Genomic DNA, 144,179 nt, shown 5'->3' with positions numbered 1-144,179 from the left:
CCATCTTCTTACTCGGTTTCGCTTCCCATCAATAACAACAACAACAACAATAACAACAACGGTAACGACAACAAAAAGGAAAAACGAGAATCTTTCTGACCGACCGACCGACCAAGAAAACCGGCAAATGTGACGTAATCTTACGATGATCATCGTAAAAGCAAGTCTCGTATATAGGTAGGGAAAAAAAGTGCGCGATCGTGCGCGGCATGAATGGAATGGGGGGATTCCTGCCTACCAAGAGTGGGTGATCTTCTCGGAACCTCAGATAGGGAAGGAGTGACGAACAGAGTTACGAGATTGAGAAACTCAGAGATGTTGAAGACTCTCCGCAAACAGACTCACTATGCGTGAAGCAAGGCAACTCAAACCACTCACAAAGTTTTGTGAGGAAAACACGAACCTTACCATTTTCTCAACCTTTTTCCTCTCAGAACCAAAACCCGGTGTCTTCCGCCAGTTGGTACCCGGCAAAAAAAGAAACACATTTTTTCGGCGATTTTTTTCCTCCTGTCTGTCAATTGTTTTATTTCTTGTTGTGTACTTGCCGAAGGCATTTCGCATCATGGGTATATTTTTACATCGGGCAGGATTTTTCTATCTATTTTTGGAAGAAGCGCAAAGGAACGACGAGAGGAAAAAATCAGCAGCCACCACAACCTGATCGTCGCGTCCCACACCAAACCGACTGAGGAGAATTGTCGCCTCGTTTGGGTTCACGATGTTCACGTGTAGATAAATTTGTAACACCAACCAGTAGCTTAAGGTTGATCAAAAATTAATCCAAGTGATTAATCAGGTACCACGCTTTCTCACCGTGTGGGTTTTTGGGTGTACCTATTCAGGTGTAGGTAACAGTGCCAGTTGAACGGTCGATGTTGTCGACTTGTTTCTTAGTAAATTATTCAGTAAAGATGTGCTTTTCCTATTTGCTTTCGAAGATTGGTGTTTAATATTTTCTTGGTGATTAAAATCTAAAAGAAGTAATAGTTCAAATTGAATACAACGTTTTACTCAAATATGTTCAGAAGTATTGATTTTATTCGTTTTTCAATATATTTTTATTCTTATCTCGTTCTATTTGAATCAAATTTTAAGATTTAATTTTAAAATAAGAAACTTGGAAGGAAAATTTAAAAAATCAAAAAATTCAATTTAAATTTGAAAAAAATATTAAAATATAACATTCATTTGCAATATTTATTTTCAAAGCTATCCTTCACTAGAAGCTTATTAACCCGACGTCGGAGAAAGTCGACCCTCCAAATTCAATCAGCTGAAACTTTTAACTGTCTGGGTCTTCATTTTATCTACGAAATGTATAGGCAACTTTTTTTTTGATAGCTTATCTCTACTTTATCCTCGTTCGTCTCAAACTATCATGGGCACACTAAAATAAATTTTATATTTGCTTCCTAATTTTTCTTTTTTTAATGAAAATAAGATGACAAATTTGAACAAGTCGAATAAGCGAATGAGGTCAAAAGACTGAAAACCTTTGGATATTTTTTTTTCGTTGTCAGCGTTACAATGCATTGCCTATTGTATATTCGCTTGAATAAAGAATATTGCCGTATACTATACACGGTATCATATGATTTGAAGTTTTCAATTTTCAACTTTAAGTAATGTCTACCATGTTTTGCAAATTAACAGATCTTTGGCCTTCCAAAAGTGAAAAATTCGTTGGACTTTCAAGTGTTAACTTCAACTTAACAGAATCTCATTAATATATTGCTGGAGAGGTTGTAGGATTTTTTTAACCATATATTAGATAACAAAGAAGTTGTTGTTCAATATAGAAGTGACTAAATCAAAACATCATTTTTATTCTAGTCTTCTCAATCATTCAAATTTGAAAAGACGTCTAATGTTCAAAATAAATTTTTAAATATTGATTAATCATCCTGAAAATAAATAAAAAGAAGGACTTGGAGTGGAGTTTTAAGTCAATGAATAATTTTGATTTGAGAACTAGTTCGAATTTTAATCAACTGTTTTAATAAGTTACATTACCACTAAACTTAAAGTTACTTAAGGTTATCTAATTAGAGCTGTGTTGGCTCTAACAATATTTCAAGCAGTTTAAAAACATTTAAAATATTTTCAATAACAAATTCAATGCAAAAATATTGGCCAATATTTAGAATTTTAAAAATATTAAAACATCAAACATGAAAAACGCTTCGTTCGATAATTTTTCTCGTTATTCGTAATCACTTGTTCTGTTCTAGTACAGGTGGTTATAAAAATAAATTTTGGTATGATTTTTCACATTGAAAATCATAAATTTAAAATTATCAAGAAAGGCAACAACCATATTTTATGTATTGTTCCAACGCACAAATCATCTTTAATTTTCTTAATTTATCTATTAAAACCTATAAAAGGAAGTAAAGTCTTGAATGATATAATTTATGTGAAACTTCTAACAATATTTATTCACCTATTCCAGATTTTATTAAAGATTTGAAGTGAAAGACGGATAGACCATAAGGAGAAAGTTACTTAAGTGTTGAAAAGAGCGATTTTTTTTCAATAGAAGTTTTACCACATACTGAAATTTGGAGAGAGACAAAAATTTCAGAATGTAGTCAAGCTTCTATTGGAAAAAAGAAGTTCTTCGGTCATTTCAACACTTTAGTAACTTTCTTCCTATGGTCTAACCGTATATCTATAGTACTCACCGATAAAGTCGCTCAAAATTTCCAAAAGAAATTGCGTTCCAAACATTTGAAAACAGGTCCAAAACAAAATCATTCGCTAACAAAAATCTTTTATTGAATTCCAAGTTTTGGGCGGAAGACATCCCAAAATTTTGCAGACGAAACTGTTGTGCTTAAACGATTTTTTTTTACTGTAGGGTGTTGCATTATGTCTAAGTAAGTTTTAAAATGAACAGTTTTAACACAGTTCCCACATTTATTTCACTTTTATGCTCTTCATAGTCTTCTATTCTGGGATTCAATACAAAATTACGTTCCAGTCAATTGTAGTTTCAGCACAGACTGATTTACAATGATTTTAACCACTTTTCCCAGCCTTTTTGAGATATTTTCGAGAGAATCTGCAGGCTTCACATATTTTAGTTTGATGGAAGCAGCTTGTTTTTGACATCGCTTCGGCTTCTTCTGCTTCTTATATGTCTTTAGACCCAATAATACCTCAACGATAAACGATGCTGAAAAAGGATCCCACCTTTTTTGGCCATATCCTGAACTGATGCAGTCTTCTCACTGCTATAAGTACGCATGGCTTTCCGGTTAGTTGGTTTTTTGCCTAGAATTCTCCATATGTACTTCCGTAACGCAGCTCGGACCGCTCCAATGCTTACTTCATCCATTTGATTCAGCAAAATATTGGGGGCTGTACAGCATTTGTGAACAATACTTTGCGCTTTTCCGGGGAAATGTTTTTCATTCTCACGAAAATTATGAGAACTGGAGCTCTCGATGCACACATTTTAAAGTATCCAGATTGACCAGGATTGTATGAAAGTATGCTTAGACATAATGAATCGCCCTTATATTCAAGTTTTTTTTAAACCTCGAAAAGTCGAGTATTTCGGGAAAGTGTGCTCCTGCAAAGAGAAATGATCTAATATACGGAATACGTACGTTGAAAAGCCGAGTTCATTGCCACATGTTCTTCGTATTTTTTTCTATTATTTATATGTTAAATAGTAAAAATTTTAATTTTAACAAACGCTTCTCGAAGCTATGATTTCAAATATTAAATATTAAACGCCCCAGTGTAGGCTAATCATGCTACAAAACATTGGATAAAAATGACTCGAAAACGACACAATGCTCACAGCGTAAATAAATTAATTCTGTTATTATATTAGACATAAGCAGAAATTGTATCGTTTTCAAGTTTATCAACACAAACAAAATAAATTTGTACATTTTCCTATGGAAGTATATTTTGAACTGTGCTAGTTTCAACAAAAAATTTCCGCTTCTGATGACGAGATGTTTATTGAACCGATTCGACTTTGCACTCTCATATCTATAGTAAACTAGCTGACCCGGTAAACTTCGTTTTACCATTTTATGTAATCGTAATAAATGTTTGATTTCATCTACACTTCACTTAACTTTATCGTGCTCGCGAATCGAATCTTTTGGAAATCGTAACAAATAAAGTTGAATTTGTATTGGGACCACCTTCCATAAAAAGTGAGATTCTTGAAACTATTATACAAACCATCTCTGACCCAAAAAACCCTCGAATACCAAATTTCACTTCATTCCGACCGACCATTCATACGTGATGTTGTTACAAAGAAAACGCCTCCCTTTTTATATATATCTATATATTTTATATAGATTCTCTCCCCTCCTCTCACCTTTATTTCAAAAATGGGGGGGGGGGGTTATGGAGAAAGCGTTATTTATTACAATAAATCATAATTTACTGTCAAAACATGGCTGCCTGACTCGTTTAAGCAAAATCGCTGGGCAATTGTTTAAGTTATGTTATAACTCACGTTGATTTTGTATGGGAGCCTCTGGTTTTAAAGGTAGGATGTGTTATTTAGTAAAATAGATTGTTTTTCCACATCAAAACCTGCATGTGTACACAATTTCTTGAATATCCCATGTGAATTGTATGGGTTGTATATTTTTTTTCAAATTTTTTCACATTTTTTTAAGGGAGCCCCACGTTTTAAAAGCGAGCAATTGCAGTCTGCATAATGAATCTACTTCTTGTGTCTTTTCGATCTTGTGAACCAATTTTTATAAAAATCGCATTTAAATTGTTCAAATTATGTCCCGTTTCAATTTGATTTTGTATGGGAGCCCCCCTTCTATAAGTAGTGAGATTCTTGAAACTATTATACAAACCATCTCTGGCCCCAAAAACCCTCGGATACCAAGTTTCACTTCATTCCGACCGCCCGTTCATACGTGATGTTATCACAATAGGGGCGCTATCATTTTTATATATAAGATCACGAGTTTTTTTACATTTTACTGAACAGCACCTTGAGAGGACGATTTGTTAAAAATTTGATGAGGGCATTTTGATCGGTAAATTTCAAATATAATATTGCGTGATATTTTAACCTGTTGGTTCAGATAACTTCTTTATTCTCATAATGTTGGAATGTACATCTAAGTCAGTCATTGCTTAGTTTGAAGCTTTCCTAGAAAATCTGCAGAATTTGGTCGAAAATCAGCTTCTCACTCACCGCAAACTTCCTATGGATGTTTTTTAATCTGACGGAACATTTCGTAAAAAAAAACCACAAATTTGAACATTTCGTAAAAATCCTCACCAATTTAAATATTTCAGTGAGTATATAAAATTATTCTACTTTTTGAATTTTCCCTAAAATAAATTTTCATTTTTGATCTACCTTTTAGAGTGAGTGTGAGGCATAGGAACAGTTATTCACCTTCATTGATGTTCATTGCATTCTACTCAGCCAAAAATGTAAGTAAATACTTTTGGACAACGGTTTTGCAGAATGGTGTTGAAGAGGTCTTTTCAGTTTCTAGTTAAAACAAAAAAAAAAACCAGAAAAGAACTTACATTTAATTTAATTACTCTTTTAAGTTCTTAAGTAAAGAAGTATTTAGTCAACGTGGTGCTCTATTTGCATTGTTTAATTAAAAATGCATATCTTTCACAAAAAAAGTATCGTTATAAGCTACAGGTTTGCATATAATTAATTAAAAATAAATAAAATGCACTATTTTACTCCTTTAATTTTATCTTGTAAAGTTGTAATTCTTGGGGTTTTGACTTTCATGAAAGGGTATTGAAGATGATGAAAGAAAAAAAAATGAAAAGAAGTATATGTTAAGATAAATCGGTACAGATAGTATGAAAACTTATTTCTGAAAGTACAGCCTGGAAGATATACTTTGCATATATTCATTCCCACATAACATACATGAATTGCATTTGGGGCAGTAGTGCCAGTATCAATCTACAACCAATACGCATCTTACAGAACAAAGCCATAAAAATTATAAGAAATCTTCCCATAATGCATCCGACTGAATCACTCTACAATTCCAAAGTGTTATCTTTTGATATGCTCAATAAATTAGAATTTTGCCTTTAAATCTACAAAGTTTTAAACAATTTGGTTAAACATCAATTGAATATACCTCTATCATCAGAATTTCATGCACATAATACAAGGAGTTCGGCACATGTCAATCTATTTACTAGAAGATCACGAACTTCTTTTGCACAAAACAGTGTTGTAAACAGAGGAATCAACATTTTCAACTCTCTGCCTAGTGAATTAAAAAACATACCAAGATTTACTACATTCAAAACAAAAATCAAATTATTTTTGGATTTATCTCGAAACAATCATCATATTAACGAAACTCAGCACAGTAGGGTCCATCCGCTCTTACGAAACCATACCGTACAAAGATAGTATGACTAGTGGAGGAGTGTGATCTTACTGTGCTTCTTAAACCAAACCTCTAAAATTAAACTGCACGGACCTCCCAAGAAACGAAACATCAACAAAAGTAACGCGTGACAAGCGCGGTAAATCTTGTCTAATCTATGGGCTCTTGGGAGGAGAAGACAGGAAATGGTCTTCGTAACCGTGTGCAACCTGGTGTGGGAAATTTTTAAGTACCCTTTCCAAAATTCATCCTATCTCCTTTCCACCTCCAAAATCCATCCTTAATCTCCATTCCTTTCTTCCTATCCTTACTGTTTCCCTAACGGCAGCAACGAAAGTGTTTTAAATTTAAGTACATATTACATAAGTACACACAACCCTGGAGCTGTAACACTGTCTAGGAACCGTCAACAGTTTTTATAAACTTCTTCGGTCATAACCAAATAAAGAAAAAAAAAATTAACGTAGTTTTACTGCTGTTTCTTTTTCAATCAGAGGCTAAAAGAGACTTAGGTAGATTCACTATTAGCTCTCAAATCGCGGAAGTTACGAAGCAACCAAATGTTCTAAATTACAGCTAGTTATAACTTATTCGGAATTCATTCAAAATTAAAAACAAAAAGGGATCGATTGAAAAATATCTGCAATTGTGAGTCGATTAACAAGTTTATCTATAAGGTTTTTATCATGTTTCAATTTTAAGAAAAGATAAAAATGTAAATTTGTTATGAAAATAAAAAAAATGATCTGAAAAGAGTGCGTATTTTGGGGCGCTAATAAGCTAATAAGTTTTCAAATAGGCCAATCCAACCTGCAATAACTTGTAAGACAACTATGAAAAAACAAATTTGCATATCTTTTTAGCGGTCGGGCTATTTGGTCAAAATCATCAGAAAATGATGAAACTTTAGCTTAAGTTCTTAAGAAGTTAGTCTTCAAAAATATTTCATAATAAGTTGTTTGATAACAGAGATATGCTTGAAATAAAAGTGCATGTGTTTGATGACTTATCCCAAACTTTTGGCCGTTACACCATACTATGGGGTGGTCCCAAACTTTTGGACGATGACTTAAGTAGCTATTTTATAAATTTCAAGTACACTGCGAAATTTTCGCACAAAATCAAACAAATGTATTTTAATGAATATGAAAAAAGGATTCGAATGCAACTCAAATTTTGGTCTACCCCAACCTGAGATGATCGGGCTTGAATTTGAAGTTTGGTTAAAATTTTCATGTTTTTGAGGGGATGATTCCAAACTTTTGGCCGGCAGTGCAGTATGTATGACTAAAATTGGAACTTCTTATGTATAACCCAAGTAACTAGTTTTTTTCGAAAATGACTACAGCTTACTATACAGCTGAAAATTTGAGTTCTTGTTGATACATTCAAGTCTTACAATTATGTTGAAAAGAAAACTTTTTCGCGTTTCAGTGAGACTCAAACCAAAATTCAAATTTCTAGAACTTTTACCACAGAGAACAGACGTACAAGATAGAATGAAAATCGACAGAAAAGTGTTCAAAATATCAAATGCTATCATAAAAAAATTGTTAAAAATTTACTTGAAATAGTGCCATCTATTGCGCCGTGTTAAAGTTAAAAATCAACTTTTCAGTTTCCAGTTTTTGAAAAGGCGTAATTGTATACGAATTCACAAATAAATAAACCATTCCCTTAGTGAAAAAACGGCTTTAATTTATTGCTGAGACAAACTTCAATTTCTTCATTTTGACACAACTATGGCAGTCAAATTAAAAACCGGATTTGGAATAAGTTTTTGCACTTTTTGTTCAGTGATCGAAGTCAGAAGACGCATCGGCTTCATCCAGTCAAATAGAAACATTTCTGACGATCAGCAGTTCTGATGCTACGCATCGCAAAACGGTTTACTTCCAAGTATCACTTTTGCATCCTATTGGTCAAAGTTTAGTGTTTCTAGTAAGTTTGATGGAAATTGCGTATAAGTTTGAGGGATTTTTTAGTATGCAACATGACGGATGTGTCACGAAATTTTTTTCTTGAAATATGCCAAGTAGCTCGTACGTCTTGCTCAAAACGTATTGAAACTTTGCTATTTGTTATCAGTTTTGTTTTGACAGTTCTCTTCGCTATATTTGGAGACATCTGGTGACCCATCCAAAAAACAAATATTGGTTCAAAAAGCTCGTTGGAATTTTTACACAAGTTTCGTGGGCTAGCTCGTACGTTTGTTCTTTGTGCTTTTACTTCTTTTGCTGAATTCTCATATCTATAATGCTTTTCTTTTGATTGTGTTGAGAAGCTCAAAAATTATAAAACTTATCTTCAGTTGCTTGAAAAGCAACTTTTTTGGAGATTCGATCCAAAACCCTTCGTATTGCGAGTTTGATACGCTAATTTCAAGCTGAATAAAGCTACAAAGGAAAGTAAATAAACTCATAATTTTTTTAAAGGAACATAAAGGACCAAAATTCTAGTCAACCGTCTGTTTGGACTTTAATAGTAAGTACAGAGTTCCCTACAAGGTTGAAGAGAGAAAAAGCAAAATAATGGAATGCTTCTATTCTAGCATCTTTGCGTATCAGATTACTTGAGTAGTATGTTCATTTTTTAAAATTTGTTTTGACTCGACGAAACTTCAAAACAAACCTCCTACAAAAGTGCATAAACTTAGTTCCGAATGCTCAACCCCACCAGGTCACGGCTCAACAGATTGCATCGGCTCGGTGAATGACCTCCGGGGCCATTGCATTGGCATCTTATCGATTCGTTACCGGGCCCGGTTATCAATCCCGTTGAAAATCCTTAACGCTTTGCATTGTCACGTTCCGCTTTTAGCTGTGTGTTAGTCCAGTTCCAGTTAGCTGAAGATAAAATGCGGCGCGAAAACGAAAACAAAACACGTACCTTCCGACAGAGATAGTTAGCTAGTTTCCGAAGGGCTTTGCTCCCCTCCGATTAGATCGATATATGGATGTAACCTCATCTGAGCGTTCTATCGGCCATCCATTACATCATCCCTAGGGCACTGAAGAAAAAAAAACCTAGATGAATAGAAAAGAAAATATGTTGCTGCAATGATGCAGATGTCCAGCTGAATGGGTTTAAGCAAAAAACTGGAAAAGTTGAAAAAAAAGCCACCACTCGTTCGTATCACATTCGAGTTGAATGCATTCGGATGCAAAATTGCGAAACCAGCGAAACGGCATGAAATCACGATCTTGGAGAGCAAACATCGATGAATGAATAGTCGTTTAGATTTGAATTGATGGTTGTTTTTTTTTTTTCAACGTTTCGTCCAAACGTTCGTTTTCCAATGGATTTTTAATCTGGAAATGCTTTTACTGATATCATATATTGGTGGTGGTTCAACGAACAGCTTCCGTTTGGAAGTGCTAATCTGAAACAGTTGCCGAGGAGGTTCGCACACACATTTCATGTTATGACAGATGAGTCAATAAATTTGGTTCAATTCGATGGGTTTATTAAAGAGTTGTTGGTAAGAAATCAATTACTTGAAGTGAATTCGAATATTATATGTAAGGATTCTTAACTTTAAGAATGAAAGTTTTCAATTTTTCAATGTAACTACTTCTCCAAAGATCGTGATTCCTCTTCAAAACTTTCAACCTGATGAGTTCTGTTGAAATTACTAGAATTTCAATTCCAAAGTTGCAATGTCTCAATCAGAACAGTTTTAATAGCAACAATTCATGGGCTTTCAGAAAAAAAAAACCTTTGAAAATATACTGTTGTTTTATAACAAAAAAATTTTTTTAGTACGCATACGACAAAGCTTCATCAAAATAATCAATTCTCATTGAAAACTGCAGATTCTTGAGATTCTTGTCAATTGTTTTGAAAGTATTTCGAAATTGCATTTAATGTTTCTTACATTCATAAAAATAGATATCTACATGGTTTTTAATAATTGTACCTCAATTAATCAATTCAAGCAACCAACTTTTTTTTTTAAAATTCCATCTGTTATTTTCTTGAAAACCTACATTTTACGTACTTCAAGTGAACTGAAGAAAAGCTATGCTGAGATTTGTATATCACCATAATTTTGCTTCTTGAGGAGTACATTCATTCGTGGAAATGATGATCAAAGTTTGGAAAAATAACATTTAGCGTTGTTATGTTTTTTAACTATCCTATAATCACACTCTAAAAATTCAATTTGTTGAAATTTCATTTTACATTGTTGTGTCATTTAACTATGGTATGCTCACTTCAAACATTTCAATTGTTGAAATTATGTCGCAAAAAATTCATAAGCAAAAACAATACGTAACGAAACCCATACTTGGTACATCTTTGAAAAGTTTGCACATTTTTTACAACCTGTTCTCAGCAAACGTTAATATACTTCAAGATTCTCCTTTTAAGCTACGTTAAGTTTTAACTAATGTCACGGATCGATAAAAAAAAATCATTCAACATCTTGGTTTTGTTATGAAGTTTAAACAACATAAAACATATTTTTAAACCTTACTAGCAGACCTGATGTGCTTTGCTACCTTCCAGGAAATTAATGAAAGTTTACTCTGTTGTGGTATGAGCCTACTTGGTTGAATGATTCAACTGAATCAAAGCAATCGAAAGATTCCTTTTAATTCAACCACGGTAAATGAAAAGTTCATATACCAGTATTTTGATAGCAACTTACTACCTTCTTCAGTGAACGATTTCGATTGAATCGAAAACGTTCACTGAAGAAGGTAGTAAGTTGCTATCGAAATACTGGTATATGAACTTTCCATTTACCGTGGTTGAATTAAAAGGAATCTTTCGATTGCTTTGATTCAATGAAAGTTTAAATAAACTGTTAATTTATTTGAACATTATTTAAAATTTAATTTTAACTTAATAAGTACTGCAATTTGAGTTTGAAGTTGTTTTACGAAAATCAATAATTCCAACGTTCTGAAATGATAGTTTTTCTCGTTTTCAAAACCTGATCTAAGATTTATTTCTCTATCATTGTGATAAACTTAATCATTGCTGATAACTTTTTTGTTTTACATTTCATCTTCTAGGTATCTTCGAAGAAGTTTTACAGTAAAATAAGTTGTATCAGAAATAGTAATGATATTTTTGATTAATCTCCCTAAAAGTGAGACTTCATAACCGTTGGTTAAATCTCTTTGCAGTCTTCGACAAAATAGTTTGAAATACAGTTTAATGAAACTTCGTCTTTGACGTCAAGATTCTAAACTATTGATCTTCCGAAACACAGTATAAAATACGAAAATAACCTCTGAAATTCAGTTTTTTCATCATATTTTTTTCTGATATTTTATTAATTTTTAAAACATTCTGAAAAGTTGTTAAAATAAACAAAATACATTTTTTTTGTAGAATGTAATAAACATCTAAAATGTAAGCTTTTAGAGTTATATTGAGAAAATGCAATTTTCAGCAGCTTGCACTATATGCAGTATAATCATGAAGATTTGGTCTATAAAACTTTTTATAATTGTTTGTATCCACTTGTGTCCATGTGAGATACATCAAGTATGTCGAAGACTGCAAAAAGATAAAACCAACGGTTAAGAAATTAGATTTTCTTATCTCACTTATAGAGGGATTATTCAAAAATATCAATACAATATTACCTATATTACTGTAAAACTTCTCCGAAGACACCTAAAAGATAAAATGGAAAACAAAAGAGTTTTGAGTAACGATCACATTTTTTTTACTTTTGAGTACTGTGCATTGTTTTGAAATTCTTCTATGCAAAAAAAACTCTATTACGTCTCCTCACTGGAAGAAAGGTGAGGTGCTTAAGCATTAAATAATTTTTTTTCCTACAACCTCGTATGAGAGCCTCCTTTCCGTCCATCTCTTGGAAAAAGAGAGGAGTCTAGAATAAGGTTGCCAGAATTTTTTCAACACGTATCCGGGCCGGGTAAATCCAAGCATTTTTATATAAAAACCTGACAAAATCCGGGCATTTGATTTCAAAATTGACGACCAAAACCTGGGCAATATCCGGGCAAATTTTGTCAAAACCCAAAAATCACTCTACAAAAATAAAAAAAAATTGAAAAAGGCTAAACGCTTATGAAAAACCTTTTATGATTATTTTTATAAAACTTACTCGAAAAATTTCATTAGGCAGGCATACATAAAAAAAATGTCTACCCAATTTGCTTTTTTTCCTTTTTGATTTGCCACAAATAAGTGAATAAATCCGGGCAACTGGGCTGGGCCAGACTGTTTCCAAATTTTGTATTAAATATCCTGGCAAACCCGGATAAAACCGGGCAATCTGATAACCTTAGTTTAGAACATTCTTAGAAGCATTTCTCGTATTTTAAAATACACTTCCATGGCAAATTTGCTTTCTCTTTCTTGATAAATTTTTGAGCTTCGCAACAAAATTTGTATGATTAGTTCTGAAGCTACACAACAAATAGATTTATGTAACTTCTCGATTGTAAGGAGGTGGGGCCTTAAATAATACCAAAAAAGAGTTTTATTTGCCTTATGAGTTCTCGAGTTATGGCAAAATATGTATGAGAGCCCATCCTTCTCCTTCTTCCTATTGGAAAAGAGAAAAAGGGTCTTGAATAATCATAAATACATCTTTTGTACCCAAATACATTCCCATGCCGAATTTGTTTCCATTTGCCCGATTTGTTCTCGAGCTATGAAAAAAATGTATGGGAGCCCTTCTCTCCCCTTTGCATGTTCTAACAAAAAGGAGGTAGAGGGGGGATGCCAAAAATTGTAGTAACACTTTTTGTACTCAAAAACCCTTCTATTCCAAATTTCGTTTCATTTGAAGCCCGAAGCCCGTCTCAAGGACTATAAAAATCGCTCACTCATCGAAACGCACATGAGAATGCTTCGCCGCCGGCTCGCAATTCGTTTGTGCTCAATACAATCACGAATAGCAACACAAACGATTCTACGATGGCAGTTTCTTTGTTGCTCGCTTTACAAAATATTCATGAGCGAGTCTGAGCAACGGGATCACGAGAGACCCGTATTTGCTTCGTGAAAATTTAGATACCAAGCTTGCTGTTTGTTTAGAGGAGTAAGTACGTCAGTTCAAAAGAAAAAGAAAAAGGAATCTTTCGGCTCCGTACCGTACCATCCGGGCACCGATCGTTTGAAGATTGGCTTGCCCTACACAAGTGTACACTGTTGCTGTTGATGTTATTGATGTTCCCTCAAGCTTGTAGCTTCAAAAAGTTACGCACATTCTTCCGTAGGAAGCAATAATAACACCACTAGCATGAAGGAAATGTATTCTTTTGGCTCGGCATATTTGCCTGAAAAGAATAATAACATCACTAACATGGATTGACTCTACCGACCGTATGCACACTGTTCTTCTTTTTTTTCAATTCCTGTTGGCCAACGCTGTTGAAAGCCAACACGGCTTGGCGTCAGTATTGTTGCTGTTAGTGTTTTTTTAAGCTCAAGCTTCGCAAAGGGACGAAGATTTTTCCACGGGAAGAAATAATATCATTACTAACACGGATCATGAGCGGGTTGGTAAAAATTTTCACGAACCAGCTCGCTGCTACGCAATCCTCGGGTTGATGCTCAACTTTGTGTGCAAAGAGGGAAGCAAAATAAAAAGGAATCAGGAACCTTGTTCGTGTTTTCGTTTTGGTCGGGATTGATTCGTGAGAACAGGAGATTCTCGTTCACACCTCATTCGCGTTCCACGACATTTTTATGAGCAAAAATCGGAGCGATGCAGGTTCCGTCGCTCGTATGAATGAGTTTTTCAATCCTTGGCCCGTCTCGCTTATTATCCTCCTCCTTCTATTCAAATGCTTCCCCATGCCAAGTTTGGTTCCATTTGCTTGGGTGGTTCTCGAGTTGGGCCAAAATTCTCATGAGAGATCCCCTCCACCCTTCCTGTCTCCTCACTAAAAGGAAGGTGGTTGCCAAATAATCATAAAAACATTTTACGTTCTCAATTATTAGGTCTCAAGTTACCCCCCCCCCCCCCCCTTACTTTCTTTTTCCTCTTGGAATTAAGAGGAGAGGGGAGGGGGTACTAAATAACCATGCAAACATTTTTGGTACCCAAATGTCATCACCTGCTGAACTGAGTTTAATTTTCTTGATTAGGTTTCTTGTTTTGCAGAAAATTTCTTTTTTTCTCCCTATTAGAAGAAGAGAGGGGTGCTTAATCATATAAGAAACATTTTACGTACCCAAATACCTCCCCATATCCAATCTCGTTCCATTTACTTGATAAGCGTCCAAGTTACGTAAAAATGGAAGCTTCCCTTCTTCATTCCTGTCTCCCCACTGAGAAGAGGATGGGTGTCAAATGAACATAGAAATATTTTACAATCCCTTATATTTGTTCTCGAGTTAAATATGTATTCAAAAAATTGTATAAAAGCATCCCTCCTACCTTTCTATTTCCTCCCTGGAATGAACGAGGGGTACCAAATAATCATGGAAACAGTTTTGATACCCAAATGGCTTCACCTGCCAAACTCGGTTCCATTTTCTTGATTAGTTCTCGGGTTTTACAATAAAAAATAGCCCTTTGCAAGAAGAGAGGGGTGCTTAATCATCTTAGAAACATTTTACGTACCCAAATATCTCTCCATGTCAAATTTGGTTCCATTCACTTGAAAAGTGTTCGAGTTGCGAAAAAAAACGTATGAAATTTCCCCTCCCCCATTCATAACCTCCAATTGTAAGGAAGATGGGGTCTCAAAAAGTCAAAGCAACATTTCTTGTATGTAAATACAATCCTATACCAAATTTGATTCCATTTGCTTGATGGGTTCTTGAGTTGTGTCAAAATTTCCATGGGAGAACTAGTGAGGAGAAGGGGTTTCAAACTATGATAGGAACCTTTCCAGGCTTCCAATGCCCTCAACTGCCAAGTTTTACGCTAATCGGTTCAATAGTTAGTAGTATTTATGCGTCAAAAACAATTTTTTTTAGCAAGATTTATGAAAAATAATCACAGGAGATTTTTGGGAAGTCTAAAACACGATTTAAAACCTGCTGATAAATGTTGATGAAAAAATTGTTTTTTGAATTTTTTTTTTATTTTGGTAAGGAAATTTATGGGTTTTGAATAAGTTTGCCGGATTTTTGGTCGAAAATTTTGAAATCAAATGCCGAATTTATATATGTTCCTACTTTTAGGAAAAAAAAACACTTTTTTTTAGAATTATATGCCGTCCAAGCAGTCATTATGAAAAATATGACATATGACCTAATTTATTTTGTAGAAAAAAGTTCTCTATTTGTAGATCGTTGAACTGATCCTACCATTAAATCGATGTTTTAATTGTAGTTTAAATAAACCTGCTCAGATTTCGATTTTTGATCCTATTATAATAGTAATTGAAATCAATTGCAAACAATTAAACCTACATTTGAAAGGTTTATGAGAACATAAATTTCTATTTTTGTCACTTTATAAGCTTTCAGAAACAATTAACCTTCGTTTCATTAAGTCCCAAATTTGCAACAACTTATTTTTTGAAAATGTGAAGAGTTGTATTTTGTAAATTTTCTTTCTTTCGCTGGATTCAACCAACTGTCAAAATAATTTTCATGAAAAAACATCATAAAATTAAAAGTTGAGCGAAAATTATCCATAATTATAAATAAACACCTTTAAAAAATCTCGCGTTATGTTAGCAGAAAATTGAGATTTTTTTATAAGATTTCTTCCAAGTGTTAAGATGAAAGTAACATTTGAAATGCAGTAACAGAAGCAGTGACCTTTTTGAAACTTTGTTTTAATTTAATATATTTTTATACATAAAGAAAACAAAAGTTATTCAAATAATGAGAGATGCAAATGTATTCAAATTCAATTTGAAATTATTGGAAATCACCTATAAAAAAAAAACAAATGTTTTGCATCGACAAATGAACAATATGTAGCGGCTTTAGCGTAGTGGCTAGAGTTCTAGTCATTTACGCTAAGGTTCATGAGATCGAATCCCGGTCACGGCATACTAGTACCGTGTCTGTGGTCTGGTGGTTTTAGCATGTGTAAGATGCTATCCATCATAACAACGAAAGTTGTTCGCTTTCAGTTAAGGAAAGAAGCTCTCTTAAAAAAACACAAAGTTTCACTGAAATTCTATGTTTGTGTGCTTTTGTTTTTGTGGTCGACCGTTTCAAATTAAGTGCTGTGACCAAGGTTGCCAAAATCACAGAACAATCTTCCATTTCACAGAAGTTTGAGCAAATTTTCATTACAAAATCTGTGTCATAGAACACAGAATTCTGGTAATTTTATTAAATTTTACTGTTTTTTTTTAATTTTATACGTGTCTCTAAAATTTATATTTAAGAGGGAAAATTTCGGATTTCTTAGTCTGAGCTGAATAAATATGATAAGGTTAGTAAGGTTAATTGATATTTCTCAGGTAAAATATAAGAAGATCAAATTTTTCATGACTTAGCAATGAAATTTAAAATTAATTCGTCACAGAAAACCGTCATTAAATTTTTGATTAAAATCACAGAAAGTTATTTTTGTTTTTCGCCAAAACACAGTTTTTTTTCAGCAGCCTTGGCTGTGACTATCAAAAGCCAAATCATTTCATACAGGATATATTGAATAAATCTACCTAAATTACCTAAAACTCCAAACAGGTGAATTTTTAAAAAAAATTTATTGAAACAATTCAGCTTATATCATCGATCCACCAAACAATCTAGTTCCTTCCTAAAAATCAAATCACACCTTCAAGTTCAATGCCCTGTTACTATATTTGGTACGACACCAGCAACAAAAACTGCACGCTTATCACTTGGCTGACGGAGCATGAGAAAGCGAGACTGACAAAAATTTCTCGTTCTGGCAAGCAACTTCTCGTAAATGGCGACTCAAGAACAGAAAGAAAAAATCCAATCACCACCAAAAGGCGACATTTTCACACCCCGAAAAAGTAGCGCTAACGCTAACATTTTCACCCTTTTGTTAACCCCATCATCGTTCATCCCCCCTTTCCATTCTTGAAAAAAAAATGGCACGTGTGCCTTAACGACTGATAATTTTCAAACAAGAATGACCATGTTCAAAATCAGCATTGAATCGGTTTGATTTCTTACAAGACTCACTTTGCGATAATCAAATTTTATACGAATGCAATAACACTGATAACGGGCAAATTTGTCAATTGATTCAGGGAAAGTGTCAGAATGCATTCGAGCTGTTTACGTTAATCGGCATCGGTCGAGTGAGAACGTTTTATTCAAATTGAAACAAACGAAAAAATAAAACGATGTGCCTTTACCAAACTTGATTGGTGTTAGGAAAAGAAAATGACAAAACATCCAAACTGTGATGAAATTTTCTACGGCGAAACATTTGACTCATCATGTGCAGGACTTTTAATCATTTGACTCATCATTTGAAAAATAATAATCAATGCAGTCTAGATTTTATCAAGTTGATAAAAAATATTTTTATTTTTGGAATAAAAATTATTCAAGTATTTCAAAAGAAATCTTCTTTTATTTTTAGTAAAAATTTCAAACTGAAACGTGAAAAGGAAAAAAAAACAAATTTCGACACGCTCTCTTACAACCCGTATCATGCAGAAACGTTTACCTCAGCTGCAGTTCACGTTTCACTCGGACTCGAACCAGAACAGTGTGAAAGGTGAATGCACTCGAGGAGCCGCTTATACACACCGAAAAATACGGGTTGTTTGAATTTTTTAGGAAACAAAAATATACACTAAGACAATCAATCAAAACAGTCAATCTGAAGGTTCTCAATGAGAAAAAAACTTTCATTACAGCTATTAAATGTTGCAAGACTTTTTCCCTCCGTGTTTCGTCTGCCTCGTCTGGTGATTTGCTACTTGTTGACAAATTGGAAAACAAATCATCGAGGTATTGCGTCGTGAAATTAATTGGGTACGTCCTAAAAAATTGCACCCGGTTGATTTCATTATTTGCTGGGCGTTGCTTTTTCGACTTATTGTCTCAATTATTTTATGCTTTAAAATTGCTCCGTTGATAAATTAAATTGTAAGACACTTTACGTGAAACAAAATCTCAACTATTGATTATAAAATTTGGGATAGAAAGAGCCCTGTCATAAAATTATTCTGAGATTTCTTTTTACTTTCTTTACTTTATTTGTAACTTATTTTGGATTGGAAATGTTCAATGCAGAATTCTAAAATCCCTCAAGTAATGAATTTCTGACTTTAACAGCAGCATTCTTGATTGGCCGGTTTAATCTGGGTTTGCCTGGTTTAAAAAAAATAATGGAAATAATTCGTTCAGGCCGGGTTGCCCGGATATCGAGGAAAATTCCCGGAATTTTTTTATTTATAAAAAGTGTTAGCAAAATCCAAACCTTAATTTTAAACTAAGTAGATAATTTATGATTTTTGCGTTATACTTCAAAACATTCTGAGCTTGTTTGTTTGAAATTAACTTGCAAACATTTCTTTTTGGAATTATACAGTAAAATTTGATAGTCATTGATACGCATCATATGCTTCTTTTATTTATCAAGCTAAAAAAAAGTTAGAAAAATTTACTTACATAATTAAAAAAATACCCGCTAATTTCAGCGATGGGGAACCTAAAGTTCATAACAAAAATATGCTCATACGCTTATGATCTTAGTTTTGTCATGATCTTTCACGTGAAAAAGGAATTTTTGATGAAACATCAATAAGTCACACAAACGCAACCAATTTGCAAATCATAGCTTGTGGGGAATCGTGGCCACACATCTTGAATCACCTATATTTTTATGTTTTTATACACATTCAGAACTTAAAATACGTTTTACCTATCTGTAAAGTTTTCTTAAGCCAAATGAAGAGTTATGAAAAATGTTTTGTCCATCCTATATAAAAAAAATTTGCCAAAACGTTCGCGAGCCAAGTTTTGGAATCTATGCGATCATACACAGCTCTTTTTTTTATTTCATCCTCTGAAATTGCATTAAAATAACGAAATGAATTAGGAAATCACAGTTTTGGGTCAACTCATAAACTTTGCATGTTATTTGTTCAATTTGGATTTGGTGGCTCACGATTCCCCACCATTTTTCAAAATCCAAAAAATATTGCTTTTTTTCAAACAGTCAGAATTTGGGATAAATAACTTATTAAAAATTTTAAAAAAAAACCTTATGATACCTTGAAAATGTAGAAAGCCCTACCATTTATTATTTTCATTTTATCTTTTATAATAAAGAAGTTATGGAACAACGAAAAAAAGTGGCCTCTCCCATATATTTTTCATCTTTTTTGTTAAAAAAAATCTTGGAATTCTGGCCGGATTTGCTCGGATATTGCAGGGTTTAGAGTTTGAAATTTCTAAGTTTAATGCCCGGATTTTGCCAGGTTTTGGATAAAAATATCCCGGATTTGCCTGGCCTGGATTCGGTAAGAAAAAAATATGGATGCATACTTTTTAACATATTGAGTTATGGAATATCAATGAATGATCATTTCTAATATATTTCCAACCAGAATGAAATACAATAATACAAATCTTATGTACGCTTCTATCACGTCGTATGAAACGTCTGAAGTTTTCATCAAAAATGGTTAGGAAAACATCTTTATAATTTGTATTTCACCTCCAGAAGATTTAGTCCAGACAACCAATATCCTAAATGAAAAGAAGTGTTAATAGTTGTTTATGTTAGTTTCTGTCGTTTTTTTTTGTAATAAAACTGTTTGTTCACATTTTGTTTCCAGATTATATTATTTTCATAATATAATGTTTCTTCCATAAAAAACGAATTCACCTTGAGCCATCTTGTTAAATAGCCACACGGTTCAAGTTGGTGTTTTTTTTCTTCATTTCAATAGCCCTTAAGTTATTAAAAATTAAAAAAATACAGTTAGAGTGGAGAAAAAAAATTATGACATTCAAAAAGGTCGTTTGTGCATCTTTCTCACATCAAACATAAGAGAGTGACTGTCGACCCAAAAGTTAAGGACCAAATTATGCAAACATGAGTTCCCAACCAGAGTGTGAGCAGCAAAAAAAACATGAAATAATCTCCTGCAAAAGAGTGTAAGAGTGATGAGCTCATAGCAGAATTTCGTAATATGCGAAAAGTTTCCCCCCGCTCTTAGGCGGCATACATTGCATTGGAAAGCACGCGCCCACGAGTGCATTATTGCATGTCATAATTGAAATTCATAGCGATTAAAATCGTAAATGCGCCTTTATTTCGTGACCAGGGTTGCCATTCTGTACAATTTGTTAAATTTAAGATTTGAGACATGGATTGATACTAAATCAATAGAAACAAGATTCAAAACTCACAATAACAATAATTTTTAAAAGTGCCTTTTTATTAATTTTTCGTATTTGATGTACAATACTTGTCATGATTAAAATTTATCTTCCCTGAAACAAGTTATTAGTTTTGTTTTTTTACAGTGCCCTAGTTGAATCACGTTTATACGATTCATTAAAAAAATAAATTTCATCATAATCCGAAGAACCAAGTTAAACAACTATTTTTATTGGCTTAACTTCAAATTTTATCCAATATTGTGAATAATCAACATTGAAGATTTTGCATTTACAAGTCAAGGGCATCTGATTATTTTTAAACAAGTTTTTCAACAAATTTTTGCATGGTCCTCTTAAAATTGAGACCTCAAGGACTTTACGATTTTTATTACAAAAAATTCTTGAGTGATCAATTGACTTTTATGTTTAAGACTTTTCGGAAAATTTGGAACAACTGTCAAATGGAACAATTTCGTGAACATATGTTCTTTGGGTAAAAATGACATACGAGGTATCCTTGGAACTTCAATGTCCTTTATTGAGTGATTCGAGCAACCGAATAACGATTTATATATGATGGTATCGATACAACATTTTTCGTTTTTCTCGTTGGATTCATCTATCAAGTTAAAAAGAATCCAGTGTTTATTGGAAAACTCTTAGACTTCTTAGAGGATTTCGAAAAACAAACAAGAAAAGTAACTTATCATCATTATATTGCGTCTCTTAAAATCTTATCAGCAGTCGTTCGATTTTCTTACCAAAATTAGCTTGAATCAGTGTAAATGAGTAATTGCAAAATTGAAAAAAATCCTCAGGCCACTTATTCTATATTGATCTGATTAAGTTAAGCGTTGGAATCCCGTTGTTCAATAAAAAAAAGGTGAAAATTAAACTGAGAGTTGAATGTTAGAAATTAATTCTTCATAGATTCTGTTTTTACATTTTAAGTGCTCAGTGTTTTGGTGTTTCCATAGATTGAAATATTCGATGAACTGTTTGAAAATGTTAAAAATTTTAACTCCTCTATTGATTTCACGCAATTCTTATTTTTCCTGTATTGTTTCATGAGTATACAAGCCCTTTCTCTAAAAAAAATATTACAAATTGGGTAGCACAAGTAATTTATACATATAAACTTAGCTTGTCAGGTTGTCCAGTTTCATCCGGACTTAATCGAAAATTTCATACCAAATTTGGGAAAGGTTTTCGGTCCGGCCCGGTTGCCCAAAACTTGTTGAAAAATGTCCGAATTTAGCCCGAACCATTTTTTCAAAAAAAAAATGTTTCCAAATGTATAACCTTGAATGATGCTTTGAAAACCTATTAAACGATTAGAAATCAACTGATGTATTTCGATAAGATGAAGAATATTTCAAGTGTTTTCCCTCTTCGTTTAAGTCGAAAAATTCTTGGGTTTTGACCAAATTTTCTGGATATTGCCCGGATAAAGCGTTCTTCAACCTTCTTCCAACAGCAATATGGCAAGAACTTTAAAGCATACTGGAAAATGAAAGATTTGTGGCCTTTGTTTTACTTTTCAGTGTGGAATCTGTTATGCATTAAATGCCATTGCAGTTATAACTATGGCCAGGCCAACCATGTGATAGAAACCGCAAAAAATACAGCATCTAGGGGAGTAATGAAGCGTGGAGTTTCCTGTCAAACGTCTCATATGATGTTATGAAATGATTTATGATAATTTAATAGATTGAAACTATTAAACGTTCAATTTAGCAAGGTAAAGTAATAGATAAAACAGAAATAATGAACCTGAACCTCATCAAAAACAAACAAAGCATGACGCAGATACAAATATGATGTTGGATTCATGCTTTCTGGGACCTCTACCATTTATGGCGGTATTTCCTGTGGACTTCTACATACTTCAGAACTTGATTTACTATAGCTTCTGATATTTATTTAATTTTTCCCCCTTATCCAACTTATTACGAAACACAATTGCCTCCATAAGATTTCATTTCAGGTTTTCTCCACTCAAGTTTATGTTTTTTTTCTAAACTCTCACTGTTTTTCTTTACAATTTTCTGCATAGTTCGAAAGCTAATCGAACAAATGGAACCAAATTTGGCATGCGAGGATTTTTGGATTCGAAATATGGTTATATGCTTATTTGATACTCCTTTCTCCTTCAATTGAGGATAAATTTACGGAAGAGGGAAGCTCCCATACAATTGTTTGGCATAAACCAAGTTTTTATCTAACAAATGGAACCAAATAAAATATGATAAAATTATTTGGGTTCGAGAAATGGTTCTATTACTATTTCAAACACCAACCGTCTTCCAGAGAATACATAGGAAGTGGGGAGAGGGCCCCAATACAATTTTGTTGGTACAACTGGAGAAGTACCGTAAACTGGGGGAACTTTGATCACTTTTTTCATTCATTTTTGAATATTTTGGAAGGGGTTGCTTTTACGTAATACCTAACAGCTTTAAAACCCTTACTGAGGTGAGGAGTATTGAACATGATCATTGATTGCAGTAAATTCAAACGACATTGGTGGTTATAATTAGATGTTTGTTACGAAACCAGATTTCGAGTTTCGGGATAACTTTGATCACAATGGGTTTTACGTATCTCAACATCTTCAAGTTTGTTGTTTTGATGCCATTAAGCACAGAAGGCTCAAAACATCGATAACAGTATTTTTTCGTTTGGACTCAATTGAATTTTTCAACGTTTTCTTTCAAAATCAAATATACTCAAAAGATGAACAATTTTGCTGCATACATTTAGGGGCAAAAATTATAAACAATTTTCACTATTTTTTGGCTTCAAAACAAATGAAATTTTACCATCATGCAATTCCCTATGTCCTCGCACTGTTCCCATGTTCTTGTTTTGTTCAAACTTGACCATTTGATATGGTTTTTTAGCCCTTTTTCTATACGGGCTTTTTCATGGGAAATTACTGTTTTTTTTTTTTCAACATCCAAAAATTATCATCAAATGACCATAAAAATAACCCTTGAAATAAACTTAAACCAAAAAAAAAGTTGAAATTTTACATTAAACAACCCATTTGCTCCTAAATGCTTAAATTTGATCAGGAGAGATGTTTGTTTGGGAGCCTTCTAAAAACCAGATATTTTAAGATTTTAAAATTACATTTTAAGTAACACTAAAAATCTTCTAATAAAAAGCAAATTCAGCTTATTTGTAACTTAATTTATAGGCTTCCAAACAAAGTGAAAAGTTTTCGGATATTTTAATTTCATACTTAGTTTATGATGATTATCTGCAAAAAAATCATGTTGATCAAAGTTACCACAGTTTACGGTACTAAGCAAATAGAATCAAATTTAACATGGGATGATATTTGAGTACGAGATATGTTTTTATGAATGTTACAAACCCTTCTGTCTTGTAGGAGGAGGGACGGAGGGAGTTCCATATAGATGTCGTTGTACTGCTTAAACACTTATCAACCGATGGAACATAATTTGATATGAGAAGATTTCTGATTGCAAAAAAAAACCCTCCCAAACATTTTGGCATAATTAAAGAATCAATTAAGCTTATAAAAACAGGGCAAAAATTCCAGATTGTGGAAATCTTATTTAGAGATCAAGTTTCAGAAAATTTGATTAAATAATCTTTGAAGGGCAATTCGAAACATGAGATGAAGCTCTTATTTGAAGCTGTTGTTTTTCAATTATGTTGAAATTTGATTCAAAATGATGCCTACAAATAAAAAATAAAAAATATTATGAAAATATTATTTTTTTTTGGAAAGTGAAATTCGCAGAGACGAAAAAACAAACACGTGATGTCGGTACAGCATACTGCTACTTCTATGAAGAAATTGAATGGAGAATTCACATATTTATCTTTCATCTGAGAAAATTTACTACTGATCTAATATTCAGCTCTTAAATGTTCAAATTTACTCAAGACGCTTAATTTTCAATAAATTCTTGCTTTTTTAAAGTTGCAGTTTATGGATTATTATTATAATCGTTTAGCTCTTGTAGCTGGAAAATCATTCAATGATTTCTAATCCAAAAATATGGAATACAAAGGACTCAGAAATTCGAGAACTTTCACCTGAGTTTTGGAAACGATATTGTATCCAAAACTATTGTTCATTGTGATTTTTTTAAATTTTGATCTACATTTTATTCACCTGAAATTTCGAAAAAAGTTCATTGCTTACTCTTTTATACTACATCAATAAAAAGGAATATGAAATCGAAAACTTTTCTCATAACCCGGTCTTGAAGCATGAATCCTAGACAAGTAAGATAGTTTAACCAGCTCTTAAAAAAATGAATGTCAATCTCAGTGAAACTGTGGAGGAAAATGAAAATAGCTTTTAGTCTGCATTGAAAAATTAACGTCTGATTAATCTGAAATAATTTCTTAGACTGAAATTCGAAATTGTATTTAGGGTTGAAGTTATTATCTTGAATGCTGATTATTATTATTAACTTATGTTTGTGAACTTTATTATAAGTCAGGGGTGAGCAACCCGCGGCCCTCGAGACTCTAGTGTGCGACCCGCAATGCCTTTCTGAAATGAAATTAATTTCTCTAATTTTTCCTGCGATAGATCGTAATTATCATAAAATACCAGTCCATAAACCGGAAATGGTTGATATATAGATGACTTGATTAAATATGCACTTTAAGTGTTTTTGTTTGGAATTATTCCACAATCATTAAGATTGGTGACTTTTTTTCAAGAATTTAAGCATTCAATCTGTATGTTTTAAAAGGGTTCAATGCAACATCATAGTCAGAAACGTAATATTGGGGTTATTTTCTAATTTAGAATACAGTTTTCCTAACTTCTCCTTCAAGGTTTTTCGATCCAAAAGCAATAACTAATACCACGTCGACAAAGGCAAATTAAAACGAAAGACTGTTCGGAAAACCACTGATGAACACATGATGATTTTTTTTTTTAAATTTCTGTCAAAGGTAAAGTTGTATGATAAATAAACTCAGCAGTTTTTTTTTAAAGTATTATTATTTTATTGGATTGGACAAGAACGCTAATTTCGATGGAAATCAAATTTAAGTAAAAAAAAAATAAAACAATGAAACCATTAACAAACGGAATACCTTTGCGACTTTCCTCATATTTAGAAAAAAAAATGGTTGAGCAATTTAAGATTTCATATCGACATGACTAAACCTTAAAACTGCCGGAAAAATGTGTTAACCCTTTAATGCATGACTTTTTTTAAATGAGAATATCAGCTATTGGTTCATTAAAATAATAACATTTTAATTCGAATAACACAACACAACAGGTTTGAAGTCGTTATTTTGAGTATTTTAAAAGTTATGGCCAATCAAAGTTGAAAAATAATTTTTGAAATTCCTAATTAATTATAATACGATTTTACCAATTTCTTCCAAACCTTGATAATTGGGTGCAGAAAGGTGTTTCTGATTGATTGAGATTAAAAAATTTGTTAGAATTTGCAAATCTGAAGAAATAGCAACGATTTTCCAAAAACAACTTTTTTCAAAAAAATTAATAAATTTGATTTTTGCTATTTTTCCGCATACTTTGTTCGATATCTCACACATACATTAGAATATCTTAATAAAAATACCATGGTCTGATTACTTTTAATCTCTAGAATATTTTTTGTGAATACATCACTAAAAAATTTCCACGCGTTTTCGAGATATTTGGATTTTGATTAGTGTTGTTTTAAAACAACACTATGCATTAAAGGGTTAAAGACAAAACCCATAAAATTGAAATTTTCGTTAGAAATAATCTGAGAAATTTTTTTGTGATGATAAAACAAACGTCGATAATTTAGTATTTTCGCTTGGAAAATAACAATTCAAATTAACAACGTCTAGAAATATTGTTAAAATAGCGTTACAAGTCCTATCCCAGTAGCACTAGAATTTAATTAATTAAAAATGTTAAAAAAAATTAACAATAAGGAATATAAATTCAAGCCTAGATTCCTGGAAAAAAATTGCTTGGGAATCTGTGAAATAATTGTTATTCCCAGGATTCCAGCAGATTTCATCAACATTTTATGTTAAAGATATTTTTTCTCCATTTGTAGAAGAAATCAGGGCTTCGAATGCAAATTTTAACTGTGGAATGACTTTTTGGAAATACGCACAAAAAACCGAAATTTTGATCAGTTAATTTGAACAACGATTCAACGTCCAACGCTGAAAAGACGATTTAAAAAATATTTCACTCGTTTTTAAGTAGTTGACGTGATATACACGGTTTGCATAAAAAAAAGATGTTAAATGTCTTTTCAAATATTTTCAAATAAATAACCCATAAATTCGTTCGATTTAAAAACAAAATTGTCAAAAAAATTTACAATGATTCAATGTTATTTTACTTATTAAATCTTTTGGTTATTATCTGTAGAGTTCGGCAAATAATTGACATAAGTTTTGTTTAAGTGCGGCCCGCCAAGAAGATTTTGAATTAAAATTGGCCCGTTGGTTTAAAAGGTATCTCACCCCTGTTTTAAGTAGGATACAGAATCTTTAATCTGAAATATTACATTGTTAAGAGGCGACTTCTACTGATCCTCTATGAATTACTCTAAAATTCAAAAGTCTATTTTTATAAATTTTTATTTTAATTTTTTTCACTTCTTGACCTCAATCTTAGAAATTTTAGCAAAAAAAACCATTTTTTTTAATATTTATGTTTGAAAGGCATGAAAGAAAGAGCTTTTGCAATATTCGCTCGAAAATGTAAAGCTTAGTTCTTTCAGAAATGGGACAGTTACGAATGCTTATATCTCAAAAACCTTTCGATTGATCTAAATACTTTCTATGAAGGAAATAAGGGTAATCTTTTGATAATTCATGAAAAAATTTGGAGGAAATAATTTTTGGTTTTTTTGTATGAATAAATTTTACTTTATTCTTGGTACCTCCCATCAGCTAGCGCACACTTTTTTCAGTCATGATATTGATAAGTTTTTCAAACTTATACTTCGTCTAATCTGTATTATAGGTGGTAACATCCTCCTTTTTCAATTTCTGCTACTTTTCGGACCAATACTTTTCTTTTAAAAGAAACTGATGGCAATTTAGTGGATACAGCTGTTTCGAAATTAACAAATTTGATTATTTTTGAGCCACTTTTTGAGCGTTTTTAATGGAATTTCTGCTGGCAAAATCTGGCAATGACGAAGTAAAACCATCATGAGATTGAACTTAAAGTATAATCGGTTAGTATAGATCGTAGATTGCGAAGGGTACATAAAAGATTACTCTTTTTAGGCTTTTAAAAACAGCGAAAACCATAGTTTTCGTTTTAAAAAAAAGTTGTTTATTTTCCATAGGACCAGAATTTTGGCAAGTCATTATATTTTATACAACATCACCAGCAAATACATTATTTAATATACTCGGGACCTTGCCACGAGCAGACATGGTATTGAATTCAAACGCTGGAATTTGTTTAGAATAGGGTATTTCATAAGTTTTTTCATTCATCAGAAATCATCTGTCCCATAGCCTCGAAACCGGCTAAACAGCTTACGAGCTGTGGAACAAGCAAAAATTTGTTGTTTGAGATTCGGTTTGAATGACTCATTACCAGGCAACACTTTCAGCTTATCGGAGAATTTTTTTTTTTTTTTTTTTGGAAATTTCAGCGATTTACCCTTAGTTTTTCGCTTATTGAAAATTAAAAATGCTGGTATGAGACTTGACTTCCCTGATGACCCTTAGCCGAAGTTGCCGATCATATGCTTCACTCCAATGCTTGATTTGAACTTTGTGGACATTTTTGGCAGTATGTGCATACTTTTCCACCAATCACACACAGTATTCTTCGAATAATCAACGGTTTTGTCAGCTATCAACTTGAAAATGATGGATTTGGAATGAAACTGTGCAAAATTTTTTTTTCCTTTTTCTCTTGCACCGTAAATATCTCAAAAATGCGTAAATTTTAAATTTTGAAAAAAATAGGTCGGATAGTACTTTTTACAGGCCACAAATGCTGTCAATTTTGTTCATTTAAAAAACCATATCACATTAATAAACAAAAATCGTTTTGAAATGTTATATTTCTATGAGATGATTCATTGTTAAAATCATCAGTCCACATCTCTCAAAAAAAAAATATAGCTATTTAGCATTCTTCCATTCCGAAAACTACCAATACCCATTATGAATATCATGCATGTCCTTATATAGATTTGAACTGAAAGCCGTTAGTATAGAAAACTTGAAAACTATCCTCTACGCCACGGGCACTGGGCACAAACCCTAAATTTAAACTCACATTTTTTTAAACTTTAAGAGGAAAATTTATTAAATTCACACCAGCTAATTTCAAAGTTAGCCAAAACTACTTTTCTCAGATTGAACTTCTTTCAAATTTCTTGGAAACAAATCACGAACTGCTCCCATAATTGAAGTCATAAATCTACTTAATGCATTTTTCGGGTGCAAAACAAAGTTTTCCAATGTACTAACACCACATGTTCTAGCAGCCCAAAAATTTGTGAGAGAATCCACTCTCTCAAACAGGGAAGAGCACGATGGAACCCATGCAAAAATAATGCACCCGAGAGATTGCGCGTGCAATTTTCCGCCTGAGTATGTGTTTCCGAGAGTTGTGTTGTGGAAAAATATTTCCACAAAAAAAAATTCCCATATCGCTCGTTAAATTTTCTCTTCGCTGCTTTCCGGAATGTGTAAACATTGGAAGTATGGTGAAAAGCGCCAGGCAGGAAAATTCATCTCTGTTTGCAGAGCCAAAAAACAAAAACATACACCCGTGACGTGATACGCAGGATGGTGGAAAATTCGGGACTGGTGTGTTCGGTGCGGGAGAGTGTTCTTCTACCATCCACATCCAACACTGAGAGTCAGACCCGAGTGGTCTCGGCTGCCAATGCAGTTCTGTTGTTTGTGCGCGTTCCCGTTTTCCCTTCTTCGGTGCCTTTTCCGACCCCATTTCTGCGATTGCGAATTCTTTGCTCTTGTTCTCCCCTTGCCAAATCGCTTGCCTGGTGTCGGTTACTGACTGACTGTGACGACGACGACGACGCTACGCTACTCGACTCGACTCGGCTCGGGTCGTTTGACAGGCGTCGACTGGCTGTTTGCTTGCTTGCTTGCTTGCCATGCTGACTGAACCACTCACAATCGGTAACGTATTGGGCTAGGTCAAGAAACGGAAATCTATTTTAAATGAGACTGTGTGTGCCGACGTATTTTGCTGCTGCTGCTGCTGCTGCCAACAACTGTTCACACTACCTAGTGAGTTGAACTCGGGGCTCTCGAGTTTTCGAGGATTGCGTTTTTGCGTTCTGTGCTACATTTAGGTACCATACCACATGAAGGAAGACTCCCCCCGGGAATGGAAGTGGCAGCAGCACCATTTTACTTATATGTAGTAAATGAGTTTGATTCTGCATACACATACTTAGGTCCTATCTAGTGAGCTAGGTGTGAATCCCATGTGCTGTTCGAGTTTTCCACTTGGATGCAATCGGCGCGATTGCTGCATTTCTTGAATTAGGATCTGTGCTACAGGAACGGTTTTGCACTTTACTGTTAAGTACAACTTATTTTGGTTTCCGATTTTGGTTATTTATTCGAAACAATAAATTAGTGTAGAATCGACAGCCAGGTGAAAGTTCAACTGGCTCGTGAATGTGAAAAATAACAATCAATTTCCTTTGTTCGGCTTTCAGTAAGGAAAATTTCATTTCTTAATGAGGGAACTACAACATTAACTGATAGTTCAACTGGTTGGAAGATTGATTTAATTGTATCATCATTTTGATTTGAAACACGATCATTATTCATTAAATCCTTTCGATTCATTCATTCGATCATATTGATTGATCAATTTGAAGAATTTTATACTTAAACATTTCACTTCAAATTATACAAATAAGGCATTGAAATTCACATTTCACTGAGGTGCAAAGAATATGACGGCGGATTATGGCTTAAATAGAGGTTCTGTATATAAATATTCAATCATTTCCTTCCATCGGCTTTTTGACAGCTTGGTATAGCTTGGAAATCAGGTTCAAATCATCTGAGAAATTTAGAGTGTGATAAAGCTCAGTTGACAAGTCAGTTGCCTCCTGACCGATGTCTGCGAGTACATTGACTATAACATTAATTTAGTGTTGCGTATTCCATAAAGATGGTAAAACAACTTTAACCGATACAAAAAATAACTGAAAAATTTGTGCACTTTTAAATATTGAAATAGAACATTTTTGAACAGTTATGAAATTTTCTTAAGATCACAAGTTATTTTAGCTTACAAGAAAAATGTTATAAAAGTTTTCTATTATTTTTTTTTATTTTTGTTCCATTTCAATATTGAAAATTGAATACTCAACGGCTATACTAGTGATGTCAGAAATAATTCTAATATTGAAATAATTCATAATAGAAGAATGAATATTTTTAAAAGCGGGGTATATCTGAAACCAGAACTTGCCAAAATTGAAGTCTTTGATTGACCGGAAGGTAATAAATAGCTTCAAAAGTAGTTTTTCTTTGTCATGCGTAAATTTGCCAGTTTGCCCGGTTGTTTCGTTTTAAATTTGGGATAGGTCTGGCCATGTATGGTTTTTTAAGCCTAAAATACGATTTCAAATCTGCTGATATACTTTGACGAAAAAAAAAATTAATAAGTTTTTAAGTTTTTTTTTTAATTTATTAAGTTTTTTTTAAATTGATTTTTGATGAGTAATTCCTGGATTTGGATCAAATTTCCCGGATTTTGATCGACAAATTTGAAAGCGAATGCCGGTACTTCGCCAGGTTTTAAGAGAAAAAAAACAAACTTTTTTAGATAAAATTAAGATAAAATAGATTTGCCCGGATGGGGTGAATAAATCCAAGTGGTTTAAAATCCCAAAATAAAAGAATAAAACGAAGGATTTGTTCGGCCCGAATACGAGCTGGAAAAAATCTGGCAACCTTATTAATGTGGGTTTGAAAAACTCATTTTTTTTTTATTTCGTCAAGTTGCTTCAAAACTTGAGGTTTTAAAAAAATAAACTGATAAAAAATTTGAGTTCACGATGCCAGAATATTGCAATGCAGGCCCCTTATGACTTTGGTATCAACCCCGAACACTTTATGTTGCTAAAATCAAAATTTTCATTTGTCGTTTTGGAGTATTTCAAAGCATTTTTAAAATTTTGTCATTGTTGTTATATTTTATCAACATCTGAACTTTTCTTGTTTTTTTTTTAAAGTGAAAAAAATAAAAGGTGATGTTGTTTGGAAAAAACAGTGCCAAAATCGAGAGGTGTATTTACAAGCCATTGAAACAGAGGCTTCAAAACTGTTTTCCTTTAATTTCAATTTCAAGTTTAAAGTTTGAACATACACTTAATCACCACCTCTAGTCAGAAAAGTTTCATAAAAATGATCTGTTCCATAATGCAATGCAAAAACTGAACATTTGTTTGATTTTGGATAGTAGATTGCTTCTCAAGAAGTAATTTCAAAGTCACACAAAACGGCTTAAGACACATTTTAAATATGATTTTTTTTTAATTTTTGTATAAAATGAATTGAAAAAGCATACAACTACTTGTATAATCTGATGATTTATCCACCGATATTTTCTGCATACATTCACAATTTATCAAAATTATATTGAAATTTGAAACAGCTAAAAATGAATTAAGATACAGTATGATTTTCACATACTGAACCAACAAAAGGGTGATGAATGCTGTTTTAAACAAGGTGGTGAATACGAATTGTTCCTAAAATTGAGGTTTTTACGAGTTATTTTTTTTATCTTTCAAAAGAATTAAGTGTTTTTGAACGCCTTGGTTCCAAAAGCCTACACTGGAAACTACTTTGGGTAGGCTTCTGTTAATAAGTACAAAACTTTTTTTTCCAGAACAACGAATAGCTTTTAAACGAAATAAGAAATGATGCTATTCTCACTTTCATACTATATTTTCAAATCAAATCCTTATAAATAAAAATGTTGATATTCGAACTCATAACATCATCAATTTGATCGAAATTCTCTCTGAACGTTGTTTGGAGCTGCAAATCACCATTAAAAAAAATTCGATAATTTAACGTATCAGTCTACTTTTATTCAACCATCCTCAGAAGAGTTCATTTTACGCCTGCTAGGGTCGTCCCTATACTCATAAACAAACAACATTCTTAAAACAAAATACGTTCAAGTCACAACTAACTGGAATTCTTTGAAAACAGATAACCAACAAGACATTCCCAAATTTGTATTGAGTGGTTACTTGAATGCTCATAGCTGGGTAAAGCTAGATAAAAAAGCTGCATTTAAAACAATAAATAAAGCTGGAACAGGGAGTATTAAGAGAATGATTCTACTTTACACTAAATTGGAATAAAAAAAAGCACTTGAAATAAAAATTTTGGATTTTTTTGGAAATATCGAGAAATAGAAGATAACAAAAGAAGCATGTGTTCGTTTAAAAAAAATAAATAAATAAGCATCCCTTAACTTCATTCCTTCTTATCCAGGTTTCTGTCTCTTTGAACTTTGAATATCTGAAAAAATCATGAAATTTGATTGTATATGTAATCGAAATTGATTGCTTATAAGTTATAATTGAAAAATTACCATAATTTTTCAATTAAATCTATTCACTAAGCGCCACAAAAAAACCTTCACAAAATATGGAGTATTTAGAGAGAGAACTTTGGAAGAAAATTTCTAACTGTTTTCATGCTATAAAAATTCAAAAGCATTTGAAATGCTTCATGCGAGAAGTTAAAACTTCTCGAAGTATCGTAAAAAAGTCTAAAAATGCCTTTATCTTGATAAAGGCGGCCGACCGTGGCCTAGAGGATAGCGTTCAAGTCTTCTAAGCCAGAGGTCATGAGATCGATCCTCGGATACGGCATACATAGTACTCTTTCTGTGGGCTGGTGGTGTTAGCATTAGTGAGATGCTAGCCATTATATCCCTGTAAGATGTACGCTTTAGTGTTAAGTATAATTAAGATCTCTTCAAAGAAACGTGAAGTTTTACTGTGATCCTATATGTGTTTGTTCGTTTTTTTTAAAGAACAAATAAAACACTTTTTGAATGTGTTTCAAATATTTTAATCTCGTTTGACGATCTACTTAATATAAAACGCAACTGAAAAAAAGAAATTTTAAAAATCTGCTATGCTTTTTTCTTTGAGGCGTCTAAAACACCTTCAATAATCAAATTTTGTAAAGTTTGTCATCCTCTTTTGCTATATACAATATGTTTTGTTAAGCTGTTTTAAATATACGAAAACATCATTTTTGCAATATCCCTGCCATAACCTTTGAATGCAATAAAACTTTAAGCTTAAGCTGCAACCTTATATAGACTCTCCAATTTTTTTCAGAGATGATAATAGCTGCGGGTTTTTACTTTTTTTTTTTAATATCAACAAAATGAAAACATTGGTTTATTTGGAGAGAATGAGGACACTTGATCCCTGCGTTGACTTGATTTCTCAGCTACGTCCCGTAGCTGGGATCTCATAAAAAAATTAAATGTTCTAGAAAATGATCCACATAAAGCAAAACAACTTTGCTGCTAGTTTTAGCATGGCAATTTTTTGAGTTTTTAAACATTGGTAGAACTATTTTACAAAATGTAATTTACCGAATTTTCTTAGTTTTCAAACTATAATAAACATGAAAAAAAATTGATTTAAATTTTTTTTATAATATGCCAATCTTTGACGAATTATATAAACTTCATTATTCCATATTTTTAAAACTAAATTTTAAAAAGAAGTTTTATAAAATTTCAGTGAGTTCAGTGGATCCCAAAAATTAAAAAAAATCATTTTTTACTTCATGGATTGTGATCATTACTGAGCACAATTTTACTTATAATAATCAAATAAAATGTATTCAACTATTAATTGCCTGATTAAAATACTTAAAAGATTGATAACTTTTAAACTATTATAAAGTTGTAAGCAAACGGTTAAAATGGTACTTTTCTGAAACTTATAAAAGTTATATGAGAAACAGTTACTCAAAATTGGACCAATAGATGAAGCTATTTTACAAAGTGATGTCACCACAAACGTGAAGAGCTGTCAAACCTCATGATCAGAAAAAAAGACTCGCGTTACTTTTCATAAGGGCGAAGTTGGTTCGAGTCTAGTAAAACGTGTTTGAGATTTCAAATCAAATCAAACACTTTTTGTTCAAAAATAATGCTCAACTTCACTTATTGTTCGTTGATTATCAAAAATACAGCATTTTTTCAGTAACATTCCAATATTTGCGAGTATTGCCTAATATTGTTTTCGATTCCAGTTACACCAAAAAGTTTCGCCCAACTGACCGGTCTTTTTGTTTTGATTTTGCATACACTTCGTTTGGTTCTACTCGAAAATCTAATTACTCCGATTTATCATGAGGTGATATTGAGTAAAGAAGATAACAATTTGCTGTGTTTGTTTTATAAATTTATCGATTTGGAATTAAAGAAGTACTTGAGTACAATCAATTAAATAAACTAGCCGTTTATGTTTATAAAGACTCAACAATTCATTTTAAGATTTCTTATAGGTACTTTTTTTATTTCCTCTATATAATTCCAAGACGACCAACTCAAAAATCTGACTCGTTGCTGTACCGCCATCTATTAGCAGTAATCAGTTTGTTTGAAAATGCGAAAGATGGCTAGTTTTTCCCCCTTTCGGTTTAATTACACGTAAGGCTCATAAATTGTTCCATTAGTCAATCGCGCTAAGGTCCCTTGAATGAAGGATAGACTCTCCTTTGACTTTTGAAGCAAGGAAACATATGTTCATTAAATATGAGAAAAGTCTCGAAACTACACCAATATCTGAATAATCTTATTAACAAAGATAAATTATCGATGTTGAATGAATCAATGTATGGATTAAACTTGGCTTTGATTATTCCGTACAATGTGTGTTGATAAATTTTGAAACAGAATTAATATCATTTGTAATTTTTGGGACTGAAAATGCGATTTAATTACCCGGAATAAATTTCTCGTAAAACACAACTGATTCTAGTCTCCTTTAATTTCATAGATTTTGCTGCTGGTTCAAATTAAATTTTCATAAAATTCATACGTTTCGAGAAAATTCTAAAGACGTTAAGTACAATTCCTTTATATATTATTTCAATCAGAACGGCATTAAAGTAAAAAAATATATAATAAGGTAAAAATGCGCGCTTGTATGTTTAGTTAATTGAGTTATGAACTGTAACTCGAAATTCCCCAAAAAGTAAATCCCTTATTTTTTTCTTTTCGATCAAATTTGACGTTCATCAGTTTATATTATTTCCCAGTGTGCAAAGCAATTGAATAAAAAAAACTCTTGCTTATCTCCCGTTGCCAATACTTGAACCTAGGTCAAGTAGCACGCGCGTTACTAGTTACCACAATGCAGCTGGTAGATGTTTCAAATTTGGCATATCAAAACCCAAAATGTGTAGGTTGGTTGGTACATAACCCTTATCAAAACTCACACCTTCATTTGAAATATGGGGGGAGAAGGTGTCATCTTTGTTTACCGAAACAACGACACAACAACGAAAAATTGCATTTATTACAACCTAGTACAGCAAAAAAATGGGTAGAAACAGTCAAATTTACCGCTACCATTCATTGTGGGTTTGAAGATGACGACACCTTTCACATTATCATCATGCATCGGACCCTTGTTCGTGGTGCGGAAAACTCTTTCTGTTACCTTTCAGAACCCGAGAAAACAGGTCGTCCAATTTCAGTTCAGTTATTTTTTATTCCTGATAACCGAAAGAGTTTCGGTTGCCAGTTAAACGGTTCACAAATTTTATGGGGGTAGATTTTTTTAAGTGTTTACGGTTCCACGGTTGGAATGGAAAAGGTACTCTCAGTGTTGTTACAGCTCACTTTCTTCTGTGTAAATTTGTTACAAAACAGTATAATTTTGTTTTCAGATAAGCGCTGCTTCTAAGTTATACACAAACTAAACCGGAGTACAGTTGGATTAAGTTGCCGTTAAGTTGTTATTCAAACAACGACGGTAGTGAGATAAGTGAGAAAGACTATAAAGTTTCGAGTGTTTCACGTCGGACGTAGAAGAAGCTCTCAGCGGAAGTGCAACCGGGCGATAAGAGAAGAAACCCTGCGGAACTGAAGCCAGCCCCAGGAGGTGTTGCAAGGGGCATCAGTAGACTAATCGCTGACAAGGTGTTTGTAAACTCTCGGCAACACCGTTTGACATCGATTGACCGCAACTTTTCCAGCACTATTTGTTCGCCGGCGTTCATCGAAGTACTCGCTAAGATGACTGTGGAATGCATTGAAGATTTGTTTCCAACCTAATCCTGACCGGAAGTGACGTTAACTTGAGTGGGGGGATTTTGAGAAAGGGAAACCGGTGTGCGGTGGGAAGCTGGTTTCCCGAAAGATTGTTAGTTTTGTTTTTGTTTTGTCCCTCCGATTAGTCCGAGGATATACTTTTGTGGGTGGATTTGTGTGATCCAGAGGCTAGAGGAAGAAAGAGGATTTTGGAGACGGAACGTTTAAGCAAAAATAAGTGACCAAAGCATGGATAGCGAGTTCACGGAGTTCTTTAATCAAACCTGGAGCAATAAGTTTCAAGCCGCCAATCGAGCTGGTCTCAACGGAAATGGAGATGGCAGTGGAGGAAGTGGAGGATCCGGAAGTGGGCTTGGAATATTTGGAGCTGCTACGGCCGCAGCAATGGCTGTTGCTCCGAAGCTTTCGGCGAGATTAACCCAACCACAGACGCTCAACCAACAGTCTACGTCTAATCAAATGATGGGCTGTAGTGGTTCCGGATCTGGCAGTAATTCGCTCCGTAATGAAAACATTTTGGCGGATACTAGACTCTTCCTTAACGAGATTGCCAACAGCCACAAAAGCCAGCACCAAATGCAACCACAACAACAACAACAACATAATCAAAACAATAGTAGAAACCTATTTACATCAAGCACTGCAACCACAGGCTTAGCAGCTACAGCAACGACTGATTTACGTGATACAAATTTAGGGCCTTTAAGAAATACCACTAGCAGTAACATTAGTAGTAACATTAGCAGTAACAACACTAGCAGTAACGGAAACAATACCAGTAGCAGTAGTAACACTAGCAGTAGCATCATCAACAACAACAACAACAACAACAATAGTCATAGCTTTAATCGTGATACCAGAGAGTTTCCCAAACTAAGCCATAGACTGATGCAACCACTGAACGATTCCTCCTCCTCCAACAATAACAATAATAACAACAACAGCACCCAACAAACCTCACGCCACCAACAACAGCAACAATCTAGCAACAGCAACACCACCAGCAACATGCTGAGCCAGCAGGATTTCAACGCGTTCTGCTCTTCGCTAACGGCTGCAGCTGCCGCGGCATCCGCTGCAACGGCAGATCTTGTGGACAGTACGACACCTCCTCCATCATCGGTTTCGGCAACTTCCGGTTCATCCTCGCTAAACACCGGAAATCTTCTTGCTGCTGCGGCGGCTGCGGCTGCTGCTGCTGCAGCCGCAAATGGATCCAATGCTGGAGATTTGGGAGCCGCCGATTTGCTCGGTTTGGCTGCTGCCGGTGCCCACGGACACGACAAAAAGACTCCCAACTCGATAAGGGGTGAGTATGAATAGGTCTATGGCTAATTTTATTGTTCTCTGGCCGCAAGAACTCAACTCTGCTTTAACTAGAGATTTTTCTGAAGGACTGTGAAAAAGTTAATTGTTGTTGCTAAAAAACAATTGATTATGATATGTTGGTCTCCCAAGTAACAGAGATTATGCCAATAAGCATAAGGAAGTTTTAAAGTGGTATTATTACGGCATGTGCAGCTCGTTTTATGACTGTCTTATTATGGTCATAAAAAATGCTTGGATTCTTGTTTAGACCATTGGTTTTCAGGTAGTTCTGGCAACGCTTATATAGTTTTTTTAATCTACAGTTGAAGTTTGTTTTGAAAGAGCTATGATAGCTTTATTGAAACTTCAATAAAACACACACACTCATGAATCTTATGAGCATGGAGTGAAAGGGACCAAATAATAGAAGTTAAAATTTGTTGCTCGACATCATCATGAATCCAAGATGACGGCTTCCGTTTAACTTAAAAATGCAGTATATTACTGAAAATTCCATGAAACTTCCACAATATGGGTATTAGGTGAAAAAGCTATGCAAGAAGCAGTCGAATTTTGTTGTCTGTCTTGAAACCCAAGATGGCAGCTTCTATTTAATTTCAAAATGCTGTTAATGACTGATAATCATTTGAAACCTCCACAATACCTGTATTGGGTGAAAGGGCTAAGCTAGAAGAAGTCGAATTTAGCTATCGGAAGTTGGCTATCGGAATCTTCTTGAAATCCAAGATGGTGACTTCCGCAAATAATGTAATTAAACCCTTATGAAAGGATTCACACACTGGCTGACCTCATTGTTTTTGACACCGATTCTACGCGCTGAGGAAACAAAGCAAACATTCAGGTCCTCATTTAATTTTTAATTATATATTTTAGCAATAGTTCTCAGCTTAATTTGGGATAGAAAAAAACTTTGAAAAGGTAATTCGTTGTTAAGAAGTTTGTATGTTAATCCAACTGAAAACAAAAACATAGGAAAAAACGGATTTTATCTAAAGAGTTAAATTATCCAACGTCATATTTACTCCTCGAAAATATCATCGTAAAAATTTAGAATAGATCAGCCTTGTCATTCAGAACGTTCATCGGAGAATTTTCCTACATTGGATTCTTCTGTCTCTATCTGAATAGTGTTGTCGTACAAGCATTTGTTTACATCTTCTGGTCAAAATTTCACAAGAAGCTTTCGGACATTCGTTTCGGTACATTCGACTGCTTTAGAAGGATTTGAACATTTGATGGCCCATGAAAGGCCCCAGAAAATTCAATGCAAATACGTTGGTCCGTTTCTTGACCGTGAAGCTACACGCCGCACTCCGTTTTTCGTTCGTTAAATATTGTAAATAGGATCTGCGAATTGTCACCACAACAGGGAATAACGTCATCATGAATCGACCCATAGTATAAGCACTGATCACACTGACAGGAAACTTAGAACAAAAATTCGATCATTTTCTGGCTAATTTATTTTGTTTAATTTTGCAGGTTCGCAATACCGACGGTAGGTGGCGAACCTACCATTTTTCCGATACAAATGCGCTGTAGAAAAAATGTACCTGTTTGGCCCGATTTTATCGTAGGAATTGTCTGTTTTTGTTTGAAAGTTGGGTGGCACTTTCTAACTGGGATAGCATATCTTCAAATCGATCGATGCGCACTCTGGAATCGATATTGCGTACTGTTGGAAAAATTATCCAACTAACAAAATCGAGTGTCCAGCCAGTATGGTCAGTGGTATAACTATTAGGTGAAAGGGGGTAAATAGCAATGTGGTACAAAGAAGGTGATGAACAAACACACACACTATTTCAGAACTCGTTATTCAAAAAGTAAAAAGGTAAACAAAGCCTACGTCACTTGCCAGGATGTTTATGTATCCTACAAGAAACGAAAACTGCAGTTGGTTGTTTGTTTGAAAATGCAACTGACGTCACGAATTGTCATGGTTACAAAAAAAAAAAAAGATTGTATACAAAGACAACAAGCATCATCCCACTTTACCGCGCTCTCCTCGCCTACTTACTGTAAAAGTCAGATAACCTAGAATTTAAATTACCTTGATATGAGTGTTGAGTTCGGAAAATGTCCCACCGTCCCGTTTTTTACTCGAAATATCTCGTTTCTTTTTTCAACTAAGTATTCAAATTAAAAAAAAAAAAAGTTAGCTTACGTTTGATTTAATTGCTTTATCACAACTGCACATCACATAAATAAGATGGTTGCTGTTAATCCCTTATTTCTTTGGAAATGATTATTTTATTTTATTTTCTATACCATTCCTATTATGTCAGATACCAATCTATCAAACAAGACATTGCATTTAAAGTTTTATTAAAACTGGGTTTTACTTAAAAATAAGTCATTTATTATAAGTTTTATGTTTTTAAAGCTCCATTCGAGTATGTGACAGTGAAGCATTGTGACACGCCATAAGACTTATACTATTTTTCTATTTTTGAACCTGGTGGAAATCAGATGTAAATCAGTATTACAAAGCATTTTCTTTATTCAAAATATCGTTTATGCAATTCAGTGTATTCAGTATCGAAAAGTGCTACATTTCAGCACTGCATTCAGTGTCGAAAAGTACACTTCACGACCTACTTGATCATAAATTTTTAGTTTTTGTCATGGTCCACCACATGTTGTTATTTGTTGTGATGCACTTCTTGTTGGTTAATAAATGATTTTTCGATTCTGCATTTCTTATAGCTTTTCAGTTTCTAGAAAAATATTACCAAAATTATCTCAGTTTGAGAAATACTAGAGGTAGATTAATAACTAATTACACAATGATTTCACGCTTCAATGGAATTGGGAGAATGATTCATTTGTTTTTTTTTTAATTTTGAGATTTTCTCAATCTTGAATGAAGCTTATGCGACTTTTACAGTGAAAAACCAATTATGCTAATAAATCAAATGACTCTCTTTTCACAAACCAGAAATTTCATGCTTAAGATCATTTAATAAAAAAAAATAGTAAATACCTTCATTAAACGTACGAAATAAATATGTTTAAAAACAATGTTTATTTGTTTAAAATGTTTAATTTAATTTTTATTTTTGTTTCCATCAATGGTGTTTTAAACTCTTTGTTTCATTCGCACTTTTTTACCAACGGAAGGGCATTGAAAAGCTTTAACTTTGTTCGATGTTTAATCCTGGATTTGAAAGCAATCGGAAAGCAGATGTTTTATTAACTAAAGTCTGCTTCATTTAATATTGGAACACAAACAATTGCGTGTAGTTCAGTCATTTATTAACGAATTCATAATTTGTTTTTCATACAAATGTAGCATTTTCTTTACTCTTTCATAAAAAAAAATTAAAAAAATTATTCATTGCTGTTTCGAAGAAATTCTCGTACTTTTCCCGTAATACGGCACATTAGGCGGCGCACACCCTTTTCGTCCACCGTTTTGGCGATTTGATTCCACCAGTTCTCCATTTGAGTCATGTTCCTAACAAGTTTTCCCTTTGCCTTAAGCCTCCGCTTCGTGATTGCCCAGTATTTCTCTATCGGCCGGAACTGGCGGCAGTTTGGGGGGTTGAGGTCCTTCGGTATTACGCTGACCCCGTTCGTTGCGTACCATTCCATAACCGTTTTGCTGTAATGGCAGCTTGCGAGGTCCGGCCAAAACATTACTGGACGGTCGTGGGCACGAAAAAAACGGCAGAATCCGTTTCTGTAGGCACTCTTCTTTGTAGACTTCTGATGTCATTGTCTTGTCAGTGAGAAAGACTTTGGTTTTCTGTCCACAACTGCATATCCCCTGCCAAATCATGTACTTGCGGGCGAATTTATCCGCAAACACGAACTTAAATTTTGCAGGTACATCCCCCCGAGCCGTCGCCAAATAAAATTTTTGACCTGGGATTTGCCCAAAGTCCGCCTTCACGTAGGTCTCATCGTCCATCAGAATACATCCGTCGAACTTGGTCAGCACTTGGTCGTACAGCTTTCGAGCACGGATTCTGGCCACATTGTTCTGCTTCAGCGTCCGATTTGGCTGTTTGCTGGCTCGGAATGACCTTATTCCTTCCCGGAGACGAATTCGTCGCACCGTACTGTGAGCGGCCTGGAACTTATTGGCCAAATCGCGGTCTGAAAGATTTGGATTCCTCTTGACGGCCTTGATGACTTTCCCACGCAGTTTCCAGTCGACAGTTCCACTCCGACGCTTCGAATGCGGCTTCCGAGCCGTCGTCAATGTTTCCTTGTACCTACTGCTTGATAACACGCCATACGGTATTTCTGGGCATTTTAAGCTGTTTAGCTAGCTTCGATGCCGACAACAATGGATTTTCAAGAAAACTGTGCACAATTTGATCTCTCCGTTCGGCTTCCATGGCGGTTGTTTACAAAATGCTATCGTTTGGTGTTATGACATAAATACATGGTGAAAGGTGATGAATTTCCCGACACGTGGGTGAAAAAAGTTTCCAAATCCGTCCACTAGAAGCGCCACAATGAGCAAAAGAATTTGTTCCAATATTAAATGAAGCAGACTTTATTGAAAGAGCATGTAAGTTTCGAAAATCAAAAATCGAAATTTAAATATTTTGTCACCAGAACGATTTTAAAAGACTCTCTTGGGGCCCGAGGTAAACCACTCATCGTTCCAGCGAAATATGGGCTGGCTATGCTTCACTTGGACTACATATTCGAAATATACTTTTTCTTTGAAGCTATTGATCTCCGTCTATAATTATTTTCATTTTCATGTTTTCCTTTCTTATAATGAGAAGTGTTAAGCTAGAAAAATATTGTTATAACAAAAAAAACAGTTTGGCTCCTCAAAGCTTTAAGGTAGCCGTTTCTAATAAAGAAGTTACAAAAAAAAATTTCAATGAAATGCAAAACCAAATTTGAACGATTTCAAATCAGCTTTTTTTTTCTATTTTCTGAAAATGATTTGACCCATTTGGATACAGAATCCAATATATGCAAACAGAAATACAATTAAGATATTGATAATATGGAACCAGAACCTATATCATGAGTTTGATCTTATTTTCAATTAAATGTTAGGAAACAAGTTTCTATCCACAAGGAAGAAAATATTCAAAACCTGAAGCAGAATTCTAAATCTGTGATTAGATTTCCAAGTTTAAGCATTATCTCAAAGTTCAGATTGTTACTTTTGAATATCCTTACTCAATGATCAAAATTGAATAAGAATTTTAAATTTTGAGAGTAGAGTAGAATACACCGCATGCTTTTCTAAACAGGTTTAAATAAGCCCCAAAACTCCCAGGTCAAATTTGGAAGCAGCCTTCTTTGTATATTCAGCCATTCATTGTTATGTTTCAATAGTTATGTAGTTATATAATACGGACTGATTTGCAGCATCTACATATCATCAGCTACCAGAAGTGCTCGACATCAAATTTTCCCCCTTGTTTATCTTCAAGCATCCAAGCGAGACTTGACAATGAATAGTTTTCTCCTGGAAATCTGTCAGGTTTTTTTAAAATATTCCAATATTTTGCGCACAATTTAACCACCGTATTTTGTTCATTTTAACGGCGAGTAGCTTTTCCACCTTGCAGAAATAATGTAAAGACTGTTTATGAGTCAACCAGACGAGCCAATCAAACATTTTTTTTTTGCCACGTCCCCAATCGAAATTTTAATTGGCGCTTGATTAAAAACCTCTAACATTCCCTACCTTCATGAAATCATCCATCAAATTTAGAATAAATTATTTCGCCATTAATCTAGGATTTTAGAAAACTTTTTCTGAAAAAAGTTGAGAGTTTTCCATTGCTTTGAAAATATGGCATTATGAAGATAATTTTACGCTCGAACGATTGATACATTGGAACAAATATATTTTTCATAATTTTCCCATGTAAGGAACATTTTAAAGTGATGAAAAATGATCTTCAAGTTACATTTTGTGAAATTTTTCAAACAAAGTTCAAATACTCAAACAATTATTTTGTTAAAAATTTTTAAACTGCAAGCATTGTTATTTTGCTCATTTTGGCACATTTTTCTAGAACATTTGATCTTTGTAAGACATTCCAGTTTCGAGATATAGCTAAGGAATCAAGTATCCCCAGGGATCAAGTATCCTCATTCTCCCCTAATCATTTTAAATAATTCGGCTCAGCTTGTGCGAATAGTTTAATTTGCACAGAGTCCTGATTCATCTTATAGAAATAAAAATAAGCGTGTTTAAGTTTATAATTTTTACAGACAAATATTTGTTCATCAGAAAGTTTAGGGAAAATTTCGAAATAAATTCGTTGAATGTTAAAAAATGTTAATTTTACTATATCGCCAAAAACTGAAAGCACAAAGATTGGCAATAGCTTAACCGTGCACCGCGTCCTACCTCAACAAATTTGTGCTGAACCTCGCAATAAAACACTGAAATCGCAATGTACTACAAACTAATCTACAGCGTTCTGCTTCTTTTCCGATTTTCACACCCATATCGCGCGCTCGTCTGCCTCGCTAGGAGTTGTTGACGATTGATTTGCTTCAAAGTGTCAGTCACTTGATCGGATTCTGAAAGTGCTCCATCAGCAGCAGCCCTTCCCTACCCAGTATTTTTTATTTTTTATTTTAAACATATCACTCTCAAACTATGCAAATACTTCAGCAGCAACAGTGCTTATTGCCATTGTAAGCGAAATTTGATTGGATCGGTGAATCTGAACACAATCAAAGAACTGAAGTACCTTCGTGCACAATTACATCTATCTACTCCACTCTAGTTCGTTCAGTGGGACCAGCACCACTCAGCGATGGGGCGTGTATTTCGTCACAGCGAAAGTCAATGAACTCATCCGCCCATTCAAACAGCGTCCATTTGGTAGTGATAGATAGGTACTTGAGTTGGAATGCGATTACAGGTTCTGGAGTTCATGGAGTACTCCGCTGATACAATCATCCCTAGAAGAATTTATTATGTTATGTTGCTTCTTCAAGTACTAAGCATTCCATAATTGATACGATATCAATGAATTCAAGCTAAATGAAGCAACAAAGCCAATGAAGATTCCATCGAGCCACCCACGTGAGCTGGATGCTTCTTTCTTCGTTTCCATCAGAGAATCGTAAACGAAAGAACGAAACCCGACAAACGGAACGGTGCGTTCCGAAGCCACTGATTGCTTATTCATGTGGCAAATGACACTATTAACGCTTGGCAAATGGCAGCCGATTAGAATACCGACTAGTTGAACATCAAAAGAGCGCGAAGCATTTTGCAGAAGCTACCGACAACGTCGTGGCGTGCTAGGCACGAGCTAAACTAAGTGCTACCTTCCTTGCCATTTGGAAAGGCGGAAAAGCCTATTGAAGTTATGGATTTTCTTTTTTTGATAGATTCGCCAAGCCCAAACGTGAGTGACAACGACAATCACAATCGTGGGATATTCCAGTACTAAACGTTCGTACTGGTTTATTAATTTTTTGTTTCTAAAAGGTATTTTTTGATTTTTTATTCCATCAAATATTTCTCAAAAACGTTTTAAAAGAATCAGATTAAGTGTATTTGACACATTAAATAAACAAGAAAATATCTTCACTGTCATTTGTGAATATATGGATGCAAGATGCTATTTTTTATCAGAATTAGTGAAAACTTAGGTACCATGAGTTCCACAGAGCCCGCACACACAATTTTGTCCTAAGATGTAAAAGAAAACTACTTTATTTTCCGTAAGATGACATTTTTCTACCCAAAAAATTACATATAACTGCCGAAACATTTTACATCAAATTGAGAGTTGACGATAATGTCGTTAATAGGCAGAGAGACTCGTTAAATTTTAAAACAGCTGACGACCCCATAATCGCAAAATTGACACAGACACTGACAAACAAATGTAAACGCAAAACAAAAAATGAACTGTCTAAAATCAAAATAGTTTAGACGATGATGAGTCAATTGTAAGTTAAAATTAAAAATTTAGATTTACAGTTTAATGTTAAAATAAAATATAATTTTAGTGTCCACTGAGGAGGAGCGAATGTCAAAGTAGCTTGAAACGTATGGACAACTGGTAAATCTGTTTAATTATTATTAAAACTCACCGAAAAATGTCGATAATTTCGACGAACAAACAATCACGGTGATAAATCCAAAACTCAATACCAAAAATTAATGAAATAAAGATGAATATATGTTCAATATTTTCCAAAACCTCAGTTGGATGGAATAAACATTTACTTTTAAGAATAAATTTCTGAGTCACAAGTAGCTGGAATTTATAGATTTGTTAATTGCTACCTCAAAAACGTTGTCAGGACAAACAGTTGTGTGCTGATTTATTCTCCCATTTGTGAGCTTCTTTGAGTCAAATATATTTTCCACTGCATTAAATTGCAACCTAAATATGTAATGGTTTTATCGTAGCTTGCATCCACTTAAGATCTCACAAGAACCTGTGTCGAATATTTATTAAGTAGTTAGATAACAGAAAACTTTGAAAACAGACAAAGTATATGGAGAAAAATTAATTTAAACACAGATTTCCACAATTTTTGTCAAAACAAAACTCTCTTCTGCTTTCCTGGACGGTTATTTCTGTCCCTAAGCTCGGTTTTTGTTGTTGACCTTGTTAGCTGTTGTCTTCTTTTACAGTGCATTAGTAGAATGTATAATTCTTGTTAATCGAAGATTGATCGTAGACGGGTCATTAGCTTCAGCACAGGTTGATTTGCGATGATTTTGACAATTTTTTCAGTCTTTTGCAAAGTTTTAGAGAGATTCTGAAGGTTTCACATGTTTTCTAAAATACGATTTGGTATGGGCCTAAAAAGTTCCAATCGGTCTCGCCAGAGGACAATTTTTCGAATTCATCTCATTCGGTACGATCTGGACTTTGAAGGATTGGAACCAAGTCATCGAGTCATTTGAGTAGTGATTTCACTATGCCAAATTTGGCATGTTTGCGGAACATGGGCAGCAGGTGATGGTTCAGGAGCTTTTGTACGCAAACAGATTTATTTATTGTGTCAGTGTTCACGGACAGCTCGGAATGCATGTCACACTTACATATGGCTTGACAAACCATTGCATTTTCAGTGTTTTTTGTACAAATTTTTGTTTCCGTCTCGCCAACACTTCGGCCATCCCAAACCGTGTTGTACTGATCGCGCGGAAGCGGGAGCACATCGAATTTCCACACAACAGTTGATCATGTAATTCACGAGCTCTTGGTTCCACAGAAGCAGCTTATTTGTTACTACACTTCGACTTCTTCTGCTTCTAATATGCCTCTTAGCCAAATCATACCTTGGCACGATGGACTGTTCTGAAAGGGGATTAAACTTTTTTGTCACGTCCCGAACTGAGGCAGCCTTCCTACAGGCTTGAGCACGCATGACTTTCTGGTCCAAAGTTTTGTCCACCGTGCCCGGATTTCACCAAGATTTTTTTTGTTAACGAAGCTGTTTTCCTATCCGTACTTCGGTATCGATTTTCGACTGTTAAATATGTTTTTTCGGGGTGAATTTTTCGGCTATCAGTCAACTTAAATAGCAAAGACGACTATTTATTTAAGATCCAACGTTTCGATCCTTATAGGATCATCATCAGGGACTGTAATTTTATTATATGTTAACACAGTTTTATAAACTAGTTCACTAATTATGAAATTGCTTACCGAAAAAATGTCGTCTTTTTGTTTTGGATTGATTCGGCTGATCAGATAAAGCTGTCTTGTATATCTGTTACAATATTTTTCAAATTAATTTGGATATTGTTGGAATAAATGTTGTGTTCACTTACTGTGTACAAAGTTTTGCGGTTGAAAAACCGTTTTGTCCTACAATTTTTGGATTTATATTCACCAGCATCTGAAAGTTGTCACACAGTTTTCACTTTCACTTTCCAACTGATTTTTTTATCTGATCACGACAAGTGTATTAGGTGGTGTCTATTACATGTTGTTGGGTGTGTGTGTTTCTGTATTTGTGTTTTTATGTTGTGATTTAATTTTTCTTATGTTACATATTGTTCTAAAAATATTTCCGTATGTGGAATGTATGTTTTCGGTGTCTTTTTTTGAATTGATCGCGTTTTTTGTAGTTTTTATGTGGCAACTTTCCAGGATCAGTAATTTGCCTTTGTTGTCACATCTGTCGATGATTTCTGCTTTGTCGATGTCGAACAGATGATCCATAGCTGTTTCATGCTCTAAAAGTGCTGTTTTTTTTTGGCGAAGTTGTTGAATGGCGTAGTCCTGTTTCGTGTAGCCTATGTCCCACAGACGTTTAAGTTCATTTGTCTGTGTTCTATGTTGTGAGATTCGCTGTTTTAATTTTCTTGTTGTGCATCCAATATAACAGGCCGCGCAATTTTCTCCTTCTGCGGTTCCTTCGGTTTTCCATTCACCTTTGCAGTTAATTTTGTAAATAACATTCGTTTGTTCATCCTGCGGGGTTTTATCTTTCACAATTGGGAAAAGAGAACCAATTGTTTTAGTCTGTTTGCTCGCTATTCGCACATTAGCATACTCTGAATGTAATGTTTTAGTTAGAGTGGGTGTGAGTCCAATAATATTTGTGAGCGAACGGGTTATTTTGCTTTCGTCCGCTTCCATAGCTGTTTGAGGTTTTAATTTTTCATTCATTCTATTGATTATACCATTGACTAAGCTTATTGGATAATCATTCAAGCGCAAATAGTTTCTAATAACCTCATGTGTTTTCTTTTTGCTAGAGAAAGAAGAAAACAGCGAAACCCGTTTAGCAAAACTAATCGCCACGTTCAGTTTCTGGTGCAATGGGTGAAAAGAATGAAAATTTAAAAATCTTCCCGACGCAATTGGTTTCATGTACCAGTCTGTGCAAATCGTTCCCTCTTCACTTCGGTATAACATCATATCCAAGAATGGTAAACAACGGTCTTTTTCGATTTCTACAGTGAATTGAATGTTTCGGTGTTGTGAGTTAAAAACATTCAAAACTGTGTCAACATCATGTTCGGGCAAAACCAAAAACAAATCATCCACATATTTCCTCATATGTGGGATGGGGATAGCACTATCAGCAGTTGCAGAGTCGAGTAGATCATCGACAACTATCTCTGCTATAGACGGTGCAATGGGGCTTCCCATGGCAAGGCCAGTTTTCTGTTTCGCGTTTCGGCGTGTCTGGGCCGGAAAAATCCCAATTATTTTTGGATCTTAAAACCTGATAATTTTTAAGCATTTGATTTCATAATTTTCGACTAAAAATCAGTGCAATATTGGGGCAAATTTCGTAGAAACCTAGGAATTACTCAACAATAATCAAAAAATAAACTTGAAAACAAAAATTTAAAAAAGATTTCATCAAAACTTATCAGTCAAATCGTTTATAGGCTGAATTGGCTTCCATTAAACCATTCATGATGGTTTTTTTAAAACTTGCCAAATTTCGTTATGGGCGCATATATTAAAAGAATTTCAGCCAAATTTGTTTTGTGTTTGTTTAGTTTGGCAAATAAAGTGAATAAATCCGTTCAAAATCCGGGCTTTTTTAATGAAAGCCAGGCAACCGGGCCAGACCCAACATTTTCCTAAATTACGTAGTAAATACCCTGATAAATTCGTATAAAACCGGGCAATCTGGCAAGCTTAAAGTCAGTGCATAGACCAAATTGACTTGAACGCTTTCAATATTGTTCATAATGAGCTATCCATTTTTCAATTCATTGCTATTTTCGGCAACTATTCCTATCCTCTGGAGCTTGTTTTCCAAATTTCTGATTATTTTATATTTTTCATAAAAGTTATGACAAGTTTAGTAAATTATCCTTCTTCGGCAAAAAAAATTATATTCACCTGAATTAATTCAGTTTAACGTTATTCAAAATCGAGGAAAAAATTTAAAAAAAAACATGCTTCGTAAAATAGACTGTAGATCTGCAATGGAATGCTAAAAAAATTCACTTGGTGTCCAGGAAAGTAGAAGTTAGAAGCACATAAGCATTTTTTTTTTTAAGATCATGACCACACAAAATGTATAAAGAGGTGTTAAAACCGTACTTTTCAATGAATAAATCGTCAAAATTGTTTTAGTTCCACCAGAAATTTATTGAAAAGAGGATTGAAAGGTTGACGTAATTTGACACATTTTTGCATTTTTAGATTTTCAAAATACGAAACACGCGAAGAGTGTAAATTTTACACTGAAGGTCTGATTAAGGAGTTTTTTCCTGGGCTTTCAGGGTGCTTCCGTAAAAAATAAGTAATGTTACGAAGAATTTTTTTTTATGCTTCATTAAGAAATGTTAAGACAAATTATTTTTTGAAAAATTTTCACTACTTCACCATTTTCTGCCTAAGCTTATTACTAGCAAATAGTTTTGAATTTCATACTTTTTGAACCTCTGAGCTCCTGAATTCTTCATTTGCCTGCAATTTTCTTCTTCGATTCTTATAAATTTCTACTGTGTTTTGTGAATCAACAAATCTTTTACCTATCATTAAGTGAAAAAGATGTTAGGTCTGTAAGCGTTAAGTTTTACCTGTATCAATCGTTCTTTCACACGGTTTGAACACCGTGTTCTGGAAATTTTATTGGTTGACAGCTTCCCCACGTTATTGACATAAATTCTAGTTTTAGATATTTCCTGGTCGAACCAGCCATAATTGTTTAAAACTTCTCCAACTGATAGGTTTGGATTGCGCTTCCCTGCCATTAAGATCCTCCAGCTTTCCTTAAAACTTTTAATTCATCGTTAAATTGTTAAATAGTTGATTTCCAGAAATTTTGGGATCTCCAATGGAACTTTTCTGAATTTTCCACAATCCAACCAAAATTGATCGATAGGAAGATATCTCAAAACATCACCTAAAAGGTCTTTAATAAATTTTGCATGTCAATGTAAACATTACATAACTAGAAATTTCATTGATTTCTATCCATGTAATACAAATTACAACTTGATATGAGTCTCAGAACTACTACAGCTTAAATTAAAAAGTATAAAGTATTACACGTAATGTTAAATAACTGTCTGCCTGTTTCATAATTATTTATTATATTTTATTTTATTTTGGAAAATAAAGTTTTAAAGAACATGGTTTTTTTTCCAAAAATCACACGAGTGTAAATTGTGAACATCATTTTAGACCTAATTCAGCAAGTCCTGTTACGTGACCTGATAAAATTGCATCTTCATTCCCTGACTTGTGCTCTATAGACAGATCCCGGCAACGATATACAATCCGTGAGGAGCACATATATCAGATTTAAGCTTTTTTCACAGATTAATCGTTTTTTATCTCTGATGTCAGCTTTTATCTCCTGTGCTCTCAAGTAAAAAAAAGCTTATATCTGAAGAAAAAAAAAGCTTAGAAACGAGATTCACCAACACTTAGTTGAAAGATGTTGGTCACACGATACATAGACGAATCCTGTATCGTTGCCGGAACCTGTTCCGGCGGTTCCATACATTATTATTATCGACTCTACTTAAAATATCCATTTTAAGCCATTTATTCTATTGATAAATAATTAAACTATAAATGTAATCAAAATTCATGAACTTCAAGAGAAAAAAGTGTAAAAAGAATCATTAATCTTGAGAAAAAATACTCTTGACAAACTAGCTCTAACTTTGTCGAATTTATTCTGTTTAATAAGTTAATTACTCATTTGCATGATATTTTCAGCATTAAATTGCTGTAACTCTAAAAACGGTGCATTCAGGTGCCTAGAAACTCTTTCATTGTATTTCTAAGGAGCTAAATCTAGATTTTTACAGGAAAAAGACACCAAGACTTTGAAGTTTTAACAAGACTTTAAAGTTTGATTTTTGGAAAAAAATGTTCATTAAATCATTTTTATCATAAATCAATTTAGTGTGTAAAAAATGGAACAGATTGAATAAAAGATTTTAATATTAGCTTTCATATGATGTAGTTCAAATTTCCGAAAAAAAAAATTCTTCAATTTTTTAAACAACTAAAAATCAATTATTGTTGCTCTTTTAAAATAAATCTGATTGAATTTTTTTTTCTTCTTAAAATAAATTTTTCAATTTTTCAAAGTCTGATGTCTGGGGTGCGTTTATTATTGAAGGTAATTTAAAAAAGTTTGGAGATATCTTAGTAAAATATTAGGTTATAACCTAGAAAAAATAAATAAGCGGTCCGATAAATTTCAGTTTTTCACTTTTGCCGCCTCGAACCCGTGTTCTGTAAGCACTCCACTAAAGAAATTCGACGAATCTCGGTCACGTGACTCGCAGAATAAATTAGGCCCATTTTTTAACTCCCGCTGTTGTAAAACATTTTAATTCTTACACCCTCCCGAACGTTGGGAATTGAAGTCGAAGCCTTTTTTCAAATTTTGTTAATCTTTATCATCATTCTATCCGAACATCCTCAACCCTGCCTACAAAATTTTTAATCAATCCCTTTGGCTATCACTCAATCAACTCCTTTGCCCCACAGATAGCTATGCACATTGCTCATGATCATTCTGGAAAGAACCTGAGCCAGAAAGTTTCGTTGCGATCGAACCATTTCTTCCTCACATTGATGTGTTCGTGTAGGTACCAAATTTGTTAACGATTGCTACCGCGCGAAAAAAACTCGAAAAAAAAACCCTCTCAGGTAATCGCGACTCGCGAACTGTCTTGTCTGTCCTCCGCCTTCGCCGTTTGTCCGCACGTACTACGTTCGAGAGTTCATTGATCTTTGCTGCGACGATACGATCCACGAAATTCGTACAACCCAACGACGGCGATGAGTTAACCGGGAGAGGACATTGGCCTGGTGCCCGCAAAGTTTCGGTAGGTCCGGGCCACAAATTGTTTTCGTGGTTTCTCTTTTGATGCCTTCTGTTTTGAGTTCTTGAGGGACTGGCACTTTTTTTGGGAATCGATGAATGATGGTACTGAAGAAAAAATTGCAAAAATTCGGGAGCGACGACTTTCCGGGGAAGTGAGTTACCTTCCTTTAATTTTGTGGAAATTCTTTTTTACGAGAGTGTTGAGGTTGTCACTCGCCTAAATTGAAGATTAATGATGACAATTGAAATATGGTTTCTTGAAAAGCGTTGCTTTTATAGGTATTCTTAGAACAAGGTCTTAAAATTGCTGTCATTATCAATGATCAAGTTTGATAAAAATTTAACAATTAAATCAACTAACAATGTTCCATTCTTCCTCCATTTTCAGCACAAATCGAGATCATCCCATGCAAGGTGTGCGGAGACAAATCGTCCGGCGTGCATTACGGCGTGATCACCTGCGAGGGCTGCAAGGGTTTCTTCCGGCGGTCTCAGAGCTCGGTCGTCAACTACCAGTGCCCCCGGAACAAACAGTGCGTCGTCGATCGGGTCAACCGGAACCGGTGTCAGTACTGTCGACTGCAAAAGTGCCTGAAACTGGGAATGAGCCGCGATGGTGAGTTGCATCTTTTTGTGATCGATTGTTTATTCTGTTGGAATTTTTCTTTACCTTTTAGTAAATAATTCACTAGTTTAAGAAAACTGTAAGTTTTCCAGTTTACCTTTATATTCATATTATTAGTGTTTTGTTGCTCAAATTTGAACTAGTTAAGGGGGGGGTAGGGTCTAACGGCTATAAAAAAAAACACCATTTTCACGATTTTTTTCTAGAGCTATCGTTCAAACAAATTTTTTCAAATTTGTTGCATTATACTAAGCATTGTTAAAAGAACATTTAGTAATTTTTTCGTAGAAAAATATTGAAAAATGAGCCGGTGACGGAGCACTTTCGAGGATGCCTTTTAGAAAACAGGATTTGCGGTGGACACTGTATCTCAGCACAGAATCATCTGAAGTCAAAAAATCAGAGAAAAATATTTTTAACAGATGTTTTTCTGGACCCCAACGTTTTTATTTAACTTAAAAAAAATTTATGAAATTTTTGTGGCTGTTTGAAGTAAAAAATACGATTTTTCACGAAAAAATCCGTCATTTTTCACCTGTAAAATCTCCCCAAATAAAAAAAAAAACATAAAAGAAAAACATTGGGGTCTGGTATTTTATATATAGAAAATATGTTCCAAATTTGAAAAGAATCGGATGAGTAGTTTTCAAATGACGATGTCCACGGACTTCAAAAATGTGTTTTCGAGAAAAACGCGTTTGAAGTTTCTGCTCTTGCTTTCTTGCAGTATTAGACAGGAGGAGATGAAGGCCTATAATTTCTTCAGTTGTGCTTCAATTGACTTGAAAATTTTACACAACATTCTTGAAATGTTTTACAATAAGAAAATAAAAAAATAAAAAAATCGATTTTTTGAAAGTGTTAGACCCTACCCCCCCCCCCCCCCCCCCCCACCTTAAGGGCATATTTAAAAAAAATTGTTGGCCGTATGATTCATGGGAATTCAAAGAAAATAAAACCATTGAAAATTTATCACACATAATTTTGAAAAAGAAAATTAAGAAACACAATTGGTATAGTAATTATAAGAAGATGTTTTTTCTGTCGATTGACACCAAAATTACCGGAGGGAGTCAAATGACTTTTTTTTTGTAATTCAAACGACTATTACTCATATTTTAATTGATTTTTCGCCAATTATGTAACAGGACTATTTTTAACCTTCAAAATGCAAGGAATGAATCATCCGCGGAGAATGAAAATCCCAGAAAAAAAAACTTTCAAAAAAATATTTTTTTTTTAAAGTTTGTAGATTTCGATAAACGTATGTTTTATACCAATTTATACCGCCAGGGGTCAAATGATCCCTAACACTTTTTTCGCCTCAATTCTATTGTTCCTCAATCGATTTTTACATCATTTATAGTTTTGGAAAGCTTGTAATGTGACTCAAATATGATTCTTAGACATTGTTGAGCAGGATAATTTATTGTAAAGTTATTCATAGTCGAAAAAAAAAATTTTTTTTTTTCAAAGATTCTTCAAAAATTTTTAAAAGTTGACGTAATTTGTGACATTTTGGGATCTTAAGATTTATAAAACACGAAACACAGAATTTTTGACGACTATTCAGAGGTAGCTGTTTTTCGTACTTTTTATCAATCTACATTTTCTGAGACTATTCTAGCAACAAAATTTTACTTTTCCCTGAATTTTTAGTCTACGCAAGGTTATCGTAAAACAATGTGCATAAGAAAGACATTTTCATACCGGTTCTAGTGTTGTAATTACATTTGCTATGCGCTGCTTAGCAAAAATATTATAAATAAAGCGCAAAAGTTTAAAATTTAATTTCAGAAAAATGTTTTTCATATTTTGCCAAGCGATGCACCGCTAATGCAATAACATCACTAGAGCGGTATAAAATTGCCTTTCTAGTGCATATAGTTTTATTGATTTAACTCTAAAATCTTGCGTTAACATATTCAATATCCAGTGAAAAATCAAATAAAATAAAGAAGAATAGTAACACAAAAGAAATGCAGCTTGATAACATTTTCTAAAAACAGCTAATTTCAACTTTCTCAGGCACTAATTGAATTTTTTTCCAGCACTGAATAACTGACTTGAAGCCTTTCCCTGAAGCATGTTTTATCAAAAAAAATTCTTCGAATTTTAATAACTTTTAAATTAATTATTTAAGCTGAATACGATCTAAGAATCTTATTTGATAGGCGTTACAAGCTTTCCAAATCTTTAAATGTTGTATAAATCGGTTGAGAAACAAAAGAGTTTAAGCGGAAAAAGTGTAAGGGATTTCTTCACAAAAAAAATTAATAGTAAATAGATATCGTACACACTGTTAATAACCTTTTTAATTGAAATTAACAAGAAAAAAAAGAAAATTATTTTATCTATTTCATGATATTTAACACAAACTCACCTGGAAAAAGCAATTGGACTCTGGTTGGAACCTTTTCATGTGTTAGCATCTCGAAGAATTTGATCTCTTAAATCCGGGTTTAACCTTTTTTTTTTTGTCCATCAGAACACATCTGTCATATTGAGTAAAAACCGGATGCACAGATTGCGATCTTTGGAACTGATCATTATAAGTTATTTACTTGGTGTCTACTAGTCAGGCAACACTTTTTGCCTGCCGGATATGGATTTTTTTGCATTATTTAAGGAGTCTGCATTCAGTTACCCTCAATAACCATAGACATTTTGCCATATTTAAGATCAAGGGTTGCACTCCGATGGTTGGTTTGAACTTCGTGTGGATCCTAGAGTGGCTCCTTATACTTCTTAACCATTTGGTCCGAAAAAAAAATCAGAAAAAATCAACAGTTCATGAGCTTTCAAGTCACCAATGAAGAATTTTCGACGCGCAAAATGCGTAAAAGGAGCAAATTTGTGCAAAATTATTTTTACCATGTCTTTTTGCATCGTAAATATCTCAAACACACTTAAACTTAAAAATCTATCAAAAATAGGCAAGACCGTCTTTTTCCAAACCAACACAACGCTACTTAAGTTTTGCATATCCGAGCTCTATTAACGTAGCTATCACCGAAATAAAGTACCCGGATACTAAATGATCCTAGCCTTATTCTTAGTTTTGGAAGTGACTCTATGTATGTATGAAGAATCGCTTGGCAAAATCGACTAAAAGATGATAAATTTAGCACCTATTCCATTCCAGTTGCGAAGCATAAAATTATAAGACGTTGAATTTTTTGACAAAAATCAAAAATACTTTTTTTTCACAAAAACATAAAACTAAATCTTGAAAAATTTCAAACGTAGTGCATCTACAACATAAAGTTAAAAGAGTGTTGTAATATTTTATGGGTGAAACAAGTCAGTTCTTCCACAAAATATCAGGAATAGCATAACGTAGATTGGGATTGTGGGGTATTTTGGACCACCATTTTCATTTGCTTTACAATTTTTATAAAAGTAAGATAAAATTATATCTTTTGTATCGGGCCAGCTAAAAACACATTTTTAATGGTTCCGCAAACGCGATCATTAAAAAAAGATCGATTTTCAAAGATTTGATATTATAAAAAAAATCTGGACATTGAATTGGAATTTTTTTCAATGCCAATGTCATCAAATGATGCAAATGTTTATGCACTTAAACTTAGCTTAACAAAGCATGTTGTTTGTATCATCGTGTAAAGAGCCTTTATTCGATTCAATCCTCATTAGAAATCCCATTTTAGAATATTTTTTATTCAATTTTTCATATCTGTCCATAATAAATACCTACTTATAAATCGAAACACTTAAAAAAAACAAGTATGGTTTAAGGATATCATCAGAAGGTTACATGCCAAATTATTAAAAACCTAAAACTGACAACAGGAAGGGGTTGCACTGAATCTCAAGAGTGAATGGGATTCTGAGACATTGTGTTCTGAAGAAACATAAAAAACTAGTTGTCATTGAATATATTTTCTTAACCAATCAATTGCTTATTTATGTGATATGCTAATTAATATTTCACCTGAAGACCGTATCACGATTAGAATTTAAAAAAAAAAGTTATTGCAGTTCAAAGATTTAATTTTGGTCGCAAATTGCCTTCCAACACGCAATTAGCACAAATTTGATCATCTGGAGAAAATTTACGAACAATTTTTTTAAGAAAATAGTTTGCTGTTTTCAATTTTGATACAAATTTGGTTATTAACCAAATTTTTTAACTTTTAAGGTAAAGTATGGAATCTAAACAAAATTTAACAAATATGGCTTATATAAAATTTGTGAAAATTTTAGGACCCAATTTTTTTTTTCAAAATCAAATCTTTGGAAAGCGGACTTTTTGATTATGCTTTCAATTTTTTTTCTGTAGGAATCCGGGTTGGACAAATATGGGCATTTTAACCCAAACACCTGGCAAAATCCAAGCATTGAGTTTCGAAATTTTAAACGAACAAAACCAGGGAATATCCCGGCAAATCCGGCCAAAATCCAGATATTTTACATGAAATGGCAAAAGAAGATGCGAAAAAAAGAACTTGGAATGATTCTGTACATTAGCGGCGTTCAAATATTTGCTGAAACAAGTTAAAAACAAAAGTGTCTTTGATTTCGTGAACTTAATTCGAGTTTTTAGTTTTGGATTAGGCTACAGTTGTGAAAAAATTCGAGAATATTTCCTCGATATTAGAGTAACCGGATCGGACCGGGATTTTCTCATTTTTTTTCTTTAAAAATTTGGCCAAGGCAGGTTGAAACCCTGCAATCTGAAAAGCTTAAGTATGATTGATAGGCAATATTCGGCTTTGATCATTTGTTTTTTTTTTTTTTTTCAAAATTCGATGCTGAAGAAAGAAACGAGACTATGCTTTTGAAAAATTTCTAAGGTACTTTTTATTGATGTTTATTGCAAGTTCAGTAAACAACATGGTGCTTATGCTATTTACCTTAAGGTTGTCAGATTTTTTCAGCACGTATCCGGCGCGGACAAATCTGGCAATTTTCTATAAAAACCTGGCAAACTCCGGGCATTTAAATTCTGAATTTACGATCAAAAATGCGTGCAATATCTTGGCAAATTTTGTCAAAATCCAGAAAGAACTCAACAAAAATCAAGATTAAAAAATTGAAAAAAAATGTTTTCATAAAAAGTCGTAAACTGATTTTAAGTCTTATTTTAGGCTTCGAAAAAACCGTTCATGATTATTTTTGCAAAATCTACTCAAAAAAATTTGTTTTGTTGGCTAAAAAAAAATTACAACGCAATTAATTTCAATTTTGTTTGATTTGCCAAATAAAGTAAACTAATTTGTACAAAATCCGGGCATTTTCAATGAAATCCGGGCAACCGGGCCGGGCCGGACTGTTCCCAAATTTTGTGTCAAATATCCGGGCAATCTGGTAACCTTGATTAACCTCCATGTAACCAGAATTGAAGCACTCTTTCAAGGATATTTTTTTTATAAGAAGGGTCTTAAAACCCTAAACTAAAGCTTAACTTAAACTAAAGCAAAACATTCACGAGTTTTCAGTAATTTTATTAAAAGAAACTATTAGCCAACTTAATTTAATCCAAAAAGCGTATTTTTCGACGCATGCACAATCTTAACTTTATTTTTGTTGTTGGTTTTCCGAATAATAAGTCAATACTGATTTTAACGGTTGTGACGAAATTGAAATATCGAATACCGGTTTTGGCATGAGGGCTCGGAATTGCCATTTCTAGTTATGAAGTCCCTAGTTATAATTTTTAAAATTTTAATAACAAGATATTTGTTTTTAAACGTATTGTTGAAAAATTTTTATTCTTGCACATTCGCCTGTCAAGAAGTTGAGCTAGAGCGCTCTTACAAAGGTGACAAAACTGAAACTACTATAAGGTGGCTCTTCTTAGTTATTTCATTAGTCAATTTTGAAATCAGAACGCTCATAAATACTTAATGCTCTAGTAACAGTGAATAGATCAATATGATTTCAATTCCAAACAGACGGACAGTTTCATTTTAGATGTATTTCATGGGCTCTCACTTATTATTTGTTACCTTTTTCAATTGTTTTTGACGCCTTAACTGATAAATTCTTAGAAGTCAATTCGGTGGATATTGTTGTGTATTTGTTTACGTCTTTTTCTCAAAAATTTGATTTGTTGTAGAAATTTACGCTAGGTGCAAAGTAAAGACTGTTAATTGACCAGAGTTAATCGAAAGCTTACGAAATATTCTTTTACCAAAAGCTCAGCGTTTTGATAATACAACGCAATATAATTCACATTTTTCAGAGGTCCAAAGAATTGATGACCAAGTTTTTACAAATTTGAGGGCGCTGATTCCAGACATGCAACTTGTTTTTTTCATCATCTCTTGATTTCGAAATAACTGTTGAAAGTTATTAAAATTGAATTAAGAAACTTTACTGTTTTTTTGGCATACTGTAGAACATTATAAAGATTATTGAAATAAAGGTTCTAACTCTAGGATTAACTTTTTATAGAGTGCAAGTAATACTTACTTCTACGAAAAAAAGTTATGTAATGTTTTTTGTTATTTCTCAATTCCACAAAATACGTAAATTTTGACGAAGTTTAATTGATGAGATTTGAATGAAATTTAATTTTTGATATTTGTTAACCATTATCTAACCGTTTCACAGTCTTCAACAAAATTATTGAATAAGTTAAAATCTTCAATATTAAATACTTCAAGTCTTTGTTTAGTGATGTAAGAAGAAGTTGTAAAGTTATCTAAAAAAGTATTTTTAAAAGCTTTGCATCCTTCAAATTAGAATATCTAGGCAGAATCCTATTCCTTGATTGAATGAAGGGTTCCCGAGAACAGAACAGAAACACGAAATTATATCAAGATGAGATATTTTGATATTCAATTTTTTCTTTTCAAAGGGAGATATAATTTAGTGCTCGTAGGATGTTAAAATATCTCAAAAAGTCCATGCAAGCACAACTAAATTATATCACTCCTTGATAGCATTAAATCAAGATTATATCTCAATCAGATAGGATTTAGACCACCAAAAAATGCAAAAATATGAGTCTTGCATACAAGATTGTGTGGAATATTTTTTGTCTCATACGCGTTCACTTGTATGGAATGTTGGACTGCCTCCTAACTTGTACTCAAACTTTCATGCATTGTTTTAAACTGGAACAATTCTTGAGAAGATTGGGTACCAGCCAGGAGATTCGAACCATGCCTGGTGCATTGCATTAATACTTTCAAATTTCCAATGAAAGTTTCCGAAGCATTTGCTTGCCCGGTCGAAGAAACAACTGATTATATCGAAAAAGATATTTTTTTTCCGAAAATCTGAATAAGTTAATAATAACTCGTTGAGATGGGTTTGTATAACAATTTTGTTATGCTCTCCTGATCGGGTTATAACAAGATTCAAATCTGTTTTAAGTTTCCGTTTATTAATTTATCAGCAATCAAAGATCGATTTTACTCAAAATCTTCAATTTCAAAATTTTCTCATGGCGTATCACAAACACTAGTGCTATTTATAATAGACAACATCTGACAGATGATTTGAATCCAGGGCGCCAAAATCTTAAGAACAGTTATTGAAACAATGGCACCAAAAATGATGTTTCCTTGTGTTATTTATCGAATTTGTCTTTTTTGTATTGATGTTAATCCAAAATGCCCTATGTGCATTCAAAACGAAAAAAAATGGTTATTAGTACATCATCGAAGTCACAATAATAACACATACGGCGAAAAAATTAAATAAACAACATAACCTAACAATCGAAGCCTAAAGTATTCTGATTTTTTCAAACAAATTTTATATTGAGTGAATTCACTTTTCAGTTACAAACCAATAATTCCATACCAACGAGAGAAATTCTGTACCAGAAGCTGTTTTACGTCTGCTTTTAAAAAATTTAAATCTGTAATGGAATTCTTCACTTTCGGCAACCATATTCAAAGCATATTATTTGGTGTCCTTGTACGTTTTTGGTTCAAAGGAAATGCTATGTTTTGTTATCAAAATCCAAAATGATCAACACAGATTTTTTTAGAAGAAACATCCTTCCGAAAACAACTGAACAAATTTAATGATTCTGGTGTTATTGTAAATTCCCCGGAATTTTTTTCATGGGGGTTCTTTTAAACATGTCTCAATATTTTGAAATGCGACAAATATTAAGTTTCATAATATGAGCAATTTTACTCAATCCATTGAACTAGAAGACAATGGAAAACGCTACCGAAGTACGTTAATCATTTCTTTCACTATTCTGGATAGCGGATAGATTTTTCTCAAGTCATCCCGCGCCCAAGAAGAAACCGATGTTACGCCATTTGGACTCGCATTAGTGTCAATCTATCGTTCCCACTGCCATCATTCTGACGGTTTTTCATACTTCTATAGTTAGTTCCTATCGCTGCTTCTAGCTCCCAAACCAACTAACGGCTCGCTGCCATTAGTCAATTATTATTTATTTATGTATGTCTCTCTGCTCGGCCTGGGAAAGAAACGAACGGTTTAGCTGCTTGTAAAAACATCGCATAAACCATAATCAAATTAATTTACGACTTATTGCCAGCTGTTGGTGAATTTTTTTTTCCTAGCTGCGCACTTCCCAGTTCTACTGTTGTTGTCACTTTTGCTGACTCTCTTCTTGTCGCTAGGCTGTTTATGTTTCCTAACTGTTGTTGCTCGGCTACTTACAAGCCGAGGAAATTGACTTTGGAAAAACAGCAAGAATACCGACCGACTACACAATACAATGTGCCGATGACAGGCAGAAAAAAAACGAGCGCTTGGCGGGGAAAATTCGCCAAGTTCAGCGGAAAATCTTATGGACTTGCGATTCGTTCGAGCAAAGGCGGTGAGGGGTTAAAATAAGCAAGTGGTGGTCAATTCGGAAATTCGATGTATGAGGAAACACTTCACAGTACTGCTTCAAGACGTTAATAACTTTTATTATTTTTGAAAAACGCTGAAGTTCGTGAAAAATAAGTGTTACTGTTTCTTTGAAAACAATTAATTTGAATTCCTATTTGAAGAAGAATCAAGCAAACAACTGAGAACCACTGAGTGTCAATAACCTAAACAACCTCTTCCCAGAATCAGTGACACAACTGAATCAGTTAAAATATACGGAACGTTGAAAGCTTCCCAAGTTTGCACTGCTCTAATGGGGCTAGGATAATTTCAACCCCAACAACAACTGGGAACGGAATCTCGCGAAAAACCGAAGAATGAAACATCATCAGGAGCTTCTGTTGTGTTGTGTAGGTATGGTAGCAGTATTTTCCTTATGTTTGTTTTGCTTTTCTCGGTAATCTTTCTCCATCATTTTGCCACTGGCCATCTTTTGGAATGATTCAGCTGAAAGCTGACTGAGACTCGATAACTCATTACTCACTCTTACATTAAACTTTTGGAAATAATGTTCAAGTGTTAAATAGTGAGTTAAATTTGAATTGTTCCTTGTATTTCTAGATGTTTCTGAAAAATATTTTACGCCATTCAAAAAATTTTAAAGATTTAAAGGACTGTTTCACTCAAAAATTTTTTTTTTGTTTCTCAACTAAATTGTGCTGCATTTTAAAAGATGTGCATATTGTTGCATTTTAAGACCTGACATTACCAAAACTTTGTATCAATACCAATTAAGGTGTAAATTTTCATAAAGGTTAAATTTGGAACCTTTCTTGAGCATGTCTTACATTTTTTGTTAGCTTTAGACGAAATAACTTAAAAAAAGTTAGAAATATTGTGCTGCTGCCAGTGCTGACTGAAAGTGTCAAAGTTTGGGATATTCATAACTTTTTTGGATTGTATCCTAAATACCTACCCGAAAACTTTTTTCCAGAATAATTTTTCTCCAGAACGACAAACATCCGAAATCAGACCTCCGAACGAACCAATTCCCAGAAAAAAAATCAGAATTTTTCCCACAATAGACTATTTCCCAGATTTTTTCCCCCAGAATGGAACGTTTCCCAGAATGGAACAAATCCCAGATTTTTTCCCCTCGTTTGGTTTTGTTTTCAATTTTTCTGCTGTATAATATAACTTTAATTTGTCGGCATTAGCGGTGAAAAGTGATGTCCTTTTTAGTAGGGACATCTAAAGATTATGAAATTTTATATAGGTGGATAGAAGGTTAGATGAGATGGAAAATGTTGAAAATAAGCGGGTAGAATTTATTTAGAAGCATATCATCACATATCAAATTTTTGTTCCTCATGGGCACTTTTCACCGCTAAGGCCGACAAATTCAAGTAACATACAAACATTACGGTGGTTAATCTCTTCATTAAGTTTAACATGACTTTTTTTTAATTGCTGATTGATTTGATTTTTTTTTTTAATGAAACACATAATTGAAGGTTTCTTGCTGAATTTATTTTAGACTTGCTTTGCTTCATCTTCTTAAATTGATGGAAATTTATCAATAGAGGACTCTAAATTTATTTTTTCATAAGTTCGTTAACCTGAACTTATAGTTAATTATAATTGACAGGCTGCGTTAAATCATTAACTTACTTACAAATTACAATAAGTTGCAAAAATCAGCTACTATAAATGTTTTACTTGTATAAAATTCCTCTCTCGAGCCCAATTTGCTTACATCTGCTTGATAGCTTTTCAAGTAATTCAAAATCACATTATAAAAGTCTCCCTGTTTAATAATCAAGAAAACGTTTCTCGTTCCCCAATCCCGGCTACGCAAAATTTGCTCGATCACTTCTCAACTTAGAAAAAAAAAGTGTAGGTTCATACCTCGCCGTTTTCAAGTTCTTCATTTAAAAGAAAAGAGGAGTCTTAAAGTCTCCATATACTTTCCAATGACAAACTTGACCCCATTTGCTTAAAATGTCATCGAGTTAGGCAACAAATTTATGAGAGTCTTCCTCTTCCCTATTCATCCCCCCACTGGAGGGTTCTCAACTGGAATTGGAGAAACTATGAAAAAACGTTGTAAACTCTATGTTTTTATAACGGTGAAACCTGCTTGATTCTGTTGCAACCAAAAAATGAACCGAACTCATCCGAACTAGAAAGATACAGGCGTTTGAAAACAGCAATTTTTTTAGTTTTTCCAATCTAACTCGTTTCAGTCTGAATATTTTTATAAAGTGTGTTCGACAAAACTGTTCAATTTTGAGTGACTCAAAACTCTTTCGAACATATTTTGCTTGAATAAGCTCGGCCTGAAAAGATATAGTTAAAAAACTGAAAATTTTGAATAAAAAATATTTCTTTATTTTGAACCCTTCTAACTTTTTTGGGTTAGCTTCTATCAAGTTAACGTCTTCAACAAAATTGCTACATTATGTACAAACTAAAAACTTGCCGAATTCATAATTGCTCTAAATCTCACTGCTAGGTGATTGAATCATTATTTTCAAAAGCTCATTTTAAAGTGCTTTAGATGTAGGTAAATTGTCCCGAAGACACTATGGGTCTAAAACGCTCCGTTTTGGCGAAAACAATTTTGATCACTTTTTTACATCGTTTTCCCCTGTGTGCATCGAGGGGCCGCACAGAGGAGTATCTATAACAAAAAGATGGCCAAAAGTGTTTTTGATGTTTATACTCAGTCATACGTTTGAATATCTAGGAATAAGACCAATAAAATATTATTAGAGCTTGAAAAAGTAATTTTAGCTAATTCATTCACCTAGCAGTGATTTTTAACCTTTCTGATAATAAAAAAGTCGTTATCAGTATCGATCCACTAGATACTTCAAATACTATCTTTCGATTGAACAATACAAATAAATTTGAACTATTTCAATGAAAATCCTCTTATTTTCTTAGCACTTTTTTTGAGCAACTGATTAAAATAAACATGGCGCATTGAAAGAATTTAACAAAAAAGAAGACAAATTTATCAAATTCAACATTGCAAATATCACGAGTGCGGAAGAATGCGGAAGTTTTTTTCTACTGTACATGGTTCATGAAGTTATGAATTTTCACATGATGTCAAATTTGTTGCTGGGAATTGCTGGGAACATAAACAAAAACATTTGTTTAACAAAAACAAGCATTGAAAACTTCAAATGAAATATAGAGTTTTTGAAAGCTCCTTACACAGTACCCGAATTACTTTTTTGCAACAACTCATCCTCAAATATAACATTTCAATATTCAATAAAATTCTCCTTTTTAAAATTTGTTGTTAAGTCACTTCTTAAACCAGTAATCATAGGTTGAACTGTGACGCGATTTTTATACGGTTTGTTGTAAAATTCCGGTTGATATAAATATTGAAGTTCCGACAGCCACTATTGCTCGTAAAAAAAACTAAATCTTGGAAAAATGGCTGGTACATGGTGTAAAATGTATTCAAGAATCAAATAAACATAAAAATCATGGTAATAGTTCATTTTAAAATTTTGACTTTTGGCCAGGTTTTTGGGTGAAAAACTTCTGTTTGGGCCGGGGCAATACGCCGTTCCAGAGAAAACCTAATATTTTAAACATATAATAGAACTAGAAATGGGTGTAGTATATTTCCAAATTATCCGGTTTTCTATGCATGATCAAATATTCAATTTTAAAATTAAGGAAAGTTAGCCAAAAATCTTAGAACAAAGCCCAGTTTTTTATCAGATTTGTTTACATAAGTTGCAAAACCAAACAAAAAACTGAAGTTGAGTTATTATTATTTTTATTGTTGTGTCACACGGAAATCTGTCAAGCTTAGTATATTGCATTGAAATAACAATTATGTTCAAACAAAGTTTTTAAATATATCACGTGCAAATATTTCATAAGAGTTTATCGCACTTAAAACATTGATTATAGCTGCTAAATGCCATATTCATTCCAATTTTTGTTATTACTCTATAATCACCCGAAATTTTCTGATTTAGAAAACATCATAGATAGATATTAAAATGCATTTCTATTCATGATTAATTACAGATCTTCGAAAGCAGATGAGAAAGATCTAAAGCTGAATAAATATTCCCATCATGAAAGTTGCAAAATAGCATTAAGATCATTGACTTAAAATTAAAAATGAAAAGAGATAAATAGAAATAAATTCAAATTTCAAAGAGATACAGATATTAAGAGTTCCAGATTTGAGAAACAGACAACAAATTAATCTCAAATTCAAAATTAGCAAACAATGTTGTAATCAGAGCCAATGCAGGAACTTCGAAATTTTAATTTTAATTCCATTTTTTTTAATTTCATATCTTCAAAACACAAAGAAAATTATTAACATGCAATGTGTTTGAAATGGCAAAAAACTACGAATTATTTACAATATTGTATAAAAAATAAGACTTTCTTCAGATCATAAATTAAATAATAGAATCTTTTGTCGAAAAATTTTTCTCAATGTGATAAAATGTTCAAAACACAGTATCATAAACCTGAAATAAGATAAAATTAAAATCATAGTCATATTAAGATAATCTTACAATGAAATTCGCAATTCAACTATGAGTGTGTTTTTATGATCCAAAAAAAAAAGAATGGTCAACTAGAAAATAATATGCTGATTTCCGGTTATTTCCTCAGTTAGAGGATAATTTAGAAATAAAAGTGTATAAGAATCAATAGTATAAAACTTGGGTTGAATTAGTTGAAAAAGTTTCATTCAGAATTTCAAATTGCAGACTTAAATTTGAATAGAAAATCAAATGAGTTTTGCCGATTTGTCTACAGTAGTATTTTAATGTTTGATTTTTCAAAATAAATTATATATTGGGAAAATGGTGTCCATATTGAAGGCAACCCTGATATCCCGAATTTAGTCGGACATTTATTTGAATTGTTTATTTGGTTGTTATAAAAACGACTCGAACGTTATTGACTAGTTTCGATAAAAAAAAAGAGGTTATTGGTGTTGGTCACTTTGTCATAGAGTTGACTTATGTACACATCATATGCTTTATCTAGCTAAAAACAGGACTTACATAATTAAACAAGCACCCTCAAATTTCATCGGTGGTAAACCTAAAGTTCACAAATAAAATATTCTCAAATGCTTATTATCTTAGTTTTATATTGCGCTTTCACATAAAAGTGATTTTTCATGAATAACACAAACCAATTTGCAAATCATCTTTTGGAGAATCGTTGGCCACATAATATGGGTATTTTGGTCTTTTTTTCACATTCATAACTTAAAACTACATTTATCCTATCTGTAATGTGTTCTTATGCCAAATTCAGAGGTATGGAAAATATTTTATCAATTTTATTCAATGCGATAGAAACGATTATGAAGAATATTGCCAAATCTTTCGCGAGCCAGGTTTTTGAAACTATTCTATCATACACAACTCTCTTTTTAATTTCCTCACCCGAAATTGCTTTATACTTACTGAATCAATTGAGAAATTACACTTTTGGGTCAACTCATAAACTTGGTATGTTATTTGGTCATTTTGGATTCGGTGACTTACAATTTCTCACCATTTTTCATAATCCTAAAAAAAATACTTTTTTTTAACAAAAGAAACACGGTAAAATTATTATTTTAAAAAAAACATAAAAATTGTCTAATGATTCGTAAGAAATGTAGAAAACCTTACCATTTATCTTTTTCTTTTTATCATTTATAATAAAGTAGTTATGAAGAAGATACCGAACTCTCCCCTATGTAGATATGAAAAAAAATATGGTAAATGGTTCATCCCGACTAAATAAATTCTCCACTCGCCTGGGGGAAAATAATTATGGTAAAGTCTATCTGACGATTGATATTCTGGGGGTTGTTCATTCTGGCCAATGTTTTCGGGGAAATTTAGTACAACCCTTTATTGTGCTTTTGAATCGTTAAAATGCTATCATACCTTTTCAAGATAATCCATGATTTTAAAATAAATATTGAATTAAGTTGTTGATTTTTTCTTTTTTGAAAAAAAAAATTCTTTTCTATGATGTTTGTATATCATTTTGCTAGCATAAATTAAAGCTATCCCTATGCACACAATGAACACTGATTCTTCCTGAACCCTACCGTACTGCTTTTTACCATAAAAAGTCTTTCTAATAAACATAAATCGAAGGATTAACATACGATAAAAGGTATATTTCTTTCAAACTTTGAATCTTTTTGGCAAATTTTCGTGTTCGGAACGAATAGTCCAAAACTTATTCCGGAGATAAGTTTCGGTAAAAATGCCAAAAAGAAGTCAAATTACTTTTGTCAGCTTTCTCTAAGTTGCTGACTTTTTGTTATTTTCATCCACAAAGATGATTCATTTCTCAAGATTTTTCAATCGTTATTTGAATAGGTAACGATTTAAGATATGACTGAAAAGTCTTGAGCGATGAATAATCCTTGCTGATGAAAATCTGAATAAAACGACTGAAAAATGATGCTGGCATGCAACCTTAAAGATTACTTAATATTTTTACATGTTCATTTATTGAAACCTTGAAAATATTTTTTTAAATATTCAAATATTAAGCAAAAACCAACAACTTGTCAAATAGCTTTGTTGCAAATCGCCATTAGACTAAATAAAACAAATATTGGGAATCGTTTGGGAATTGACAACACATATACTTATTATATACTAATTTAGTTTATACTTCCGAGGGTCTAGTACAAACATAATTTTTCTTCGTCGAAGGTTGGAAGTCCGACTTCTGAAGTTAAATTTAGTGCTGGTGTGGTAGGAATATTGAATAGAAACTAAACTTGAAATCCTAAATATCAATTTATTGAGTTAACACAAACATTAAACATTATCACATAATATACAGTACAAAGAATGTTTCAAATGAGTCATAGATATTTTTTAAGTAACCGACTCTTATGGATATCTAATAATTTACAAAATATGCCGAATGGTCGATTCATTCATTTTAATAATCATTTAGTACATCTTTAATAAACGATATACATATCATATAATGATTTGATTTAGTGTTTCTCGGTTACAGTGTAACCGTTACACTGACGAAAATGCAACCTATCAGCACTATCAGCAGAGCGGTCAAATTACGGTTGACAAATTTCGGGTCTAGCTACCGTTGCGTAAATCCAATTTTCCTCTGACTACGCAATATGAGAAAAACATGATCATTCAAAAACCACCGCTTAAAGGGCCCAAAGTAGGCCACCTAACCTTATTAAGTTTTTTTTTTCATTTTGTAAAACGACGAAATTGTTATGGAATCTTAGCTTCTGCAACCCTCTTGAAGCTGACTATGTTATTGCTTTTTGTTTTATTTAAATATTCTAATTTGGTTTCGAAATTGCTTTTGGAGACTTTGGAGACAGGTGGCTCAGTTAAAAAAAAATTTTTTTTTTTCAAAACGGTCTTTGGGGTTTTTTATAAAACTTTTATGGAGTAACTTGTATGTCTGTTATGCATGTTGGTTATCCACACCGGGTTCACAGATTCACTCTTGTTTCTGCCTTAGTGTGTGCTTGCATGATTTTTTTTTAGATAAATTCATTCGACAAATCTTCGATTCAACGCCTACACCAATCGTCGTCAATCAGGTGGGTTAATTTACTAAAGGTATTCCGACATCCGTGTATATACTTGGCCAGCTGGAAACTGATTGAACATTCTTATTACATACATGTAGGGGAGAGTGGAGATACTTGATCCCCTTTTCTTATTTTCACCATTTCTTTTTGGAAAAATATAGCAACTCGCCGTCTTTGACATTTTCTGACAGCTTGTAACTTCAAGTTTCTATGCTCCAAAAATTTGAACGATACTTGAACCCGTAGATGAACTAGAAGCATTTTCGTGGGAGTAAAAAAAAATGCGATTTTTCTGAAGTTAGGGGAGACTTGATCCCCTATTGAAGGAGACTTGATCTTTTATTCAGGAAGCCCTAATCCTTGTATAAAAATCAAACAAAACCCCAAGATAGAATGTTAATTGACTATTTCGGTCATGTTTGTTCTCATTTCATAATTTATAGCAGACATAAGAAGAAAATTCTATAACTTTGTCTCAACGCTTATAATATTGCATACTTAAAGGCGCGATTTTTTACAATTAAGAGAAAATTAATTATTTTTGCTCTTTTCTTCAGACAATTGTATGATATATATTAGTTTTTGGATAAATATTAGTAATTTCATAATCAGCAATCATAACGATCAATTCAGAAGAAGAATATGCCGTTTGGAAGGGGGATCAATTGTACCCAGAATCAACATTTTAGAAAACTTTTTCTGAAAAAAGTTGAGAATTTTCCATTGCTTTGAAAATATGACATTATGAAGTTCATTTTACGCTCGAACGATTGATACATTGGAACAAATATTTTTTTCATAATTTTCCCATGTAAGGAACATTTTAAAGTGATGAAAAAATATCTTCAAGTTACATTTTGTTAAATTTTTCAAACAAAGGTCAATTACTCAAACAGTTATTTTGTTAAAAAAAATTTAAACTACAAGCATTGTTATTTTGCTCATTTTGGCACATTTTTCTAGAACATTTGATCTTTGTAAGACATTCCAGTTCCGAGATATAGCTAAGGAATCAAGTATCCCCGGGGATCAAGTATCCTCATTCTCCCCTATAGTCAATTAGCACATCTTACCTGTAGGAGAGTTATGGGAATCGAACCCAAAAGATTTCTGGCCGATAACGGGAATCGAACCTAGTACGTCTGGCCTACCAGACTCGCGTCAGTTTATCCACAAGACCACTTCAACGGTGGTTAACTTGTACGTCTGAACTCTGTGGTTATTTATGTTTAAAAGTGTAGTACTATTGCGCTAAGCGGAAAACGAGAATTCTCGTATTTTGTGCGCCATGTGTTTACTTTTCATGTTTTTAAAACTTTTAAGCTGCCAGAAATGTTGATGAGTAGCTTTTAACTAACGGATCACTGAATTAATTTGTTTTTATTTATAGGTGCAGTATTCTATGAGTTTAAATCGAATTCTTTTCAAACCACGGTTTCGTCAGTTTACTAAAATAATTTTTTTCAATGAAACTTAGCAAAAACATTTAAATTTTTATTTTAAAAGCAACATTTCCAACCATGATTCTGATATGTCGAAAAAGGTCTCATGGTTTTCAACAAATAAAAAAGCAACATGCAAATGTCCTTTCCGCCACAAAAAATTCTGCTACGGCACAGATCTATGCAAACATACAGCTTCATTATCGCAAAGCTTTCCCGGTTGCATAATTTTCCCATTATCATTAGCATAGAATGGGAAAATTATCGACATCGAGCGCGAAACGACAACGAGACACTTCCAGCACAGCATTAGAGCAGCTGAATGAAACAGCTCTTGAATGGTCGGAAGTAGCTTTACTCTAGTAGGTATGGTGGTTAAATGGGAGCGCTACTTCCCAGGGGGAGAAAATGAAAATAGTGATGTTGAAAATAGATGGTTTATATAGAGTAAATAAGTTTTATTTAAGGATTCTATTTTCATCTTGGTTTGTTATTTTTGTTTTGATACAGATCAAATTTCTTCGAAAACATAACTGCAATATTTCCGCATATTTTTATGATGAGTTTAAAGGTGAACACTCCAGAAATAAAATGAACAACACTTACTCTACACATATGGAGTGACATTCATGGAAAAGTTTCTTATTGATCATGGATTGTAACAAGCAGAACAGCCTAATTTGAATCGTCTTTTGGCAGAAACAATTTGTCAGCATTATTGGAAAATTGATATCCCTTAAATTCCCGCATGACCATCTATTTCCATCAAAACCATACGGTGATAGGCGTAGCTGTATATCAGCCGGAGCAGCAAAAACCTAACAAGCCGTATGTCAAACGTAATAAAATTGCACTGAGTGAAATTGAAGCAACAAAAAACTGTCTGGTGACCTACATTTAGGTCTCGCAACTGCAATCACAACACAGACTTCCAAATGGACAATTTCATATATATTTGGTGTGCATTTCTTTATTTTTTTTCCTTTTCGCCTACCGGTATTTTGAGAGGTATTCGAGTCCGCCATTTATATACCGGTACACAATAATATTGCTCATATAAGCCAGCTTATCACCTATTAATGTGGTTTGCGAATCGTCCCAGACCTAGGACAAACAAAGACTATTTTCAGGTGCAATGTTATAGGAAGCCCACACAAAAAAATAATCATCCGAACCTACCTCACAATGTTCACTTGAAGCAAAACCGGTGGTGACGAAATTCACACCAAACAGCGACAAACCAAACAGATATCAGTTGCTTATCAGTGCGATTTTTTTCCTTCTTCGTATAATTTTTTCTTCCGAATTCGCGAAAACAGAGAAAAAATCGTTCGGCCCCTTATCAGCTGACGCTATCTCATTGCAAGCTGTCGGTTGTCGAGTTTCCAAATGCAGCTTAAAACTACGGTGCAAATCGGATGAGTAAAACAGCATTTTACAAAAGATGACAACGTAGGTACATGGCATTTTCATACAATCTTGATAAATCCCTGCTGCAGGAATTTAAAAAAAAGTTAAAATAATTTATTAGAAAAAAAATGTTTTGCTACCTGCAATCTTAAATTAAAATAAGAACAAATTAATTCATAAATTGTAAAACAAGGTAAAAATTAATCACTAACCTTCTACTGTTTTTTTCTATCTTTTCTTCTAAGGACACATTCCACCGTAACGTGAAATAGCTTTTCCGGACTTTTATGCACTGTTATCATTCTAGAAGTATACCAATTTACTTGAAAATTAAATAAAATTGTAGCAAACGGTCGCAAATTGAATTTCCTTTAAAATGAATATAATTTGGTCATTAAAAAATGTAAGTTGTTTTTGTTGTGATCGAATACTTTTGTGACGTAAATTCACGCTAGAATTGACCATTTTCGATTTCAGTACATACAACTTTAATTTTCTGTTCTCTCTGTGGAAATAGGATATTGATGTCTTGGAATGAGTTGTAGAAAAAATAATTACCCACAATTTGATGTGCGTAGCTTTTCGATTAAAGAACAACGAACGAAGTTACGCTTATTTGAAATTGTGACGTGAATTCACGCAGTTTAAACAGTACAGGGTAGTTGACTGAATTCACGTCACGAAATATAAATTTATACTGAACCATTCTTTAGAGCCTTCAAATTTTATGTGCACTTCCAAAAACGATATTTTATTGCTCCGACTTTTACCATCTTTATGATCTTTTCAGTATCTTCACCTAACTTTTTCCTTATTTTGATTGGCAATTGAATGGCAACATATTGAGGGATCATACGTTAAAATTACTACTGTTTCTCACAGTCTTCATTTAAAAATTCACCAAAAACATTTTTTAATTTTTTTTTCAATCTTTTTGTATTTCTATTTAAAAATAATGATCTTATTTAAAAAATCAAACAAATTTTGTTCGATTTGTAAAAATCCGACCATCAAAACAGTTTTTAAAGCATATTTTTCATATAAAATTAAAAAAAAATAAATTTCGTAACGTGAATTCACTCATTCGCGTTGTTGTTACACAGCTAGATTACAACTGATTTCTATAAAATTTAGTGTTTTAGAATCGTCTTATCATTTTCAAAGAAGATCTCATTTTTTTATACAAGAAAATGACAAAGTTTTCACAAAAATTAAAAAGTTACTTTTTTTGTGACGTGAATTCACTCATTTGCGACTGTTTTTTTTTCGCTTTTCAAAACAACCACATTTATATTCAGAAAAATTCTTTTTCTAGCAGTATTTTTTGACTTCAAAACGTATTAAAAAATTTCCAAAACAAATTCATCCATATTTTTTTATTAAGAAGTGTAACTAAACAAGAACAGTGTTTGAAACAAACCATTTAAACTTCAAAATTAATTCATCGAATACTGATATTATACATCGACAAGCTGGACACTATGTAACAGATGTTTACCTTTCACGATGGTCCATGAAATAAGCTGAACAATTCATTAATCTAATATCTTCTATTTGATTACAAAAAAAAATGATTTTAAAAAATCGTTAATGTCATGAAAAATGTTATGTCGATATGAAATGTACCTCAAGAAACCAATTTAAGCCTCAATTAAAATTTTTTCCTTGTTCTACTCAATGCTCAATGTCAGATTTATAACAGTTTTAATAAACTACCAAAGGCCAGGAAATTTACATTTTTCCGAGGTGCAATGAATATAAAATGTAGTTTTGACTGATTTAGGTGCACTGAATTTAAATACACAATTTTTCTATCAGCTTTTGTAATTGAAATAATTTTTCAAAATAGGTTTAATTTATTTAAGAAATTTGTGCAATTTTTTGACAAAACTTGAAAACAAAAACCTAACAATTTAAAATTAAAGTTTAAAATCAAATATTAACTTTCTCAAGACTTAAAATTATTTATTGAGCTCTGGGAAAAAAAATCTTGATGCTTTCTATTTGTTTATTTTTTCTCATTTAATGAATTTTTTTAAAAAAAGTTTGAAACCAAATTGAATTTTAGATATTTTTTAATGCATAAATTTAATCATTTGACAGTATTCTTCAGTAATGTCAAAAATTCTTGTACCTAATCATATTTTTCCAAATTTTCAAAAACCGTTTAATTTTACTCATTTAGATCATGCATCATCACCATCAAAATACTATTGCTTAATTGAATGAAGTACAGTAAACAAAATCAGAATCAGATTTTTTTTCTTAAATGTAGATTTCACTTAAAACCATGAGCATACAAAAGGGAGGGGGGGGGGGGGGGGGGTAACAATCTTGACCCAGGACTGATGTCAAAACTTTGAAAACTAATCTCAGATTCAGAATTTATTTACAGTTTTAAAACATTTTCTCACTTATTGATTGTAATTAATTTCTGAATACAAAATTTTAAATAGGATTTCACTAATTTCCGAGATTCTGGTTCCATTTGAATCAAAATTGAAATTGTATTTGTGTTTTCATATTTTGGGTAATGTATCCAGTTGAGGATTTTTGATTTTCGGTTCAAAACATCTTAGTTGTTTTTGAAATCGATGTTCAAATTTGTTTTAAATTTTCTTCAAATTTGATTCGTGATTTTTGAAACTCATGCGCGTTTTTTATATTAAGTTAATATTTTTCCGAATATTAAAAAAAAATGAAAGCATTTTGAATTTTTGTTTCATATTCAGTTTCGAAGTTTATGAACTCTTCTTTTGCGAAATTCGAACTTAACAATGCTTCAAAATGGCGATTCAGATGATTCATTCGAAATTTTTATTTTCATTTAGACTTGCAAGTCGAGTTAGACAAATACAATTGAAGTTAAGATTAATCATTGAAACCCGAAACATCCGAATTATGATTATGGATTCATGATTGATAGCTCTGAAACTGATTTCAATTCCTGGCTTATATTTCCAAATTCAGAAACCGTTTTAATGTACAATTCAGAAAACGTATTGAAATTCTGAAACACATAAAAAATCAAAAATTTTGAATTCCGATTCAAAGTTCAGATTCAGCTCATAAATGAGTTCCACAATCAAAATAAAATTACCAAGATGACTTTTTCGGTAAGGAATTCAAATTGCAAAAGATCGCTGGCTTATAATTCTGATTGTTAGTTCGATTTTAAAATTTAACCAAACTCAGTCCGTTACAATCCAGCTGAAAATGACAAAAATTAAGTAGAATGTAACTTCATTTTGGAAGTTTTATTAACAACTTATTTTTAAAAAAACATCCACAAGAATTAATTTTTAATGAAAAGTAATAACACGTATCTTCTGATAAAGAAATTGCAGGGAGTTCCATATGTGTTGGCGTATTGTTCAACATTATTAATATTGCAATTTTTTTCAAGAACCAAATTTCAAACTAAAAACTAGGATCGAGCTTGCATAAGTCCGATTTGATCCGCAAATCTTTTACTTTTACTTTTGAAAATTGGGTTTATTAATAGATTTTTTTTTTAATTTGAAGGCTTTCTTAAAAAATCATTGTTAGTTCAAATCAAATTAGCAAAATTAAGCAAGCCAGATTATCCGGTTGTACCCGGATATTTAATTTAAAAAAAATTGGGAAAGGTTGAGCACAACCCGGTTGCCCAAATTTTGCTGAAAAAAAAAATCCTGGTTTTGTCCGGATTCATATACAGTTTTTAGGAAAATCAAATAAAAATTCAAATAATTTTTTCGAAATTTTTCATGTTAGATTTATTAAAATAAACATGAACGATTTTTTGGTTGTCTGATATGCGATACAGAATCTCGTCGATAAGAAAGTAATGATTCAAATGTTTTTCTCCGTCAATTTTGTTGAATAATTCCTGGATTTTTGTCAAATATTCCATGATATTGCCTGGATTTTGGTTTAAAAAATTTGAAAATAGAATGTCCGAATTTTGATTTTATGTTTTTATTCACCCGACAATCTTAAGCTTTAGATACTTATTTCAAGATATCAACCATCGATGAAAGTAAGTTTCCGATTTCGTTACTAAAGATTCTTTACACAAATCCATATCATAATTTGAAAGATTCTAGGATGTATTTTCAATCGTATTCATTTACCGCGAAAAAATATTCATGTAAAAGAACTTAAAAACGAATAATCAAAGAGTATTGAAAAAAAAATTATATTCATGCATTGTTTAAGCAATAATGTCAAAGGAAAAAAAATCAACCTAACCCAACCCCAACCCCCCCCCCCCCCCCCCCCCTTTCATGAGTCAGTTCTTCCTACGGCTCTGCACAAATTTAAAACTCCATATAATCAAAACTAAATGTGATAGTCCAAATTTAACAAAAGATTCGAGTACAGGACGCCAAAAACTTTCAATTCTGAATTTTATATGTTTAGGAACATAAACCTTTAATTTTTATTCCTTATTAAAAATTCATATTCCACATGGCGATTCAATCAACTGAAGGAATGAAGAGAAGAAATGTAAATTAACATAAATGATAAATAAAAATTATTGTTATTTTCTTAACAACTAATCATGGTTAATTTTTTACTTGATCTGACATTTATTTTAGAATTCTATTTATTTTTCTAAAGCTGTATTTAGAGAATATTTCTTTAAAATTTCAAAACAAAACCGCTTACAAATTATTTTGAAAATTATATTAATGACTTATCAAAAATATCGTTTATATGAAACTTTTTTTGCGATTTGTTTTGAAAGTTTTAATTTATTTATTATTTTTTGTGTTTGTGTGATAACTATGAGTAAGAAAATGATGTTAAAAATGTTAATTATATTAAACAATGCACTGAGAAAATATAGAATTTTGTGCAAATTTTTTAGGTGAAGGTGTTTCTTTAACAGCAAATATTTTTCATGAAGAATCAATTCCATAATGATAGTCCTGTGGATGATTTCTAATAAATAAAATTTGGGTTTTTTGGATGAAACAAAGAACTCAAATTCTACCTTTTATTTGTGGTTTTCAATTTAATTGTGTTTACAATCTATTTTTTAAATTAAAATTTGGAAATTGAATTGACAACCAATCTTAACACATAAAGGACCGCGAAGCTACGGCAAATGTTGTGTTCAATTATGTCGAAAAAAGTTTAACACTCAAATTCAGTCCATTCGAATTATACTTCGAAATGTAGCACACTGCTGGCAAGCGAAAAAACGAGATATCTCGTATTTGGTTCGCAATGTGTTAAGTTAATGATCTCTTGAATTCTTCAATAACTAATGTTGATTGTAAAATTTATTTACAAGTTAAACCTTTTTCTGAATTTTGAATCTGCACTCTGAATCTGAATTCTGAACCTGAATTCAAAAATTACGCTTTGAATTTTTAACCGATTTCCGTACGCTTTCTGAAATGTAAAAATATTCCAGATCAGAATTTTATGAGCCAAGTTTTAGAGCCCTCATGCATGAATCTATTATTTGAATTCTGTAGTTCAGGTTTAATTTGTATCTTTATTGTGAATCAGAATTAAAATATGAATTTACAAAGATCTGAATCTGACTTTTCAATTTTGGATTGCCATTTCGAAGATTTAAATTTTTGAATTTTGTTCAAGAACTAAGTTTAAGAACTTCGAATTTGAATATAACAAAAAATTCTCTTTTTCATATTCGGAAAACTATTATGAAAATATTGAAAATGCATATGATCTCGAAATACATGATTTAAATTTGCTATAAAGTACAAAACCAATTTTTAACCAGGATGTCAAAGCAGCTTTTCATTTCTAATTTCTTATGATTATTCGAACTGAAATTCAAAAAGCTTGAACTGGATGCAGAATTCTAAGTATGAAAATAAAAATGCAATTTTGGTTATGGGAATTGTGGGATCAGAGCCTCCGAAATGGGTTTAATTTTTTTTTCAGAATTGAATATTTAGTCTTGAAAATTAGATGAACAAGTGAGAAACTTTTGAAAAAGTGGAGCCGAATTTTGGACTTCGAGATGGACTTTAGAGGTTTTGGCGTTAGTTTTTAGTCTGATTTGTTACTCTTGATAAACCCTACTCTATTATCATAATTTGGTTCTAAATTTAAAATTTTTAATGTAGAGTAGAAAACCTCGATTGCTGTTTTGGATCCTCATGGAGGGAGTTTAACCCCCAAAACTCCCCCCGTTTCTACGGCCATGATTTCAACTCTATATCCATTGCACAGTGGTCCAGAATGGAATTTATCGTGACTAGAAAAAACTTCTCCAATGAACAGATCGAGCGAAATTGTCTTCTACAAAGTTGAAGCCGCAGGTTTTTGCGGCAACTTTACCGAAGACGCCACATACATATGACGTTTCGTAAGCTAGTTATGATTTTTTAAATATTAAAATGTTAGGGTGTGTCGAAAAAACAGTATTCTGGATCTATCTTTTGTGAATGAATTCATACACAAAAAGTGTTTATGAATTCATAAGGGGATTTTTTAGCCAAAACTTATACTTTTTAAACAGTCATATCTCGAATTGGTGCAACCAAAAAACCATTTTCTGACTACATTATTTAGTTCATTGGGAAGATAAGGACATAACGAGCACCCGGGGCATAATAAGCACTCTTCTTTTCTACAGAAGTACGTATTTTCTTAAATAAAATTTTATGAGGGTTTGATTCGTACTTCCTATAGTATTTACTTTTCACCAAAAAGAAATCTTCTTATCATCTTAACAGAAATATTTGTGAAAACCAGCTAGGTTCTCAAGTGATGAAAATATTACAATTTTTGAGCACCACGAAATAAGCTTTTATGACATTAAAATCATCATGATTGTACGCACTGCTAGATTTTGTAAACATTGTTTCTCGATTTTCACCATCATTAAATTTTGGATTTTTCACTTTAATCAATTTTAAATAGCGTTTTTACTTAAATTTGTAGAAGCGGGGCGAACAGAGCACTATCAATCGGGGCAGGATGAGCGTTTTCTGACGTATAATCTAGCAGCGAGTTCAATTCGATGAAGTCAACTGAATTATACAGCTATAGCTTGACTAGTTTACATCTGACGATTGGGCCTCTGATTCTTTCTCCGACACCTTCCAATTGGGCTTGGGCCTGCTAAAAAGAATAAAGCTTGCTCTTTACTCTTAGGCCGATGACATAGTGAGTGCGATGCGATGCGAAACGGCGAATGCGATTCAATGCGGCGAACCACATTTGATGAAAATGTATGTGAATCGCTTAAACCTGACATACTCAACGCGGCGAAGCAGATGTCAATTTGTTCCGCCGCTCGAGTTCGCATTGGCCGCGTTCGCCAATTCGCATCGCATCGCTCTTACTATGTTATTGGCCTTACACAGATTTCCATAATAATGACAGCTAATCGGAGTAAAATTGGAGTGAAGGCTATGCCGGGATAGCGAGCGCGCCTATCACCTCTAGGCCAAATCTTCAGATAAAACAAGTCAAATTGTAGCTCTATTATTCAGTTGACTTCATCGAGTTGAATTCGCTGCTAGATTCTCCGGCAGAAAATGCTCAATTAATGGTGCCTATTCTGCCTCAGGGGGAGTTCTCGTTATGCCCCTGCAGTGACTGGTTTTCAGCTTTCGGCAAAAAAAAAAATTAAAATGCATTTTCAAACGATTTCATCTTTTCAAGTTCTAGTCAATTAGGAAATCGACTATTTAAGTGTCTGAATACATACAATGATGTAACTCATATATTATAGCTGTTTTCTATGACTAAATAAGAGTTTTCCTTAAGGTGGCCATTATGCCTTTATCTCCCCTACATCAAATAATTGATTGTGACATTTTGGGAGAAAGGTTTTTTTTTAAAGACGAGAAAAAAAATTCTAAGTTTGTTGATTTTCAATTCAAATTCACACATTTAAAGACCCTATGAAAGAGAACATCCCCATTTCTTGCGCAAAAGTCAAATTCTTATCGTTTTGCTATTGTCTGAGTTCATTGCGATGCTTAAATAAGCGACTTGACATATTTTTCTCGCTTTTAGTCAAATTTGCAATAATTAAAAACTTTTAAAACGATAAAAGAAAACTCAGTTATTTCCAACTTTTTTTAAATTTGACTAAATGTGCTCAATTGGTTATTCAAGCATCGCAATCAACAAAGACAATAACAAAACGATGAAAATTTGACTTTTGACGAGAAATGGGGATGTTCTCTTTCACAGGGCATTTCAATGGGTGAATTTGTATTGAAAATTAACAAACTTTGGATTTTTTTTTCTTGAGTTAAAAAAATAACCCATCTCCCATAATGTCACAATCAACTTTTTGATGTATGAAATGCCGTAAGAAAATATTTTTTTGGTTTGCACCAATTCGAGATATGACAGTTTCAAAAGTACAAGTTTTTGCTGAAAAATCACTTATATCTAACTAACGAACGCCTCCAGATACAAGTTTGCGCTTTGAGAATAAAATGTGTAAAATTTTATTAGAGAATACTATTAGAGATAAGTTAAATGAATTAATCCAAATTGGCAACACAAGAGAATATGGAAGAGTACAGCTTGTACAAATGCATGTTTTACATATGCGCTATTGGCATACCCCTCTCGAGAGAAAATACGTCCAAAATTTAAAAAATACCGACAAGAATTCAAAACTGATTCAGATTCAAAACATTTGCTTCCGACGTTTTGAACTTGAAACAATACTGAACTCTGCCTGCTTTAGTTGACCTTGACCTATTTGCTCCCTCTCCAGATTCAACTTCAATGATTTCCAATAGACACAAATATAAGATACGTATGTATCTGGGAAGTACTGGAAAAGTTGCCTCGTATGACATGGACCAGTATCCCAGTGGCAGTATTCTTTATGCCGCTGCCACACAGCGCTTGAGCTTATAGCATTGGTGTCTTGCTCCTTTTTGCACACTTTCCTAGAATATTTGATCTTTTTAAGACATTCCAGTTCCGAGATATAGCTAAGTAACCAAATATCCATGCTATGCATAATAAATTAAAAAAAAAAATATTCATAAAATTTTCCATTTCAAGATAGATGTTAAAAACTTATGTTATCATTGTTCTTTCCATTTCAGCCGTCAAGTTCGGGCGAATGTCCAAAAAGCAGCGAGAGAAGGTGGAGGACGAGGTACGGTACCATCGAGCGCAGATGCGAGCCCAAAGCGATGCCGCCCCGGACAGTTCCGTATTCGACAATCAGACGCCCTCGAGTAGTGACCAGCTGCATCACGGTTACAACGGGTAGGTCCCCGGAAGCTTATAGAACATCTTTTCTATGATTTTTGTTTGAAATTTTTCTCTCCTTGTCAGGTACGCGTACAACAATGAAGTCGGCTACGGGAGTCCTTACGGCTATTCGACGTCGGTTACACCTCAACAAACCATGGGCTACGACATCTCGGCGGATTACGTGGACAGTACGACAACTTATGAGCCTAGAAGTACGATAATAGACTCAGATTTCATAAGTGGACACAGTAAGTATTCGTGTTAGAGTTAAGGCATTGATGATTCCTAGCCGAATCATAAGCAAGCAAGCATTCTAGAAGGTGCATGTGATCTGACCTGTGATTGACTAACCCAGAAGCCCCATTATCTGGTGTCGGGTTCCTCTTCCTCTGTATTGTACATACGTGTTCCTTTCTACTAACCCCACCTTCCAGACAAGGACAGCTCACCGACCAACCATCGAGCAATAACGCTGAACGATATTCGTCTAGCGCGGGTCCAGCAAACCTCGGCAGCGACCACAACGGCCAACGGAAGTGGCCAGCAGCAGCAGCAGTTGAACCCAAATCAGACAGCAATAACTTCACTCCCCAATCCCCAAACCACCGGAAGCAACAACAATAACAACAACAACAGCACAAATAGTACAATTATCACGATCAAACAGGAACAGCTTACCAGTGTGGACAACATAGTGGGAAGTTTCGTCGATTCGACGACCTTCCTGCCATCGCCAACGAGCCAACAACAGCAGGGTCAGCAACAGCAACAGCAGATGGTTGGACCCAACGCCATGGTTCAGTCGGCGAATACCGGTACGAATAATGGACCCCTTATGGGCCAAACTGTAGTGTCTGGATCAGGTGATTGAAGTATACTAACCCAGAAGGCTAGCCAGTTGCTAGCCAGACAATCACACCTGTGCACATTTCCAGGGGGTTACGTGACTGGATGTCGAGCTTTTTCCATTAGATTTATCTAAAAGTTATTTAGTAGGTAGTAGTGAAACTACTTCTAATACACCTCGCCTTGAAACGTTTCTTCGCAGATCCTTCATAAATTTTCAATTTTTTTTAGATTTCACACTTACTTTTCACAAAGTATAAACTGTGTACATAGGTGAAAGAAAATTAGTCCCACCAGCTTATCAATACACTACCTTATTTGCCAAAGACAATGTGTTTGAAATCATGTCCTTGGGTTCCAACCAAGGAACACAGCCTAATTAAGTAGGGGAAAACTGTACAAAACGCACCGTTAAGCATTAAAGCTATTTACAGCGCTAAAAATCATGTAAGAACCGAAATAAACGTTCTCGACGATTCAGGGATTTATTTAACGTCTTACTAGAAAGACGAAATAACGATAAAATTCAATTTTGATGATATTTTTGTTAAAAACTCAGTCAGCTAGAGAACACACCGTGGGATAGAACGCCGAAACTAGGGGACAGAACGCAGCATTCCGGAAGGGTGGTCAGAAATAGTATAATGATTATATGAAATATAGTTATTGTTACATCAAATGTTTAGTAACATGTTCTTCACATTTTTATAAACTAAGCATACTTTGGCAAAAACTTATTTGTTATTGCTAAACGTATCGAAAATATCGCTTTTTGAAATACACTTTTTGATACCTAGTAAAACGCCTTCAAGTAGGCAACGAAATTCAATTTCTTGGCTGATATCTCGGCAAACATGGCGGCAAATGATTTTTTCGAATAAAATATTAGTGCACCTTTAAAACTTGAAAAAAGACGAAATTTTATACAACTATACATTCTTATCGTAATTTGGGAGTCAGCAGATAAAAATAATGACATTTCCTTTTGATATTCGGTTTTTCTCAAAAATTAACAACATTCTAAATTTGAGTGTAAAACACGTGGTCTGGTGCGCATTCTGCCCCAATTTTTATCAGATTGCTTTTAGTTGAAATTTGTAAAAAATTAATGAAATATGAAACAAATATTAATAGTCTTCCAAAGGGGCCTACGATTGGAGAAAAGAAAAGCTGAAATTTTATCAATCTGTGAAGTTTGGTTTGCAATAAAACCTTAAATGTTAATCATGAAAAATCACAAGTTTCACGCAGATTCGATTTATCATTCTGTTTCTAAGAGTTTAAGTCGTTCCAATGAAATTTTCACCGAAGAAATTATAGAGAATGTTTGCCGCAACAAAAATAAAGAAAAACATCATTCGTAGCCATAAGTTGGAGTATTTTTAAAAAATAATGGTATGGGCCATCTTACCCCGCTGGTGCGTCTTGTACAGTTTTCCCCTACTCTTATGTGAATTCCTAACCAATAAGCTCCTCAAGAATCTGAATCAAATTCCGGGCAGAACCAGAAAAAAGATCAGAAGTAATACCTATATGGTTCAGGCCCAAGATACAAATAAACTTCTTAATAAATATTATGTGTATAGCACCAAACCGAATAGCGACAGTAGGACTAGCGACGCTGTTTTACTAGCGAGATTCCTGTCATTCACAGGTTTATTTATCTTTTTTCAGTCCAGTAGGCGATTTCGATGTATTACTCGAACATTGTTTATGTTATTTACTGTACATTTTCCTTAGGCGATCAATCGCATGCTTCAAGTCTCCTAGGAAACTCGCGCTGCGTCGTTATTATTTTCAACGTCGCGACGTATGCGACGTGTCGCTAGTAGGCAAAGCTGCTATGATTATTAGCGCTCATATTTTGGATTTTTTCTGCATGCATAATAAAATCATGATCCAATCCCGATCCTGATCTGGATGTGGATGAGTATCAGAATCATGATAAGATCAGGATCAAGATCAGGTCCCCGAACTGAGTCAAATTTAGAATCAGAAAGGTCTAGGCTCCGAATTCAAAATATGCTTAGAATCTACATTTGAATCCTGTTCAAAATTAGGTTGATTCTCAGGATAAAAATCCAAAGCCGAATCAGGGAGAAGAATCGGGATCAGAATCACAATAATTAAAATTTAGTACCAAGCCGAATTTAGGTGTTAGAATAGTATCAGAAAATGCATATTGATAAGAAGTTCGAAAAACAGCTACCTTTGAATACCCGTCAAGAATTCTGTGTTTCGTGTTTTATAAATCTAAAAATGCCAAAATGTCACAAATTACGTCAACTTTCTAATTCATTTTCAGAAAATTTTCAACTGTAAGTGAAACAGGTTTAGCGGTTTATTCGTAAAAAAGTACGGTTTTTACAATATAGCTTCAAACTCCAGCTTTTTCAGACACTAAGTGATTTTCTTCCGAGCACTGATTAACTGACTTACAGCCTTTTTCTCGAAGCATGTTTTTTCGGATTTTTTTTCTTGGGCTTTGGAAAACTTTAAAATAAATTATTGTAGCTGAACATTGTCAGAGAATTATATTTGAGTCACGTTACAAGCTTTCCAAAACTATAAATTTTGTAAAAATCAGATGAAAAACAAGATAATTTTAGCGGGAGAAGTGTTAAGGGTCATTTGACCCCCGACGGTATGAAAAGGAATATACAAAGTGTCGGAATGTTAAGTGTTAAAACTAGAAAAGATCTTATTATTCATGTGTTTCATAGATAATAAATTTTTTACTAGGTCTACTAAAACTTACTTATTATAAAATAAAAACTAAACAAAGGAAAACTATCTACTATTTAGGCTTTAAGTTTTATGAAATTTTATTAAAGTTGGCCGAAGTTTTAACGATTAGTTTTTCCTTTAAATAACTGTACTCAGTTTTTTTTATGCTTTGAACAAGTTCCTAAACATGATAAGATTTCAAATCGGGATCAAAATTAGAATATGTTTCTGGATCGGGATGAGATATAGGATTGAATTCGAATCAGTTACTGAATCTTGATCAAGATGGGAATAAGGATCAGATAACGGTTCAGGAGCAGAAATAGATTTCGATAAGTAATGAATATTGCAATTTGCTTATCTATTATTTCTATTATTTACGAAATCAATGTAAAGAAAATTAATTGAAATTTACATTTTTGTGTAAGCTTAAAGGCGGGCGCACAATAGCCCGTCGGGCGTCGCGTCGCGTCAGCGTCGTGTTGACATTTCATTTTGAGGATATCATTTTCCGTTTGAGCCGTTTTCAATGTTTTTATCGAAGTTTGGTACAAATAGAACCAAAATTTTTAAAAATCCATTTTTTTTAATTCAAATTTTTTAATTGCCTTTATTAATAATTTTTCTACAAATAAATCTTTTACACCTTTGAAGAAATCAACGATTTGTCATACTGGTTCGAGTTTACAGTTTACAGTAATCGAGTTTACAGTGCTGTGTTGTTAAAAAATATTTAAGCTTTTTCATATCTATACTTGGTAATACTTTTGTTTCTTTCGGCCGTCTTTCACGTTTTTCTCAGAGCTGCGCTTGATTTACAAAATATACACAAGTGAATTAAATTATTTTTGAAAATGTGAAAAACTTGAATTATATGGGTAAAAAAACAATCATTTATATTGCTGCCTTTGTTGAGATAACATAACACAACAATCACACACTAATAACACAATAAGATTTTCACTCTTGGTTCTGGCGGGAGCTGTCGATACACTATCGGTAGAAGAATTGGGTGGAGGTAGACCATCGGAATATTCATCATTTCTTCCCTTGAAGACGTCTGCTCTGGAAGGTGTCTACTCTGCAGGCGTTGCTAGTACCGCCAATGGGACTGGTTGTAGTTTAGTTCCACTTTCCTGGGAGACGACCAACCGCTTTCCTGCTCTACCTTATAAATTTTTAATTTAATCACAACGAAAAATTTTTAATTTCACTCGCATAAACTTTACACCGTGAACGAAGAAACGAACCAAAACAAACTTTTGGTTGCTATGTCACCTGACGCTGTATTGTGATGCAAAAATCGTCGGGTGCGTCGCGTCAGCGTTTTAGTACTCAACGACGGCGTTGACAGCTGACACGACGCGACGTCCGACGCGGTATTGTGAGGCAGCCTTAACTTCGTATTAAAAGACTACAGAAAAACTTTCAACGTTCATTTTGATGATTTCAACTCTGTATATTCAATTATGGACTTGATGTCCATGTCCATGGAGTTTATAATAACTCTTAGTAAAATTATTTTCTTCCATTTAGACCCAGAATAAAGATTTTAAATAATGATTCAGCAACCGATATGAAGAAGCAGATTTAGAATTCTTAGCCAATTTTAAACAAATAAACATTCATAATCAATCAAATAATTTAGATATTTTTTATATCTATCCGGAACCAGAAAATGATGGATTGAGGATAAAACAAAAAGATTTTAAAAACAATTTGATTTAAAATTTTTTCTTAACATATTACGAGAACCAAAATGAGTGTTCATCAACAGTTGAGATAAATATCCAAACAAGTAAAAAGGCACAGGAGCAAAAGTGCTGTATAACGAGAAAAGGGATTCTAGAAAAATTTTAAGAAACATCCGAATATTGTAAGTCCTACATATTGGAATGACAGTTGAAAAAATGTTAACTTCTCATTTTACAGAAAGTCTAAAAATATATTAATAACTTATGGCCAGGAATGGAATTTATAAATTGTAAAGATAATCTAGATGAGACATTTTAAAATCTTTATGGCTTCATCAGATGGTTCCCAGACGTACGGGGTAAGATGGCCCCCAAGCTGCATTTCTTCGTTTGATTGACGATTCTTTTGCCCAAAATTGGCCTTTTCGGCTTTCAAGGCTTCTTGTATTAGATGTGAGTGCTGGCGATTAAAAACTGTTGGGGTTGGAAAACAAAAAGGTGCAATTCTTCCATATTCTTGCAAAAGCTTTTTTGGAGTTGGTTCAAAATTAATTTTTTCCATCCCATTTTCAAAAAAAAAAATTACCAATTATAAAATAGATTTGATTTCAACCTCTCTGTGTAACTGGTCTGCTCGGAACCTTGACCAGCAATGATTGCTTCTTGAAAGTTTGCCAGATTGCAAACCGCTCAAATCCGTAGGTTGGACGAAAAACGAAAATTGTACTGAAATGAAACTTATTACCAATTTTTTATTGTCTTCAAGTAGAATTTTCGTTTATTCGCAGAGTACCTATAATTTTTTCGATAATCCGTAGATTTCGTAGAATTGGCAACTGGGGATTTTTTTTTATTATCTGACGGGTTTGCGCCGGGGGTCTTCAGATTTTTCCCAAAATTGAAAATTTGGTTCATTTTTGCGACTTAAAAACACATGTATTTTTTCAGATTTCTAACATTTTTATTTTTTGAGTTAGCTTCGGTTAAATTTTTTTGTAAATAAAAAATAACCGTTTTTCAAAGCTACATAACTCTGTTATTTTTCAACGGAAATTATAAAATAGCACATCAAAATGCATTGAAATTTTATCAGCTTTCCAAATAAAATAGTTGAAAAAAATTAAATAATTACCTTCATCATGAAAAGTTGTAAATAAACTTTAAATGGCGTCTAAAAGTACCGTCTGCACCACCGAATATTTTGCAAAAAATACCATTGTACAGCTCGATTCATGATGCAACTTTCATGTGAAGACACCAAAGTGGGCCATTAACACCTTGAAGAGATATGAAAGAAATAATGACAATAAATCTCTTTTTTTGCATCGAAAACAAACAATGGTCGAACAACTGAAATCACATATGGAGATAGCAAGCACTTCTAACAACATGGAAACAAAAGAACTTATCAAAGTAGGTAAAAAACACTATTTTTCTATCCTTTTCAGACTGCCCCTACTCGCATAACAGTCCCATATGAATTTTCATCATTTTAGTTCAACATAAGGCTTCAAAATAGAACACTTAAAAAAGAGGTTTTGTTCTAGCAATATCGAAAAAAATATCAATTCGTGGCTGTCGTATATGGAATATATCTGAATAACAGCCCCATATGTGAAATACCACGGATGTGGTTACTTTTCAATGCTTTTTTCGGCGAAATAGTCTTTGGTTTATTGCTTTGAATCATTTAAACATTTTTTCAATTCACTTGATGTCGAATGATGCACAGTAGTTTTCGAAGGAAGGTCTGACTTTCTTAGGAATGACTTCCTGAGCGAAAAATTATCGGATGCAGTCAAAAATCGTAAAAAGATTCAACTAACAATGTGGAATTCACGATATTTTTTCCAAAAGTATGCTTTTTTCTGGCAATTGCATTTAGAAGTTCTAAAATGATCAAAAAAGGTTTCAAATAAAGTCGATTAACAGTCCCGTAATGAATAAAAATGGTGCTCTCGACCTTACCAATAACCCAATTTCAAAAATTCCAGGTCTTACGATATATTATGACAACCTAGAAACGATTTTCGTTTATGCTGAAAGTGGTGGTCACAATTTAAAAATATATTCCAAAACAGAAAAAGCTGATTTCCTCGCTTGCTTGTTTTCGCATATGGGACTGTTATGAAAGTAGGGGCGGTAGATTGTTGCAGCTTAACTGACTTCATGTTATATCCAAAAATCAAATAACGTATTCGTTTATACTCAGTTTTGCACCAGGTCACAACAAGTTATGCACATTTTACTGTCATTTTTAGAAGTTTATGCGCTAAGTTTTGCATCCGTAATTCCCCAGATTTTATATAAAATGGACGGTGGAACTCTGAAGATTCGTGTGTGAGCGATCGAGGTAGCAAAACACTGACGACGAATTATGTTCTTTCTAGTATGGTAAACCTCAAAACTGGGCGAATGTATAAAACGAATACGGTAGAAGTATCATTTTTTCATCATTTTACAGCCTGGGCTGGCCATACTGAGCTCTTCGATTATTTTTACAACATTTGTGCCATTTTCTCATACTTTTTTTTATCAATGGGAAAGGATTTTGGTGTCCAGTGCATAGCTCCCGATATAAAAACAATGTAAAGCACGCCTATATTTCATTTTTAATCACATTTTTGTGATCCCAAACACAGGGACTGAACCTTCTACTATTGGCATTGATTATGCTTCACAATGATCTTTGATCGAGAAGTTAATAAGTTATATAGTATATGACCAGGTTGTTAAAGCAACATTCCCATTATTAGTTATACCACATTAACAATACGATACTAAGAATTTTGGTTAAAATTTAAAGTCAGTTTTGCTGCAAACACTCTACAAAGCACGAAAAAGAAGTGTTTTTACCTGCTTTGATAAGTTCTATTGTTTCCATGTTGTTAGAAGTGCGCGCTACCTCCATATGTGAGTGCAGTTGTTCGACCATTGTTTGTTTTCGTCGCAAAAAAAGAGATTTATCGTCATTATTTCTTTCATAACTCTTCAAGGAGTTGATGGCCCACTTTGGTGTCTTCAGATAAAAGTTGCATCAGGAATCGAGCTATACAATGGTATTTTTTGCAAAATATTCGGTGGTGCAGACGGTACTTTTAGACGCCATTTAAAGTTTATTTACAACTTTTCATGATGAAGGTAATTATTTAATTTTTTTCAACTATTTTATTTGGAAAGCTGATAAAATTTCAATGCATTTTGATGTGCTATTTTATAATTTCCGTTGAAAAATAACAGAGTTATGTAGCTTTGAAAAACGGTTATTTTTTATTTACAAAAAAATTTAACCGAAGCTAACTCAACAAATAAAAATGTTAGAAATCTGAAAAAATACAAGTGTTTTTAAGTCGCAAAAATGAACCAAATTTTCAATTTTGGGGAAAATCTGAAGACCCCCGGCGCAAATTGTCAGATAATAAAAAAAAATCCCCAACTCTGTTTCTTGATTTGACCAAGGAGGGTAAAGCTTCAGGTGTGTTCTTATACCAATGCACGGAATCGTTCATCTTGTGACAGGCAATCGTAATCGTAGGCATGGTAGACGAACAATTCGCTGTCAAAAAACGCTCCGTCTCCACCCCCACCAATGAGAAACTTTTGGTACCCCTTGCCAACTTTTCCTCAATATGCACCCACCCTACTGACCCACCCTGGATTTGACCGTAAGTTAGAGGTGCCAGATGTCCTGATTCATCAGGATTCGTCCTGATTTTCGAGAGACCGTCCTGATTTGTCAAAAACTCTCAAATTGTCCTGATTATTAAAAATGTGTCTTTAAAGTGTTCTGAATTGTTCTGATTTTCAAAAAAAGAACATCTAAATTATAGTCAAATTTTTAATTAAACTATGAGAAATTCGATCAAATATGTAAAAAAACCCGCTTAACCGATGGTAATCGCCGGTTCAGATGATATTGAAATGGTTTTTTTTTTCGATATTAACTTTAGGTCAGCCAAGAAGCTGCTTACGTTTGTTGCATAATTTAAGGCGTTTACAGCACCTGTATTTCGCCTTTGTTTATGTAATCTCGACAGATCTGTAAATTATTTCCTTGAATTCAGAGGTGTCCTGAAAAATCCTGATTTTTTCTTCGCGGTGTCCTGATTTTTGACAACAACACCTGGCACCCCTGCCGTAAACAGAGGCAAGCCCGACGCAATGATAGAGAAGCAACAGAGAGATCAATAGTGAGCAAATGACTAGTGCGAAATAGGGCTTGGGCCTGCTAAAAAGAAAAAAGCCTGCTTTTCACTCTTACACAGATTTCCATAAGAATGACAGCTAATCAGAGTGAAATTAGAGTGAAGGCTATTGCTCTCTCCGTTTAACACACGAGAAATCGTACACCGGGATAGCGAGCGCCCGTCGCCCATGTACATGGAATGTATCCAGTGATGCCACACATACCGATTTTTGAGGAAATTTTCCGGATTTTTTACAAAACATTCCGATTTCATACCAGATTTTTTTTTTGGAGATTTTTTTTCGTTACAGAATATTGGTACATACATATGCGCAATGTGAAGTTAAATTAAAACCAAGATAGGAATCTTAAATCATAGAACTAATTGAAAATTTAAGGTGAAAATTTATTAAACTTTAATATAATGACAGAACATAGAACTACAAAAACGAGTCTGAGTAGGTATTACTTTCATCCAGAAAATTATGAAGCCACTTGTGTTGGAATGCACAACGTGTGTGGAAAAAGATGTAATGACTTTTTTCGGATTTTCAGTTGTTCTGATTGAAATTATAAAAACTTATTATTAGATATAGGATTCAGTTTGAAGCTTTCTTCAATGCCGAGCCAATGCTCCACGCTTAAACTTTTTGTTCGAAAAAGTAGGCTTCGTCACGAAAGGGTTACAAAAAGATTTAATAAAAACACTACGAATCTGCCACATATCATTCGAATACTTATAGGTAGATATGCTTATATCCAGTCACGTGGTCCCTCTATCTGCACATAGTAATCCAATTAATCAACCACTAACCAACCCGCACCCCTTGTTTGAAATTTTATATATTTCGTATTATGCTAACCACCATCACCAACCCAATCAATCATTGGTTCACGTGGCGGGGGCCCAACATAATCCACCCACCCACAAACACTCGCAAAAAAAATCCAACCACCCTTTGGACCACCTCGGGAAATCACCTCGGCGGGACCATCAGAAGTAACAGGTAACAACCTAAGGCGAAGCGACTGCTGCCAGCAGAACCCGGTGTCGACGGTTGGCAGTAATGTCGGCGGTGGCCATGCCGGGGTAGATCCGGGCCAACCGGTTCCGGTTGCGCATCCACATACGCACCCAGCTGCACCGCAATCGGTGGCACCCCAACAACCACAACAGCAACCGATCGTCAGCCAGAACACACCGGTTTCCTTTGGCGGTGAGGACGATAGTTCCTGCGATTCGCACACCAAATGGGGTAAATCTAGCGCGGGGGCCCCCCTTTTTCCAGCGGGGCCACTGCCCTTATCTCCTCAGTGTTGTTGTTGATCTTCTTACTCATCGATGTTTGTTACCCTTTAGTTCTAGTGAAATTTATGTTTCTTATTTATGTTCTCTTTGGCTGTGGTCGGTACTAATTTGAACGCTTAGTTAGATTACTCTGGAGTGCGTCCCTTTTTCAAGTGTGAACAATCAGCTAAATAATTATTTTCTATTTTAATTACAGCGGAAGGTGATATCAACGACGTGTTGATCAAAACCTTGGCGGAAGCGCATGCAAATACCAACCACAAGCTGGACATTGTGCATGAAATGTTCCGGAAGCCACAGGTAACCATACGTAACAAACGCTTAAAAGGAAACAAACGCTTCAACGGTTTCTTTCCAAAATTTCAGGACGTCTCCCGCATTCTGTATTACAAAAACATGAGCCAAGAGGAGCTTTGGCTCGACTGTGCAGAGAAGCTGACCGCCATGATTCAGCAGATTATCGAATTTGCCAAGCTGATACCGGGCTTCATGCGGTTAAGTCAAGACGATCAGGTAAGTATACGTTAGCCCTAAGAGGTTTACTTCATTAACTTTGAACCACGATTACAACGTTTCATCCTTCCTTCAAAATCCAGATTCTCCTGCTCAAGACCGGCTCGTTCGAGTTGGCAATCGTGCGCATGTCTCGACTGATGGATCTCTCCACCAATGCGGTGCTCTACGGGGACATTATGCTGCCGCAGGAAATGTTCTACACCTCGGATTCGTTCGAGATGAAGCTGGTCGCGTGTATATTCGAGACGGCCAAGAGTATCGCGGAGCTGAAGCTCACGGAAACGGAGCTAGCGCTGTACCAAAGTCTGGTGCTCCTGTGGCCTGGTACGTATGATCTTCACTCTTGAGCCAAGTAAAACTAGTGAACAACTTGACTTAAAACATTTCGACATACAATTCCGAATCCCTCGTCTAACATCGAGCCTTGTTATTGCATAATATCTATCAAATCGTCTTGGTTAAGTGTTACAGAGAAAAATGTTCGAAACGAGTTCTCAAATTAAGGATATCTGCCGGGAAACCGAATTATGCCAAATTACTAGTACACTACAAAAAATCTCAGATTTTGTGCGTTTGATGATTTAAAATACTGTTTCATTTTTTTTTTCAAAACGTAGTAAAGGCAATGCTGGTTTCGCAGTGTTGGTTATATGAGTTCGCCATACTGTTGTTTTCCCTTGTTTTTGCGTTTCCTGTGCGATGATAGTTCAGGGCAAAATAAACAGCGATTAAAGCTTGTTAGGATTCCAGATGACGCCGACCGTGGCTCAGAGGATAGCGTTTAAGTCTTCTGAATGGGGGCATACCAAAAGGCATGCCCTCATTCAACACCTAATAACTTATTTGTCTGAAAAGATAAGGAGTCACGGTCTTAGACAAAGTTGTTAAGCGGTAAATTTCCTTTATAAATTGGCACAAAACAGTCAGCAGGCTCGGTTCCACAGAAAAAACAAAAATGATGTTGATTTTCCAGTACAAAATATTCAATTTTCCCATGCAAACCTAAAGTTCAAATTTACTCATTGTTTATTGTTTACCACAAATTAAATCATCTGACATAGATGTCTGAATGATTATCTTAATACTAAGTTTACAGAAATCTTACATTTAGTCCTTATCAATGCAAACGTTGCTAAAAAAAATTCTGCAAAAAACCATGAATGAGTTTTGAACCAAATCTAAATGACCCCAAATTGACTCAGTCTACTTATACAGTGAGCGAAACAAGAATAGTACCACTATGTGTTTTGCTTATAAAATATGAATGATAGAAACTCGTCAAAATTATCTTCTACTATTAGTTTTAAAAATTTCAAACAGAGAAATCGAGCATCAGTTGACTTTTTTTGGATGGAGCAATTGTCGTTGAGGATCAAAAATATGTAAAAAAAAAAAAGTGCAGAATAAGAAATGTATACACAGAAAAAATTTTTGACTATTACGTGTCACTGAAACTGCAACCTTTAAAATAAACAACCTGTAATTAACAAAACCTATAATTTTAAATTGTTTTCCTTAAAAGTTAACGAAGATTCATTTATTATTACAGCAAATGTCCTGTAAAAAAGTTGTACACTTAAAATTAAATATCACGTAATTTGTTTTTCGACCTGTAAAATTATGGTAAATGTCCTGCTCCTTTTTGTTACAGGACATTTGCGTAACTTACAGGAAATAATTTTTGCTGTGCATACCACTTATGTTTTTCTACAAATATCGATTTTATTTCTTATAATTTTCTGTGAAAAAGTTAATAATATTGCTTCTACGACCTATTTGACTATTTAACTGTATTTTAAGGGGGGGGTAGGGTCTAACACTTAAAAAAAATCGATTTTTTTATTTTTTTATTTTCTTATTGTAAAACATTTCAAGAATGTTGTGTCAAATTTTCAAGTCGATTGAAGCAAAACTGAAGAAGTTATAGGCCTTTATCTCCTCCTATCTAATACTGCAAGAAAGCAAGAGCAGAAATTTCAAACGCGTTTTTCTCGAAAGCACATTTTTAAAGTCCGTGGACATCGTCATTTGAAAACTACTTATCCGATTCTTTTCAAATTTGGAGCATACTTTCTACATATAAAATACCAGACCCCAACGTTTTTCTTTTTTGATTTTTTTACTTTGGGGAGATTTTACAGGTGAAAAATGGCGGATTTTTAAGTGAAAAATCGTAGTTTTTACTTCAAACAGCCACAAAAATTTCATAAAAATATTTTTAAGTTAAATAAAAACGTTGGGGTCCAGAAAAACATCTATTAAAAATATTTTGCTCTGATTTTTTGACTTCAGATGATTCTGTGCTGAGATACAGTGTCCACCGCAAATCCTGTTTTCTAAAAGGCATCCTCGAAAGTGCTCCGTCACCGGCTCATTTTTCAATATTTTTCTACGAAAAAATTACTAAATGTTCTTTTAACAATGCTTTGTATAATGCAAAAAATTTGAAAACATTTGTTTGAACGATAGCTCTAGAAAAAAATCGTGAAAATGGAGTTTTTTTTATACCCGTTAGACCCTACCCCCCCCTTAAGTCGTTTTCTAGTATTTCAAAGATATTTAGGGTTTTTTATAGAGATTTTCCTCTAGCACTCAGTAATTTAACACTTGAGCTATACTACTTTATCAAACAGCTCAAATGAAGAACATGACGGTAAATGAAGAAACAAACGTGTTGGGTTAATTTTGAATCAGAAAAAGGGTTGGAATTTAAAAACTTTGATTTTATTTTCACAATACTACACTTTTTCCAGTTTCAAGTCGTAAATGGCAGCACCATTTTCCAGTTAAAACCAAATTTCTCCTCTATATTGATTTTCCGGGTAGATTTGGGCCCATATTCATCATTTCATGGTATTTTTCCAACACAATTTTTCTGGAGTTCACGGTGAAGAAAGCTTTTCTGGATTTGCAAAATCTCACCAGCCCAAGAATTTACATCCGCTAAAGTTTCTGCTCATCTCCACTTCCATTTCCATAACAAATCATCTATTTGATTAGTTAATTTAGTAATCTCAGAAGTTCGAAGGCTTCCACGCGGTCCTAAGTACTTATTTCTTAACCAAAATCATCCACCATACTTTAACTATTCCCGAATACCGTAAAACGGGGAAAAATTGATAACTTTTGTCAATATTTCTCGAATATTTTTTCTACTAAGGGGAATGTGGCATATTTCATATTTTTAAAACAAGTACTGGACTTCTGTGCACGTAAAACATGATTGCAGAAATTTATTAGACTACTTAAAATTTGATTTAAAAATCGATTTCAGCTTTATTTAGAATTTGATGCTTAGGGGTAACATTGATCAGCTTCTATTTTGACGATTTTAACGAGTTTTCTTGATCATAAAGGATACAAAACACCTTCATAATATTTAAAAAAGCTAGTAACTGATAAACTAAGGCAACAAACTCAAATGATATAAAAATAATCATGAAACTCTACAAAATTTAACACAACACTTTCGGTGGCTCAAAATTCTGAGATATACAATGCTGAATTTCGGTGTCTCTTGGTTTAGATTTCTTCGTGGCCGAAAAAAAAACCAACTTCGCGGTCCTTAATGTGTTAAGGTCGAACAACAATTAAAATCTAAAGATGGATGCTGCTCAATTTTTTAACATTTCATATAAAATTTCAACTACAAAAAAAAAATTGCCTCCAATCAATTATCTAGGCCCTCGCATTATTCCACTTTCATTTTTTCCTTCAAACTTCACCAATTGAAAGGGATTCTTTCTTACATTTGGAATTTTCAAAATCAAAACAAGTTTTTCTCAATTTGAAACTCAACATGTAGGTTTTTAAACGTAGATAAAAATATCAAAATATATTAATTTTAAACTTAGTCATTGATGATTATGTGGAAAAATTTCATGTTGATCAAATTAATCCCGATGATCAATGTTACCCCGTTTTACGGTCGAAAATTGGTCTCAAATCCGTTTAATAACAAGATAGCCATCCACGACCTCATACTTAAAAACTGTGTTTGACTGATTAGAAAAATTTTTATTTTTGAATAAGAAGCCTGATTATTAACTCAAATCCAGCCTAGAATCTGTGTTTTATTATGTCACGTCATGTTCATGAAGAAATTAAGCAGTTTGATGGAGCATTGTAGCTCAAGTGCTGAATTCCTTAGTGCTAAAGAGAATCTCTTAAAAACCTTAAAATGCAGTTATCTATTCAAATAAAACATAGAAACAAAGACAAATTCTGATCATGAACAGTTCTATCGATCGTCATACGATTCCGTGATACTGTTTTAAACCTGAGCTGGTCTTAAGTGTTTTGTAACTATTGTATTTTAACACGGACGAAAGAAAAATCAAACTTTTAATCGTGATTATCAAATAATGGATTTTAGCGTTATTTTGGATAGTCATATGACCTTTAAGCTTCGATACAGTGCCACATATGAAAAGGCTCATCAAAACATACGTTGAAGTTAAAAAACAGTTACATATCTTTTTTGTCCACAAGCAGGTAGGTTGAATACTAGATGGTGACCAATTGAAGTTATGCTCCCTGTAAACTGTCCTTAGATATCCATCATTTTTCCCACTCGGGATATTAATTACTTAAATTCAAACGTAACTTGAGTAGAAATCCTACCGAAACTCGTGATGTTTCATTGCTCCTGTAATCCGAGATGAGATTTCTAGGAGTGCTCAGGTGCTTGATCGATCATCGACAATTCGAGACAGCAGTGAGATATACAGTGATTGACAGAAACTTAAAAAAAAATGTTTTCGGAAATGTTGTGTTGGACTATTTTTAAATTCCATCATTGGCCATTGCCATTATCTTATCTTCTTTGTTAAGGAGAAGATGACTAACCATTGCGAATTTTAAACCGTATGTTTCACATACGCGTACATAAGAAGACCAAAATTCATACATATTTGCTAAGTAAATCTTCTTTTCAGATATTTACACGACCTCTATTGAAAAAATGAGTCTGATTCAGCAAAAAAAAATATTGTTCTACTTTGATATATGGTAAAGCTTTTAGTTCGTCCGAAAACATAGCATTAAAAGTGAAAAACGACAAATTATTTCAAATAACAAACATACTTTGAAGAATTGGGACGGTCCGTTTTGCAATTCTCATCGTTTAGTATTTTCAATTCGGTCAAAATTTTCAGCCAAAAATTACAATATTTATAACAAATGGGCAGATACTTGAGAATTTACGATATTTAATAGATGACTTAAAGTTTATCCATCAAACTTCTATCGTTATTGATAAATCTTTCTCAATTTTGTCAATTAATTGCAGTAGAAAGCAGTCAGTTTTGTAGATTGATTTACTCATACACTTTGATTTTATGGATCCTTATTTTTGTAAGTACACTTATTAACTTACTGCACTTTTTCGAATGAAGAGCTTGTATCTAACCAATATTGGTTTAACCGGTTACAGCATGTATTATGAAAGAAGTTAAAATTTGTTCAGTAGAAATACTATTTTTAAATAAACTTTTTAAAGGGAAAAATCCATTAGAAGTATATTGAAAAATAAATTTACCATAAACATACATATAAAGCATGGATCATCAGAAATCTGGACGCACTGTTTATTATACCATAGCGCTCCTAGTTGTCGGATCTGGAATTTTTTGACAGTACTTTGTTCGGAAATGTTTCCTCTATCAGTGCTGAAAATTTTATTACGATTCGTTTTGTTCCAAAAAGTTACACGTGATAGAAGCCGCGAGACGAAAATTAATTTGGACACCCACGTTTAAATCCCGATGTGGTCTGGTTCAAAAATCGCGAAATCTGATTTGAGGAGGCTTCCTGACCAAAAGTTTTACAATACCACTGGTCGGAGTGAGGTCAAGTTCAAATTCGTTTTTGCTAATAACTTTGCAGAAAAGTGTTTGATCTGGCAAGATATTTGGAGCTGCGGCCGAAAAACCCCGGTTTTTTGTGAAAAACAAGACCATGGACTCCGAAATGTACAAGGAGGAGTGCCTGAAAAATGTTTTTTTTTCCTTTTGTTAGATCTCACAAAGAACCAGAAAAGTTTTGCTAGATTTAGCTAGCTGCCACTACAGCGAAGAGGTACTACAGTGGTATCGGGCCAACTGATGGATTTTGTCGAAAAGGACGTCAACCCACCCAACTGCCCTCAATTCCGCCCTATCGAAAAAATTTGAGCAATTGTTAATAAGAAGATGAAGAAGAATGGTAGGACGACTCGGGATGCAACAGAGATGAAGAGATTGTGGAACAAAATGGCCGCTGAGGTCAGTGAATAGGGTGTCCAAACTTAGATGAGTGGTTCTCGACAAAAAGTACGAAATTTCATCAAAACAACATCGGAATAATTTTTTTTATTATTTTTCCTTGAAAGTGCAATAAAAACCCTACAATTTGAGCACAAAACATTTTTATTTTGTTTACATAGCTCCGAGATAGACCCTATTTAATGCGTCCAGATTTGTAGTGATCCATGCTTTAATTGATTTCATTTGCTTTCGTAAAGGGTTAAAACATCTTTTTTTTCAATTTTTCCCGGGAACCGGAAAAAAGATGGACACACTAGACCGGAGCCTTCCGGTTTGCACGAATTTCTTAAATTTGAGTTTACACAGCGCCGACTGATCGTTGAAAGACGATTGACATCATCAGTAGGGGAGAGTGGGGATACTTGATCCCCTTTTCTTATTTTCACCATATCTTTTTGGAAAAATTTAGCAACTCGCCGTCTTTGACATTTTCTGACAGCTTTTCACTTCAAGTTTCTATGCTCCAAAAATTAGAACGATACTTGAACCCTTAGATGAACTAGAAGCATTTTCGTAGGAGTAAAAAGATTGCGATTTTTCTGATGTTAGGGGAGACTTGATCACCTATTGAAGGAGACTTGATCTTTTATTCAGGAAGCCTTAATCCTTGTCAAAAATCAAACAAAACCCCAAGATAGAATGTTAACTGACTATTTTGGTCATGTTTGTTCTCATTTCACAATTTATAGCAGACATAAGAAGAAAATTCTTCAACTTTATCTCAATGCTAATAACATTGCATACTTAAAGGCGCTATTTTTTATAATTAAGAGAAAATTAATTATTTTTGCTCTTTTCTTCAGACAATCTATATATATAAAAATGAATGTTTGTCTGTCTGTCTGTTCCCTATAGACTCGGAAACTACTGAACCGATCATCGTGAAACTTGGCATCTGAGGGTTTTTGGAGCCGGGGATGGTTTCTATAATAGTTACAAACCGCTCCGACTTAAGGGAGGGAGGGCTTCCATACAAAATTTGTAGTTTTTCGAAACAAATTAAAGTCATGACATCCATTTTCTCGAGTTTTTTTTCGTTTGGGCGTTTTGTTTTTCGTCTCCAAGGTCGAGGCGTCGCGAGCCAACGTCGTGATAGGATAGTAACCATGACATAGCATACTGATCAGTGAGAATATTTTGGCGCGTATTTCTCAACCAAGCATATTTTCAATGCAAGTGGTGGCGATAAGAAGCCTTGATGTGATTTTTTTTTCCACTTGATTCCTAGCTCATTTGTACAGCACATGGTTATGAATGACGCCTAGATGTGACCCAGATTGACATTTTGCCGATCGAATAAAACATATAATTTTTTTTTGCCATAATCTGGAACTCGGAGACTTTAGAACTGATATTCAACTGGAAGCAAAAATTTTATGAGAAATTTTTAGTATACCCTCTAAGTGTTAAAAACAATATTCGCTCCTGTCCTTGCAAACGTCGAACTTTTAAGATAATCATCTTCAAAATGATTCAATATGTTGGAAAGACCAGAAGGGGTATTCCGAATGTTGAAACTGAAGCAGATATTTAAAATTCTAAAATGTCTTTGTAAATGAAGGTCATATGCTTTGAATAGCATTCGTTAAAAGTGGAGTAACAAACAGAAATACGTATTTAATCCATTTTAAAGCCGTTACTCTGACGCATCTGAAAATAAGCTTTGCATTTACACTTGCCCCAATAAACGGGACAAATGTTAACTTAGAAATTTGTTTTTGCCAACGTTTTTGAATATTTGACTTTTAAAGAGAAAATAAAAAACGCTAAAAATTTATTTAGTGGTGCAACTGATATTTTTTTAAATATTTCTATTTTTTGCGTTAATAAATTTGTTAAAAAAAATTGGCACTGTTTAAAATCGATAATTTTCATACCGTGATAAGTGCTGTTTGGAAAAACTTCAAGCTTTAATATCTCATGTCCACGAGTTTGGCATATGGCGAAACATTGTTTAAACATAATTTTGGCGCAAAAAGGATAGATATGCAAACAGCTTCGAAGGGCGAGGATGGTGAAAAAAGCTGTTTGGAAATGGTTATTAAAAATCCTTCTCATCGTTTTTTTTTAAATTTCTATAGCTTATTTTTCAACTTCAAAAAATTTACCATCTTAAGCTAATCAGGAACTGGAAGTGCTCATAATACAGAATATTAGGAATATACTCAAAAAACTGTCCCGATTCACGTTATTGATCGGTTTTCAAAATTCTATCTCCATAAAGTACAATATGGAATAAATTCCAATATGCGAATCTTTTTCTTTCAATTAGAAATGTATGTAGACTCGAGCCTACCTTCTTCAAGCAGTGGGGAACAAAATTGTAAAAGATGGGGGAGCTCCCATGTAAGTTTAAGATAAAAAGCTTTTCAAAGAAGGACCATATTTTAAAAGAGGGTTTTTTGCGTACGGATATTTGGCATTACTCAAAAATAGATGTGACAAATGTTTTATGGAAGTTCGTAACTCCCCACTTTGAGAAAAAAGGTGGAAAATCAATTAATTTTGACGTTATTTAAATCATTATGAAGAATTAAAACAGAGTACAAATTTCAGATCTTGAAAAACAAGTTTAGAGATCAAGTTCAGTAAATAATATATACCATATTTGAACTGCAATTCGGAACTCCAGCTGCAGCTCTCATTTCAAAGTTTTTGGTTCTGAACTACGATGAGATTTGATTTTAAAAATGCTTACAAAAATCTAAATTTGAATTATTTTATACATTACATTTGTTTTTGGAAGGTGTAGCAAAGCAAACCGGGTCAGCTAGTTGTTTGATAAATATTAGTTTTTGGATAAATATTAGTAATTTCGTAATCAGCAGTCTTAACGATCAATTCAGAAGAAGAATATGCCATTTGGAAGGGGGATCAATTGTACCCAACTCTAGGGGATCAATTGTACCCATAATCAACATTTTAGAAAACTTTTTTCTGAAAAATGTTGAGAGTTTTCCATTACTTTGAAAATATGGCATTATGAAGTTCATTTTACGCTTGAACGATTGATACATTGGTAAAAATATTTTTTTCATAATTTTCCCATGTAAGAAACATTTTAAAATGATGAAAAAAGATCTTCAAGTTACATTTTGTGAAATTTTTCAAACAAAGTTCAATTACTCAAACAATTATTTTGTTAAAAAAATTTTAACTACAAGCATTGTTATTTTGCTCATTTTGGCACATTTTTCTAGAACATTTGATCTTTGTAAGACATTCCAGTTTCGAGATATAGCTAAGGAATCAAGTATCCCCAGGGATCAAGTATCCTCATTCTCCCCTTCTTAATACTTTCACTACTGACTTACGAAAATGATCACTGCAGTACACGATACACGACAAAATGAGCGCAATGACAGATGAGCTCCACGATTGATCGAGTTACTGTGCACACGTAGGAATTTTACCTCATAATTCAGGAATTTTGAAACCGCACGAGATTCGTGAGGGTTTCCTTTCGAAATTTGTGAAAATTGGCAAAATTTATTGTGATTCGAAGAATATTATCCCGAGCGGAGTGCCTGCCCAGATATTCAGTAAAAAGACAAAAATGGCCTGGTTGGCCGGTTTTTCTGGAGTACTGCCCAAATTTGTCCCGGAAAATCAAAACATCAAAAAAAATTTGAAACTTTCTGTATGAATTCAAACTATTTATGGGTGTCGATAGAAAGTTTAAATTTGAAGCGATTTTTTAAAGTTTTTCTTAGCTTTTTTTCCGAAAAATACTTGGAATTTGCTTAGATTTGTCCCGGATGTTGTCCTGTTTTTGGATTGGAAAACTGGAAATCAAATACCGTTTTTTTCAGGATTTAAAAAAAAATCCGAGAATGCATGTACAGATTTTAAATTTTTGTGTGTTCTGCAGTAGGTATATAGCAATGAAATTTAATTCAGGAAAACCTTTTTTAATTAGGAAACCTTCGTTGAAAAAGCTGGACCTTTAAGATGCAGCCAAAATCAACTCAAAATCTTTGTGCACGTAGATGAAAAGTCTTAAAAAAGATTAACCAAGATTACCACTAATACCAAGGTCATACATTCAGTGTTTCGTCAAATCGTAGTTGCTGCTCAAGAGTTGGATGTTTGGATTCCTTCATGGGGACTTCGAGCAAAATCATCATAAATTTTTCCAGGCTTGTTATACTTGACAAATTTTAGTTATACTGAGACTTTATAACCTTTTCTGATTCTTTTCCATCCACAGAACGAAACGGAGTCCGGGGTAACACGGAAATCCAGCGATTGTTCGAAATGAGTATGTCCGCCATACGACAGGAAATCGAAGCCAACCACGCCCCGCTCAAGGGCGACGTGACGGTGCTCGAAATCCTGCTGAACAAAATCCCAACCTTCCGGTAGGTTATGATTATTCCCCCTTCATAAGATCTTGGTTTTAAAAACCTCAATTCTCTCCCCGCAGTGAACTCTCCATCATGCACATGGAAGCGTTACAAAAGTTCAAACAAGACCACCCGCAGTACGTGTTCCCAGCGTTATACAAAGAGCTCTTCACGATCGACTCGCAGCAGGATCTGATGACATAACAGGATAGTCCGCAGGATCCGCAGCAGCACCAGCTCTCAGTGTCCCCAGCGTCGCTGGAGCCGTGCAACGATTCAAATCCGCAACAACTTCCGGTGCCTCCGGTTTCGCCTCCAGTAGTAGCAGCCACCACAAGCAGCAGCAGCACCATCAGCTATAATCAACATCATCAGCAAGAACACGAATCCCATAATCAACCAACGCATTCAGAGCAATATCTACGGGGTTTGTCGGCACCTGACCAGCATCGTAGGGCACCTCCCCCGGCAACGGTTCAGGTCACCGATAGCAACACGTTCATCATCATCATCCAGCAGGACGGCGAAGTAATCACCCAATCGACGGTTAAGTAGGCAGGGAAAAAACGTGGAAGGTGGTCACAGTCGCATCAACAAACGCTTCGAGGGTAAATGTTCACACGAATAGCAGTATAAACCTTCTACTGTATGGGGCGTGCGGTTGCATAGCTGTAGGCGCATTTTTTTGTTGACAGTTTTAATCGTTTGTTAGGCAACGAATCGTTCGGGCACATTTCGAGCGGTGTAGTTGAGGGTCGAGCAGATTCGAGTAGGGCAGGCATGGCTTTTCGCTAACACTTGGATGAATGGTGGAAATCGTGGAAATCAACTAATTGTGATGGTTTTTTTGAGACTGAAATCACTTTACAAAAGGCGAAAAAAAAAAATTCTTAAAGCCTAAGATCTGTTTCTAAGAAATTTAAAGCATTTTTCGTTTATCATCCACCGGCACGGGGACAAACTTTTTCTTCATAAACAAACAAAATTGGAACCCGGGACGATGCATACAACTTATATGCATCGTCCCGGGCGACGATTTGGGTTGTATATAAAGTTTGCCACTGCTTTCGTGCCGGTGAATAATAAACAAAAACGCTATTAGAGAGTTTTGTAAAGGAATTTGATAAATCAGTATACTGCTTGTCTAGCAAACTTAGAGACCAGTTTGCAAAACTTTTTTTTAATTTGAAATAAGTTTTCTCTTTTTAAGACACAATTTCGACATTTGATTTAGAAATATTTTATGAATTCAAAACTTTATGTAATTCAATTTTGAACTGTCATATAACTGGGAAAAGTAGGAAATATTCGGTCTTCTGAAAAATTTCATGCTTTAGATTTTCTTATATTTGCTTGACTACCTCTAAGTATAACAACCTCAGGTCATTGACTTCAATAAAAAAAAAATTCGAGCAGTTTGATTTGAGAATTTTAAGCAATTTCCTCTGTTCCAAAAAACAATTGTTCATGAGGTTAAACTAAGTAACTGATCGAATATAAGACAAATTTTAATATTTTTTAAATTTTCCGAAGGCTCTTATTAAAACAATTGTTGATTTTCGAGAGACATATAGAAAGGACAAATCTGATCGGAAACCAATTCAACATTTATTGTTTAATACAAATTTTAAGAATTCAAAAAAAAACTACATGGGTAACTGTATCGCTGGTCCAAACAGCTGGTTCAAACGCAAATTTCGAGACAAGCAAACCCACAGGTGGTCCATTATACCAGTTTCAACTCAACTATTTTTAGAACTGGTATAAGGATTGGTCCAAAACTGATGAGAATTGGACCTAATTTGACGCAGTTCTAAATATTGTGACAGTTATTGGAACACGAGTGGGGTTGCCAGTTTTTTTATTGGATTGGAAATAATTTCGTTGGTCCAATTCTTACATATTGTTGCTGAATCCACAAACTGGAGTTATCGTCAACATCAATGACGGCGAAATTCACTGACGACTTTTCATGTTGCCCAGACATCTATCAAACATCTTCCAAATGTCGAAACCAAACAAAAGAGAGGGTTGCCGAGGTGTTTGATGAATTTTTCGCCGTCGCTGGTTGGCAAGGTTGCCAATCACCAGCACGAAAACTTCAGATTTCAACAGCACTGGCAATAATCAGACCTAAGAATAGACATACAGCTCCAAGATAGCAAAAAATGAAAAAAAATGTAAAAATATATGCTCGATATTGAGATCGGAAATTTATTTATTTAATTTAAAGTTTTTGTATGTCAAAATTTTGAAAAAGAAAACTACTCGATTTTTTTACAAAAAAAACATGAAAACTGTCAGTGCATTCTCGAATGCAAGATAAATTTTGACAGCCTTAAAAATGTTCGAAATCTGTTCGACATTCTAAAGCGTTTATTTAAACATCTTTTTGATCGAATCTAATAAAATTTACGATTTCGAGTAAAATTCACTAAAGCACTTCAACCAATCGCTAGCAATCAATCATGCCTTCGCTCAACCCGAATCGCAAAGCTTGATCTAAATGTTATTAGTAAGTTTAATAAGTTAGTGAAATGTTGCTATTTGAAGGCAAAAAAACACACACACACAAACACACAGAGCAAAAGAGAAGAAAAACACACACTCACGAATGCGAACACACGCGATAGTAGTTGTTGATGTAAATGAATTTAATGATTGTTATATTATTTTAAAGTTTTAATTTATATCTCTTTACTTTACTATTTTTTCCGTTTTCGCGTATCGTCGTCGTCGTCGTCTTTTTGAAGAAGTTTTTAATTTAAACTGAAAGTTGATAAAAAAAAATCAAAAGAAAACAAAAGAATGATGTAATTTGTAGTTAATCTTTATACACACTCACAGATACACACACTGTAGCGTGATAAGTTTAGTTTTTAAGCAACACAACTACATCAAAAACAACAGATGAAAAACAAAACCGATGAAAACACATACAAACACACACACACGTTAACACAAAAATCGACTGTACATTTTTTTAAGGATAGTAATCATTTTTTTTAATGGTACGTAAAATATTGTTTCTGTTGATTGTTCATGTTCTGTTTTTTTTTTTTAAAATTTTGAATTAGCGTTTTTTTTCTGTTTTAAATCGAATCCCTTTTTTCGTCTCTTTCGGTTTCATCCACTGGAAATGTGCGCTCCTTCTGACTTTGATTTTATTTATTTTTTCTTCAAACGCGGCACACGTACAAATTCGTAGTTGTTGTTCGTTGTTGAACACACACACACAAGCGTAGGTAGACGGGGAGGAAAGCCGAAGATAAACACGACGAAGTGAGGTGGGACTAAGAAGAAAAATATTTGTAAAAAGTTGAACTTTGATATCGAATTAACTAGAGAACAGAAAATTTAATTAGGTCAAAACTGAGAAAACATAGGAAAACAGTTTAAGAGAGCTGCGTAGGGTTTGTTTTTTGAGGTTTCAAAGCAGATGAGGAACGGAAAAATTTAGGAGAAACGCGAGTATTAACTGCAGCGGGACGGATTGAAGAGAAAATGATATAAAATGCAAAATTAGAATCTCTCTCACACACATACACACAAAAAATACAAAAAAAAGATAAATACACAAACAAACAAACAAACACTTACACACACACTCTGTGAATCATTATGAGTTCTGAGTTTTTAGGTAGGACAATTTTCCATTTTTGTTGGAAAAGTAAAAAATAAGACAAACCTGATGAGGTTTTCTTTCGTTCGATGTTCTTTTAATTTTATTCGGTTTTCCATCTCCCGTACTAGTTTAAAATTACATGTTGTGTACTGGAAATGTTGAAGTTTATTTTGTACAGGTTTCGAAATTTGTAAGCAAATTAGGATGAATTTTGGAACAAAACATACAATTCAAATTGGAAACATTATGAAAGCCAGCGTTTGGAAAAACAGTATTAGATAAGCAAGAACAAACCCTAGAGGAGAAATGAAAACAAAAGAGAGGAAATTTAAAGACTTGAACCAGTTTTACGAACGCTCGCGAACATAAATAAGGTGACTTTTGTCGTGGATATAGGAGAATTTACCACCCAATTGGCGAGTTTAAAAGAGAAAAAACAAATGTCTGTTAGTAATGTTCCCGTTAAGATTTGGTTCAGATTTTTAAGAGAATCATATTAGGAAGTTTAGCCAATAAGGGTCTCGTAAAAATCTGGATCCAAAACCACACATTTAATGTACTTTTTTTTTTAATTTGTTTTACCAGACCAGTTTGAACATAACCCAGTTATCTATTGATGAACGCGTTCCTTTTCGATTAGGCTTAGCATCTTCGTTTAGGAACTGATGCTGATTTTTTTTCCGGTTTGGTAAAAGCTAACAGCCTCCAGACAGAGTTGAACGAGTCCAGTTGATTTAACCCTCTTTAAACGCACGCATACATACACACGTTAGTGTTTTTACCCAAAAGACTAATATTACTGAGAATCAAAAATTAATTTTTAGGAAAAAGTTACTAGTGGAAGAATATAGGATGCAGGATTTAACAAAAAACTAAGTAAAAATCTCTCTATCTCTTTCTCTCCAAACACTCTGACGAATTGGCACATTGTACGAAAATCTTCAGCCGCTTTCCGTCTCACGGAAAGTCGGCCCAACAAATGAGAATAAACCCGAAAACTGATAATTATTACGAAAACAAAACTACCCCTCCATAGAAAATTGTAAGGAAATACAAAAATAATAACACACAAAGAAAAAATCGTACTGATTATAGCGTTAGGTTCTTTTTCTACATTTTTTCGGGATTAAATCGTACCAAATAAAACGAGTAAAACATACATACGAGCGAAACCAGAAGATGCAAGTTTTTCGATCAATTCGGCTACATATTTGAAGCAAGGATAAAACGCTGAGCAGAAACAGCAGGTTCGGAGAAGGAAGCAGAAGAGAGGCGCGCGCACTGATTTACTAACTAGGGAAATTAAAACAGAAACGATGAATACTGAAGTCTCTTAAAAACAATCTTCGTTTAGTAGTCTATAGAGTTATGGTTCCGAAAGACTTTGTGTAGACACAGCTTCGGCAACCTTTTGCTGCCTCTCGGTAACTCTCGGAGAGAGATCTGATACGGACTGCACGCACACAGACGAAAACACACACTCTGACACACTCTCACAACATTTCTACAAACAGACATAAACAAAGGAATGATCTCCGGAAGCCGAAAGGTGTGGCCAAGTGGTTTGTCTCAAAAATGTCGACACACAGCCCATCACAGGAGAGAGCATGTAGTAGTTCATCGCTCAGTTGGGAACCGTTCACGAAGAGAAACCGAAACGAGGAAAACCAAGGAACGTTACACAGTCCGCAGTCCTTTTTTTTATTGGCAACTGCGGCTAGGAAAATGAGAACTTATAAATGTATGGGTGCTTCTATATATATAAAAGAATGATAAAATTATATATATATTTAAAACAAACAAACAGAAAATACAAAAGTATAAACTAAAACAATTGCAGAAGAATGTTTAAATTAATGAAACAAACACACACTCACACACACGAACGAAAACATACGAAATCTGAAATCTGTAAAGTAAACAAACAAAAAACGGAAAACAACAACATAAACACAGAGGAAGAATTATAACACAAATACACATACACAAATGTTGAAACGTAAATCGAATATATATTAGAACGGTGGATGAGCCAGCAGTTTTGGACGCACTGGATAAACCAATACGATTGAAGCAGCAATAGCAACAGAAATTTCCGAACCCTTTTGAAAGCTCTGGCATTGACTGCCGAATGATAAAAACGTAGAAACCAACAAAAGAAAACTAATAAAAAAAAATTAAACGATCGCATCCGCAAATTCGACTGCCACGAGTTTGAAGCTGCTCGTTTGTCCCCGTTTTCTTTTCATGAATGTAAGAATTAATTGCCTTAAATGATATATATATATTACATAATATACAATATAAAAATTATATTTAAAACAAGAGAGAAAAAAACAACCAAGAACAGCAGATGCAAAACAAAACAACACACACAAACAAAGTTATCGGTTCACTCCTGCTGAGATCAAAAGTTTGGTCCCAGAAGAAAAAACTCTGTTCTCTATCTCTCTGCGCCGAAGACGATACAAACAAAGCAACCCGAAAGAGAGAGAGCGCAGAAAAATGAAGCGAAACAGAACGCAACACGGTAGCAAAGTTGCCGAAACAGATACAGAGACGACAAGTAGGCGGACAGACACGCTGGTAACACGTTAGAGATAATATTGAATTTTTTTGCTAATCATAAACAAACAAAAAATTCAAAGGAGTAAAATTCGTCATTACGATACTAGTAAGGATAGTTATCTAAATTCTATACATAAATATAACACAATAATTTTAAGCGCTGCAAAGTCAGCGGGCAAGCAAAGTGAGGAAAAACAAGAAGAAATCTATTATAATTTAATTTAATTTAATTAAAAACAAAGCGAGAGAAGAAAATTAAAATGATAAAAGCGCATACAGCAGAGGAACAGCAGAAAGTATAAATATTACAGTGGAAGAATGTATGCGCGTTTCTTGCGTAAATTTTTACGCAACCCAGAACGAGCTATTGTTGAATATAAAAACAAAAAACAAGCAAAAGTTAAATGCAAAACAAACAAAAAAAAACAGAACTAGAGAAAATAGCGAAATTCGGGTAGGTTTTAAGTTTCACTGAACATTATAATCTATTATACATAAAAACAAAAACTATATTGAACGATTAATAAACTGATTAATCCTTATTATTGTTGTTTCTTTATTTTTATTTGTCTCTCTTTTGATACCGAGAATAGTCGTTTTATTGTAAAGTTATACATCTCTTTCGATGATGGCCAACATCAGAGTAAGCAAAATACAAAACAAACAAAAAATACTAGCGAAAATACTGTAACACACTAACCGAGTACGGAGAACTCAACTTTCCGATTCTTCACCCACACATACACACTCACCCACAAAAGAAAAACACCCCAAACACGGTAACTGTAGCTAAACTAATACTATGTAAAACACTGTTATTTAATCGGAAGGCAAATAAGGAAAACAAATAAATAAGTTTAAAAAAGACGAAGAACTGATTTCCGATTCGATATTGTTTCGTTTTTCTACATTTTAATCTCTCTATTGCTAGCTATTATTATTCTCTCTCTCTAGTAAAATTTACAACAAAGAAACAAAACTAACCCAAGAAAAACAAAGGCAACCTTTAAGTAGATTTCGGTTTTATCGAAATTAGTGCAAATTTAAATGTATCAACTAATAATCGAAAATCCATACACGACAGAGAAACAAACACAAAAAACTAACACAGTGGCTGCGTTCGAGAACGAACAGAGGGAGAACCCAGCAAAATAAAAACAAGAGAAGGAAAAAAACGAGAAAGACTAACCAACCATTTTGTTTTGAGGAAGAAAAAAATAAAGTCCTAAGTTTGTTGCAAAAACGATCATCGGTCATCTTCTTCTCGTTATCACAATCATCATTGAGACTCGAAATCATCGGAAATAGGCGAATAAGTCATCCATTTCACCTCTACTCAAAATTGAACTTACATCTCGTACTAAAAAAAACTAAAACCGACGTGAGATAGCAATCCTCAAAAAAAACGCACAACTATCGGTACTTCAATGAAAAAAAAATGCGCACACCCATTTTCTGTCGTTTTCAGAAACTTTCAATCCATACTAATTTTGGTGACTACAGTATTAAACTTCATTTTGTCGATTGAAAACTGCTATTCAATTTGGTTCAGTGTTTTATAAAATTCATCCACAGACGACTTCATCCATCGATTTAGATCACTGACAATCCGCTCTTTCGAAGCTGCGCTGCTGCCATCTGGGGTAGTACGATGTAGCGTGAGCAACATTCTGGGTGAACGATAAATTATAGACAACTTTACATTGCTTCGAGTTAAGTTTTCATAAATCCAAATGATTTTGAAAAAAAAAACACTCCTTTGAAAAATTGGAGTTTGTTTTAAAGTAAATTTAAATAAATTAGCCTGGTAGGAGAGTCAATTCTATCTGATAGTTCCATTTTGAAAAAGTCAGTCGGTCAGAGAAAACTAACATGGGGCCGTTCAAATACCACCTGGACAACTTAGGGGGGAGGAGGGGGTATGAAAATGTCCACGGAGAGGGGGGTAGGGGTTTGGGTAGTGTCCACGTGGACATACTTACTTTCAAAACATTTTCTAAAGGTGAATAAATATTAAGATGTTTTAATCAAAATCTTAAAATTGCAAAGCTTTCCAGTTTAAGTTTAAGCAACTAGTAGCCACTTGAAAGCAATCTATAAATATGATAATTTTGAAATTAATAATAATTATAATTATTACAAATTAAATTAAAAAAAAAACAATTTCAAATCTGTCCACGTGGACATACGGGGAGGGAGACAAGGGTTTGCCAAATGTCCACGGAGGGGGAGGAGGGGGTTAAAAATCTCATTTTTATGTCCATGTGGTATCTGAACGGCCCCTATGTGAATCAATCTTTTCGTCCCTTTTCTTAACTTTTAATTTTTGCTAATAACTATATTTTTTATCACATCTTCATATTAAACTTTATGCGATTCTCGTTGGTCTATATAAAAGAACGATTTTCTCGTTGTTACTTTAAACTATAACTATTGGATTTGGTTTAGTTGCTACATTTAATAGGTAAATACGTTATATAAAAATTTAAATAGTTTCAGCCTAAGACAGTATAAAATGTTAAGTTTTAATTCAAAATTTTCTACGGCTAGTGGTTGTATAAATTTAATTTTCAATAAAATTTTCCAAAAAAAAAGTGAGATCATGAGGTCCGATAAAAATACAAAACATTTTATAACCCTTGATCGATGGCAATTGAAAAGCATTTAAGTAAACTTGAATTGTGAGTAATCCAAGGATGTAATTTTTTTGACGTAGAATTACGTCTTACGGCAACACTATAGGGGGGCAAATTGAAATTCGCGAACAGTTCTAGCGTCACGAAAATCGCCTCTTTCAGAGACATCTTTTTTAAAAGACAAACCAAGCCTCCTCAACGTTGATTGGCTATTCGAAAATGGAAAAAAAACTTGGACGCCCCGCCCCTTCATGAGTTTTGGTTTTTCTAGCCAACGAAAGGTATAAAAAAAGCGGTCGACTGAGGGATTGTTTCATTAGTTAGAAGAAATTCAAACTTATCGCATAGGCAGCAGCAGAGATGGGCAACAGCGGTGGAAACAAGTTGTGTCTCACCCATCACACCCCCCCCCCCCCCCCCCCCCCACACACACACACACACACACACACACACACACACACACACACACGCACCTCCCTCATCAACACGCCATGCTACACACACCTCTCATCACAAAAAAACACACCCATCAGCCGCCGCCCACTTCCCACATCACCCACCGAACATTTCCTCACCATACTTCGCATCTTCAGACTTCGCTCACCTCCATCCTTACCACACGCCTTGCGAACACCACCGCCTATCGAACACCACCACCTATCACCACAGCACCATTCACCCATCGCACACCCATCACACACCCATCACACACACATCACACACACATCACACACCCACCCCACACCCACCCCACACCCATCGCACACCCACCCACTCAACGCACACGTCTCCCATATATCAAAAAAGTTCAAGAACAACTCTTAGAAAGTTTTTGGCCCTGAAAAGGGCCGTTTACTGTTATTTGTTGGAATGAAAACATGGTTGATCTAACGCTTACTCCGGAACCCTAGGTAAAAACAACAGTTTTAGCTAGTGATTGCTATGTGAACTGAAGGGAAATGAAAACTTGATACTGATTCCAACGAGGCGCATGAGGCTAAACAGTTAGAGAGCTTTTGCACTGAGTCAAGCGTTTAGATCAAAGCAGTCATTGTAAGATTTTCTCGCAAGCGTTTGATACGAAGCTCGTGTATTGATCACATTATTTGCATAACTGCCGGGCGCAATCATTTCGACGACATCGGTCTTGTTACTGCTTATACTTATATTTAATTCGCCTTTTGTTATGCAGTTGAACAAGCAGCATACTATCTTTATGGGTCGTTTTAGACCATTAATAGGTATTAAAACGACAATTTAGGGAAGAATGACTTTTCTTGAAGATAAATTCCTATAAAAAAAATCGACATACTTTATTCTAGAATGCTAATTTAAGACGAAAAACACATAAACACAGGACAGGCTGTCGTAATTCTACGTGAACTTATCGGTCGTTTCTTATATACAACCTCTGTAATTTTTTCATGTCTACCACCATCAAATATAAAAATCCGCTTTCCAGCTTTAAAATTATTACGCCTGACTGTATGCAGCTGCAGAAGGAAACCTAATAGAAAATAGCAAAAATTTATTTTTTTTTTATTTTTTAACAATTCTTTATTTGAAACGGCTCATACCTTCAGGCTTTAAGGAGCCAAAATCGATTTTGGTTGTTTACAATTGATTTCTTAACTTAACACTTTGTGAGAGGAGAAAGGAAGATAGAAAGGGAAATATGAAAATAAAAAAGAAATTATAGACGAAGATCGATAGCTTTTAGAAAAAGGTAGATTTCTAACATATAGTCCAAATCTAGCACAGCTAGTACATCTCTCACTGGAACATTAGGTGGTTTTCCTCGGGCCCTAAGGGAGTCTATTAAATTCGTTCTGGCGACAAGATGGACCTCACACGACCAAACAATATGCTCGATGTCATGGTAACCTTGGCCGCAACTACACAAATTGCTGCCAGCAATGTCAAAACGATAGAGTACCGCGTCTAAGGAACAATGATTGGACATGAGACGGGAAAATATACGAATAAAATCCCGACTCAGGTCCAATCTATTAAACCAGGGTTTAAGGCTTACCTTTGGGATAATCGAGTGGAGCCACCGACCATCCTCATCCTCGTCCCATTTGCGCTGCCAGTTGACAAGAGAGTTCCCTCGTACCAAGAAGTAGAATTCGTTGAAGACGATTTCACGTGGATACGTGTCGCCTTCCGTCGCCCCCACCTTTGCCAGAAGCAAAAATTTATGTTTTTTCGAATACAAAATTCTAGCTTACCAATTGTTGGGTCTTTCCCAAATCTTAAAGGAACGTTAATTGACTACTCTTTTAACAAACTGCAATTGAGAATGTGCATTTGGCTCGAGTTTTCATTCAAAAATATGTGAAATACTCAGAATAGTTTTTGGAGTAGTAAAAAATTGACCTTTTTTTATGTCGATTTGCGATGCTTCAAGGCATATACACATTTTCTCCTATACCTCACAATAATCCATGAACCTTCTACTCCAAATCTGTATCCGTCATTTTCTGAAAATCCTAACCAAATCAAAGAAAATAATGATTTATTAGAAGCTAGTATTTCCACCCGTTTGTTTACATGTTCTTGCACACACACGAGCTGTCAAAAATTAGCTTCGAAATCGCGAATTTACCTGCAATGTTGAAACATGTTGAATTTGAATTGGAACCTTTAAAAATAATAATTTTTAAATTTTACAACATACAGTAAGCGACAAAATAAAGTACGCACTTAATATCAAAGTCTCAATTTCTTCCCATAAGCAATATCGATTCAAAATATTCTGATAAATTGTAGTACTTTAAAAAGTACTACAATTTATCAGAATATTTGGAATCGATATTGCTTATGGAAAAAAACTGGGGAAAATGAATTTTATCAAAAATTTGATACGTTCTTCACACTTAAGACACTGAACACTAGATTTCGTTTGTTGGACATTTTTTCCTGCAGTAGGCAATGTCGATTCCAGAGTGCGCATGATCGAGTGCGCTTTCGATTGAATGCTATCCCATTTGGAAATAGCCACCCAACTTTTAAGGAAACATAGACAATTTCGACGATACAATCGGGCTAAACTAGTACATTTCTTCTACAGGGCTTTTTTTGCCAAATTTGGCTGGTTCGCAATGCTGCCCCTTCTTTCATGACAGTTCCATATGCAAAAACAAGCAAGCGAGAAAATCAGCTTTTTTTCTGTTTTGGAATATATTTTTAAATTGTCACCACAACTTCCAGCATAAACGAAAATCGTTTGATGGAATGTGTTCTAGGTTGTCATAATAAATCGTAAGACCTGAAATTTTCGAAATTGAGCCATTGGTAAGGTCGGGAGCACAGTTTTTATTCGTTATGGGACTGTTATGCGAGCATATTTGAGACCTTTTTCAAATCTACTCGCACATCAGTCCCATGCAGAAAATGTTTTGCTAACCAAGCTGCTTTCGTAGGCTAAAATTTGATCATTTTTTTAACTTCTAAATGCAGCTATCAGAAAAAGAAACATACTTTTGGATAAATATTGTGAATTCCACATTGTAAGTTGAATCTTTTTACGATTTTTGATTGCATCTGATAATTTTTCACTCAGGAAGACATTCTTTCCTTCTTACTGGCCTGCCTTCGAAAACTAGTGTGCATAATTCGACATCAAGTGAGTTGATTCTTTTTTGAATGATTCAAAGCAATAAATCAAAGACTATTTCGCCGAAAGAAACATTGAAAAGCAACTAAAACCGTGGTATTTCACATATAAGACTGTTATGCGGGTATATTTCATAAGGGACAGCCACGAGTTGATATTTTTTCGACATTTCTAGAACAAAATATCTTTTTTATTGTTTTACATTGAAGCCCTATGTTCAAAATGATAAACTGTCAGGTTAGATGAAAAATGACGAAAATTCATATACTTAGGATTGTTATACGAGTAGCGGCAGAATATCGACTAAAGGTATAAAACTAGTCAGAAAAGGATTGGATTTTAGTTCTACTTGAGTGCAATGTCAGTGTAATCTGTGCTTACGCGTTGTATTCGAATTCCGTTTCCACATGGACAAAACTAAATTCCCCCCATCTTATAACCTTAACAGATCGCTGTTTCCCTGCATAAAAAGTTGTTCTTGACTTCTTATAAGTCAAAAAGTATTCAATTCCCTGCAAATTTCGTCGGAACTAAGGTTTTCATTATTTGTTTATTCTTTTCAAGGCACGATAAAATCTGATAAGATGGCAAGTATACGTTGCGTTCGTAAACTTCAAGCTAAAATCCGCCAGGGAGGTTTATATGAAGCCAATATATATGAAAATATGTTTGAAATGAGCCAGGAGCATGAATTAGAAGCAAAAGGAGAAGCAGTTCAGCAGGATAGAGGGAGCAAGAGGAAGTCTCCAATCAGCAATAACAGTAGAATTCCTCGGGAAGTGGCCTAAAACTAGTTTAACTACTTGGAATATTTGTCTCAATTCATTTTCAAAATGCTGATTTTAAAGTCTACTGTTATAGTTCCATTTTTTTTTTAAATTATCGATGTCTGGAAAAAAGAAAAGCATATCACACCATACCACTGCACTTTGCGTGCTTTGTAAAGTCTTCTATAGAGGAGAGTGAGGATACTTGATCCCTGGGGATACTTGATTCCTTAGCTATATCTCAAAACTGGAATGTCCTACAAAGATCAAATGTTGTAGCAAAATGTGCCAAATGGAGCAAAACAACAATGCTTAAAGCTCAACATTTTTTAACAAAATAATTGTTTGAGTAATTGAACTTTGTTTGAAAAATTTCACGAAATGTGACTTAAAGATCTTTTTTCATCACTTTAAAATGTTTCTTACATGGACAAATTATAAGCAATTTATTTGTTCTAATATATCAATCGTTCAAAAAAAGTTTTCTAAAATGTTGATTATGGGTTCAATTGATCCCTAGAGTTAAAAACGGGATATTCTTCTTCTGAATTGATCGTGAACATTGCTGGTTACGAGATTACTAATATTTATCCAATAGCTAATATTTATCCAATAATTGCCTGAAGAAAAGGGCTAATATAATTAATTTTCTCTTAATTATGCAAAATAGCGCCTGTAAGTATGCAATGTCATAATCGTCGAGACAAAGTTAAAGAAGTTTCTTCTTCTGTCAGTTATAAATTGTGAAATGATAACAAACATGACCAAAAAAGTCAATTGACATTCTATCTTGAGGTTTTGTTTGATTTTGTCCGAGGATTAGGTCTTCGGAATGAAGGAGCAAGTCTCCTTCAATAGAGGATCAAGTCTCCCTTAACTTTAAAAGTATCGCATTTTTTTTACTTCCACGAAAATGCTTCTAGTTCAACTACAGGTTCAAGTATCGTTCTAATGTTTGGAACATAGAAACTTGAAGTTACACGCTATCAGAAAATGTAACAGAGTGCGAGTTGCTGATTTTTCCAAAAAGATATGGTGAAAATAAGAAAAGGGGATCAAGTATCCCCACTCTCCCCTACTTATGCTCGTATTTTGAAACCTAAGAGCTCAAATTTTATTTGGTGGCTTCAGATATAACATGTTTCATAACCAATTCAGAACCTCGTTCCACATCGAAAAAAGTTTAAATCAAGAACTTTGTTTCTGAATTCTTATTTTGAAATCAGATTATGAATTCCAATCGAAGTTCTCATACTGAATCCCAAATAGTAATTTTTATTTTAAAAGCTATATGCTCGCTATTCGATTTCAAATTAACGGCCTTTTTTTACAGTATTTTTCTCCAACTTTAAAATATTTTAGGCCCAATTACTTTCTGTTTCCTTAAAATTTAGTTTTAAAATTCCAAATCAACACTTTTTATATATTGCGATAGAAACTTCTATAAAAAAGTATCTACAGCAAAAAATGTGTTTCTTATCTTAATGGTAAATTGGTCTTAGAATATATTTTAAATATCAATTCTCAATGATAATTTTCATGTCGTAAATTTGTTTTTGTTCCAGAATATAGTATCATCAACCTAAATTAACACTTTTAAAATAAATATCCTTAGCAAAATAAATGTTTGTTCCACTTTTGCTTGAGAGAAAATAGCTTTATTAGCGCTTTTCCTGTATTTGCACTGGTCCCTCATATACCTCATATACGTTTTGAACGTTCTGTTAGTACAATCGGGATAATTGTTTTTTTATTTCTTGGGTCACAAGTATCTGTCTGTCTATATTTGATAATTTTAAGCATTTCATTGGATTTTTTTTTAAATAAATCATTTAACAGACAATGAATTTTCTTGTCAAAGCTGATGTTAATTTATGAAATAAATGAAACACTAGATAACCCCGTGTGTTCAGCTACACCAAACACACTTGTCAGAATGATAAAGGTTAAAAACTAATTGAAATGAAAGCTAAGCTTCAACTCGAATGTTTGATAATGTCACTTATTCGACATTTGTTTTGTTTTGTATTTGTTTTATACCTTAATTGGAATTGGTTTTCTAATAAATGAGTCGAATCAAAAATTGACTCTGTTCTCCCCTCTTTTTTCAGTTTATGTATTTCTTTTCCAGAGATTTTAATCCTGTAATGATGATTTATCCCTTAATGACTGTTTATGAACCTTCACGAAAAAAACATTTATGGAATTTCCAATGTGGAAATAAAGGTGATTTTCCAAATGATGGTCGATCTCTGATTCTTTAAATTTTGAAATGAATTACTGTTGTATTACTTTCGGCCTATCAAATTAATCAATTTCTAATTGTCAAAATTCTCAGTATCGATATAAAAAATTCATTACTTCGAACTTCAAGGCTCTCGCTGTTTTTTCGAGCTAGAATGACCTTGCTTATATGCATTATTTAGAACATTGAACACTTTAAATTATTAATCCTTAAATATCTTAATAAAAGCTTTTCAAGTTGACAGCATTTAATATTTTACGTTTTTTTTTAATATTGAAAAATCGGTTGTATTTGTATTTGTATACCATGCAGAAAAAGATTCAGAAAAATTTTGTTGCAAACTGATATTTTGGATTGAAAGTTCACTTATTCAAAAATTAGAGAAGTATACACTGAAACAAATCATATCATTATGTTAAAACTCGTTTAAAACCAAATTTTTGAAGAGGACCATTTAAAAATGATTTGATTGGTGCTAAACAGTTCACGTGGTGTTATGTGGGATGTTTTCTTTGGAATGGGGTCATCAATATCATCTTCATTAGGGCTTGTGATATAGCTCAGTTGGCAAGTCTGTTGTCTCCTGAGCCGATGTCCGCGAGTTCGAGCCCAAGAGTAAACATCGAACACAGTTGTACCGGATAAGTTTTTCAACAACGATCCGTCAACTGTAACGTTGATAAAGTCGTAAATGCCACAAAGATGGTAAAACGACTATAATCGAAACAAAAAAAAAATCATCTTCATTATATCAGAACATTCTCCAACCCTTTTTGAAAGTAAAAGGAGACTTTCAGCGCAGTAAATCTTCCATTAAATCAAATCTGGACAGTATATTAAGCTTTTTTGAAAATACTTAGAAACTGTTATTTTGATTGTATATTACATGTATTTACTATATATGTATAGTCGTTGCGTACGATTGCAAAATCTTAGCATTTTTCTAATAATTTGCCTTGATTTATTATTATAAACATTTTTTGTTCAACGAAAAACTTAACCGTTTAGGAAAAAATGTTGTCAATTTGTTCATAAGTTGCATAACCACAGGGGTTGAGAAATACGTTTTTGGGTACCGTCAACTGGGTCAACATGCAACACTTTTCAACTTCAATGGCTTCTTAAATCTTAATGCTTACAAATAATCATACCTCTTGTACATCAAAAGTTTTAAGGTTGATGGGACACCAAACTGACGTAGTCAGAAAAATTATTGGGTTTACCAGTTATTTTTAAATTCACAAATACATGCGATTTTCACCCTGCTAAGAAAAGGGGGTAAGTTGCAACAAACTCTGCAATTAATGAAAAATCTTACGAAAACTTTTGAAAATTTAAAGTTTTTGATACATTTGTGATGTTATAACGCATAAAGCACCAATTGCAGTAATTTTTGGTTTTGTTCGAATTAAATTTTACAATTTTTCCTTCAAAAATGTTTTTAAGAAAAAAGTGTTAATCTGCTGCATACATTTAGGGGTAAAAAATACTTCAAAATATTCTTTTAGCTTAAATCATGAAAATACATCTTAGGATGGATGAAATTTTAATGTTAACAAACGCATAATGCAAAACAATCATATCCCAGCATATGGAAACACGATTTATGAGATTTAGTTGAGATTTTCATTTTGTTGCATTTTGCCCCAGTCAGCTAACTGAATTATAAAAATATTTATTTAAAAAAATTTGGTGATTGTCCGAAAAATATTTATACACCAAAATTTTCAGCATAGGATAATGAAAGCGACATAAAGTTTGCAGGTGAAATCATTAAGCCAATCCGTCATACAAGGTAAAGTTTTTAATGGCATCGAAAAATGTAAAAAAAAATACATCTATTGCTCGATTTTTTTAATTTTTAATGACAATCAAAACTTTAAAAAAAAACTCTCTAACGAGGTCAAGAACTATGTCATCATCAATTTGTTATTATTCAATGATAACTTTATTACAGTATATTGGAATAAAAATTGAATGAGTGTTGTGGTATACAAATGTTGCATCTAACCCTGCTTTTGCATGATGCCCCGTTTGCGGTACTTTTTTGGTGGAAGTATTTACATGCATAAATCATGTTTTCCTAAGTTTGGATTATTTTTATACTGACAAATGTTTACCCTTCTAGCGTATATATAATTGTTGTTGAAAAAAAAAATCACAAAATAACTAAGATTTTTTTTTCGAAACAATCTCGGTAGCAAAATTATCCCATGATCATGTAAAATTTAGTTTAAATCAATTAACAACAAAGCGATAAAAACATTCATTTTTGAATTTAGAAAAAAAAAAAAACAACAGCTAAGCGAATCTGAAAACGTGAAAAACTGAAAATGGACTTTTTTTCCGCAAAAATAGCAACAGAAAACCTTTGTCGGTGTGTTTTTCTGATCTAAAATTTTATTACCGCTAGGTGTGAGATTAACGATTATTCTGGATTGATGTTTCAAGAAAAAAAAATGATCCAAAGTTCGTAATAGTGATGACACTTAAATCCCTTCTAAAGGCATTGAAATATGTACAAAATTTACTTTTCGTATGGATTGAATTATCTCAGTTATTTGTGAAACAATTTTTATAAGAATTTTAAACAAATGTAGCTTTGCGTAAATCTTAAAATGATTTCAAATTTAGGAAAAAATGGTTAAAGTGTGAAAACTAAAACCGAAAAAGTACCTAAAAACAACTCCTGTGGCTATGCAATTTTTGAATAGATTGTCAAAAAAGTTCCCAACGCTTTTCGTTGAACAATAGTTGCAAATAATCATAAAACTAAGCTGCTGTGAATTTTTCAGCGAATAAAATGGGGTTTATGAGGTTGCTAAAATTATGATGAATATAGGAAAGGGGGATCAAGAATTCGATTCTCACCTACAGTTTCACCTGGATTACTCTCCGAGCTTACATGCGAATACTATCCACAACCAAAATTTAAAAAAAAAAATGGAAGATTTTGAAATCTAACGCTATAAAAAATGTTGAAAATTATTTGACGAAATAGCATGCATCTTAAATTGAGTGTTCCGGTCGGGGCGGTCGAACATATTGACGCCTTATAATAAATGTCATGCTTAAAAAAGTTAGCGAAAATAAAGGTATTCAAAAGAAATCGGCTGAAAATTATTGATGAAAAACTTGTTGCAATTTTTAGTTTCAACTCATTTTATGAACAAGTTCGTTTTATATAGAACTGATTTATTTAAGCTAATAACATATTTTAGCAAGTGAAATGGATCATAAAATTGAACAAACACTGACAAAACGTTGATGGCAGGCTGAATATCAGAATAATCTAGAGCATTTATCGCACGTTCATAAAGACACATTTCTGGTTTTCACTTTTTCAAAATTTAGTTGGATTGAAAGGACACTTATTTTTTTCTCCATTTCACCGATTTTTTTTTATGAATTTAGAATATGATTCGACTTTGAAATTATACAGATAATTACTCAGATAGAATACAGATGCACTGATTCATTAACGACGGTAAATGATTTCGAAACAGGTTTACTACAAGTTAGACAACAACTGTTTAAAAGAAAACAAAATTATTTGAAAGACTCATCTACTTTTTCCAAATCATTGGATACCCTGAATATGAAGAAAATGTTCTTTATAAACCAACCACTAACAGCAATAAAAAAAATAGCAGAAACCCAACATGCGTTCACAAGCTAGTGACGAGAAATGAGGTGAAAAATTGTCTCACAGTTGAACATGAAAAATGGAAAACGATAATCTAGAACAAGACAGGAAAAATATAATGGTCTCAGAGCTCCAAAAAACTCTGAAACAATTGAAAAAATCTAGTAAATCTTTATTAGTAAAATTCATCAATGAACTGTGTTGATTATTTTGCAGATGATGACAGCCTTGTCGAAAGAAAAGTAGTAAGGAAACTCATTTCTCAATTGCTTCATGTAATTTTATGTTTGAAATAAAAATTCCTTCAATTGTTTTTAACCTTTCATTTTAAAAGATTCAAAATAAATTTACAACAGATTGAAGTCAAAAAATCCGAAACAAATTATTTCGTGATGCTGCATCTTAACATTCATGATTGTAGTTCACGCTTGTTTGTAATTTACTCAATAAATAAATGTTGATTTCAAAACCTTTACAAAATTCAAACTTCCACATTCTGGCGTGATTTGTTAAATGATCCTCCAACTAACTAAAACAAAAATTCAAATTTACTATCATGATGTCATCCGGTGTATTTTTTCGCTCCTCGAAGGCCTTGAACCTGGAAAGCACTTTTCGCGAGCCCTGTCCATGGCAATAAAAATTAAACGAACCTCAATCAAAAACAAAAAAAAACAGATTTTCAGAGATACGCTCGTACATAGGTCTCCTCTAGTATCGCGCTGCTGCTGCTGCTGCTGCTGTCATAATGTGAACAGAGCATGAAAATTCAAACAATAATGCTCGACGAGTCCGTTGATAGCTCGAAATTGATAAATGGATTCAGGTTGGCGAGCTTCGAATCGTTCTGCCCATACCGTAGTAGTAAATTCTGGCACTTTTAAAGACCCCCTCGGCTCAACTAACCGTGGATAATTCGTCGATACAAAAATGTGTTTGAATTTCATTTGTTGATGAGAATCATTTTGGTGATGATTTGAAACAAAACCATTTCTAACCCCGTGGTGAAAAGGTGGCGCGAAAAAATACAATAGATGCTTAGGTCATTTGGTGCTGATTTGAAGACTAACCCCGAAATTGTTCAGTGGATACTGGATACCTACTTATTTTTGGCGATGCGAAAAAAGCGGAAGAGCTATTCTACGACGACGAATCTGGAGCGACCGAATGATGGCTGGGAATCAGTTCATAATTAGAAATTCATCTTTCGAGTACCGTTGTGAGAATTGGTATAATAGTAAAACTTTTGCGGGACTTTTAACTAAATGAACCTTTGAACTACGACACAGTATCTGATATCCCGTTAAGAATAAGAAGTTGACCTACATACATCCTTTCGCATAGTTAGGCTCAGCATAAACTGTCCAACTGGTTCTCACTGAAACGGAAACTTAATGTATCCATCATTTTATGAACAGAGTGACCAATAACTGTAGGGCGGAATAGAATATTATAGACCACCTTTTTTGCACACTTTTTAAATACTATGTTCAAACATCGTTTTTCAACAGAAAAGTTGAACTGAACAGTGAACAATAAATTTACTTTTTCAGCGGAACAACTTTTTTTACTGAGTGTTGAAAAACTTATGAACCGATTTTCATAAATTCCAGCTTTTAAGAGCCAACCATTTTCATATTTTTGGGATTTTTCATAGAGAAAGATAAATTAATCAGATTCAGAGTTATAAGTCCAAGGCTGCGATTTTAACGCTTCGATAGCCTTCGAGGAATTCAAACGGGGGTTTAGAAAATTGATTAGGAAATTAAATCCCAGGTTTTGAGTTTTATACTACTCAATTTCATTGGCCTATTTATAACTTTTTAGTTATTTTTGGTCATGAATGTGACTTGGCAGCATTGAACACTTTTCGAAATAATTAATGGGATGATTGTGTCCAACAATGGAAACATTGAAATATAACTCAAATGAAATCTATTTCTTAAAATTATAATGGTATCTTCGGTTCAGAGATAGTTTGTTTTCGATAACTTCAAAAAACTATAAGTAAAACTTTCAACATTTAAAAACAAGTACTCATAAAGCAGTGTGATTTTAAAAAGCACACATACTATTGAAAACATGCTAAGTGAGTTTTAAACATGGTTCAACAATATTCTAAAGTCTTTTTTCAAAATTTCTTAGTAAATAAAACTTGAAATACCATTGTACAGGGAGATCAGCCAGCTTGAAAAGTGGGATGATCTCCAAAAAAAAAAGATTTTTATCAAATGGGGGATGTGAAAGTTTAACAAACAGTTTCATCAGATGAAGATAAAAAAAATCAGGTAAAAGCTATTCAAGCTTCCTTAGAAATGGTGGAAAAAATGTTTGTTATGATAGGATGAACAAGCATTCAAGGAAAATAATTTAGAGTTACTTTGAACACAAACCTCATAACTATATTCAAAATTATGAACACGAGTAAAACAATAAATAATCTCAATCTAAACTTAAAAAAAGACTAACAAAACTTAAAAAGCTAACATGGCCTAAAATTGGCTAAATTTCTAAATAATGTTATCAAATCAAAATCAAAAATAATGTTATTAAATTTATCGGCCTGTGAGGTCGTGATAACAATTTAAATAAACGGAAAAATTAGAAGAAAACTAGAAAAAATGAAAGATGGTGAAAATGAGCGAGTAGGCCAAGCGTGGTTCGCCCCACAGACGAAACCTTGCAGTGCGAACAAACAAAAATATAGTATAAGATCGCTCAGATAAGCTCCGTTTAACTCAGCGCGCATCTACTTGTATGCAATGTTGTTTATTATAACAAACCGAGAAGGCAATCCATCGATGGATCCGTTCTGAGCTTAAGGGAGCTTACATACACATCTTTTTGTTTTTTCGCACTGCAAAGTTCCGCTTGTGAGGCGAACCACGCTTGGCCTACTAATGTGCGGTGGTAGGTGCAACTCTATCTGTATGTACCACTTCATAGTTGATGGCTCGTGCTGCGCAAAAAATTGGTATGTAATCAAAATGCTTCAAATTAAAATTATACCCGCTCATTTTCACCATTTTTCAGTTCTTCTAACTTTCTATCCGTCTAGAAGAAGTTTCATTATCTTAATATGTTCTTACTTAAAAAGACATCACTTTTCATCGATAAGACCGATAAATTAAGTAACCAACATAAATTAAGGTAATTCTACCATTCCTCCAAATAGTTGCTTGAACAAAAGTTAAGTGTGGAATCAAATTATTTATAAAATTTTCTATTCGCTTATTTTCAACACCTGTGATTTTCTTCAAATTTTTTTTTTGAATCCACCATGATTCTTCATTAAAAACAACTGAAGAACCAAATATTGTTATCTGACTGTCGAATCCGGCAGATATATTTTTTTCTTTTGACTTCGTTTTAAACGTTTCCAAAGTTGCTTCCAAAATTCATTAAGAATATCAAGATATCTCATCTTGATATAATTTAGTTTTTCTCTTCTGATCGTGAAGATATTGCACAAATCTAAGTCTTGAATACAAGCTTTCATGAAATGTTTGTCTTGTACTCATTTACTTGTATGCAATGTTGAACTGCCTCCTGACTTGTACTCAAACAAATACAGTGTTTCAAAATTTCAGAATCATTCAATTGTTTGGGTACAGCTGTAAGATTCGAACATCGACCTTCAGGTTGAGCGACACGCAAGCTACCATGGAAGCATGCCTGATGCATTGGAATGAGAGCTCCAAAATTACTATATGTAGCAATTGAAGCAGAAAAGTAGTTTTCATTCTAAACGACAAAAAATAGGACTTTGATATCAAAGCGATATCTAAATAAGATAATGATACCTCGTTAAAATGTGTTTGTGTATTTATTTTGAGATGCTCTCCTGATCGGGTATCCATTCGAACCTCGACCTGCCGGTTGAGAGGCACTGGGGAAAGAAAAATAACAGTTTGTATCAAAAAGAGATATAATAATTTTATAAGGTTTTGAATTAAAGCTATAACTGAATAAGATGAAAAAAATACATATGTTTGAGTAGCTCTTCTGATCGGGTAATGACCCAAAAAAGTTAAAACGACCATGATCAACAGAAATAAATAACTAAATAACAGAAAAAAATATTTGTTTTTTTTTCACCAGAACAGAAGGTTTTCTAATACAATTTTACTATGCTCTACACAACCTTCTCAAGCGTTTATAAATGTTTTCAAGACATTTATATACTGTGTGTTGATTTAGAACAAACATTTACACCGCCCTACGAGATCTGATGGATCTGATTGTTGTAAGTATGTGTTAAGCCGATTTTCATTTTATAGCAACAGCCTTGGCGTAGGGAATAGACTGCTTCGTAAATTTTTCTCTTATAAAAATATGTGTAAGGATCAAGAATGATTATAGAAATACTGAATTATTAAATGTCTAGCATGACTGAGTATTGATGAGCGTCAACGTGTATTAGGATGCAAGATGTATTTGTATTAGTGGTAAAAAGATATATTGAAAGTTTTGCACGAACACCATCTTAACAAAAAGCTTCAGCCCCTACCTCAAACCATGAATGTTTCTGATCAATTTTTGACAAGGGCGCACATGTAATGCGATTTCCTCACACAGATATTGAGAAATTCCCGCTTTCAAAAATCAACACTGAGATGTTGATGTTTAGATTTTGAATGACGTAAAATGGTGCCAAATGGAATGATTTAACAGTACTTTAATGATGCTCGGAAAATTATCTTCCTTTCAGAATAATCCAGATGTTCTGAATTTCCTAAATTTGGATTATTTCTTTTAAGTTTGACATTATAAAACGTTTTGTAAATTCCAAAATCATATTAAAAACTTTCTTTTGTGAAACAATTGGTTAGAAACACTTATAATTCGTCCAATAGAATGTTCTATATTTAGGAATGCTTAGCTACATTTCGCCTTCTACAACAATTTGAATATGAGAGTAGGGGTTTTACGCCTAATTTTAAAAACTGTTTATTAGTCGCGTGATTTCAACAGGAATTTACAAAAGTGCTTGGTATTCGATTATCAGGCATTTTAACTGATAAAAATTCAGGATAATATTCTTAATGATTTCAAATCTGTCAACCTTGTCAACCTCCAAACTAGTTAGATAAAGTAAAATAAATTCAAATGCTCAAAAAATCCAGTCTACATTTAAATAATCCTGAAAATTTTCAAGTAATCCGAGCAAACTAAATTTTGGCCTCACTGATGAGGCCAAAAGCTCGACCGATTTCGAGGTTATGGTTGCGGCAAATCAATTACTAGCATTCACGTCCGTATATAACCTAAGAGCACCTGTATCCATGGTCTATTCTTGGGTCTAATTTAAACAAGATTTGGACAAAAGAAATTAGATCCAATACAGTGAAAAAACTGGCAATCCCACTCGTGTCAACCAGTTTAGAACTCCGTCATATTGGGTCCAAACCTAATCAGATTTGGATCAATCCTTATACCAGTTCTAAAAAACAGTTGAGTTGAAACTGGTATAATGGATCACCAGTGCGGTTGGTTTGGTCGGAATTTGGGTCCAAACCGGCTGTTTGGACCACCGAAACAGGTGGTCTATTAAGAAGAAGGAGATTGTGTAACCACCTACTGTAACATTTCCTATTTTCTATCGGGAAATAGAATACCGGTGTCTTCAAATAAATTGTAGAAATAACATTTACCTTACAATTTAATGCACGTGGTTTGTTGATTGAATAACAAAAAACAAAGTAATGCCCTTTCAAAGTTGTTACGTGACATTTGATTTGATTGCAAGTTTTCCGAGCATGTGCTTGTAAGCAAATATATCTTTGAAAGTTGCTCCAAAATGAATTAACAACTTTTTATGTTTTCTTCTCGTTCAATTTATTATGTTCAATATATCATGCGAAATCCAGAATTATTTCCAGAAACATCGAACAAATTTTGTTTTTTGTTTGGTTTAGCACCAAAATAAGACCAATTCATTTAAATTTATTTAATAGCAATCACTACAACTCAGGGAAACGTTAATTTACAAAAATTCCGCTTCGCTAGGTAACATTTACTTAAATTATTCAGAAATCTTCACTTACTAAACAAAACGTGAAAATAACGCAGGGATCTGGGATAAATCGTAAATCGTAAAAATAGGGATAATGCTACCTCCGCCGCTTCTTTTTGAAAAAAAAATCGTATGAAGAAAGCTTTCGTAGCTAGTTATTGGTACTGGTTAAGAATATCAATCTAGCGAAACTAAAATAGCGCCCAGGGATGAAAAGCTAGGTGTCTTGAGCAACATTGTTAATTCACATATCTATTATATAAAATTTCTTATATATAAAAATGGAGGCGTTTTCTCTGTAACACCATCACGTATGAATGGTCGGTCGGAATGAAGTGAAATTTGGTACAAGAGGGTTTTTTGGGTCAGAGATGGTTTGTATAATAGTTTCAAGAATCTTATTTTTTATAAAAGGAGGGTCCCCATACAAAATTATCTCTTCTTCACATTTTCTTATACATAAAAATGGAGCCGTTTTCTTTGTAACACCATCACGTATGAATGGTTGGTCGGAATGAAGTGTAATTTGGTATCCGAGGATTTTTCGGGTCAGAGATGGTTTGTATAATAGTTTCAAGAATCTAACTTTTTATAGAAGGTGGTCCCAATACAAATTCAACTATAAATGGGACACAAGCCATACAATTTTGTTACGATTTCCATAAAAATCGATTCGCGACCACGATGAAGTTAAGGACGTAGAGATGAAATTTAACATTTATTACCATTTATACATTTGAAGGTAATACGAAGTTTACCGAGTCAGCTAGTTTTGATATAAAGTATAAAATCGAGAAGTTCAAAAATGGCGCGATCAAAATAATAATTTTTTGTAGAGCATTTTCAAGTTATTTTTTTTTTTAATTTTACCATACCAACTCCTTGGGTTAGTTGTAATTGTAGAACGTGTGAAAAGTTGAGTTAAACAATTTTGTAGAAGAAACTAAAGCTCTAAAATGTTAAAAAAAAAACAGTAATTATTTTTATCTCGCTATTGGTGGATCCCTCTGCTTCATATTTTGTAACCAAATAAGCGCCTTGTTAAACTGAAAGAAGTAAGCCATGCCTTTTTGGCGACGCACGCGTTTTTCTTTTCTCTCATCGGCAATTTCGGTGAAATTTATGAGTAACTAAGAATTTCAGAAAAACTAATGGAAAATGTTCGAATAAGTGACCGGTGGAAGTTGCCGAAGTGATTCCTTGTTTAGTTAAGAATACCAGAAGAGATCATGAGCGAGTGTGAGACATTCTGATAATATATATCCGATGCTGTGAGGGAGTTTTTGAGATTGAGCAGTAAATTCAATTTTGTTTCCCAATGCAGAAAATTCCACCAAGTGTTATGTTATACCAAGTATAAAGATATGTGGGCAGATGCAATGAAACTATAAATCAACGTTTAAAAAGTGTTTGGTTTCAGATTAATACCCAAGTGCTTATTGTAGCGAAATGTTGTTTATTATTCATGGGATTGTTTTGGAATATTAGACGTGAAGCAGACTGCTTTGATTGCCGAAAATGATCAATAATTTAATGTGCAATGTTTTCAAGGTTATGCTCTTTTTCCGGAGGATTTAGTCGTAATTTCGGGAGAGTAATGAAGATCATATGATGATGGTTTTGTGCTGCTGTGACTATCCAAATCAATTTAAATTGTGTTATAGATTTTTTAAAGATTTAAAGATTTTATTTTATCAAAGCTCAAATTTTCCTCATTGATTCCACAAAATCTTTTGAAAATGTAATTTTCAAAAGTTTTCGTAGCTGTTCTAATTTAGTATTTCTGTTTCTTAGAAGTTTCTTTTCAAGAGCGAGAAAATACGCTATATCCAAGGTCACGAGAGGACCGGAAATGATGGTGCACAAAAATCCAAAACATTCATTTATAAGAAACATCAAATACAGCACTACTGTCAATTCATAAGATGAATAATTATATACAGCTAAGTTTTGGATTTCTGTGCAGAAAACCCTCATTTCCATCCGCTGAAGGATGAAATCCCAAGGACCATACTCAAGGAGCACTATCAATTTTAGCATATGTGCTCCCAACGAAAATATTTTTAACAGTTTTTTTTTATTAGTTGTTAACCCAGGTGGTAAATCCATTTTACGGATTGCATTCCAAGGCACGGCGAGCCACCGCGTCCCCCCAGTTTGCTACTCTGGGTCCATGGGTGCAATTGGACGACTCATGATACAATGCTAAGGAACACTGTACCCCCTACGCCATAAAGTCCACCTGGGGCCACTGACCTTTGTTCCCACCTCGAACTGTTTGACACACTTTGCTTCAATAGTGGGAGGTCATTTCGCGCTAGTGCGCTCCAAGGCAATACTCGTTTCCGAATCCTCTGTCAGCATAACCTCATTCTAACACAACTCGATGCGCAACCCCTCCTCTGACGAGTTAGGACCCGACATCTCATCGTGTGAATGAGGTCCCCACGCAGCGCAACTACTAACTTTGTGCATCCAGTCCAAGATCCAGAAACACAAAGCGAGTTGTCGACGACACTTTCTCTGTTCAAACACGCGAGTAGGGGGGGTAAGCCCCCTAGGCCACGTGTAGGACTCAGACTCCTCCGAACTCACAAATAGTGTTGACTTAAGTCACCACTCAGCGCAACTACCCGATCTTCAAGTCGGGCGCATGACCACCCGAAGCGCAGATCGGGCTATAGAACGCCCTCATCAGGTCACACTCGCGGTTCGGGCGCATCAATTCCCGAAACGCGTGTCGAACCCTGACACCTCCGGCAGAATGTGCCTCTCGGACACTGACGTGTAAACACGTCCCTCAGTGATCGGCCCACCATTGGCCACCACTTTGCGCATCTACTCATTTTGCAAATCGGGTCTATACCCACCGAAGCGCAAAACGAGTTGGCGATCGCTCTCCCTCCGGTCACGTCCGCATATCAGGGCCATAACCCCCCGAAAGCGTGTTGGACCATCACGCACACACCCAAGTACTGGTACCTAAGTACCCAGGTGCACCACTTCTTCCGCGCGGGTTTGGCAGACCCGTCGACAGCCTCTTGTGGATTTGGTGTAGTTCCCTTGGCCGTACATCTGCAATACGCCGGACTTGCAGACACGTTTCCACTCTGCACCACGGGGAGGTGGAACTACTTCGCAGAGCAACAGTTTTTAACAGTTTATAATCACAGAAACGTATGGTACTGTTGTCCACGTTTCTTCCTACCTTGATTCCAGTTGTCTCTGCGTCCAATACTGCACAGTGGGCCCGGCCGAGTTAAGATGAGTAGTAAATGTACTTTTACCGGGATGCTGACAAGATCCGGCTGTGTATGTATCATAAACATAAGCAAAATAAGCGCCTTGTTGAAATGAACAATGTTGCCGAAGACACCCGGAAGTTTATCTTGTTTATCTTTAGCGCTATTAATTTAGTTCCGCTAGATTGATGTTCTGTACCAGTGTACATTGTATATTCTGACGCATTTCGACACTTCGATCCAGACACATTTTGAGAAGATCACAGCGAATAAACTATGATATCCGGGCAACCGGGCCGGACCGGAATTTTTAAAATTTTGTGGGCAAACCCGAATAAAACTGGGCAATCTGGCAACCTTATTCTAAGAGCACCGGCAACAGTCAAGTGCTATCTCAAGTGTTATCTTAACACGTATTTAAGGTCCTATTCCTGACTAGATTTTTTTTTTCCTCTGGTGGCGGTGTGCCACCAGGTGTTGTTTTCAGTTTCGTGTTAGGTGCAGTTGCGACTCTATCGCTCGAAGCGATTTCTGTCTTAGTTGAAGAAACAGCAGCTGATCGTGAATTGTTGCACCTCACTAGAATGTAGATCAAATGTGCTTTCCAATGAATATACTTTTGATTGGTCCAAACAAAGTAAAAGCACTGAAAATCCGGGTACAACCTGACGGTGGACCACAAAAACAGATGAAATTTCAACTTGTGAAAAAATCGCGCAAAGTAGTCAACTTTGAAAAAATTCCAGTAAATTCAATTTTTGTTGCATCAAAAACCTAAAGACAACAAAATGTCAGAATGAGAATAAAATTTGTTATGATATTTTTTCAAAAGCTCTACCACCGCTCAAACAGTTTTTACTAGCAATCTAATGAAAAGAAGGTTTTTCAGACCACTTTTTTGAACTTTTTGTGACTATTTCATTAAAAAAAATTTAAAAAAATATTTCTTGGCTTCATGATGTACACATTAATTTCAGCTTTCATATGCATAAAGCAAATATTTTTTGAACGTGTAAAATATCAACTACAGCACTTTTCCTGAGGCATGTTTTTTCAGATTTTTTTTTTCTTTCATGCTGAATAACGAGAAAACTATAAGCTTCAGCTATATATAATGTTCTAAACATATTTTACTAACATTACAAGGTTTTTATTGATATAAGTTTTGTATGAAGTTCAAAATAATTCAAACGAATTAAATAGATTTTACTCTTGGAGTGTCAAAATGATACTCTAAGTCGGAAAAGGAAGTTTTTTCGTCCAGGCTTCCAGGGTTCGTCCATAAAAAAAGTAAAGATGCAATATTAAAGAACTTTTGAATTCATTTAGGGTCCCCGAAAATATTTTTCTTTTTTGAACCTTCTGAAAAAAGTTACAAGCATTCAAACTTGCAATAGTGTCAAAATGACAATCTAATGCGGATGAGGGTTAAATTGGCTTTAATCAAAACTGACAAATTTTCAATCACCTGTGCTTATTCAAGAAAGATGTGAATTCGTATTATCACGCATACTTTCTCCGTCCGGATATCATTTGTCAAAACATCACGCAACAGTTGTCCCAAATTCGCGAAACATGATCATTTTTGAAGAAATTTGCTAGCCTCAAGGCAACTATCTCATTAAAAGTCAACCAGCTTCGAAGCAGACTTTACTTTCTATCAACCACTCCAAATCACTGTAATTTGTGGCTATCATATAATAAAATTGCTTTAAAATATGTTCAAATTTGCGAATTCCTTCTCTAGCTTCGAAGGTTTGAACTATGCTGCTCCCAACCTTAAGACAAATAATTATCTTCCTGTCTTCCGCTGCCGGCCGGTTGCTTTCCTCTGATGGTTGGTATCGAAATGTTGTTCAGATTCTCTTAATACCGAAGCTGCTGACCGGCGACTTGGAAATTGATGCCATTTTTTATTCCTAGGCTCATCTCAAACCCTATCTTGAAGTAGCCCCGGTTCAAGAGATATGTACCTACCCATATAAAAAAAAAATCCTCTTAATTATTGCTTCTATTAGATTTCGTTGTTTTTCGCATTGCGTGTCTTCTTGGCGCAGATTTTGTTTTTGTGCCATCGGTATTATTATTTTTTTTTCATCCATCTGGGTGGAACCGACAACCTGGGCTGGCTGATGTTTGAATGACGTTTCGGTGCTTTGTTTTACGAAGCGTCTATCTCATCCAGAACAAAATGCTTCTCACGGAGAAAAAAGTGCTGATACCGTATGGCTCCAATAATGAATTGGAGATTAAAACAAGAATTGAAAATGTTCAAACTGCAGGTAAAAACTTTGTTTTGAAAAGAGTGATAGAAAGTAGTTTTAATATTTAATTTTCCGAAGGGTCCAACAATTTGTTCAATACGGTTCAAATGGCAGCCAGCCTCTCTATCATTAAACCCACTGAACTCACAAGTGCCAAATTAATTCAAATGTATTCATTAACCGAAAATACGAGAGCAGCATGAAAACAAAAAAAAATCCCTGGCATTCCCCGAAACAGGCTGCTGCGCCTGTTGTGGATATATTCATACCTTTTTTGGTTCCTGTATTCCCTGAAATGTGACGAAATCGGAGATACAATCTTGGGCAGCACACATCATCTCATAATTACAGTGCCAAAAAGTGTGGCCAATGGATTAAGGATCGGTTGATTGTTTTTTTTTTTATTTGAGAAACAGGTTCCCGTATGGTCGGATGGGAACATTCTTTCGCTAATTGAAGAAGCGTTTGAAAGCAGTTTCAAACTCTGAAAGGGCGATCGTAGGTGATTGAAGGTATTCGGTTACAATCGAAAATTCCTATCTCCAGCAAATGAAAGGACTTGAATTAACTCAAGGTAAATTTTACTATAATCAATTAGGGTTTATAAAAGCTGTCTAACAACACTGAAATACGAAAGAGAATTTTTATTTGAAGTTCCTATTTGATCATCTTTATTTCATCAGTTCAAAAAATAAATTGTGCCATTTGCCATGGATATACTTTTAATCTATTCGGTTATCACTAACATTGCCGAAATTCAGTTGTTAGAATCTAATTTAAAATTTAAGATCCGTGAAGCATGCATAACTTTGAACAGGATTCAAATTCAGATATTGAAAAATATACTATTTTAAGTAATTTCACCGGTTTGACAGTTAATTTTGTTTGCCGAAATTCAAGATATAAAATTGTACATCAAAATAAACTAATCAACCAGCTTAAGTAATTATCCAGGAAACTTCACATAGAATCAAGTGTTTACTGGAGGTTTGAAGCAATATGAGGCCCTTGGAATCAAAAGTAAATATGTAGTATGTTAAAAAAAATTCTAAAAATCTGATAAATAACGAAATATAGTTTTAAATACGCAGAATCGTTTGATATTATTTGATCAAAGTTGACCATTTTTACGCTAATAATACCCCATACACCTTTGGCTCTGGGGGCTTCATATAAATTTGAATGAATTTAGAGTTAAGTCCTACAACAACATAAAGGCAAAAGTTTTTTAAAGATGTAATATTTTTTATTTACGGCGCTTCAGTCTTTTATTTTTGAGATGATATTATATTTACTCCAACGTTTCAAGACTGGTTAGTCTCATCTTCAGGGAAACTACAAAAATTGTGAATACTTAAATGAAAAAAAACACTACATTGATCTTAGCATTATCTTTGTCCTACTTACAATATTGTCATCTTTTCTGTCACTTTTGTTAAGTTTAATGTCTGGATTGTTCACTATTTTTGTTGTTTCTATGGAATGGTAAAATTAGCCGTTTACCCACATTTTCTCAAGTTCACTGTGTAGATTTAAATCATATTTATTTGGTAAGACTTTTACAACAAATTCAAAATCAAAAATCTTTATTCAACCATATAAAATTTTAATTTTTCTTCAAACGTTTGTTTTTTCGAACGGAGACATCATTCGCTTTGTTATCAAAACTAAAAATTTTATAAGACCTTTGCATTGTCAATAACAAATTTGAACCGTTTTGTATAAAAAAACCTATTTTATTTTTACCAAAACATACTATTCTTCAAGTTTCCTGGAACTATACAACGGTGCAAGCTGTAGTAAGATTTTTTTTACAGGGTCCGGCAATTGCTACATTGAAATAAACATATACATTGATCAAAACAACAACTTTTTATTTCAAATTCATTCAATTTCTCTTGAAATCAAATTACTTTTTCAAAATTCACTGGTAAAGTTCGACTTGTTCGCCCTTGAGTTCAACCACGCGCCGCAGACGGTCGAGGAACGCATCGTATGAGGCCCGCAGTTGTTCTTGTGGTATTTTATCTCGAGCTGTCACGAGATGTCGCTTCTGGACCTCCACACCTTTATGTTTCTTAGAGCAGACTTTGGCCTCAAACATGCTCCAAACAGCGAAGTCCATAGGGTTCAGGTCTGCCGAATTCGCTCTCCACTCGGTGCTCGAAATGAACCCTGGAAAATGTTGCGCAACCCAAAGTTGGGTTTTCTTCGCTTTGCGAGTAGTCGCCGAGTCCTGTTGGAAAACCCAATCCCTGGAACCAAAATGTCGACGTGCCCACGATTCGACGACATTCTGTAGAACTAGTTCCCGATATGTATTTTGGTTGATTTTCACTCCTTCAGACCAAACTCACCGTTGCTATTTCGGTCGGTATTTTAGATGTTTTGATTTGTTGCGTTTTTATCTACTTACTGATTTTCGCACCCATCGTTGCCATCCAGGCTGGTATTTGTGTTTGTTTATTTTCTGATAGCGAACGCCCGGCTGCTACCGGGTTGCTACAAAAACGCATCCTGTAACAACCTACTGCTCGAATGCTATTTCTCGAATCAAGTTAGCCACTGTTGGTGCGAAGATTGGTTGATAAATATGTTGCTGAATGTACTCGATTCGAGGTTTGGCAACCATTGATGGGCCTGGTCTCAGGGATAAAAACCAGCGGAGTCCGGCCATCACGGGTGATTCCGGCCCAAACCATCACCGATGCTGGTTTCTGGCAACCAAACACTGTCGTTCTGCTTATTCACGAGCTGCTGTACGGTAAACAGTTTCTCGTCGGTAAACACAATACTCTTCAACCTTCCTTCCGCGGCCCTCTTCAGCAGCTCCTTCGCTCTTTTTACCCGTTCTTTTTTCCGCTTCACCGTAAGGTCTTGAACCTTTTGGATCTTGTAGGGCTGGTCTGAAGCTTATCTTTCAGGATCCAACGGAGACTTCGATCCGATATGTTGAGATCCTCTGCTAATTTAGTGGCACTACGACCAGGATTTCTCTTAAGGCGCTTCTTGACGATCTTCGCCACGGCAGGTGTCACCACAGTAGGTCGGCGTCCCCCACCATACCGTTTTTTTGGCACTTCCGGTCTCCAGGTATCTTTTAACTGTACGGTATACAAAACTTCTGCACACATTTATATCGGACAGCTCACGAACTATGTCCTTCTGCCGTTTGCCAGCTAAGAACAAGGCAACTACAGCGCTACATTCCTGTTCGAGATCCATTTTTCCGGATAAAACCAGATTACAAAAGTAACACTTACATCCAATGATAGCTAAGACTTAATGTAAACAAAGTGACGAGGGGTCGTTCAATACTGTTTCGTGTGCAACGAAATATTTACTGTCGAAGTAATGTAGCAGTTCAATTGCTGAACCCTGTAAATCATTCTCTTTTGAGCGTTGGACTTTGAATCTTTATTGATTAAAATTTTCATTTTCTGTACAAATTTCAGAACTGTTTCTCCGCTGTTTGAATTTTTATCAAAGAGCAATTTTTTTTTCGCTACAAATGTTTAAAAATCCAGTTTTTTAATTGAAATTCCGTATAAAATAAGAGGTTGAGCAAAGTTGTCGTAATTTGCAAAAAAAAATCACAAATTTACTGATTAATTATCAATTTTCGCCAAAGTTCCAGTACTCAATCGCAATTTCTTGAATCCCGGCCATCAATTACCTGAGCGCCTGACTAAATAACGATAATTTACTTTATCACCTTTGGAAAGATTGTCCATCGTACCGAAAGTTTTCCCAAATTTTCCCCTCCCTTGAAGGCCATCATTTGCTTCGCTTTAAAATTCATAAACAACGAAAATTTGTGAAGCTATTTTATTGGTTTAAATAAAAGTTTGATCCGATTTTTTAAACAAATCCTTTTTTGTTCGAACAGATGGTTCTTTAAATCATCAACTAATACCGAGAAAAATATATTTAAGGTTTTAAGAGAAATTATTGTCTCCTCATTATCAAATTTATTGATTTAAATTCCTTTTTTTTGTACGTACACAGAAAAAAATTTGATTATTACGTGTCACTGATAACTGCAACCTTTAAAATAAATCACCTGTAATTAACAAAACCTGTAATTTTAAATTCATTTCCTTGAAAGTTAACGAAGATTCATTTATTATTACAGCAAATATCCTGCAAAAAAGTTATACACTTAAAATTAAATGTCACGTAATCATGTTTTGGACCTGTAAAATTACGGTAAATGTCCTGCTCCTTTTTGTTACAGGACATTTGCGTAATTTTTCAGGAAATAATTTTTGCTGTGTATTTTCGAACAATTTTTGTATCATTTTAATGTCTGAAAGCCTTGATTTTTTCGCCTTGATACAAACGCTAAAAAAAATGTTTTTAATTTTGAAGTTCCGTATAAAGTCATTCCATTCAGATGTTGAGCAAGGTTGTTGAAGTCACAGAAAATTCATAATTTTACAGATTTTTCAAGATATTTTTAAATCTTGATTATAGATTTTTATAGATTTCATGGATTTTCTAAATTTAAATGAATTAACACTGGGATAGAATTTCTAAGGTTTCATAATGTGGATTGCTAGTTTTCAAATAAATTGTCAGTCGTCGACAGTCGTCCCAGTCTTTTTTAGTCGCACACCAGATATTGCTTTGGTCAAAAACTCAGAATTCTATTGATGATTTTAATGCTGAGTCATGTCGATAAAAAACCCTCAAAATAAAAAAAAAATAGTTCTTTTTCTGGTGGTTTTTTTGTCACTATTTGAGCAACGGACAAAGAATTGCCTGTGATAATCTCTTGAGATATAGCTCAGTTGGCAAGTCTGTTGTCTCCTGAGCCGATGTCCGCGAGTTCGAGCCCAAGAGTAAACATCGAACACAGTTGTACCGGATAAGTTTTTCAATAACAATCCGCCAACTGCAACGTTGATAAAGTCGCGAATGCCATAAAGATGGTAAAACGACTATAATCGAAACAAAAAAAAAAAAAAAAAAAATCTCTAGTCTTCCAATTTTTTTTGTTTTTCCGCTGCGCTTTCATGTTTTTTGAGTTGTTGAATATCGGAAAAAAGTTAATCTAAACGAAGTAAACTCTAATATTATTTTTGCTAATTAATGATATTGCTTTTCTGCATCTAAAATCAAGCAATAAATGCTTACTACTCAAGGTAATCAGGGTAATCAAGGCAATGATCTGAATTATTGTGTGGCAAATTCATATTTAATAAAGTTACCGACATTTAATCTTTTTTGGGTTTAGTATGAACTAGTATTTTATGACAATTTATTATTTGTGGAAGAAAAAATAAATATGATTTCAAAAAATTAATTAAAAAAAAGCGGGACGCACAATAACGTTTCTAGGCCTGCGTGCGGCCCGAGGGCCTCGTCTTGCTCATCCCCGACATACCTGTACTTTAGTTTACCCCGCAACATTTCAATATTTAGGAAAAGTAGAACCGGGATAGAAGTGGCACTACCCTCACCTATACAATGAAATCTAGTTGATCCGAAGCGTACATGTGGTGTCTGGCACATTTTCAAGACATCTGTATGCAATATTACATTAGGTATGCGGTAAATTACAATAATTGCTACTGTAGTAAATACCTATTTAACTTGCGAATAAAATTATTTCGCTTTCATTTATGCAATTTAAGCAAAATTAGTGGTGGCCTCAAAAATCCTAATGTTCCAAAGGTTTGCATAAATCCACAGTACCTTTTCAAAATGTATGGGGATAATGTTAACAGAAGGAAGAAAATTGACTTCAAACAGAAAAAAAGTAGTTAAGTGATTTCACTCAAAGAACTTTATTCTTAAGACTATTTTTTTTTATTTGCAAGTTTTCGTTGTAGCATTTCTTTTAATTGTCAATAGACTCATTTTAATAAACACTAAATTCATACATATCTGTAAAAATTTTAACTGATGTTTGCATATTTGTATCATAAAACGAGAACTTTTTTTCCAGAATGAATGTTTAACTTAACTTATAAAAATAAAAGTAAAGATTTGAAAATTTCACGGCTTTTTTGCTCGGATGAATCAGTAGATAGTTAATAAGCTAAATTTGATAAACTTTAAATGAATTTTCCGAACAAATGCTTGAAGATTACAAACCCCTTTTGACATTCAATTTGTTAATTAATCTTCAAAAACGAACAGGACATTATCATCGATGAAACGAATTACCTCTTCAAATTAAGTCCAAATGTTAGACTTTGATTGCGTATGGATCAAAGATTTTTGGATAAAATGTAGTTTATATTCAATTGAACTTCCTGTGAACCAGACCATGAAAATTCATTCACATTCTAAGTGGTTCATCAAAAAGGAAAACTCCGTAAAACGTCTGGAGAAATGGACCTGTCTGAAAAGTTGCCATCTATTCATCATTTTTTGGAACCATACTTCGCATAATTTTTTGGACAGAAGCCACTTTATATCCCGCACAGTTTCGTTGGGAAGAAGGGCAGCGCTTTTTGGCTTGAGTTTCTGGAACAACGTAAACGTTGAATAGAATCACGGTGGCACCAAAAACCGCGAATAATCTTCCGAAATTTTCAACGGGGTCAATGCTAAGCTGCGAAGGTGCCAACCTCTTAATTAACACTTCGCCCAGCAAGCTTGCTGTAGAATTGGGCTCCGAGGAAAAAATGCAAGAAGGGATGAAAGAAGTACTTTTGCAAAATCAGCAGACCATTGCCGTGTCGTGCTTTTCCTGTAAGCCTCAGCTGAAGAGTTTCTTACTTCATGGTTCTGATGAAGAACCTCAACGGCTTTGTGTCAAATTGGTGCTAGGCTTTTACAACTTTTGACGTACCTACTACTGTTTCTGAGTGTTGAATAGCATTATTGTGAGGGCCTCAGCTGAGGAAATTCAGAATGATGAGCAACAAGTCTAGCATAACGACTACAGGAAGTTGAGTTACGACGCCATGTAATATTAAAAATTTATATTACTTCCAAATGAATCAAATTTTATTGGGGACAATTTCGGAGCTGCATAAATAGCTAATTCGAAAAATTGAAAAAAAAATCTTAAGTTTCAAAATTTTGTAAATCATAAAAAGGTTTTGCGTTTAAACGTGTAATAAATACTAAATTTTGTATCTATGGTTTTTGATTTAAAGACAAATTACCGAAATAATGGGTTTTCGAAATTGAAAAGTTATGATGATTTAATTTTTTTACCATAAAAAAAAGTACAATAAAAGATGAAAAATCCTTGCCCTACTTTTTGCATCAACTATTTTTATATGAACTCATCATCTTTGGCAATTCAAAACAGAACAAGAAAGTAACTTTTAAGATAAACACTTGAATAATTAAAGTAGAAAAAATACAGAATAAAGACAACTATAATGTAATAAATGTAATAAAAAAGACAACCTCATTGTAAATGGTTATCGGAATTTGGAATTAAATTAAGGGGGGGGGGTAGGGTCAAACACTTTCAAAAAATCGTTTTTTTTTTTTTATTTTCTAATTGTAAAACATTTCAAGAATGTTGTGTCAAATTTTCAAGTCAATTGAAGCAAAACTGGAGAAATTATAGGCCTTTATCTCCTCCTATCTAATACTGCAAGAAAGCAAGAGCAGAAACTTCAAACGCGTTTTTCTCGAAAGCACATTTTTAAAGTCCGTGGACATTGTCATTTGAAAACTACATATCCGATTCTTTTCAAATTTGGAACATATTTTCAACATATAAAATACCAGACCCCAACGTTTTTCATTTTGTTTTTTTTTACTTTGAGGAGATTTTACAGATAAAAAATGGCGGATTTTTTCGTGAAAAATCGTAGTTTTTACTTCAAACAGCCACAAAAATTTCATAAACAATTTTTTAAGTTCAATAAAAACGTTGGGGTCCAGAAAAACATTTATTAAAAATATTTTGCTCTGATTTTTTGACTTCAGATGATTCTGTGCTGAGATACAGTGTCCACCGCAAATCCTGTTTTCTAAAAGGCATCCTCGAAAGTGCTCCGTCACCGGCTCATTTTTCAATATTTTTCTACGAAAATACTAAATGTTCTTTTAACAATGCTTTGGATAATGCAAAAAATTTGAATACATTTGTTCGAACGATAGCTCTAGAAAAAAAATCGTGAAAATAGTGTTTTTTTTACCCGTTAAACCCTATTCCCCCACCCCCCCCCCCTTAAAACAATTACTTTTTGAAATTAAACAAATAACATAATAACGAAATAAAATTAGAGTTTTTAAGTAGAAAATTTGAACATGCCAAATTAAATAGCTATAAAAGCGTTAAATAAGAAGCTTAAAAGAAAAGTTCAAATCAAAATCATGTTTTGAAATTTGGGGTTCAATGTTTTGAAAGTGGTCACAGTAGAAAATCAGTATCTATATGAAATAAGAACCTTTTTACAGTTTTTACAAAACTAAAATGTTGAATTTCGAATGATAGAATAAAATTGACTTAGTAAATAATTGAAAAATAAAAAAACATAAGATAACTTAAAATAAAATTTAATCTTGGGATTAATATCAATTTGAGTAAAAACCTCAAAATAGTTATTAGAATATCTCTGATTTCGGGAGATCGATGACTATTTTCATCTAAACCAGACCTTCCTGTGCGGCCCACGGAGCTTTTCTCAATTTGAATTTATTTCTCAACTACTCCGTATAATGAAATGTCAGTGACTTGAGCAGTCAGTGACTTTAGCACTCAATTTGGTAAAAAAACCGTTAACAAGTGAAATCATTTTGTTAATTCAATATTGACTTATCGACTTAAATGAGGAAAGTTTTTCAATGGCGCCTGGGTAACCAATTTTAGATTTCTTTTCCACACGACTGTCAGGATTATCCGTGATGCATTTTCAGAAGTTTCGTAGAAAAATTATGCAAAATATCGAGAATTGAGTTATTACACTGAAATCTGTTAGAAATTCTAGTACTAAGAATGTACACAAACTTTATCAGAATTTGCTTAAAAATCTGTATGATTGCAGATTTTTTCTGTGTTTTCGACAACCTTGCTGAACATCTCAAAGCAATGATCTCATACACAACATCAAGTAGAAAACAGTTTTTTCACTCTATGTAAACAGGAATTATAAATTCTTCACAAATAACGGTTACGTTGAAATTTCAAGCCACATACCTTGCAAATGTGCAAGACATTCGAACTTAATTAAAGTGGGAGATGTTTTTCTTTGTTCTACCTATGTTGTGCTGCAAGTCTTCATTCAAAAATTTGGAAATTAGAAAAATGATTTTAACGCTTCAGAAGTCTTTAAAAAAATAATGACATGTTGCTGCGAATCGGATTTGGTGATGCAGGCGGTACTGTTGGTTTGTGGATGTGAGTAGGCTTTAACTATAAGTGGCTTTTATTAAAAGCCCCTAATAAGTAGCTCAAGAAGTGTTAATAAAACGAAAAAAGAGTGAAGGCTTAATTGGAAATAAATTGTGCATCATGCGCCAAAACATGTCCAGACAAGTCTCACGGCTAGTGGTGTCGTTTGTTTGAGCAGTAGATAAATTCAAAAGCAGCATCGAAGCAAGCGTTGCACGGGTAGCGCGACAG

General features: G+C 33.8%; 1 protein-coding gene across 6 annotated transcripts; it reads left to right on the top strand.

Moving 5' to 3' along the window:
* Positions 1 to 36,343: 36,343 nt before the first annotated feature.
* Positions 36,344 to 110,742, top strand: LOC129749572 (probable nuclear hormone receptor HR3). 6 transcript variants are annotated; one of them, XM_055744592.1, is made up of 12 exons: positions 36,344 to 36,478; positions 36,552 to 38,245; positions 53,402 to 53,629; positions 81,925 to 82,090; positions 82,160 to 82,326; positions 82,513 to 82,941; positions 92,530 to 92,787; positions 93,037 to 93,140; positions 93,207 to 93,353; positions 93,437 to 93,680; positions 103,872 to 104,022; positions 104,088 to 110,742. In XM_055744592.1, exons 2-12 carry the CDS (start codon positions 37,165 to 37,167, stop codon positions 104,209 to 104,211), a joined length of 3,099 nt encoding a protein of 1,032 aa, XP_055600567.1. In that variant the 5' UTR covers positions 36,344 to 36,478; positions 36,552 to 37,164; the 3' UTR covers positions 104,212 to 110,742. The 6 variants fall into 6 exon arrangements, with proteins under 6 accessions (XP_055600567.1, XP_055600570.1, XP_055600568.1 ...); XM_055744595.1 differs by lacking the exon at positions 36,344 to 36,478 and having other exon boundaries at positions 36,532 to 38,245; positions 82,513 to 82,893; XM_055744593.1 differs by lacking the exon at positions 36,344 to 36,478 and having other exon boundaries at positions 36,532 to 38,245; positions 92,533 to 92,787.
* The last annotated feature ends 33,437 nt before the right edge of the window (positions 110,743 to 144,179 follow it).

This window comes from Uranotaenia lowii, chromosome 2 (assembly GCF_029784155.1).
Source record: "Uranotaenia lowii strain MFRU-FL chromosome 2, ASM2978415v1, whole genome shotgun sequence".
Lineage (NCBI taxonomy): Eukaryota > Metazoa > Arthropoda > Insecta > Diptera > Culicidae > Uranotaenia > Uranotaenia lowii.
This window is presented reverse-complemented; position numbering and strand designations above follow the sequence as displayed.

Coding starts and splice junctions, on each gene's coding strand:
- LOC129749572 (XM_055744592.1), top strand. CDS start 37,165: ATGGATAGCGAGTTCACGGAGTTCTTTAATCAAACCTGGAGCAATAAG. Junction 82,942..92,529: donor AACTGTAGTGTCTGGATCAG/GTGATTGAAGTA, acceptor CGGGACCATCAG/AAGTAACAGGTAACAACCTA. Junction 104,023..104,087: donor AACAAAATCCCAACCTTCCG/GTAGGTTATGAT, acceptor CTCTCCCCGCAG/TGAACTCTCCATCATGCACA.